Source organism: Carassius gibelio, chromosome A8, assembly GCF_023724105.1.
Source record: "Carassius gibelio isolate Cgi1373 ecotype wild population from Czech Republic chromosome A8, carGib1.2-hapl.c, whole genome shotgun sequence".
NCBI lineage: Eukaryota > Metazoa > Chordata > Actinopteri > Cypriniformes > Cyprinidae > Carassius > Carassius gibelio.
The window spans coordinates 17,320,285-17,464,463 of NC_068378.1; the positions used below are offsets into that span (position 1 = coordinate 17,320,285).

Below are 144,179 nucleotides of genomic sequence, written 5' to 3' on the forward strand. Positions count from 1 at the left end.
ATGGAAGGTAGAAAACTGTGAATTTTTGGGAATAGATGGGATATTTGAAGTGACCCTTCAACTGATCATTTCAAAGGCACACAAGATAACATTATTGATACACGCATACATCAATAATTCTGCTGCGTCATAAAAGCTTTGTAAGCTGATGAGCAAAGTGATGCTGCTATTCATGAAGAAACTAAACATGTTACAGTCTGTTGGATTTCATTCATGTATTGTACATCTGGTATGGGGAAATTGTGAGACAGAGGACCTTGTTAGTCCTGCAGAGGAAGTCTTTTTGTTCTATTTCTGTCCTAATTAACAAACATCTTTGTAAACTATGATTCATGTATTGCTAAGCGAATGGTTGTTCAGAACTATATTTGCATCTAAAACCCATTTGAGCATGTTGTAAAGATGACAATGTTCTATCTATCTATCTATCTATCTATCTATCTATCTATCTATCTATCTATCTATCTATCTATCTATCTATCTATCTATTCTCATTGCCTGTGGGATTTACACCTTTCTCTGTTTTTCATAGTTGTCACAGTTGGTTATAATGGTGTCAGGAACTGTAGGTGCTGTAGTCCATAGTCTGTCAGTCATCCAGTCATCACATATGGTGCTCCCCACACACTTACACACAGGCAGGTCGAAGCTGCTGTGGCTTTAGGATGCACACAGATGTGTAAACATACGTATATACCAAAGTGCAAACATGTTGCTTTGTCAATTAACATCATTGTCCAACAAGGGTTCAAGCCTGTCCCATTAGCGAAGACCTCCCTTCTTATTGATCTTCTGTCTCTGCTTCTCCCCCTTTCACTGCTCATTTCCTGTTACTTGGTTACTGACTGCCTCGAACTGCTTGGGCCAATTGCGTTACCATGGTGACCATGCCCATTCAGTCATATCCCAAGAGCCTCTTGGCTCTCCTGTCCTGATATTCCCCACTGCCCCCCAGCCTGCGCGCCAAGGCCCTGGCCCACCCTGCGCTGATGTCCCATGAGGCTGTCTGTGTGTGTTTGCTTGCGTGCATTCATGTGCTCACTCCCTCCCCTTCGGTTCTTCCTCACACAGACTGATCACCTCCCTGTACAAGCAAATTAACACCTGCAGAAGAATTCATGGCTTATCTGCATAGAAAGCCAGAGGCAGAGAGACAAAGACTGAATAAGATACATAAGTGGAAACAGCGATTCATAGTTATTTAGAACAGTTTATCCCAATTTTGATCCTGGAGGCCCCCAAACACTGAACAAAATATCCTAGATGTGCCATTTTGGGGGCTATCCGCGACCTCCAATTGAATAAATCACTGATTTAAAATCATATTATGGTACTGAGTTTGATTTTGTTGTTGATGATGTTGTAAACTATTCAGAATAGAGCACAGGAGAGTCATTCTGTGTTTTTCTGATGGACTACATTCAGTGCACATTTTAATAAAAAAAGAAAAAAGAAAAATGTGTCAGCTTGGTCATTATTGTCAAAGCGTTGCCACTGGAAGTAAATTTATAGTATAAATTCTTCTTTTCTCTCTAGTTCAGCAGCTTTTAGACAAAAAACACACCGCATTATGAGTGAAGTTCCATGGCTGTACGTTAGGTGGCAGCAGCGAATAGCTCATCAGTCAACTCCTCATCGGTGATAAACTAAGAAATATTAATGTTCGTCGTCAGCACTTAAACTTAATCTGATTCAGCACTTCCCATTCCTTTGCATTCGCTCTGCTTTCATTTCTTAATCTGTCATTCTTGTAGATCCCCTTAGACTGGTAAAATGCCCTTTTTTGTTTTTGCGAAAGAACCATATCAGACCAGGCATATGATGAATGGAACGAGGACTTCAAGTTATATTAAAGGCATCGTTCACCCAAAATTTAAAATTTTATAATGTTGTTCCAAACTTTCTTTCTTCTGTGGAGCACAAAGAAAAATGTTCTAAGGAATTATTCAGCTGTGATTGTCCATACAGTCAAAGTCAGTGGGGTCCAACACAACCATCATCTTCCCACAGGTCTGACTGGAACGTCCGGCTGATTAAATGATGACAGAAGTCTTTAAGGCTTCCCTTTAATTCAAACACAAAGTCAAAATGCATCCAGCTAAACATCTCAAAACCAGGATGAGACTACATCTCCTGCTTGACACTAATCACCACAGTTAGAGAACAAGGCTGAGATGAGTCATGTGACCCTTTAAGGGACCTGAAAGGAGGAGTGATTGCTTCTCCCCAGCCTCCTTCCCTCCTCCAGTTCTAAATGACAGGGTAATGGAGACGATTGGTGAAGGTTCATCATTGTCCTCCTGTGAAGGGGGAAGGGGAGAGTATTAATGGGAGTTTAATTATGAAGCAAGGGGCTTATTAACAATGTAAAATGATAAACCCCCTCCCTACGCAAATACACTCACACCCTCCCCCTTTTCATCCCACCAGCTGATCCTGATGTAATTCAGGCTGCAGGGTGTTCCGGCACCAATCTAAAGGGGCAAAGGTCAAAGAAGTCAAAAGGTCTTAAAAAGGACAGAAGATTTTGGGCTGCTCACGTGCAGTCATAATTATAACCACACGACACATGAGTCATGGATCCCTTGTTAATATCTTCTTGCTGTTTCTATAGCTTTTTAATTTATTATGTGCAGAAGGATTTTGTGGAAATAAAGAGAGAAAATTGAAGCAAGGAAGAGAAAGATGTGAAGGAGGGCAAATAGATAGAAATAGAGAGAAATAAAGGGAGAGATTAAAAGAAAAAGGGTGACTGTTTTTTTCCCAAGCTAAGTTCTAAGCTAATATGCAGCTTTAGTTACAACCACCCTGAGCCGGCAAATATAAGCAGCAGAGTGTACACATACATACAGTGTATACATCCATACAAAACCGCTGCCTCCTCTGCACTGGCACCGTAATCCTTTCTCTCCCATTCACTTCTGCACACACACTCTCTCAATGGGAGTGAGATACACCCTTTGTTGCTGTAAAAGAAACCTGGCATGCTGAAGCCAAAAGCTGGTAGTATGCACTGTGTGTGTTGCCAATGTGAAGAGAGAAACACAGAAAAGGAATGACACAGGAACATAAACAAAAAGAAACACATGCAAAATGACAAAAATAAGAGTGTTAATTTTAGTGCCAGTATACATTTAATTATAGCCAGAATGCATGATAAAAAAAATATTATAATAAGCTCTGCTTTTAACCACCCATGCCTCTCGGCGATTACTTATTCAAACTAATCTGCTAACTCAGAAAGAATAATCAGGCCCAAAACAGACCAATCATGGGCCGTACCTGGAATTTGCAAATCTCTGTCCAGAGTTTGGTCAGAATGATGTAACTAAGAGAAATTTTACACCTTAATTTTGGCTAAAATAAATAATTGGGGGACGACTCCCCAAAACACACATGTATTCAATATATCTGAATCATCATCAACTTAGGTGTTTTTTAAATTACATTTTTAATTGTCTTATCATAAAAATGTAATGAAATAAAAACGTATATGTTCGACATTGACTTCATAATTAAGCTCAAACTATCCAATAATGCTTTAGGAAAGCCTGTAAATACATTTTATGGAACTTAAGTCCACATACCTGTGGAATAACTATATTCCTAAAGTCAGATATTTTTGGCCAAGATGTTCAGAAGATCTTTTGGTTGTCCCTCATTCCTTCAGTTTTACCTGCAAAAAGTTTACCTAAATATTTTCTTTCTAGGTGTAAAATAATTCCATAAAAAGCCATGCCCTATGATCATTACATAATAATGGCAATTTATATTATTTTAGAAAAAATGTATTATGTAAAATTTCTTCCCTAGTATTTACTAATGATTATAATACACATTATCAGATAAAAATGCTTGAATAATTTTTTTGCAAATAAGCACCTAATTTCAAAGGCCACTGTCTTACTAAATCACTCTAACATTATCTTGTTTATTGATATAGTTACTAATTAACTAACTTTAAATGATGTCTCTTTTATGGCACTTGAAGGTGTTTGAAAGATCAAGTATTAGTTTAATACGTGCCCACACATTCCTATATTCCAACACTGTTCCTTTTACACTGCGCAATACTGTTGCAAAACCAATAAATTTTTTTTTTAAAAATCTCAAAAACCTCTGCAAATATTTATCTTTATTATCAAGCCATTTAAAGCATCAAAAAATAATGTATTTTGAGAACACTAAGATAGTATGATTAGTCTCACTTAGATAACAAAATAAAAAATAAAAAGAATGATTTCAATATATTTTCCACAAAAATCTATTTAATCTAAATATATCCTTGCCTTGTGATGGTAACTGGTATGTTAACATCTTTTTTTATAAAGGGGTGAACATCTGGGACAGATATGCAAGGCTGTGCCAATCAAAGAGGATTTAGTGCTGTCAGTCAAACATTTTATTGGAACTGACTAGTCAGTACTAGCTGATGGGCAAAATGAACATGGTATTTAAACAAGGTGCAATACCCCTTTAAGAATTGGAGAACATCAAACGGACACATTCCTGACAGCTTCATCCATCAAATCCCACACCTTTCGACAGAATTCCAGAGCTCAGGGAGGATTGTAATATGCTGCAAGTGATTCCATACCCAGGGAAACCTTTTTTAACTCTAAACAGGTTCCAGGACTGAAAGAAGATTCTGGAGTGAGGCAATGCAGTCCGGATGGGGCAGATACAGGCGGCCTGTTCTGCTTCTTCAGCTGCTGGAGCTGAGCTGCTGTCATAGCAACAGCAGCCGACATCACCAGCAGTCCCAGCATGGTCCTCAACACAGCCCCGGAGCACTCACACTACACAGAGAAAGAGAGGATGCTCACATACCAGCACTCGCAAATGGGGACACACACTAACACAATGCAACTAATAAGTGCACATACGTGACCAAACATGAGTACACTATCACATGGTGTATTAGAAATTAACAGATCAAATACACATACAAAACCTGACATTAGAAGACACTTTAAACACACTGGACCACACACACATCACAAGTAGTCAAAAACAACATAATAACCTAAACTATGCCAAGAATGACCTATTAGATATATATACATGTGATCATCTATAATAATTCTGAAAATGACAAACTTTGTTATTAACAGTGATTATTTTTCATTAATTTTATTTGTTATCACAAATCAATACACATTAAAATTTATGGGTGGACAAAGTACTGTTGGATGTCTGAGCTAATCACAATGCTACTGAGTGTTCTATAACTACAACAACAACAACAACAACAACAACAGAGAACAGCTCAATTTACCTGAACCCTTAAGAGTTGGATCAGCAGAATCCCTCTTTATGTAAGTTAATAAATCATCAAATAAATAAGCAAACAAATTGTTTTAAACAGTTTACTCAACACATTTTTAAACAGAAAACAAATCCTTTGTAATGGACAGTCTATAGTTTTCCGTACTGGTAATGTTTCACTGTACATTCCCTGCATTTATCAAGTGCATGATTATAAATGGGGAAAATATATTGGATTTTATTTAAATATTGCTAAATGGGTTTTATATGAACATTTTGTATATTATTGTAAAATTGTTACATTGAGAAGAATAGGCTACTTTAATGTAAAAAAATACCCCCAGATCACCATAGTGGTCTCAAAGATGAGAAGTTAATTCCCATTTATAATCATTGCTATTAATGTTTTGTAATGTTATTTTACAAGAGAACAGAAACATCTGAACCATATTGGTGTATGTGGTTTTTTAAACTCAGTTTCCATATATAGTGTACGCAATAGGGATATTTTCGCTAGTGTTGATTATTAGAAACATAAAGTAATTTTCCCCTTTTATCTGAATCGGAATTTTCTCTTTATTGCGACACCAGATACTGCCTACCAGCTTTGAAACCACTGCGTCCACGCGCTGCACAGGCTACTTCCTGAAAGAAAGGAAAAAAGACTAAGATATAAAGAAAACATAGTATAGGCTTCTTTGTTACGGCTGCTTTTTGTTTCATTGTACGCCACGGAAGACGTTTCTGTCACAGAACTACCAGTAGCTATTAAATATTGAGGATTCTAAACGAGAAATGTCAATTTGGGACAGTATCTAGCGTGGCGGCAGCAGTGCACGCGCAGGTCCGATTCAAACAGGTGGAAAGAGTGGGACAGTAGCCTACTATCGCGTGACGGCGGCTCGCGAAGGAGGTCTATTTTAACCCGCATAGCGTTTTTATTTCAAACCTCAATATTAAAATAATTCGAGTCGTTTTTGCTAAACATTCTCGCGCCCGTATGACATCAACGTGGTTGTGTCAGACATCCCATAATAGAACGCTGTCTCGCGCCGGTCGTTTGAAAAGTGGGCCGTTAAAGTCTGTTACGCCGAGCTCTTTTTTTACTCCTTTCTGGAGCCAGGAAGATTTGTGCGTGTGTGTGGTTTTTTACATTTTTGGTATTGACCCTCGGGGCTTTTCCCCACTTGCCTCGAGCCGTTTACGCACAGGTGGGAGATACCGAGATACCCGTTTGGTAGGACGGCCCCCTCTCTCAGTTCCTCAGCGGATGATGTGTGCAAGTGACATTTGTCGTTGCGGTTTGGGACAGTAGGCGAGGCGTCTCTGCAAACAGGTGTGTGACTGCCCGAAACAGGCACATAGAATACGACTTTTTTCGCCTTGTTTAGCGGAGGTGGACCTCCAGCAACGGTGTCGAAGCGATTATCCTCGTAGCGGGACAGGGAGAGGAGGGGGAGTCAACTATCATTTTCAGGCTTTGTAGTTGCATTTGATCGTTTCGAAAGGTGCTCGCGGCTCACAAAGAGGAAGGGATGGCAACTAAGAAACCATGCGCGGATTTAACAAAAAGGAGCCGAAGTCCCGTCGTGCTGGAGGCAGAGATGTTCAGCGAATTTCAGGACTGGTGTCTCCGGACTTACGGAGACTCTGGTAAAACAAAGACCGTCACGCGCCGAAAATACAACAAAATAATGCAGACCCTGCTACAGAACGAGGAGTCGGACGGTGTCTATGTCGACAACAGCCACATCAACGCCAAATTCAAATTCTGGGTGAAGTCCAAAGGCTTTCAGGTCGGCAGCATCATCTTGGGCGAGCACAATAAGAAAGAGCCATCGGGGAAGCCCGTCCTGTACGTCCCTGTCAAGTCTACGGTAAAGTGCCTTTTTCCAGTTGACTAGATATGAGTGAATTATGTCTGTGTGTTTGTGATTGTGATACTTCAACTCTTAATATGGTTCTGCTGATGCTGTAGCCCTTTCTCGATATGCTTCGGGACAGCGCTCGTTTCCACCTACGCGCAACCCACATTGCTGTGCGCAACTTTTCAATCTTACACCTCGGGTTGACAGAGCATATTCAACCCTCACCCCAACCGGGCGGAACAGTCTTACTCTGAGAGCTGGCTACCATAGCAACGTGATGGTAATGGTATCTGACGAATTGGCATGACGTTGTCCTGCTGACGGGATTGGGATGTCACAGAAAACCACAACGTGGCCCGTTTTTTTATCCCAGCAAATCATGATAATGTTGATTGAGAGAACGTTATTTTATTTACTGCTTACACTGTAACGGATTTTTGTAATTTGAACAGTATTTTACTGTAATATGTACAGTATAATACTGTTAAATGTGCCAACAGTATAATACTGTAAATAGCAAAGGATTATGGGAAAATATAAGTTTAGTACTGTAATTATTCTCTACTGTAAATCGATTTACAGTAGCGACAATGCCCGCGAAAAACTGACCAATGACAACGGAGACTTCTTTTCAACGGTTTTTTTTTTTCAGTTGGTTGGGACAACTGAGGAAACACTCAACAAAAAGGTTAGTATTGTTTCTGTAATTATTTTATTTAAAACCGAGATATTTTCAAATGCAGTCACTTATTAACAGCAACCTAACACGAACCAGTGTTGCAAATTGAGTGAGTTGTGAGGACAATATTCCTGTAGTCAAGACTTTTTTTCTGCCTGTTTGTCAAGGCCTGAGGTAATGTTACAATTGTTACTGCCGTTATCATTATGACAACTTAAACGGGGTGAATAAAGTTTACATTGACTGATATTTAGTGACACAGAAACAAAATAAGCTTTTTTTAAATGCTCCTCTGCCTCTTTAATGTAAATTAGCTAAGCAGGAGGACTCTGTGGAAACTTTACGTTAACAGCAAACTATCTTGAAGTACAAAAAGAAAACGTGAGGCAACACTAAAGACGGAGGTTGTATAACAGTATTTTGAAGTGAATATTTCGTTTTCATTTAGTTTTTTGCTGTTAGAACCGCGGAACGTCGGAGGTTTGGAGTTGCTTGGAGTTCTTTTCTGGCGGTTACCGTCATCTGAAGAAACTGGTAAGCTAACAATAATTCAATGAGGAAAAGCTGGTGATTATTATACCAACGTTGACTCTTATATTAAAACGTTAACATAATCTGAAAACTGTCATTTCTATCTTTAACATACTGTTTAAAAAAGCAGCAGTCAAGATGGTTGCGCAGTTTTGTGTGCGAACACTGCAAGTTATCTGTGCGAACGCATTACAGATTTTACCACCGTATATCATAATGCATAGGAAGGAACCTGTCTAATTTTAGGTTCAATGGTGGTTTGCCGACTTGTCCTTGTAGTTTTCAGATTCTGTCTGCACTAAAGTCACACATGCTTCGTAAGCACACACAACCAAATAAGGTTAACTGCAGACCTGCTCAAACGGATCCTGTGATTTGTCAGGTTGTGGGATGCGAGCATACTGTACATCAGGGGCGATTCTAGGATTTTTTCAACTGGGGGGCACAAGAGGGGCCACGATTAATACAGAGGGGCCAATCTTGTGTTGTTTGAACTGTATATCCAAATCATTTCAAGAGTTCAGTAACCTTTAAAATCAGTAATAAACAGTGTTACCATATTATTAGTTATTCACTGCTCTAAATCAAAACAATCAAATACAATTTGTAATAACTTTTCACTTTACAAAAGTGAAAGAAAAACTGTAATAAATAAATGAATCCAATGTATGAATAGTGTACAACTCACAAATAATAATAATAATATAATATATATATAATAGCCTTATTTATATAAATGCAGAATAGCATTAATTCATAGAAATAAATACACAATTAATTAATTAATATAACTAATATAAATTTAATATAACAAATTGTTTTTGTTTATTATCCACATCCCATTCAATTTGCATAGCAGCAGTTGCAGTAAATTTGCATTGATGAATAAACAACATCTACTTATGTTAAGGCTAATTAATCTTGAGCATATTGATTTAAAAATATCATATATCCATACTTTGTTAGATAGCTACTTGTTCAAAAAGGTAGCTTTAGTTTAAGTAAAATATGTGGATCCTATAGAAATAGTTTAGAATAGCTTAATTAGTCCAGTGTTATTTTAGTATTAGTTATTTATTTTGCTATTTAATCATGCAATAAATATTTATGTATGATTTTTTTTCATTTGAGAATGTTTCTGGGTGTCATCAAATGACGTTTTGTCAATAACTTCTGTGAAGGGAGGGAGAGAGAGCTAGAGAGAGAGCTTTCCAGGGTGCAGACAGCAATCGCGGAGCACCATGGTGATTTAGAACACCAACTGAATTTATGAGAAATCTACAGACGCAACTAGACTAAAGGTGTAGAAAAATAAAGACCTATTTGTGTATTTTGGACTTTTTTTCACCACAAGTCTGAAAGAAGACATGTTATTGAAGACAAACAGCCCCAAATCTCAAAATTGACCAGTAAAAAAACGATGTTTTTGCATGTGTCTGACCCATAGACTGGAAAAAAGTCTCAAGTGTGCAGCGTTTTTTTTTTTTTTCTCAAGTGTGGAGCGTTAGATAAACATCACACGATTTGTTTCGTCACCTCACTTAAGTGAAAAAAGTCGCTAATCGACTGCATGATTCAATAATGACTTTATTAGAATTGCAATTATACTTTTTTTAAACCATTGCTTTAAATTGCGTTGTTGCCTATATCGGCGCGTTGGGCCGAAAAATAAGTAAATCGTAACGCAGTAAACCCCTTTTACATTCAGCATCAGAGGAGCATAGTAAATATAATGATTAGCATCTTGGTCATCTCGCTAATCGAAAAACATATGCTATATAAAATAGATCAACTTATCGTGTGCTTTTTTTCGTTGGAAAACAGCAGCTCGCTATTCTTGGTCCTCGTTGAGAAGCATCGCGACGCAATCATGAGTTATTTACTAAACTGAAAGATTATGATTTGAATTTGTGAGTGACAGACAAGTAGAAGGGTGGGGGCACACTGGGGGGCCAATCAGTTTTCAGGAGGGGCCAGTGCCCCCATGGCCCCTCCCCTGGCTACGCCACTGCTGTACATCCCCAAATTTTCCTAGCTTCTGCGACCATTTAAATTGGCATATAAGAGATGGGTAAAACGTTACCTGCCCCTTTCCCAACTGTGAAAAACATTTTCATGTAAAATCATCTTTCACATCTCACATAAGCAGAAAACACAGAGAATCTTTGGAGAACCCTGTAATAATAGATGCTGATGCATCAAACTGTAGACATGACAGTGACATCCATGATGACAATGACATCCATGATGACATTGTTGTGCATTCTGAGGTTGATGATAATTGCAATGATAAAGACGAGCATCCGACGAGCTGGATGGCGCCTTGAATGGCAGACACCGCCGTCGGTGTATGAATGAGTGAGTGGATGGGTGAGTGTGAGGCAACTTGTAAAGCGCTTTGGATGGACATGTGGTCTGTTGAAAGCGCTATATAAATGCAGTACATTTACCATTTTAAAGAAACATTTTTGACAGAAGACATATTTCAAGAGGAATTTTAATTATGTGGCACCTGAACAGGTGTATACAGGTAAAAATTCCAAAGGAAAGGACTGCTTTTTGCAGGATGTTCCAGTAAATGAGACCCTCAAAGCACTTTTGAGCCCTTGAGTCAGTCAAAGCACAGTACATTGATGCAAAGACACACAGATCAGATGACCCACATTTACTGGAGGATGTAAGAGATCGCAGGATTATAGTTTCTTAAGACATTTCTAAAAGACTATTACTGTTTTTGTATTCATATGTCATGCATTTGAGGTACACTTTAATTTTCATCATCATTTATGATCAAACTTCTATTTTGCAAGATAGGCAGACAAAGATATCACAGAGTGACATATGCTTATAAAGCACATTGAGAAGTATTTTAAAACAAGATGCAAGTATGTTCTCTATATATGTAATTAATTTCTCCCAACCTTATGTTAATTGCTCTACTTTTAGGTCACTGCAACTCCAGCAGATGCAGAGAGAAGCCTCTCTCTGCCCAGTACCCCAAGACTGATTGCACTTGGTAAGTCTATTAAAAAGCTTTTTTAATTGATACTATGGATGAGATTAAAGTTGGTCAACATCTACCAGCAGACAGATACCCGAGAGCTGACTGAACGTCTGCTCTTGTGTCAACATAACATGCATGCATCGCGGTGCTCTTGTGAACATGTGTTGAAGATTAATATTTTGTAAATAAAGTGGTAAATGATGTTTAATTATTTTAGGCAGCAGCCAATCCAACCAGGCTGTACATCACAAGCTCTTATCCTAAAGCTTTTAGGCTGCATTTATTTGATCAGAAACACAGTCATATTTTTAAATATGATTGCAATTTAAAATAACTGTTTTGTATTGAAATATATTTTAAAATGTTATGTATTCCTTTTTTCATTACTCCATTCTTCAGTGTCACTTGATTCTTCAGAAATCTTTGTAATATCGTACCCTTGGAATTATAAGGTTCTATCTGACATTTTTGTCAAAATTTAGTTATTTACATATTTTTATTCTGTGGCCACTTCTTTACATTATATGATGTAGTTTTTTTTTGTAAGTTATGTACATTTTGGAACTTTTTATTTAGAAAATAAAAGGTGCTTTCTACATGGATTCCAAAAATTTAAAGCTCAATATCTCAGAACTGCTCAGAACGCAGATAGAACCTTATAATTCCAAGGGGACGATATGTTGACTTTCTGCTCAAAAAACATTAAAATTAAAATTTAAAACAATAATTTTAATTTGACGCCTGTGAGACACTGCAAAAGACTTGAGTGTAGTAGTCATATGTCTTTCTCTAGCACATTTTAAACAAGTAAAATATCCATTTTCAACTTTAAATACACATCATGACATAACATTGTGTATGTGAGTAAATGGCGTTCACACCAAATGCAAAAAGAGCGTCTGGCGCAAGTGATTTTCGTGTTAAAGGGATAGTTCACCCAAAAATCTAAATTATGTAATTAATAACTTACCCTCATGTCGTTCCAAACCCGTGAGACCTCCTTTTATCTTCAGAACACAGAGATATCTTAGATTTAGTCCGAGAGCTCTGTCCCTCCATTGAAGCTGTGTGTATACTGTCCATGTCCAGAAAGGTAAGAAAAACATCATCATAGTAGTCCATGTGACATCAGAGGGTCAGTTAGAATATTCTGAAGCATCGAATATGCATTTTGGTCCAAAAATAGCAAAAACTATGACTTTATTCAGCATTGTCTTCTCTTCCGTGTCTGTTGTGAGAGAGAAATTTAAACAAAGCAGTTTGTGATATCCGGTTCGCAAATGAATCATTCGATGTAACCAGATCTTTCTGAACCAGTTCACCAGATCGAACTGAATCTTTTAAATGGTTCCAGTATGCATAATCCACAAATGACTAAAGCTGTTCACTTTTTTTAATGTGGCTGACACTCCCTCTGAGTTCAAACAAACCAAAATCCCGGAGTAATGCATGCACTCAAACAGTACACTGACTGAACTGCTGTGAAGAGAGAACTGAAGATGTTTTAAAATTAATTTATTGATTTTACATAAAATAGAATAAAAAAACTGTGAAAATATAGTGCAATCAGTTCGGACATTGCACAGTGCTCAATCAATAAATGCACAGCTAAACAGATGAGTTTTGAGTCTATATTTAAATGTGACTAGTGTTTTAGCACATCTGATCTCTTCTGGAAGCTGATTCCAACTGCGGGCGGCATAGTAACTAAAGGCAGACGGCAGTTGTTTTGTGTGAACCCTTGGTATTTCTAACTGACTCGATCCTAATGATCTGAATGAGCTGCAGCTGTCTAATGGTCTTTTTTTTTTCCACTAAACTGCTTTGTTTTGAACTCTCTCACAACAGACACCGAAGAGAAGACAATGCTGAATAAAGTCGTAGTTTTTGCTATTTTTGGACCAAAAAGTATTTTTGATGCTTAAAAAAATTCTAACTGACCCTCTGATGTCACACGGACTACTTTGATGATGTTTTTCTAACCTTTCTGCTTCAATGGATAGACTGAGAGCTCTCTGCCTTAATCTAAAATATCTTAAACTATGTTCCAAAGATAAACTGAGGTCTCAAGGGTTTGGAACAAAATGAGGGTGAGTTATTAATTACATAATTTACATTTTTGGGTGAACTATCCCTTTAAGTCAATGCAAAGACGCCGTTTACGTGCATCTGGAGGTCCTGCGGCGCGAGGCGTTTAGCACGGTACGGACGCGCGAATGAGGCGAACTGAGCGTCTGGCGCGATATGTGCGAGTGATTCAAGGGTGAGAGCGTGAAGAGAGAAAGATAATTCTGATTAGTCCTGAGGATATATCGCATTTAGGCTAAAAATAGGTTCAGCGCTTATCGCGGTTTGGAAAGAACCTGCATCTTGCAGTACATTTTAAACATGGAAATATAGCGATTTGGCAAGAAACGTTGATGGAGCAGCAGATAGGGTCAGTACACAGCAAAATTACAAAACATTGCAAAATTAATTTTTGTTTTTTGTTTTATGGCATTCATCATGTTTTGGAAAAGAGCTTTTCATATATAAATTTTGACTTGACTGACTTATAGGGTTGCCATCCGTCCCTTGAAATACGGAATCGTCCCTGCATTTGAGAATAAAATAGCGCGTCCCATTTTGAATCAATACTGGACGTGGTTTGTCCCGTATTTTCCGAGTTGTCTTCAATGCAGCATCTCATGCAGATCATCCCACCGGCATTCTGTGAAGACTCGTCCGATTCTGCCCCTGATTGGGTAATACTCACTGCCATCATTGGATTGATTGGTTTGTTTCAGGTTCACAGCCAATCAGAGTCAGTGGAGGGCGGGTCTCTTGGCAGAGAGTCGATTTGAAAGAATGGTGGAAGCTGCTCCAGATTATTTTTTAAACACATTTTAAAGTTTTACCGATTTGTTTATTATGGTTAAGGTGTACAGTCAGACACATAAGCATTATTTTAATAAGAGATAAGAGAGATATATTTAATAATTAAAATACAGTGCCTATGTGAAGCAAATAAACAACTTAACTAATTTAAACAATTGCATTCTTCAATAGGCTACAGTACAATTAAGAATAGACTATATAAAATAGATTAACTTACCAAAAATAAAAAGAAAATAACAATAATTGTGTGTTTTACATGAATTTAGAAATGTTTGTAGATCAGTTATTTATTATGTGGTTTCACTGTTTGGATGGTGTTACTGTCTGCAAACAGTGACAAATATTTTATCCAAAATCTGTGTTCACGCCACCTTATACAATTACTAAAGTTCATTAGCAATTAATATTTTTATGAAAACATGTTTTAAGTTGTGATTTACCCTTATTTTTCTGTATTGAAGGTGGCAACCCTACTGACGATTTAAGATTCAAAATCTCTTCAATACAAAAACATTCCCTGTGTGAGTTCCTGTGTTTAACATGAATATCCACTTGATTGCTAATGTGACATTGATTTATACAACAGTTCAACATACAAAAGGTATTAATATTAAGTGATGTTCATTTTAAACACAGTAATAGTCAGTATTTTTCGATACAAAAAATAGCTCCAACGAAAGCTACTGCAGAACCGCACCACACAGTAGTGTTTGTGAATGAATCTGCGGCTTTGAATAAATTAAGAGAGCCAATAATTCAATGATTCATTGATAATTACAGCCATTTGCTTCCTTACTGAATGAATGAATGCCTCACAAATAAAGATAGTGACTTGTTGCGACGTACTGGGGGTTTTAATTTAATATTTAAAGCATCACTTTGTTTTTACCATCATTGCATATTTCTCTATTGAATTTTTTATTTTTTTTATTTAAAGCATTATTTATTTTATAAAAGTATTTGTAAATGTAAAAAAAGCAAATATTAGGAGCAAATATTGACCCTTAGTGAAAAAGGTGTAACTGCAGAGAGGGGTTACGCAGATGGATGTTAAAAGCCTCAGGGGGTACTACTCTAAAAATTTTGAGAACCAGAGCCTAGAGACATCACATCCCAGCATCAACATTCCCAATAAATTATCTAAATTCCCAAACCACTGTTAATTTAAACAGAAAAGCAAAAATAGACTACTATGTTTGATTTGGCATGGCAGAAAGCACGCAAAGAGCTGTCTCTTTATAATCACTAAAAAGTGTCCCTCATTTTAATTGCAACCTCACAAAGGTTCATGATAATCTGTCTAATCTGTTCATAATCTGTCTACAATGTATAATTATTTATTTATTTATATAGTACATATTGCTTTTATTAACATAAAACTGCATACAGCACCATGTTATGACTGTTGGGAAATCAGTGGTTTGATAAATGTGTCTTTTCTTGTGCTTGCAGGTTCATTCTGAGAATAAACCCTGATGACACCAAATGCCTAAATCACAAAATCAAAATCACAGATCAGCCGGGCATCTGGAAAAAGGGTGCAGAGAAAAATCGCCAGCCTGAATCCTCTTGTGACATCTTTCATCAGAGAGCTTGTTGAATTCGATTGGCCAAATTATTGAAAGAAAACACGACTAAAACATGTTTTTACTGTTTGATTTGTTCTGCTTTTCAGAATGTTTTTCAGAAATTTTTAGCCATGTTACAAATACACAGGATGAATTCAAACACATTTGTAGAATGTACTTTTTAAAGTAAATGTTAAATAATGAAATAGTTAAACAATGAAACAGCACATTTTAATGACAAATGTTCATAAGAACTTATGCATGTTTGGGGGATTGAAAAACGTATAGTTTACAGCTAGTGGTTTTTCATTCGTTAAACATCAGTTACACCTGTTGTTAATTTCATTAATTGGTTTGTCTTTTTATACTCTGTGTTTGGTTTTGTTGCTTTGTTTTCTGAGTATTTTGAGTTCTATATTAAATAAAACTTTGACTGCTGCGATTAGATCAGTTTCATCCAACTTTATTGCAACCTTACCAGTGACATGTAGATTAAAATTTTATTAATTTTGTAACAATAAAGCAAATGAAGCTAGACCCAAATCTACAAAAAAAGTCTGAGTAATATGAAATCAATTCTAGTACTGTAAATAAAAATACAGTACTTGTACTGTAAATAATAATACAATATACAGTATTATTACTGCATATTAAAATACAGTACTTGTACTGTAATTGAAAAATACAGTACTCATACTGTAAATAGTAATACAGTATGCATTATTATTACTGTACATGGAATTACAGTAATGATACTGTAAACTATTTTACAGTAAGTTACTGGCATCCAGCTGCCAGTAAGTTACTGTAAAATTTACAGCAACCCTTTTACAGTGTAGCTTTATGTTACTGGACGTTTGGAGGCGGGAGCGCGCGTGTGGTGAGCTCGTGTACCCAGTTGTCAGGCATGCCGGAGCGCAGAGGGGCGCGCGCAGATAGTTTCGCTTAGGGGCTAATGATATATGGTGGACGTTAAAATACAGCTATATTGCTCTAAATGAATCAGTATGTTTTGAGAAATTAGGGTTTGAGAAACTTCAGCTGCTCTCGTGGGCCACTTGAGGGTCTCGCGCACCATCCTCCTCCTCCTGTGGTAATCTCAGGCACGGACCCTTGCGCGCTCGGCGATCAATGTATCATTTAGGGCGACATTTAATATGGAATAAAACGGCGTTTGAGCAAGTGTAATGCGAAATTCTCTACTATTTCAACATCGTGCCTCGTACGTTTTTATTCTGGAGAGGGAAAGCAAGCTCTTGCATTGTTCTATACAGGATGAGGGAGGAGCGGACGGTTGGCACCCGTTGCTCTGGTAACCTACCTGTTCTGCTTTACAATGCTCGGTTTTTTTTTCACACATCCCAGGACTGTGACTGAATCAATCATTAGAAAGACACCCAAAGCGAGGGTTAATTAAGAATCAGTTTGAAGACCAGAGAATGGACAAAAATTCTACACCCCGTGGGTGCGTGATGTTTAATTTGTTCGATGCATAAAGGCATTTGGTCACGAAGCTTATTTAAAGACCCGGTCTGGCCAGTAATAGTTTGAATAATAGTTTAATAGACACACATGCGTTTCAATATCTATTATTACCTACAGTTGGGTTTTATCCTTTAAAAATAAATAAATAAAATATTTAGAATATAAAATGTCTAAATGTAATGTACTGTAAAGACATGTAAACCATGTATATAGAGAGAGATGTATACGATGTGTATGACTGTTTTCTTGAACACTAGGAGGTCCTCGACTACCACTGGTGCATTATGCCATTCAGGGCGTCATGAACAGACACCATTTTGAGTGTTGCCCTCAAGGGGTCCCACCAACAGACCTTTGTCTGGCATCCAGGAGGGACCGACTCCCCTGAGACTGGCACACCTCAGCCTGAGAAAAATAAGCACTTAAATTAGAAACAAGACTGGTGACAAGACAGTTTTTTGAAATGAGTATTTTAATGGCTGTTCATACTTGTTTCACTGTTCACATGAAATCCCAGGGGTTTGACTATGCATTTAAAAAACACAACAAAGATCAGTAATCATGCCGAATGGGAGCCACCAAGTGAGCACTTTCTACAGAAAAAAAAGTATCATTTTACATTTTTTTTAAATAACCAAAGCTAAATTAGTGTAGATTAATCCTCGTTAGCAGATAATTGCTATTCAACCATTTGACAGCTCCTAACAGGCAGTTCCCAGCGTGCTTTTCATTTATAAGACTGCAGAAGAAATGAGGCAGAACTCTGAACATTGTAACATCTTCTGCCACAGTTCACCCTTCACACTGATGTGTCAGTTTAACTATCCAAAAGACGTCCAGTGAGCCTGTGGCAATTACAGATTCTCTATCCATAAATTGCTCCTGTAATGGAATAAATGTGCAAGTCAGATGTGAAACTGAAGTTCATGACATATTACACATATGTATTACATGTTGAGAAATACGGCCCTCCCCCACCAGCATACATGCACATTTCTCTACCCACTGCTTTCTCTCTCTTTCTCTGAGGACATGTGGTTGATCTGTGGTCTGTGTACGCTGGCATTCACTATCATTATTTAACAGCTCCCTAATGTTTTGTTTGTTTTACCCTTCATCAGTCATTCTGTCCCTCTGTGGAGACTCCGTGCTTCCATATACAGCCTCCTGTCACTGCATGACACAAACACATACACTACATCTCACAAACGATCTGTCAGTCACACAGATGACCAATTCTGTCATATGGAAGAGGTTATCTGATCTATGGCCTTATGGAAGAGCATAGAAAATCACTGAATGGCCCATCATTGCTCAGTAATTTTTTAGCATTTTTGTCAAAATTTTATTTAATCAGTATTTTAAACACTCCGCCATCTACAATTGGTTGTGACTAAAAAGTATCCCCACCAGACATGTCATGGTTTGAGCCATTTATTGGTTTATTATTTGATGTATTAATTAAACTATTAATGAGGTTAAATTCCATGTAATAATTCAGTTATTAAATCATAAGTTATAAATTTTTAATATGTATATTTTTTACATTTGTTGTATATAATATATATATATATATATATATATATATATATATATATATATATATATATATATATATATATTTATATATATATATATATTTATATATATAGACATGTGTGTGTGTGTGTGTGTGTGTTTGTGTATTTTACACTATGGCCTCACAAGTTACAGTAACCAAAATATAAAACATGATAGTTTTCCCGTGCAGGGTAATGAATTCAAGTTGCTGAGGTCACTTCCTTTCATACCCACCCTGCCATGTTCTTAACCAACCAGCATGCCACAAAGAACAAGAACAAGGAAGCGCAACCATCCACATGCTTACACACTAAGCGAGTTAGAAGTTCACATCAGCATTATTATCTCATTAAGGACTGAAACAGTAGGGGATCCTTCTCAAATTGTTCCATGTACGCAAGGTAGACAACAAACAAAGTAAGAAGAACAAACAAAACAGAGCCGAATAATAAGAGGAACAAAAGCAACCGGGGACCTTTTTACAGTGATTGGATACAGAGAAAGTGTGGCATAATATGCATATGCTTCCACTTTCCACAATACATGTAGCTAACGGTTTTCATAATGTAAAAGTTAGTTTCATGTTGGGTTTGTGTACACTTCTTTAACATGTTTAATTTATGGTTCTACTTATATTTCCTGTTTCTATTTTTGAGTCAAGACTAGAGACAGTTAGTGTATGCTGTCAATTATAAGTCATCACTCTCTCCCAGGCTGTCTCTTTATCATGCGCAATAAACTCAAAATTGACTTCACCCAGGGTGCGCCCTGCCAGCTTCCATCTGAACACCCCCCCCCCCACCCCCCATGTGAGCAGTGTCATCCCTTTCACCTTCCCCTGGGTGGCAGGGCTGCAGGGTGCCATGGAGTGGGGTTGGAGCCCCAGTGTAATGTGGTATGCAGGAGAGTGGCAGAGGGCCTCTCTGATGCAGGTGCACCTTGGGTGTGCCATGTTTCAGTGTGTGGGGGCGAGAAGGAGGAGGATCTGATAGTGCAGGGGCTCTTTATCCTGTGTGGTTTTAAAAGAGCCACACTGTCACCATGGACGAAAAAGAGAGAAAGAGAAGCAAAAAAGCCACTAATAGCATATGAGTCAAGCAGCACATGCTATTATGTCAGTGCTGACTGGGCCCACAGTGTGCACATATCATTAATAAAGCTATTAAATATGTATCTGTTGTGTCACAGGCCCACTGTAGACTTTGTTTCATGAGAGTGATGCTCGATTCAGCTGCAGGGCATCACAAGCTCACTCTGCTCTCTGTCTGTCAAGTCTTTCTCTATACCGCTTTAATATTCTTTCTCTCCCTCTCTTTTGATCCACTTCTGCTCTTTCTCTTTGTTGCTCTCTTTCTAGTGAGGGGGAGTAACTTCATTTATCACCTGTTATGTCCTGTGGCTAACACTGGGAGCAAAAACATGCTCACACGCAGTCAAACACGTCATATTTAGTTGTGACCACAAGTTCACAGGTGTTTAAAATTAAATATTTTTCTGCTGCCTCAAATCCGGTCAGTCATTCAGGGTTTTACTTGCCCTGCCAACAGTTTCACTGGCCCAATCTAAAACATTTATATATTTTTTTATAAGTAACATATTTCATACACTACCATTTGAAAGTTTAGGGTCAGTAAGTTAAAAGAAAAGAATTTAATACTTCAGCAAGAAGACAGTAAGGATATTTGTTGTTACAAATAAGTTATATTTCAAATAAATGCTGTTTGTTTGAACTTTTTGTTCATAAAAGAATCCTGAAAAAATATTAGCAGCCCAACTCTTTTTAATATTGATAATAAAAAAAATATCTGAGCAACATATCAGCATATCTGAATGAATTTGAAAGGATCATGTGACACTGAAATTCAGCTGTGCCATCACAGGATTTTTTTTTTTTTAATATATGTAAATAGAAAACAGCTGTTTTTAATTAGAATAATATTTCACTATATTGATTTATTTTCTTTGATCAAATAAATGCAACCTTGGTGAGAATGAGAGACATTTATTTGATGGTTCTTGTTCATTCTTGTTATTTTAAAGCTTCATATAGTCACCAACTGATTAATGGCCCTTCAACAATTTAAAAACTATCTCACACTAGCCCTAGTTTAGTAAGCGATTATTGTAAAAAATAAAAAGAAATAAATTTAAAAAAAATAAAAAAATAAACATGTGTCACAGTCTACTGCATTTGCACCAAATGCTGACAATGACATATATACTACAGATTAGTGTAAAACTTCACACTGCTTTCCTAACACTCGCACACTCTTGTTTTCCCTCTCATCTATGTCTCTGCTGATTTTCAAAAACTGATGAAGAGTCCAGGGAGAAGGAGAATTTTTTTAAGATTTATCTTATTAAGGGGGCAAAGGAGAAGAAAGAATGTTGCAAGATTTTAAGTGAGGGAAATGATTGCTTTCTGTTGCTATGACAACAGAAACAGAAATATCCTCATTGCCGTGTATGTGTGTGTGGCAGAGGGAAGGTTTAGTCAGTGTTCTGCAGTATGGGCCTATGGCAAGACAACCGTGAGCATATACTGACTCTCCGAGCTGGAGGAAATCTCCTGGTCAAATGTTTGAGACTTGCTTATTCCATCATATCTACTGAAGGATGATAGAGGTTCTACAAAAGCAGGTGTTTCAAACACAGGTGTTTCAGAAAATCATCATGTTTGTAACATAATGTGATTTATCTGTTGAGTGAATTTTAGGACAAGTTTAAATGGAAAGAAAAAGAGAAAATTTGCCCTTTCAAGATGAAATGTTTGAAGTAAATGATTTTGCACCCATTGTAATATGAAAATGAGGTACTAATTTTAAAAAAGCAAGACAGTAGATACATTACAGATATGTTGTAAAAACTAGCTGTTACAACCTGTAAATATGCTCTAAAGCTTTTCTCAAATAATATTTTTGCATCAGAGAGACTGAGGGGGGAAAAGCTTAAGAACTGACATCTTGTCCAATGCAACTTTGTGATCAACTGTTTTCATCACAGTGTGTGTGTTTGTGTGTGTTTTTAAGTGTCTACCCTCTCTTGCTCAGAATTCCAGGTCACCAGAAGGCTGATCTGTGCAGAGACACACTCTCATGAGACGCTGTTGTCCAGCCTGCAGGGATCAGGAGACAATGTCCTCTGTCCTGGAGGAGTTGCTTCTCTTGGCGACTGAGCTCAAAAATACACGCATATCCACCCAAATTGCTGTTGACAACAGGACACGTGTCCACCCTCAAATGCTTAAAGATGAGAGAGACTTGTAGCAACTGTAGCAAACTGCTTTTCGATTTCATTATTAGCATATCACTGAGGACAAAAATCATGAAAAATCTCATTATGATAAGTGATTAATTAGCGAGCATATCTGCAGAGAGCCTTGGAGAAAAAGGATCTAAACAGACCTTCCCTCAGCTCCCCTCTCCACCCCTTCAAACCAAAAGACACTCTCTGCCTCAACAGTGGCCTTTTATCTACCAGTCATTTGCATGAATGCTAACAGTTTTGCATGATGCATTTGCAATAGCAGGTTACGACATGAAAAGCCCACAGAGCACACTGTGCTGTCCACACGCAACATACAAGGCAGCCTTAATGTACACTGACACAAAGACTCTCTTTATCTCATATACTTCATTGCACTGACCTAAAAGTCCTTAAATCAGTTATTTCCTTTAAAGTCTAGCATGCAAAAACTGAATAACTAAAAAAAAACTTTTTTATTAAACTTAAAAGTCTCATGCGAACTAAGACTGCATTTATTAACCAAGAATAATAGCTCCTTTGAAAACAGTAATGTTGTGATTTATTATTACAATTTAAAATAACTGTTTTCTATTTTTAATTTGTTTTAAAATGTAATTTATTCCTGTGATGGCAAATCGGAATTTTTAGCAGTCATTACTTCAGTCTTCAGTGTCACATGATCCTCAGAAACCATTCTAATATGCTGATGCGGTGCTCAAGAAACATTTCTTATTGTTATCAATGTTGAAAATAGTTGTGCTGCTTTTTTTTTTTTTTTTTTTTTTTGGAATCCATGGTTTTTCATGATTATTCGATGTATAGAAAGCTCAAAAGAACAGCATTTATTTGAAATAATTTTTTTAACATTATCAATTTAATGCATACTTGTTGAGTAAAATTTTACAAAAAAATAAACTTACATGGTAGTAAAAGTCACCTCTTTTTTGTTTGATTTAACTTAAAGTTTTAATTGTTAGCTGCAAGCTATCATATCAGATTACAAAAATGGTATCATCTTACTGTCTAGATTTACTAAGAACTGTTCTGATTGTGCTAGCACACACACATTAACACACCGCTTGACTGACCCACTTCAATCTGTGTTTTAGAAGTGAGAAGCCTTCTACTTAAAAAGGATGATTCAAAAGTAGGTGATCTGATCCAGTATCCTCTTTCCCATCTTTTACACTGTTGCCTTTTATGTGCTTTTGGGATTCACATAACCCTTTCCATCTGAAACTATAGGAATGTAGGAGTAATGTATAAATGCAATATGCAAAGTTATGTACATTTACATGTAGATGTACATTGTCATTGTGTGTGTGCTTGTGTGCATGTGATGAGAGAGGGTCGCGGATGGTGCTACTCTGGTGTTCATCCCCTCGGCTCCTTCTCTCTGTTGCCATGGAGAGACTGTTCTCCTCTCCCATAGGAGAAGAAATTAACACCATTTTTAACTGGCTCCAGGGCCTCCCCCCTACCAGAGACAGAAAGAGAGAGAGCTTCTGCAAACACTCGCACACCTACCTGTTCCTGGTACACACTGCCTCCCTGAGCAGATCAGGGAGGATGTGTGCATATGTGTGCTTGGGAATAAAGGCTTTCTCTATCTCTATTCTGGAAGGATGCAGCTTTGGGACAAAAGAGTGTCTCACTCCATTTCCCTTTCCTCATGTTCACCCTTCCTACCCTCTGTGGCACTCTCTCGCTCTCGCTCTCTCCTTTGTAATTAACTGCTGCAGTCTCTCATTAGCGTTGTGATCCTGTCCAGTTGTCTCACTGTCTGCACCCCCTTCCCCACCACACAATTATACCATGACACCTGGGTCATGTGACGTGACCCAGCAGACACCTCAGAGCATGAACAGAACCCATTTATACCCACATGCAAACAAGTGTTTTATTTCTTGTGGTTTGGGCTTATGCAGGGCCCTAACCTCTGTAATACTTGAGGTATTCCGATTTGTGGTCAGTCGATATGGATTTTGAAATGACTTATTTATCTTTCCTTTATTTTTTAAAAGGTTTACATTTGGCATTCGTGGCTATTGTACAGAGAGCAGACAGGAAGGAAAGTGTGAGGGGGGGGGGCGGATTGGAAAGGACCACGAGCCACGACTCAAACTCGCCAGAAATGCAACCATGCTATGTGTCAGAGTGCTGCCCACAGGCTATCGGATATGATGGTGCCCACCAGTCTTGAATTATTGCTAAGATCTCTGAAGATGAAAAATTTTGTCCAATGCTGAACAGGACACAATGGGCCGAACAATGATACTGAAAATAATGATTTTAAAATAAACCCTTTGGAATAAACAAAACATGTTTTAAATATTATAATACTTTTGTATTTATTAGAATATTTGTATATTATATTTTATGTGATATTATTTCTTCATGTGGCATTAACATCTTTGCTACAACATTTTTTTTAAATATTGCTAAATTTTTCAAATAAATGTAAATATACTGGATAGCTTTTCTAGCTTTTCATATCAGATCTTTAGTCAACTTGAATTACAGCTCATAAACCCATTTTACTTTGTAATGTGACTTATCTTGGAGTTAAATATGATGTTAACTGAGATGGGAATCGATTGGATTGGATTGTGAAGAGTGACTATTACAGAATGAATGCAAGCAGTAAAATACTGCATACATACTGTAGCTTATTATGATCAAATAGCAGAAAAGGAAACTAATTTTAGATAAAGTTTAAAGATTAAGAAGACATATTTTCTTCTGAAATAATGAGCACTGGAAATGTGGATTAAGATAATACATTGGGTTCATTTTTGATTGAATGTTGACTTTAGCTGTTACACAAAGATGTTCAATATCCTGCTTGACTACCACACTTCCAAAATGCACATTAGACATGCAAAAATACTTTTAGGGGAGCACGATTGAGCCCAGAGCTTCATAGTGAAAGACTAATGCAGATGATCAGTTGTGTCTGGGTAATGTGGGTGCAGGGAGTCAGATAGAGCTCAGGGAAGAGCTGCGCCCATATGAGGATCTGAAAGCGTCCGTCACACCCTGTCAGAGAGAGAGGAGGGGAGGAAAAAACGAGTGGCTGAATGAGAGGGAGGGATAGGAATGAGGAAAGAGTGAAGGGAGAGAGAGAAAAATGTAATATGGATTTAATGGAAGAGCATCGTGAACTTACAGTGGCAGGAAGGAAGGTGGAGAGAGTGGGTCTGAACAGAGGAGACGAGAGTAGTGGAAAGTCGGAGGGATTACACTTCAGCTTTCCTTGACCTTCATGCACAAAGATTCACACCCAGCTCCCCTGCCCCGTAACTCTCTTCTAAATCCCCCACCTCCTGCTGAGAGAACGGGTTTCAACGATTTGTAGGTCTATACCTTCCGCCGGTCTCACAGGGTTGAGATGGGACTTTAAAAGGTGACCTGTTATCAGATTTGCAGCAGGCTGATCTGAATCGCCTGCATTGTTGAAACAGTTCCTCTCTCACACACATGCACACACACATTTCTGCCTCTTCCACTGTAATACAAATACCCCCCCCCCCCCCCATTTTCCCTCAAGCACTATATCACTGTAATTTGCTATGGCAGATTTAAACAAAGCAATTCATAAATATAATGCTTAATATTAAGTGTCTAGGTGTCGGACAGTAGACAACACTCAATTCCCTCTCACTATTGTAAATTTAGCGATGCTTGCAAAGGCTAGCATCAATGTATCTATTCACATGAGTGGTTTAGAATTAAACTTTGGTGTATAAGTCGTGCTGTGATATCGCAAAATGTGCGGTTTTTGAGGTAGAGGTGCAATATTACTTTTCTAAGCAATCTAACACAATTTTTCCCTGACAAATCCAATAAACGTAGATCTAAGGCATTCTCCTTGCAATAGCATTTACTAATGCACTACACACCACTCAGAATGCCCCAGCACCCTCCTAACAATGCACTAAAACAATCAGAATGCCCTAGCAACACACTATACACCACTCAGAACAACTTCAAGCGGTCATATGATGCTTTCTTCAAGATCCTTATTTTGTATATTTGATGTAACAGAATATGTTGTACTTTAATGTTCAAAAAACACATTCTTTTTCAGATACTGTACATTATTGTAGGTCCTCTACGCCCCACCTCTCTCAAACACATAGTTTTCTACAAAGTCCCTCCTTATTTCAAGCGCCGTCTACTTTGTTACGCCAACTGACCCAGTGCATTGTGATTGCCCGATCACAGCAATCACTCGTCGAAAATGTAATGCCCCTTCCCATAATCGCAAATTTCATCTTTTAAAAATAAATGTAAAGACAGTTAAAAATTTCCTTAATTTTACCATCAGTTCAAGCCCAAAAGGGGAACAGTCATGTGACAGACACAGTGATGAAGCTTGTATGTGTTTGCAGTACACATGCCACGGACGGATAAGACAGCTTGCTCCACTGTGTGACCATATCTCTCTGTCTCTCTCTCTCTTTCTCTCTTTCTCTCTCTCACACACGCCCACACATACACACACACGCGGACGGACACACACGCGGACGGACACACACGCGACATGCAGATACTCTTGGCAAAACTCAGCATTTGAACATTCAATAGCAAATATGTAAACTAATAACAAAACATACTTAGAGTAGCTGATTCAGAAGCACCAGATTGTTGTAGAAAAGTCAGAATTATCTGCTCTCCTAGGTTGGTCGCTGTGATTTTGCTAAGTTATACATGTTCCTGGATCAACATCTTCTGATGATCCTGGATCGACATTATTGTCCAAAAATATACACTTCCCCTACCTCTACTTCCCAAACCCTACCTCTAAACCTAACCCTACCTATGATTTATTCCTAAAATCAGTGGGAAATGATAGCTGATTAACAAGAGTCTAGAAGCACCTAACCCTGGACCTGTTGTACTTGTTGAAATCGCGCTCACCCTCCTAGGTTCACAAAATGATTGTCCATAAAATGTGTTGCTGTTCTGTTGTAAGTAATCTTAAAGATTCCTAAATGCTTTAGTTTATTTATACTGATTATAAGCTCATGTATTTGGCTTCAGTGAAGAAAAGGTTACTGACCACTCAAGATATCTCATTCAAGCTATTTAGTATTTTCAATTGTCAAAAAGCATGTTCGATGTATATTTATTTAATGTGTCCTGTTTGGTGCCATATCGGTCATGTTTGGTTATGTTGCTCTAGTCTATCAGGTCTTCTTTACCTTTTTCACTGTAAATATTTGCTAGGGTTCCTTTTCTCTTTCGGCCCATGCATAAGCGTGTGTGTATGAGTGTGACCCAGCTGCCTCCTTTATCTTATCCCCTCCCTTCACTGCCCCTGTGTGTGTATGACTGTTCAGAGACTCTCTGTCTGTTTGCATGTGTGTGTGTGTGTGACTGCCAGAGGGGGTGGGGGGTCGGGGTGGCCGCTTGCCGAATCAGCCCCTCCAGTCTCCTAGCAACAGAGCTGTTTGGAGTGGGACGGGTGAGAGAGGGAAAGAAAGAGAGAGAGAAAAGCACAGAGAAAGAGAATAGGAGAGATAGAGAAGAGGAGAGGGGGACTGAAAAATATGCCACATCTGGAAAAAGCCAAGACTTGCAGGGTCTCAAGAAACGAGCGACAGATAGAGTTTAGAAGGGGAAATGCTGATTGCTGCTGCTGACAATTCACAGTGCTTCTTTAAAATGATGAAAGGATGATGAAACCCTGCACTTTCAGGCCCAGAAAGAAGTATCTCACACACACCAGTACAGCTTGGTTTAATGATTAAACACACACACTGTTGCTCCTCTTCAGGAACAAACAGTCAGCCATACCTATGATTCTGAACACTGTGCTTTTGTGCTTTGAGGAAGAGTGAGAGAAGAGTGTGTTCACCTGATCAGGGTAAACTGAAGCTAAAACACTCACTGTGTGAATCATACTTTCAGCTGTCACAGTTAGTAATGCTCACTTTCAAATTTACATTTTTTACATTTAAATCAAACAAGCATTTCATTGTCTATTTTTATTTTTTGATTTGATTTTACAGTTCTATGCGCTCTGGTATGCTTGATTTTGATTGGTCAGCTGTTGCATTCTGTAAATATTTTTGACCACTAAACTGTTATTCACCATTGTCCTAGTCAACTAATTTCCTAAATAGCCAAAAGTAAAACTTGTGTTAATATTTACTCATGTTTAAGTTATACCATATGATTGCTTCAGCAGAAGCGTTTTAGTACAAAATAAATGTTTATGGTAGTGCATTAAAACAGTAGAAGAAGCGGGTAACCAGTTCAACCACCTAGTGGGCTGGAGTTATATTATTTGGAAATTACATGAGGCTGAGTAAATAAACTTTTTTGGGAAGAACTGTTCCTGTAAGTAAATACCCTGTAAATACTCTACAGGCCCTTTTCCCATATAATAAAATTTCAATTCAAATTATTATTCAGTATATTAAGTATTCATGTTTATTGTTATAGTGTGAGTACAGAGTCATTGAAATACAATATTTAATATCCACTTATTAATTTATTTGCAAAGTCGCGATGAAATATATAGTTAGTTATATAATATATAGTTATACAGTTAGCCACTCATTATTGCAAAACAAACCACTTTAGGGTGATATTAGATCCTATGCTTTGCAGTGGGATTTATTTTGGGATTACCATCTGATTTAAATGTGACATAGTCCATGTACAGACTACATGTATCAGGAGTGACAACCGCATTTAAATGCGTGAGTGAGGCTCGTAAATTATCGTTCCATGTGAGTACAGAACACGACTCACTCCCAAAACTGCCATGAATGGCAACATGGTAACCATAGCAATATTGTGGAGACTCTGAGAGAATGAAGTCCTGCAGATTAGATAGTTTCGTGTTAGCTGCTGACAAAACAAATTTAGACTGCAAAGACCTCCGAAAATCTGCTAAACGTTATTAAATCGCCGGAGTGACATCGTAAAAGGCCTGGCTCCAGAATCCAATCACTGAGGGTGCTTCTTAAAATAACGGGGGTGCTCTCTCTCTCTCTCTCTCTCTCTCTCACTGTTTACATATATATATATATATATATATATATATATATATATATATATATATATATATATATATATATATATGCATGTACACACACACTCCATAGATAGATTTAAACTATGAGTGGATTCTAAATGCCTCTGATTGGCTGTTGAGTTCAAGAAATCAACAGATATGTCTGCCCAACGCTTCAAAAAATGTTGAAATAGAAACAGATCTCCAGAGCACAAACCATAAACTACTGGATAGTTTGCCATATCTGCAATGAAATGCCACTAACTGAAGGTGCTTAGCACCCTCTAGCACCCCCATAGAATTGGGCCTGCGTCGTAATCTAGTTTTGTTGTTATTGAACAGCTTCTCTTTCTTGACCAGCACTGGTCAGTCAAAAATACACCTCTCTCCGCCATCCTATCAGATCTGAGGTAAACACTTGACATCTGACAATACACACACATTGGCATCCTTCTTGTGACATCATCATTAATATCCAGTTGTTCAGTTCGGTTCCATACACACTGATTATAATTTCTGTAAATGCGGTTGTTACTACCTGTATTTTTTGGGAGTTAATGTGGTTGTCAAATGTGGTTGTCACTCTCAAATTTTTGTGAATTACATTTGCACACAACGCTATTAAAGAGTAAAAGGTGAACTGACAACTGAATTTAGCTGCAGTGTGTAGGCTACGTGGCCATATTTGTTTCTATTGCACAGACTGTGATTCAGTAAACGTTACACCGAACTGGCCCATATTTGGATCTATATGAGTGCAGTACGGTGTTGCTTTGTTTCAGGTTTGGCCCAAGTTAGGCCTTGGGTAGAACTGAACAGATCACCCTGATCCTGCTGGCCTACTTTAGACACCCACACACTTGTGTCCCAGACTGTGATGTGCCCTCAGATTGGGGAAGTGGGTGAGGGTAGAGGAAATGTTTGTGTCTGTGAGCGCATGTGTGAAAACAACTAGAATGAAGCATTCGAGCTGAGATGGAGATGTTTGGAGGACAGACAGTCAAACACACACAGTCCTCCCCCCATGGCTATGACTGAGTCTTTCTTCTCAAAGGTATTGCAGGAGCCTGCGTCTGGTGTCCTAGAGGGACCATTTCTAGAATATTCTCTTGTAGGTAGAGAAGAAGAGTGTTTCTGCATAGGTGTGGCATGGTCACCTCGTGACCGAGATCATGAAAACCAGGTTGGTACATGTTTGACTGATCATGGCGTAATAAGAGTAGTAATTATGATGAGAGGAGGGAATGCATGCACGAGCCGGACGGCTGGAGAGGGCCAGATTAAAGCGAGACTGCTCTGTGTGCTGGTTTTAGTTGCCATGGCAACCTTCATTACCTGGCACTTGGGAAAGGGGGAATAAGATATAGAGGGAAGATGGAGCGGGACAGGAGAAAAAGGAATGGAAAACAGCAGAAAGAGAGAAAAAAAGATGATGTCTTGTGGAAAAGGTGATATAGAAGCCAAAACAAGTGGAGAATAGAGTTAAGCCCACTGGGAATCAATGTAGAAAATTGCAGTAAAAGAATTAGGGAGATATTAATAATATATGAAGAGGAAGGAGAATGACTGCTGCTTCCTTCTTTTACACCACACCTGTGTGTGTAAAAAATGTAAACAGGCAATACAAGCTATTTTAATTTATGCCAGTTGTAGAATCTACACAACAAAAGGAAGCAATACTGAAGTCTTGAAAAGATTTTTGTGATACATTTTGAGTGTCATTTTTCAATGTTAAAATAAATAACATTGTTTAATATTACAATAATCAAGTTTATTATTCAGAAACAAGCTATTAGTAAATCCCAAAAAAGGGTACTGTAGCTCTGTGGGACTTCAAGAATAGCTCGGCATAGCAAGTGTAGCTGAACCAATGGTGTGATTTTGGGGAAGGGCTACCTGCTTGTTTGATCAATGAAAGTGATCTGGAAACCTGTTTGAAAACAGTAACTTTATGCAGTTCCCTTTTTATTGATGCTAGTGGCACAACAATTTCACATTTAAAAGAAGTTAAATAAGTTACAGTTACTTTTGAAAAAGATGTGTCATTCTGAAGTTAAGTGCAGAAAGATATAATGAGAGAGCAACAAAGAACAGGTGATGGTTGAGCCTGTGTGGGACTGGGGGAATAAGAAGGTTGTTTTAGCGATCAGAGTTCCTGTAGGTGTCACATGACCCGCTGCCCTGCACACCTGCCCGAGAGCGCTGCCAGTTGCCATAGCGACAGGGTCAGCTTTATGGAAAGCAGGGTTGAAGGTGGTGATGGTGGGAGGTGGGGCTGGTTGTGTGTGTGTCTGTGGTGAAGAAGCAGTTATTTTTAAAATGCTGCAGGAAAGTGTTCAAAAACCACAGTATTTTCTCTTACACACACATCTAAACAGTGGAGATATTTTTTAAGAAACCCTTCGAGCTGCAGAGGACTTAATGTTAGATTCAGATCAATGAACGTCTGAATAATAGCCTTATACATTACATAGCCACCATAACCTCGGGCGGTACTCATAAAGCCCAGTAGCACAGCACTATACCAGGCACTGTTTTAAGTGACTAAGATCAGCATTAATGTGGAAAACGCAACCCAGAAACTCAAATAATGTATGAGCTGTAAAGAATTGTGCCCACAAAGATGCCAGTCTGACTGGTGCAGAGTTCAGCTGGTTGCTGTGTCATTACTGCTATCAGAGGCCTTTGAGACTCTTACTCCTGAGGTCTCATTCTGCCAAACAAGACTCCAGTTTACTGGTCTAAAACATAGACAGAATTGCTTTACAACTGTCTGAAACAAACCTGGAATGATGTAATGGGTTTCATCTAGGGTTTTGTTGAGGTCAAATTTATGGTTTAAGACTTTCAGGTTTTTACATTTATTGTCATTTTACTTCAGGGCTAATATTGCGAGCTGTTTCCCAAGAGTCATATAATCATAAACTAAACAGCGCTTACCTCATTAAATATTCATGAGCTTTGTACAGTTGCTAAAACTTCATATGCTGTTTAGTGGCATTGTTTGAGAGAAAAATTGAAATGTCGAACAAATGCAACTGAAGTGAAGATGAGAATGTGATATTTGTTTTTGTACTGAGCTGTAACTTGACCAATCAATGTTACTGACCTCATGAATATGCAAATGATAACATTAACCCAAGGTTTACAAATGAAAAGTGGGAAATCTAGAAACCTGAATGGAAACCCAGTACCATTTGCGGTGTTTGTGAAAAGCAAAATAAAGTACGAGTGATGGGCCATGTTCATACTGCAAGCCTTGGGGGCCGTTCACACAGAATGTGTTTTTCCATTCCACTATGCTACTTTTCCATTGCGTGTCTATGTAAACACAATAGACAGATGTGTTTGACCATTGCACTCATGTCACGGTCCTCAAGTTAAAGTAAGATCAACTTTTTTAAAAAATGCTTCTCGAGACCTTGAATTTGTCTCCCCATTCCACTGCCCTCATCTCATGTTTTTCAAAACAAAAGCAGGTTCAAATGTGTGAATGGCCCTGAAATAATCTGCATGCGTAAAAGAACAGTAACAAAGATGGTACACAGAAAGTCATCATACAAAAAAATCTTTGCAAAGACTCCAGACATCACAGAATAAATGTCAATCTAGAGTGACATATTCCAATGATATGACTGTTCAGACTTCATTGCAAAACATCGGCCCTGTATGTGAATCAGGAACACATTTAGAAGTGGCCAAATCAGAACTGGAAAGATAAGATTCCATGTGGTTTGTGCTGCTCACACAATGAAAAAAAAAAAACAGATGATAGTCAGATGTGAACAAATAAATTTGGGAATTTGGGACACTTTTACCTGTAGTCTAAAACAGCCATGGTTTTTGAATGATGATCTTTCTTCTCTTTTTCATAATCACACTTTCTCTCTGTCTCTCTGCAGTGTTCAGATGGAGGGGCGGCCCAGGACAGCTCTTTGAAGCGGGTTGCTGTGGTGGAGGATTTTTTTGATATCATCTATGCCATGCACGTCGAGATGGGGGCAGATCCCGGACGAGCACCCAAACACGCCGGCCAGAAAAAGACATATAAGGCGGTGAGTTGCAATCATTCAGTGCATAAAAAATAGTCAAGACACACTTCAGCGAAACTCTTTACTCTTGCTATAAAAGTACATGCATCTTAGGCTTCATGTGCAGCAATGTGCAAAACTCCTCTCTATTTATTATTACGACCACACAAGCAACTCTAAAATAGAACATCTGAGTAACTATGATGAGTGGATGCTGTTACTGGGGCAACAGCAGACATTTTGAAACACCTGTCATAATGTTGAGCCATTATAGTCTATAAAGCAACAAGGGGTCCAAACTTTAGATAAAAGAACACATTTTGTGGATTTACTCTTTGTGTTTTTTTAATGCAGCAGTGCACTAATGCATACTAGTGATTCTGGTCAGCTTTTTCCAACTCACACCCACACAACGCATGTGAAAAACAAACAATGTAATCTAAAATCTTCTTAAACCTGAACCTGTCTGCCCCACTGATGTAAGTCAACATCACTACCTCTCAAGCTGTCAAACATGACAAGACCCAAGTGAAAAGTATTGCATCATGGGACTTATATAAGGCTGCCTGGTTTGCCAAGCCCAGAAGAAAATTGTATTCCTCATAGTTTGCCCTTTCGTGAACCAGGACTTCTGTAGTTCTCACTAGGGCTTCACAATGAATTCAAATAAAACCAAAATTGTGCATGGTTTAGCGTGTTAATCAAATTGCAATGGCTGTGATTCAGTTAAATAAATATATGCACTGTTTGTTTCAGAGTGAAGTGCTATTTTGTTTTTCTACATGTGCATGATTTTGTATTTTTAGTTCACAGTAAATGCAGCTCCACACAAACCCATCTGAATGTGATGAACATGGACCAACCATCTTTCCAAACTTCCAATGAAAATAGCATATAAACTGGCTGCTGTCAACAAAAGAATATTTAAGGTGTCCCTGCAGTCTTCCACCAAAATAAATCATTTTGAATTAATATTTTTAATATAGTGATAATATTTATAAAGCCATATTGGAAAAAAATCTCAGCATTTGGGGCAATCCTGCAAATACTGAGCAGTCCTACAAATAAGCACAGGAAACATGGAATTTATTTTTATTTTTATTGCAATCACAGTTTTTTATCAGGAAACAAAATCAATATTAAGTATAAATTTATATGAATGAATGTAAATAAATGTATACTGAATTCTCTGACTTTGATAGCAGACTTGGGAAATCTGTGCACAGTTTGTGACTTTGCTGAGATATTTTCTGAAACCCAGCAATACATTTAATATTACTGGATATTTTTCAGGAGAATAATCTAGGAAGCATAAGATCCTTAATTTACTGTATAGGAAAAGCAATTACTGAGATCTTGTTTGTGATTTTTCTTCCCTGTGGCATAGGACAAAAAACTAAATTTCATACTGGACTGATATTTCCAGCTGAATTTTAAGTTGCTCAACTGCAGGTATGAGTCAACCTGTTCATTACCTTGGCAACCTTATGTCTCTAGTGTACAGCTTCATTTTCTGTCTTATTGTCTCTTTCTCTGACTGTCTGAGAAGTCAGAGAGGTCTCAGTAACTTAAGAGTGTCAGAGGAAAAACTTTACCAGTGCTCATAATAAGGAGGACTTTCTCGGCCACTATTCTTAGGGAGTTGTTGTGTGTGTGTCTGTGTAAAAGAGCGAGAGAGAGAGAGAGACTTTCCTTTGCTTTATCTGAGACACTGGTGAATGAAGGAGGAACAAACATAACTAGTGACTGAATCTGAGGGACCAAATACACTCATACTGAACTGCCATGTAACATTGTGAGTGGGATTTTTATCACATACCTTTATTCACATACCTTTATACACATACCTTAATAATTATAAACAGGCTGTTATGTTTCTTACACATACATTCAGCATTGGTGTTATTGGGTTATTATGTTGCTTATTATTTGAAAATGAGGGAAGGAAAATTTTGTTATGAAGTACAACCTAATGCAGCATCTAGCATCTGCTCCAATTAAATCAGAAACACAGAACAGAGTTATATTCTTCTAGTGGTAAGGGTGTAAGTGTGTACCGAGTATGCTTGATTTTCGTCTCCTGTGCTGTGATTCCTTGGTGTGTGAAAGCAGGTGTTGGGTTCCAGCCCCCACTAAGCTCTGTGCTAATCACCTAATTAAAGCAATTAACTGCCTGATAGCCATGTTTTTGACATTTGGCACACACTGAGCCACTCTAAAACCGCTGGACTATCAGACATGCAAAGATCAGTTTGATTGATTGGCTTGATTTGCTCTGGTTGAACCTATTTTCACTGGCTGGAATCAGCTGCAATTCTGCTGTGTCCAGAATCCTTTGGTTTTACATCCATGGACCTGTCCAAAAGGCCACCAGAGACTTTCAGGTCCTGATCAGAGTCCATACTTTTGAGACGATGGCACCTGTGATGCGATGGCACATATGGTGACACGTGCCAGGTAGAAGACTATAAAGTCTGCACCAGTGCAGGAGAGTGACTGAAATAGATTATTATATTATATTCATTATTTTTATTGTATATTAATGTTACAGTATCACTTAAAATAATTATACAAAGATTGTTTATTATATTTATTGCAACATTATTTAGTGGTGATTGAAATAATGATAATAAATATTGAAAAATCATAATATCATTATTAATTAATATTATTTATTATATTTATTTTAATATTTTAAAAGGGGTGACTAATAATAAAAAATATTACTATTACTACTACAACTACTCCTACTACTAATAATAATACAAATAATACATATATTATTAATTACTGAAAATGAATATATTATTAATTAATTTGACTGTACATTGTAATACAATTTAAAGTCATAGTTCCTGTTAATAATAATATTCACCATCCCCATATTAAATACGATGTAAATAACCACTTATGCATTTGCAGATGTACATATAAACCAGCTATGGATATAATTATTGTGACTAAAGAAAAAAAATCAAGATCACCCTTCCTGTCCTGACCTGCTATCCTTTCATACTGCTGCTGTTTGCATACTGCCCTCTAGTGGTGGGATAACAGGACTGCAGTGATGCTGTGTTGAGATTGAGACCACCGAAGGGGCACTTATTACACTACTACCTGAAATTCTATGCATTACTTTTTTTTTATTCTTATTCTTAAATTAAATGCATGTCTGTGTCTTTGAAAATTTCATTTTTGTGTATAAACCGTTTTCGTTGTCATACTGGACCTCAGCCTGTTCAGCTCAGAAGAGAGATGAGCATTAATTGGTTTGCACAAACAAAGGAAAAGGAGCACCCCCAATACTGAAGTTGAAAAAACATGTTTGTGTGTGTGTGTTTTGGGTGTGTGTGGGGGTAGCATGGGGCTGCACAATGTCCTTGGGGCAATGTTCACCTCTTTTCCTCATCCAGTGCCCTAGAGAGCCCTGCTGTCAGGTCTCATAGCATGACCAGCCCATAGAGATCAGCCATGCCAGACTGGGAGGAGAGGGCAGTCTGGGAGCATGGCATTCTGGGAGGTGCGGTTTTCCCTGTGTGGCCTTTTCCCTCTGTGCTGCCTAAGGGGGGGTGGGAGGGGAGCAATTCCTACTGCTCCATCACCCTCTCTGTGTGAAGGTCGCACACAGAAAGCCTGCAGCAGAAGAAAGCAAGAGCAAAATATAGAGGAGCAAGAAGAGACAGGGACAGAAACAGACCAGAAAAACCTGGAAAAGAGAGGGAAGGGTAAAGTAAAGGGAGGCGTTGCAAAGGAGACATTAGTTTGTATACTTTTTGTGTAGCATTTATGTTTTCACTAGTATGAAAATTAATAGCTCTGTTCCTAAACCTTCTATGCTGCAAAAGCAGCTGCCTTATAAGTGAACAGCTTTCAGGTTGCAGGCACACGTACTATCCATTTAAACACATCCTCAGTAGGCAGCTCAGAACACAATAAACTATTTTTGTCATTATGCTCCCTCGTTTCTGCTTCTCTTTTTATTTAATCTCCCCCAAAATGTTTGCTGACTCCTTTCCACCCTTTGGTTGTCAGATTGCAGAGACCTACGCATTTCTTCCACGTGAGGCGGTGACCCGTTTCTTGATGAGTTGTGGAGAATGCCAGAAAAGGATGCACATCAACCCCAGCACGGCAGAGTTCAAAGGTCAGACATCATCCTTGCACTTTCGTGCCTAAATGTACAATTTGTAATGGTTTTGAACGGTACACATGAATAAGTACCGCTGAGTAAATTGCCTGTTTTTGTTTATTTTATCATGAATTGAAGTTTTGGGAGTGCATCACCCAAGCCAAGATTTCTAAAATCTTCATTAAAGTCACTCTTTTTGATGATCCACAGAGTCAAGACTGAAATTGTGCACTTCTACAGGCCCCTCATAATTAATGCATGATTAATCCGCCCCACACGCTTCCCACATTAAGCATCAGATTTAAAAAATGTATATATTTAATGAAAAATAATGCTAAAGGAAAAATGCACACAATATTTGCATCAATATTTAATTCAGAGACACTAGTACTTTTACAATCAAAACAGCTTTTTTATTATCATGTATGACATATTAAATCAGCAGCACAGCAATAAGCACCTTTACTTGAACATGAATCAGAAGGAATTTGTAGAGACTGTTTTCTACAGCTGAGATATTATGCTCTATGTGCTTTAAGTCAGCTATCTGCACAGACATGACGTCGCTCTGCCATTAGTCACAGGCTGATGTGACTAATTCACACTGCCACAGATGAGCTTGATTTCTATGAAGCTGAAATAGTCTCACAATTAAAAAAGAAAGAAGTACGTTTTTATATTTGCAAACGGCAATTCACAAACTCATAACCGAATCTATATTTACAAAACATGATTTGCAAATGCAAAACCAAATTTGTGCGTTTGGAGAGAATGAATGCAAATCAAACTGTAAATAGTGAATTAGCTGATAAGCTCCTGCCTGCAGAGGTTTCTAAAGGGTTGTGTCATCTCTACTCTCCAAAGCAGTTTATACAATAGAAATTTGCTATTGAACTTTTCGCATTATATAGCAGCTAGGAACCCTGTAGAGTCAGAAGATCTGTGTTCAAACAAAAGCCTGCCTGCCTTTATTGTGTTTGATTTTAACAAAGACCCAAGGGGGTTTCTGCAGGGTCTTTTGGAGCTTTGTCTCAAGAGTACCTTCTAGAGGACCAAACTGAGTCATGCACACTATAGGATTGAGTGAAACAATATTGGCCTTCAGATGAACAATTACTTGTAGGACATGTATGAAAGGTGTCCTATGAATAAAAAACAAAAAAATGTTGAAGAATTGAATACTTCTCCAGCTAAAATGCATGAAATTCATCAGAAGAGACAGTAAATAAAATATTTATTTTTTAAATAAATGCTATTCTTTCGAACTTTATATTCATCAAAGAATTCTGATTTTTTAAATTAATTTCCACAAAAATATGAAGCATTTTATATATGAAAATGTATAATAAGAAGCAATGTTTCTTTAGCAATAAATCAGCATATTAGAATGACTTCTGACTTCTGATAATGTGACACTGAACCCTTGAGAAATGGCAACTGTAAATGCAGTTTTGCATCACAGGAATACATTTAATTTTAAAATATATTAAAACCGAAAATAGATCATACAAATTGTAATACTATTTTATAATATTTATGTGTTTACATGCATTTTTGATCAAATAAATGAAGCCTTGGTGATCATACGTCTTTTAAGCATACTGTACATCTTTCAAAACCATAAAATGATCTTACAGACCTCAAACTCATGAACATTAGTATAATCAGTCAATCAATCAATAAATGTGAACTTTCCTTTTTTTGTTTTTCACCCACAGAGAATGACCGGCCCACCTCTCTGGTCCCAGACCTCATTGATTACAACATGCCTCTCACTGCCACCTATCTAAAACAGATGAAACTACAGTGCATGAACACCAACGAGCAGGTAGGTAGAGCAAGAGAGTGAGAAATACAAGAGAATGGAGTGAAGAAGAGATGCTTTGTTTAACAATACTTAGAAAAATGTCTGTTTGGTTTTTTAAGCAGATATATTGAAGTTAATATAATTTTGTATTGAAGTGATGTTTCCAGTCTGTGTGTTTGCTGGCTAAACCTGACTTCTAGAGACGATGTATGATTCTAAATATGCTTCAGTATCTAGGCAAAGAATTTAATGTACAAGTCACCTAGCTCAAAGAAACTGCGACAAGGCTTTATGGTGTGGTTGTCAAGGTACACTCTTATAGACATGGTTGCCTCAGCAACAGTATATGTGATGCCTGGAATACCAAGAGCTGGATGTGTCTGTGGGTCACTGTGCTATATCAGTGGGGTGATGGTAAATATAACTCCCATCCTTATGAAAGACAGTTCCTTATAGTACTGAAATAAATCAGTACGTAATTGTAAAGTAAAGAGCATGTATGTAGAATATTCACATTGTAGAATATGTTCATGATGGAAAGCTAAAGATGCACCAAGGCACATCACTGGGTCAAATGCATTTACAGCTCCCTGAAAAGCTATCAAGATTCTTCTTAACCAAGATCACTTTAACTCCTGTCTGCATCTCATAAAGCAATAGTATAAATGACATTGTAGTTAAGAAAGCTTTATAAGATTGGATGCAACGCATGAAATGTACAAAGTTAATTTTATATATTTTATTTTTAGCATTAAGAAATATGTGACATGCTGTTTGGCATTTAAATGTGTTTGAATAGGCAGTTCTTATTTATTTCTTTATGAACCAAGCCTGAACCACAACCCAATTCTAGCTACAAAACCAGAAGGAATAGGTGGGTAGGCATATACTAGTAGGTATCCTACTGGTTTGTTGGTAGGGGGCGCCGCTGTACCACTCTAAAAATTATCTGTACAATTTTTTTGTATGGAGTCTGATTATTTTTTCCAGAGCAGAAAAAGAAAAGACATTTCTGGGAGGTTAGCTGAACAACACTTGACTTTATCTAGAATTGTTGTATTTGTTGAAAGCTATCTGTCCTCCGTGTTCAAAATAAGACACAATTTTATGTGCAATGTGTAAATAAGTAAAATAAGTATGTAAGAAGGAGATACGAGAGAAACTGAGAGCAGTATTATTTCTCTGCATGTCACATGGCAAACAATCAGCCTGCACGGGTTGAAGATTGTTTAGAGTGTTTTTTCTATTGTATTGCTTCTTTCTTAATGTAATTCATCCTACTTCTGGGAGCATCATTTCTATCAACCAATCATTTCAGGGTTAAAGTTATGATTAGGGCTGCAGCAGGGGCTCAGACAACATTTTTATCAACAAATAATTTGTCTCAGATTATAAGGCAGGCTATGGTTAGAGTGGTTTTACCTTCTGACAGCACACCAAGACGTCTGTTGTTCAGTGACTGTCAGATGCATATTGCACTTTCTCCATCTGGCATGCTCAGTTTTAATTGGCTGGATTTACACAACTTCTGGAGTGGAGGCACACATGATTTTTTTTTTTGTTAGTCCGCCAGGAAACAAAGGTGCTGTGCTGATGCAATAAATGCTGTTGAGGATAGAATAATCACTGGATTTGTCAAGTTTGCAAGGTTATTGACAAAATCTTTAAAAGATAGGTTTGTTTGTTTCAGAAAATGATAAAAAAACGTTAGGGTTTAGATTTAGGGTTTGCGTGCTCATCTCGTTTAGCAGAAGTAGAAGTGGTTCAGTCAAAACTCTGCAACAGTAACTGCTTGAGAGGATAATACGTTTTTCCGTAAAATCTTACTGACCCCAAACGATTAAACATTAGTGTATGGCTTCCTCTTTTTTTTGCGTTATGCCTGTTTTACATTGATCTTTTATTGTCTGTCTTTTTTCCCTCTCTTTCTCATTGCTTGTGTTACTGATGCTCCACTTGGTACCTAATGGAGTCAGCAGCACACATATCAGCCCTCTAAACAAACCTCAGTGGGAACCCAATTTCTCACATGACTAAATCTATGAATCACATGTATCCATGTTTCCAGTATGCACACGTGTGTATGTTTGCAGATGCATGTGTTTTGTTTCACAGCTGTACAGGACAGAGTCAGATCACATTCACAAATGAACACCTGTCATGTTTTCAATCTGTATTTTAGATGACTGTTGGGATCATGATGATAAGCGTTAGAAAACCATATGGACCCAGCATTTCAGGTCTCAGGCTTTCTGCCGCAATACTGCAAGTTTCAGAACAACAGGGTTCTCAAGCTTAAGCTAATGCTTGATGAATCTGCTATGTTAAATCCGTTCATTTATGACCATTAGCTCCTCTGTGGGGTCCCAGGATGTTTTGTTTAAGACCTCTTTCCTGTTAGCAGTGCAGTGCTGAAGAGAGGAAGTGATCCTCTGAGTGTGTTACATGGAGAGACAATTCAAAGCGACAGTCTGGAAGTGAAATCATAGTGACTTTTTCGTCTCTCACACACGTCTCCATCTACACACCTGCATTTCTCACCTTCTCTTGAGTCCCACTGATGATTACATTCTTCTAGCCTGCTCTACACTTCAGGCTGCCATGGTGACAATAAACATGGAGTCTAGATCTAATTGTTTGTGTGTATGCAGGGAGAGAAAAAATCTTTTTAATGTGATGCTAAATAAATTGAGTTTATTAGGAAGTAGAATGTACTTTTAATTGTCAGGGCAAGTTAAATTTTTTTAATAAATAAAGCTTGCTGTAGTGGCGTGCTGAGAATAGAGTAATTTGATGCTCAGGTGCTTGAGGGTCTTTCGGAGAAACAAGGAGATCAGTTTAACTACATGTTTAGAATGCATTTCTAAAGAGGGGGATGGTTGGATAGAGAAATGAGGGGTTTGTTTGTGATAAAAATGAGGAAGTGGCATCCACGGGTGGGGGTGGATGCTAGTCTGTAACGCAGTGGCTACAAGATTAGCATTGGTATTGTGAGGGTTTGATCTGAGCAGATGGGTAGCACAGGGTGTATTATGGGTTTTTCTGAGCCGGTTTGGGAGGGGTTGTGAGGGAAGGCGATGCAAAAAGCATTGATACTAACTTTACCAGAATCTCTCAAACCTACTCACAGCATGCATAGATGGTGGACATCAGATTTAAATACATTTTTATGCTGAAAAAAGATGTCAGCAATGAGCTAACAATATTATTAGGAGAAAAAACTTCACCTTTAAGAGCTGAATGCTGGAAAAATTTATTTTCCTGCTTTCAAATTTTTCAGTTGGTTAGTCAGAATGCATAACACGGACTGTTAATACGGTGTTGCTGTAACTGCAAAACACTTATAATGAAACATTTTAGTTTCAAAAAAATAGCCAGTACTTCATCATTCTCTTTATATGCATATATTAAGAGTATGTTATGTTAATTCACATTAATAAATATAATATTTTTGTCTCTTTGCATATACATATTAACTATGTTTTGATAGCTTAAGTTTTAGTTAACAGTAACAACACTGGAAAATAATCACTGCTGTGAAATCATAGATTATGTGGATTTTAACATTACATGAACTGTTACACGTACTACATGTAGCTCTACAATTCCCAACCATTGCATGACACCTGAACAAAATAATACATCTCTCATGCTGTTCTCATGCTGTGTGTGCATCTTTTGGGTTTAGGCTCCAACAGGGTTAAAAATAGCTCCCCTCATGGTCGCTCATTATTTAAGAGTCTCCTCCTCCTGTCCCTTTCCACCACACACTTCCCATCCCTCATCCCAGGATGTGGAGTTTCCTCAAGAAAGGACACACTGGGAGGATAAGAGACTGATGTAAAAAAGAAAGCAGTTCGCAAAGTGAGATGTTGCTTGGCAATTTTTAATTTACATCATACATATAGCAGCATGGTTGAACCAACCAGGAAGTGCAAGAAAGAGAATGTTTATTTTGAGACAGGTTTGAGGACTCTGGCTGTGTTGAGATGCTGTGGAGGAGATATTGGAGAATCTAGTGATGTCTATGCAATAGTGGGTTGGGTCAGCTTTATTTTGTGCACAGAATATCCTGAGCCCTCTGACTCCCCCCCCCTTTCACACACACATACAGGATGAGAGTTCGGTAAGCAGTGAGGATTTGGTCATGGCTGAGCCCGCGTGGGTCTCTACTGAGCGTGCTCCAGCCGCAGAGCCTAGCAGCCCCACCGCCCCATACACAGAGAGGATGCCTACACCCCCACAGCCCAGCATTAAAGAGGAAGAAGGTATGATGTCTCTCTCTCACTCACACTGTGTTTATAGCTGTACATTTAATTGAAATAACAGCCACCTGTTTCCGATGTTTGTCAGCATTTATCAGTGAAGACATTGTGCTGGTGAGAGTGTGATAACTGTCTAGTAAAGTTGATGTTCAAGAGGCACTCCAGCCTCTCTCACTCTCTTCCATTATGCTCTGACAGATGCCCATTAAATGGATGTCTGGGGTATGCCTAGCCATGCCAACACAGCCTTATTTTTTCATTTTGTCTTGTATATGAAAATCTTCATAGTGAAGTTCTGTAATTTATGCCATTATCAATTGTCTGGGCTTAGATAGATAGATAGATAGATAGATAGATAGATAGATAGATAGATAGAACATGTAAACCACAAAATGTTTTGCCACAAAGTCATTTGACAGGCAAGTAATTGCACAAAAACTAGAAACAGAGTAAATAAAAATAAATAATAAAGATACGTGACAGTTCGGTACGGATTTGGCACAGTAGGGGGAAAAACAGAACATTGTTTTTTTTTTATAATTAAACAGTGGTTTACTGAAAAATACTCTTTCTTTTAATAAATTCAATTATAACAAACATTTTCTTAGGGAAAAAATCTACCTCAGCTTATGCTCTATACTATTGGGGGTCATTTTACATTAATATAAGGTTACAATTAACAACACAGCCGAAACTTACATTTAATTACTTTTTATTTTTAAATAAACTAATCAACACTCAACTTAAAAAAATGTATGCATACATGTAAATTGCACATTATGCAGTTTTTAAACTAACTTCTAAATTATACAATTTCAGTTTCTTGTTGAAATTTACACAGTGGCTGTCATAACTTGTTTCACAACAGATTTATTTTAACATACATTAAATAATTAAGACACCACTAACAGGTAAACTAAAATATAATAAGTATATTGTCTTATATTTTATGAAATGCTCTTATTTGGAATTCATTTATAGTGAACTAACGACCTGGTAACTGATGACTTGACTAAAGAAAATGAAATGCTACATGACATTTTGTTTACAAGCTGCTTCATTGACGTCTTTCTGCAGTTGATAGAGACAGACAGACAGACAGACAGACAGACAGACAGACAGACAGACAGACAGACAGACAGATAGATAGATAGATAGATAGATAGATAGATAGATAGATAGATAGATAGATAGATAGATAGATAGATAGATAGATAGATAGATAAGCTACAAAAAAAACCAAAGGGTAAACATCATAGAGAAAAGTACATATTCAATTTATCAAACTGTGACAAATTTAAGAATCTATTCTATTCTCAATCTGAATCTTATCTATGTAATATTATATCTTCTTTATCATAAGTGTCATTGTTCATGTAACCAAAATAAGTCTGCAAATTCTGATCTATATCTGTAGATAATATATCGTTTTAAATAACAACAATCTCTAATGCAGAATGTACACAGTAATCTTTGGCCAAGGCTCCCATATTTCCAGATCAGGATAAACAACTGCAAGGCTTCAGGGTGTTTGACCCTGCCCCCTTTTTTAATTGAACACACTTCCTTCTTTTCACCAGCATTCGCTCCCTCTGTCTTGTCTCTAGTTCAGATGAGTGCAGGGGGGCTGGGGTGGTGTATGAATGGGGCAGGAGAGTAGAATATGAGGGCAGGGCATTTATGTTTTTTAAAATGGCTGCTGGGACAGTCAAGGGTCTTATTGGGTGGTAGAGAGGGAGGAATCACTTCTCTTTTGGCTAATCCTGTGTAATCTTGCTCTGAGGGGACTGCAGGAAACAGCTTGGCTACACACACAGACGAGTGCCCGCTTGCTCCATCATAAGGAGAGAGAAAGTGTCTAAAGGGCCGTGCACATGCTCAGTTCACCTTACCCTTGATGGACAGCTGTAGAGGCCCCTCTGGGAATTATCCTAAAGAGGGATAATAGTATTTTAGGAATGGTGGTCAAAGCTGTGATCATTAAGATTACCCTTCTACTTGACATTGTAAGCTTGTCTGGTTAAAGCATGTTCGACTTATCACTGTCTCAGAATCAAAGTAAAAAATACTGTTTGTGACTGCACTTTGTCCATATGTATTAGCTTTGAGTTAATCTACACTATGGGTCAGAAGTTTGGGGTCAGTAAGGTTTTTTTTCTGAAAGAAATAACTACTTTTATTCAGCAAAGATGCATCAAAATACACAGTAGAGACACATAGTAAGTTCAGAACAGCATTTATTTAAAATAAAAATATTGTATATATATATATATATATATATATATATCATATTTTTATTTTAAATAAATGCTGTTCTGAACTTTCTATGCATTAAATTTAGCCTGGTAATACAAAACTCTGCTACTTCGCTTTGCTTCATAGACAGAGTAAACTAAACATTTTGGGGGGGGTGTTAGTAAGATTTTTAAATGTTGTTTCTGAAAGTCTTTCATGCTCAAATTTATATAATGTTAAATATATTCTAAATAGGAGTTTAGTGATGGCAAAGCTGAGTACAGAAGCGAACTGAAATTGAGCGGAAGTACGAAGTCTGATGTAGTCAAATTATCTTGAAAAAATAAATCACAGTTTCCACAAAAATATTAGGTTGCTCAAGCATTGTTACACAGCTGTTGTTATATATATTAATTATTTCTGAAGGATCATGTGACAGTGAAGACAGGAGTAATGATTTTTTTGCCATCACTAAACTCCTATTTAAAAAATATTTAAACATTATATATATATATATATATATATATATATATATATATATATATATATATATATATATATATATATATATATATATATACATATATACATATATACATATATATATACATATATATATATATATATATATATATATATATATATATATAAACGTCAGCAAGAGAGACTTTTTAGAAAGAACATTTTAAAAACACCTGCAAAAAATGTGTTAGTTTACTTATCCATTTTAATAAAACACAAATTTCACAGATTTACACTCATTCATTTATACGGTTCTCTCCATGAAATGGGGAAAAAATAGTGCAGATTAATCCTTTACTACACAAATTTTTCTCCAATCTGATACTTACAGGGTCATCCAGGTTATTTTTTCCCTACTGTTTATCAATACTGTGAGTTCAGACAGATAGAAGCAAAATGATGCATATTTGGATGCAACCTATGATATAAGCCTGTGATATATTTTTACAAACTTCCTGTTTCAATAGGAAATGTAAACAGGTTTAAAAAAGGTCCTATTCAAGCAATGCCATGGGGTCTTTGCTAACAACAATTTATTTTCCCTATTTAATGAGTATTTGACCCATGAAACTACTATTTAGGTGGAGCAAACAGATCCAGACTGTCTGGGACTGGTTTATTAAAGCTTTGATTCCTGCCTTTGTGTGTGTTTCTCACAGATGCAGTTTTGTAGTTTTCCAGAACTGCCTTGTTTACTCAAATCTGCTGTGCAATTTCAATATCTGCACTGTCTGGTGTGGTTGTTATGGATTGTGTTTATGATCCACTGCTTGTGTTTTGCAGAATAATACTGTACTTTAATAATGTACTTTAAATAAATGTACCCGTGCACTAATGGATCCCTCCCTTGACTCACGGCAGACTAGTATGCTGTTTAGAGGATGATGATTTAACCCACATTCCACCATCAGAGAGTTTCTGATGTAATATAGCATTAATTTAGACCCATTTCTTTGTCCATACAGTGTCTGTCTATGTCTCATTAGATAGCTAATAAATAGGCTAAAATACGACTAAATTAAAATGGCTACATTAATAAAAGAAATTTAAAAGGCCATATAGAAATTGTTCCTTTAAGTAAAAATGGAATGCTTCTGCTTTTTACAAAGTCAATTTAAGAATCAAATTGCATAAAATATAATTTTTTTTAGAGAATGGATGTTGAATTAAATATATTTATATTAATTAATGTTAACATTTAAATTTTAAAATATTTTTCTTGTTTAATTTCCTAATTGTGTAAGAGAACTGAAATTATTATTGAAACATTATTTGACATGTTGTTTCTTAAGTAAATTGACCTTGTTTAGGAATGTTTATACTACTATTCAAAAGTTTAGGGTTAGTAAGATTATTTAATAAATTAATACTTCTATTCAGCAAGGATGCAAAGTGACAGTAAAGACTTTATAATGACAAAAAAAAAAAAAAACGTATCAGTTTCCACAAACATATGCAGCACATTATTTATTTTAAAACATAATAGTATTTATGGTTTACATTATTTATGTTTAAATAAATGCAGCCTTGGAGAGCATAAACAACCTATATTTAAAAACATGTACATATTTTTACTAGAAACAAGACTATAAAATTGCATTACATTTTATTTTTTATTATTATAATATTATTATTGTTATATACAGTAGACACTCTAAAGGGTTTCAGCATGTTTTACTGTACATCTGTGCTATAAAAGTGTGGACAAAAAGGGGTTTCTTTCTTTTTCTTCTTTCTCCTTCCCCCTCTAAGCTCTGTTTTTCTGTATACTACTTCTTGTCCAGTCAGACATTCTGGGAGAACCCCACACCCATCTCATTCCCCTCATCCTAGCTGTCTCTCTCTTCACCACTGCCGCCTTCTACTGGTTTGACAGTTGACCCCAATGTTGCTCTACTGTTCACACAATCTCTTTCCTCCAATTGACACACATAGAGCTAGACCACACATCCACACAACTTTATGCCAATGCACTGAAACATTTCTGTCTCTCTTTCTATCTCTCAGATGATTCCTCCTCAGAGAACGGCAGCACAGCTAACGGTCTCCCTGCACTGACTCCGCCTAGTGGTGCTTCCATGGCGACAGGAGGAGTTCCTGCATCTGAGGGGGTGGTTCCATACGGAGAGGTGAACGGTAATGGTGCTGCAGCGCCACTGGACTTCAGCACAAATTTATCGCCCTCTTCTTCACAGGAGGGACAGCAGCCTGTCAACCTAAGCGACAGACTGTTGCCCGGGGGGATGCTCGGATCCTACACAACTGACCTCAAGAGAAAATTCCCTGTCAAAACTGAGTACGGTAACAAGGTATGAGATAAAACAATTTCCCATCATTCTAAGAATTTGTATATATTAAAATGTAAAGTAACAGTGTGCATAATGCTGTTCAGATAGAATCAGATGAGGTTTTGACGTACTGTATGTTGTACAGTCCCCTCAGTACAGCTCAGGAAGCTATGACTCTGTGAAGACAGAACTGAGCATGTGTGGGGAGGACGTGACCCCCGGTCGCTCTCAGGTCATAGATGATGACGACGATGATCACGATGACCATGATGACAGCGACAAGATAAATGACGCTGAGGGCCTGGACCCTGAACGACTTAAAGCTTTTAACGTGAGACTGACTCCTTTAACCACTTTATCTCTCATATTTCATATGGTGTATATTCGATTTTGTATTTTCTAGCTGTCAAGCTTCAATGACCTACATCGCTTATGTTTGTTTACATCTTCCTGACACTTTTTGTTTTCACTGAATATGTTTTATTGAAACATCAGATAAAATTAAAGTGATAACAAATACAGTCTTCCTTTTCTGATTCATTGGTATGTCATTCTTCATCCTTTCCTGGTTCCTTTTTGGACTGCTCTAATGTTTCCTTCTGTTTTCAGATGTTTGTGCGGTTGTTTGTGGATGAGAACTTAGACCGGATGGTTCCAATCTCAAAGCAGCCCAAAGAGAAAATCCAGGCCATCATTGAGTCCTGCAGCCGCCAGTTTCCAGAGTTCCAAGAACGTGCTCGCAAACGGATCCGAACCTACCTCAAATCCTGTCGCCGCATGAAGAAGGGTGGCTTTGAGGTAGGGGAAACATGGGCATTTGCACACTGACAAACAAACATGCACATCTGCCATAATTATCTTTGCTATGACCATAACAAAGACATTCCGAATTGTTTAACATGAAATTAAGGCTTGAACATTTGTGCCACACACCATTTGATAGTATACTACTGCCCTCTAGTGGCTGATGAGGTCACAGGTAGTCATTTTTAACCTTGGTACTTGAGGACCACATCACTGAACATTTGTATTAGCCAAATATGATTCAACTCATGACCTGAACTAATAGTACTACATATAAGAAACATAAAAAGAGGTGGACTCTCAGAAAAAAGGCACAAAACTGTCAGTGGGGAGGAACCCTTTCAAAAGACTTTTGGTATTAATTGGCAATTTTACAATATTAATACGTACCTTTATGCTACTAATTTGTACCATCTAGGGGTAAATAAGGTACAAAATGTATCTATAGTCTTTGTACTTAAGGGTGTTGCACCTGTAACAGTACTGTTCCTTTTGTCTGAGTGTGTAGTGCTTTCATGATAAAAAAATTATTGAGAATCACTACTCTTAAAGAACAGATTTCATTTTGCCAATTTATATCTTATTTTCTGCATCTCAGTGGAATTAAGTGTAGTCAAACAGGCATTTCTTAAAACTATGCTGCTAGTGGAGCCAAAGACTTTGTACCAATAAATTGGATGTTTTTTAAACTTTTTTAAGCTTTTCAGAATATGTTTTTAATATTCATAAACCAGGAGCATGAATGGTTATATTGTTATTTCCCTCTTTAAAATTGTATCTTGTTAATGCTTTAATAAAATATTCATTTGAATGTGTCCAGTTCCAGAGAAAGGCTATAATAATATAGATTTTTTCATTTATATATATATATCACACCTACAGCAATTGGTAACAGTTTAAATAATAATATAGGTTATAAATAGCACAATCAAGATTAGGACATCCATAAGGTGATGACATTTACCTTTTTCTGCTCTTTCTGATGGTGTCAGACACGGCCCACACCCCCTCACCTCACCTCCGCCATGGCTGAGAACATCCTTGCAGCAGCATGTGAGAGTGAAACACGTAATGCTGCTAAGAGGATGCGCCTTGACATCTGTCAGGTGAGTACATGAGCTATCTCTAGATCTTTAATCAGATCAAATTCAGTTTTTAAATTACTTGTGCAGATATCTGTGTCTTTCTTTGCCTTATCATATCCCTTCGTCCTTCCATTTGGTCCATATACAGGATGAGCCAGCTGCAGTAGACAAGCCTAACTCCAGAGACCCGGCTGCTCTGGCTCACTCAGGCTTCACACTGGCCGCCTCGGCCTACTCCCAGGACCAACTCTACACCAATGGTGGACTTAATTACAATTTCCGTGGATACGGGACCATTGGCAACAGCCTCCAAAACAGTGGTACATCACAAACCAATGGTGAGTGAAAATCAGAAATTCAAGATCATTTTTTACTACTTGTTCACAACAATGTTTACTAAAATTAGAAATAATTCATTTCTATTTCATTTGTTTATATTTATATTAAAAGCTCAATTAACAAGTACATTTTTAATTAGAAAAATGTGTCAAGAATCATTACATTTCACTGATATTGCTATTGAAACTGGTACTGTAGTCTTTTCTATAGATCTACTAGATGTTTATTTTATGTAAATGTCTCTTTCTTTTCCTTTTTTTTTTTTAGGTCCCACTGATCTCAGTATGAAATCTTTGGCATCCAACAGCACTTCCTCCTCCAGTTCAAACAGTCATGGTCAGGGTGGAGGAGGCGGAGGGGCATCTGCCCAGCTCAGCCCGCCCGAGGTCACGGCGGTTCGGCAACTGATTGCAGGCTATCGTGAGTCTGCGGCCTTCCTGCTCCGCTCTGCTGACGAGCTCGAGAACCTCATTCTGCAGCAGAACTGAGAACTGCACACAGGCTGGTGCTGCCCGTCTTTCTCTCATTAACACACCTACACAAAATTACACACTATGAAAGGAAAGATACATGTAGCTATGTGCACTTATGTACATATACACCTAAAGCCCATAGGCGGAGTTTGACTTCACTTGGGGGGAGTGAAAAGGGATGATCAGCAGAAGCTCTATCTGAAGCGCATGTACAGGGTACAAAATTGAGAGCATTTACCAGCCGTAATGATCTCAGGTCCACCGGCCATTAACCTGTATTTTGCATAATTATTATTTTTTTTAATACAACTTTAGTTATTATTATTATTATTATTATTATTATATTTTCAGGAAACAGCACAGGTCATTGTTTCACTAACTGCACCATACATTGGCCAATTTCTATATAAAATACTACCTCTCATAAAAAAATAAAAAATTAAAAACTTGGTTTTTATTTCAATATTTATTACAGTTTATTAATGTAATAAAATGTTACAAATAAAAACCATGTATTATGTTGCCATTCCAAATAAAGTTACCAGCCAAATTTTCCTTGGCAAATAGATTTTTTCTTTTGGCTTATACTATGTAAAGCGCTTTACACAGACTTGTTAATGCACATAGAGGGAATAAACGTACTTAAACAGAAACTGCAGTCACTAGAAACAATATTTAAGGCACTTGACTTGACTTGTTAATTCTAATGCATAGCAAAGAGATTAGAACAATAGCCAAATTGATGACACAGGCCTACAAAAAGTGTTCACTCATTTAGCCCACAACATCATTAATAAAAAGATAATATATTTATTAATATAATTTATTGAATAATTTAAAAGAACTTATTCATATATTTATTAATATCATTTTATTTGTAGATTTGTAGATTTACACAAGCAGAGATAAAACCATTTCAGCTCCAGACACTCGAATCCCCCTACACCCCTCAAGCTCTGCCTATGTTCTTTCTAAAAACCTACCTATCACACATTGCTCACGACAGCTTTATGTCCATGATAGTGTCTTTATCAAATTTCCTCACCTTAGAGTCCAGCAATGCCTTCTCCTTTTTGGAGGGCTGAGATGACTTGTTAATTGTTGTTTTGTGATAAGATGATCAGAGAACACAAAGCAAGAGGTATCTGTTGCAAAGAGCACAATCACACAGTGAAAGATATCAATCCACCAGAGAGATTCCAGACCTTTGAGACAAAAAAAAAAAAAAAGATATAGCTGTAAATTTAGGAGAGACGACCAAAACAAGTTTACGCTATGGCACAAAATATTAGTATCAGAATAGATTCCTGTATGTCAATGCCATCTTGTTAATTTGAAAAGCTCCTCAGATGTTTAAGTTGTTCAGTTACCATAGACATATCCATGCAGCAGCAGATTTAGCCATTTTAGATATAGAACAGATCCAAGAGAAATAGGGGTTTTGTAAGATCTCTCTTCTTCTGTTCAATGCTAATGAGGTTTGGGGAGAAGGTGCAATGTAGATGATAATCGTTATAGTGTGTCAGTGTCCGAAAATGTATAATTTTCAATCATAAACACATTACCAGATGTCTTTTGTACATATATATATATATATATTTTCCTCATTCATAGATAAGATTTTTCATCCTAGCTTACACATGCACAAATAAAAAGAAACCCTAATTAGTGAGCGCAAAAAAAGAAGATGCTAAAATTCTATTGGCTGGGGATGTTTGACATTATGCAAATGAAGCTGTGCTGAATGGAATGTTTCGAACTCCTCTCCTACATGCTCAATTGTGTTGGCAAACCTCCATCCTCAGTACATCAATGCATTGTAGGAAAATGTCTCGCAGGAACATAAGTGACATCAACCTTCCAGAAGGGAGGGCCAAAAATGAACTTGTTAAAAAAAAAGGGGTGGGGGGGCATGGACATTTCCAATGCTGCATTATATCGCAACACATTTTTATTAAGTTGTGAATGCTGCTCTTTTTTTCTAACCTCATGACTGAGACACTTTCATCTTCACGGGGACCAATCAAAACAGAGGGACTTAACATCCTGTTGGCACACATACTGTATGTGCATAGTAAGTTTGAGAGAAAGGACCTAATGTTAGTGGAAGAGAAATAATGGTGACATTATTCCTTTCCAGTCAGCAACACCCAAGAGCTTGAGAGGCACTGACTGGTGGACTAAGGTAGCACTATCCACAGGAACTAAGTGTAGAACATTACTGACGTATTGCCCCTCAAACACCAGCCTCGCTCTTCCTACTGTTTGCATTTTCTCATGTTCACAAATGCCATCATTAAAAAAAAAACTGTATTAAAAAAAGCAAAAGACAATCCTGAACAATTGAGACTTGATCCCTTGGAAAATGGCATAGTGTTGTGTGAGATCTCACGCTGACTCTCTAGCCTTCAGTGGAGTGGTGACAATACAGAGCCTTCAAGTCTTGTAGCCATAGCTTGAACTGTGTCCTCACTCTGCAACATGATTATGTCTGATTACATTTCCCTCTGTTTAGCTGCAAACATTCTTTTTTTAATTATCTGGATTTATTTATTTCTCTCTGTCCATTCCATTTGTGCTTTATTTGTTGTTTTGTATTACTTTTTATGTAACAACTCTTTAAAGACACTGACGGTCTGAAGGGGAATCATTTGTGCCAGTCTCAACATTCCAAATGTAAAACATGCATCTTCGATTGGTCTCCAAATGACTGACATCCAAATGATGCAACTTGTAAAGAAAAAATCAAACTTAAGTTGTCTGCAACAGCTTAGTTTTGATACGTGGCTCAAAGCCAGCTTATTACCTCTTACTTATTGCATTGAAATAGATTCAGTGATGAACAGATAAAATGACATGTGCAGGATCATTAGTTAATTTATATTCAGTAACACTTTATAAATTATTCAATTGGTTAACATGGTAGCACTTTACCATCTGTGGAGGAAAAACGTTTATGGGATGAAGCCTTAAAACCGCCTAAATTATGAAATGCAGCTGACCATTCTCAAGCCATAATGTTCTATCTTTATTTGCTTTGCATTATAATTATTTGTTCTCTTACACCATGCAGGAAAATGTGAGCTCATCCAACATTGGACTTTGAGCTGAGAAAAGAAAACTATATCTTGGATTTTTCTCATTATATGGTGATTGCAAGAAAACAAGCATTTGAATTTATCTACTTCATAGTGTTGGTGTCTTGAGAGTCCAAAAGTTGTACTACTGTAGGCCATTGATATTTGTTTACTGTATGTTTTTGTACTTTTTTGTTCCTAAATGACATTAGAAGTGTTAGAGTTTCAGGAAGCTGTCTGGACATTTCAGGTTGGTGAACACAAGACGTGAAAAGGCAAGAAAAAACATTTTTAACACCTTTTTTTTTTAACCGTGCAGCTAAACTCTGCAGTCAAATGTCGTAACAACCATTGCCTGTGATATATTTTAATTTTGTGGTGCTTTGTAATATTATTATGATTATGGTATTTTATTTGTTTTTACTCCTGTACTTACTAGAAACTGTAAGCTGATGCTCAGTTTCTCTTTGTATACCAATGTGAAGCTTTGTATAATTTCTTTCTGGTTTTTTGACTCAGTGGAAATGTGTGATGTTTACATGTACAGAATTGAAGATTTTTTTGTTGTTGTTGGTTTTGTTTGTCCTATTAAAGCCCTGCCTATATTGTCCTGTTGTGACCCCATAATGTGCTTTTTACTTTAAATCAAATCTGAACGGAGGACAACATGGACATGCTGAACTTAAACCACAGTAAAGGCCTTTGCACACTTCTGTGCATCAATCTCTGTATCTTTATTTTCTCAGAAGTTGTTACTTTAATCCATGCAAATGTTTTTTAAAGACAATTAAGAATATAGTGTGAATTGTTATTAGCTATGCTTTTGTTTTTCCTTTATCAGACTTTAGTTTCACATCCAGTGAAAAAATGTTATCTGTGTAAGGGCCTTTAGACATGTGGTTGTCACTACTGATGGTAGATGCCGAGGATCAGAGAGAGGAGGGACTTATCATCAACTCAAAGGGCACCACTAATTTTCTTCTCCACAAATGTGGGAGTAAAATGCCCCTTTACAGTAGTTCCCTTAGTTATGCCTGTTCTAAAGAAAAAGCAAAAGATAAAACTTGATTTCATATCATTTTTATTACTGGGAATATAGAATGGGGCATTGTGTTTGGGACAGGGCAGATCCACCCCACTCATAAACAAACTGACCTGTGCTCTTTTACCTCTGTCAGAAGCCTCTCAGCTAGTGAGGAAGCCATTCCCTTTACACTGTTCTTATGTATGGGACACATGCAAACCTCAGGAACCCTTTGGATCTGTTACTTTTTTTTAAACAGGTCTGTACGTCTTGGTTGATGAGTCCTCCCTCTCTTCAATATCAACCCAGTTATATTGGATTTGCTTGTAAGTGTTTTGTTTGTTTATATGTATATATATGTATATATATATATATATATATATATATATATATATATATATATATATATATATATATAGTGATTTTAAAGTGAATCCAGTACATGTGGCTGAATATTGGAATTCTTTAGAAAAGTGTTGATAAACATAAATATATATATGTATGATAAAGTGCACCTAAAAGATGGAGAATATGGCAGGTAAAATTAATTTCTGTTGGTTTAATGTATAAAAAAAGAAAAGAAAGAAAAAGCACAGGTGGGTGATTTTCCTGCCTTATACATATCACTTTGCTGAGAGACTCATTCTCAAAAAGGCGTTTTAAATTTTTCGGTGTGGTGTCATCGCTGTGGTCAGAGAGAGCACCTGCAACCCGGGTTGCTCTTTCCTCCAGAGCTGTCTGAATAAAATCTGTGGACTGGAGTCACATTGCATGTCTGCCTTTCTTTCAGTGGCCATTATCACTATTTTCTTGTCCTAGTGGCATAAAGTGCGGGTGTTTTTGTAGCTTACTCTGATGTTTTCTCTGAACATTAAGCACTGTAGAAATTAAGATACTTGAAGCACTATTTGGAGTTCCTCAGCTCACAGTGGTCTAACCGTTTGGAGGATCGTTTGTGCCTAAAACCTTTTACTTTTATGATGGCATTCTTGCAAGAACTGTGGACAGTCCTTGAAACTTTCACGGGTTTGAAAACTGCCCTTTTTGCATAGAAATTCTCCAAAGTGTTAGGTAGTGTTGCAAATCTAAATAACTCCATATGGTGGCTCAAGTATATACATATATATATATATATATATTTTTTTTTTTTTTTTGCCAAGTGTTAAAATCTGCTGCATTTAATATGATGCTATGAACCCCATCATTTAAGACTTATCAAAAGAGTCCTCTCTTAAAGTTTAAAAAATACAAACAAGACGAATAAGTGATGCTGTCATCTCAAAGGTAAATTGGGACATTTTTCCCCAGTCATCTCAATGACAAAATGTGTCCCAATTGACCCAAATTCGAGTTTCACCAGTAGCCCCTCACTGCAGAATAAAACTCGTGTATCAAATCTCACTGTGCTCAACCTGTGTGTGCTCCTCCCAGCTCTTTCACTCCAGTTTAGTTACCGGTATTACGAGATTGTCGGTTTCAATGGGCGGTGCACACGTAAATATTCATGAGTTTCCCGGACGTGCGCGTGAAACAATTTCGGTTCACGCTCCTTGTATCTCAGCAGATTAAACGATTAATACTTCAAAAAATTTAAATATATTTTCAGTATTGCACAAACTTAAACCTAAACTACAATTGTTCTTAATTTCGTAACAGTTTATAATGTTTTTATTTGCAGGTTTTGTGCAGCCGTCACTGACTGAATGATTGCAATCATTCTTTGTGTAATGTTGGAATAAAGCACAGCAAACTATTATTTCAGTTCGTTGTGCTGTAGCTTATTAGTTGTTATCATTTGAGTGCACCAACTGAAATAAACTTTATCTATGGACTATTATTTATTTCATCTATCCTGGTGTGCTTGTTCTTAAACTTTTAGGAATATTTGCAAAATGAACAGGGATCAAACCACACACAAACATGAAAGTGTTCCTTTACTAGACCTACATGTATACAATTTCGGTTTAAACAAAATAGTTTGGACAGGTGTAAAAAGTAGCTACGTTTCAGTAGACTGTAAATGAGAAAACAAATACTTTACAGCATGTTATGGAATGGAATAAACGACTAATTTGAGATTAACAAAATAATTGTATTTTACAAATGTTCATAAGGGTGCTTATTCTTGTTTTCATAATTTGATTATTTAAGATGATTATAAGCAGATGAGGTCGGAATATGAACGCAGTAATAGTTCACAAAAATGTGCACTGCAAACTAATAAAAACATTAGGCCTATAAGCTGATATGAAATGTTTAGCCTTACGTTTCAGCAACGCTGAAAATATATTTACCTTTTTTTAAATATTCCATCAGATATGTTGAGACTCAAGGTGCGTGAACTAAAATGATCAGTGCGGGATAGGCCTACTCATGAATATTCATGTATGCCCCGCCCATTGAAACCGAAAATCTCGTAACACAGGTGGAGGATTCAGCCTTTACGTCTCATCAGTCCAGAATTCAAATGAAATGTCCAAGTACGGCTGCTGCTCGTGCCCCTGTTTGGGGGCCCTGTATGAGAGACGTTTCAAGTCGTCTAAGACTGAATTAGAAAAAACTGCGAATACCGGTAAACTTCCACAAAATGTCTCAAATCCGGCTCCTTCATCCGCGTCTGAGCCCGCCGGTGAGATCTACACGGCGCTGTGGCCCTTTCAGGCTCGCGCGGACGAGGAATTGACCTTCCAGGAGGGAGACCAGTTCCGAATCTGCGAGCGTCAGGGTGACTGGTGGACTGCTGTTAAACTGGATAGAAACGGAATGGAGACAGCCAAGGGCTTCGTTCCTCAAAATTACCTAGCGAGAAGGGAAACGGTGAAAGAACAACCGTAAGTAGGCTAGAGGTTTTTTTTTTTTCACTATTTCACTAGGCTATTTAATTTTCCAGTTCCCCTCACAATGGTGATGGAAAGCTCAGACATTCTGGATTTTTTAAAAAATCTGATAAATGTATAAAAAACTAATAATAATAATAATAATAATAAACACAATCTTTCTCAGTACACAGAACACAATTATGAACACCTTTATGACTAAAACAATATTAGTTCTGAGTACAGAGTGCAAATACGTTTCAATAAGTGTCAAGTTATTGTCCTTTATTTTATATATGCATATGGCTGTGTCCAAGTTTAGGCAAATAGCTACAGTCCTGTCACAACTCTGCTGCACATTAATGTAGTTTGAGATGCGTGTACAACACCTGAACCACTGTGCTCTTCTTTAGTTGGTATTTTGGGACACTGAACCGCTTTGAGACCCAGAATTTGCTCTTGGCTCCAGGAAATGGAGTGGGTGCTTTCCTGTTGCGACAGAGTGAAAAAGATGACATAGGGTGTGTATTATCAGGTAGGTCAAAGTAATTGTGTTTATTGAAATATTTTTAAACTCAAACTGCAATGTACATCCAGTTCAGCCTATGCTATTGGTCTATACCAGTAACACGGCATAGTGTCATTGGTATAATATAGTAGATTCATTTTTACACTGCAAAGTCAATCAGCACATAATTAGACCTGCTTACACGTTCTTCTCCTCTATTCAGTTTATTCACTGTTTTCCAACTCTGTTTCTGGAGGCACACCAACAGTACACAAGCATGTCTCCATTATCTGACCCATCTATTTGAGATATTGGAGTTTCTGCTACTGATGAGTTGATTCAAGTGTGTTTGATTAGGAAAAAAATAAAAATTGTGTAGCATGGTGGTGTGCGTCCAGGAACAGGGTTGGGAACCACTGGGTTAATTCATGATAGATGCAGATTATCAAATAATCTCTTATCATTGCTCTTCTACTATTTGCAACCTTTCTCTGTGTGTGTCATTCTGTCAGTGGTGATCAGTGACAGGGAAGTGAAGCATATTAAAGTCCATCAGAATCAGGATGGAAGCTTCTATTTGGAACAGAGTCAAATGTTTCAGAGCCTGGAGAAGCTGGTACAGCACTACAAGAGGAACATCCTGAGCTGTGGTATCTGTCTCACACGGCCCTGTGCACAGGTGAGTGAAAGAAACGGGAGAGAAAAGTAAAATTCAGAAAGTCATTGTGAGTAAAACCTAACATGATTTAAATCATGTCATTTCAAAACTGACTGACTTCCGTGGAACACAAAAGGTGAATTTTTCAAGAATATCCTGGCCACTCTTGAATATGACCTGTGCACCGTATTGCAAGTGTCTAAAGTCAAACAATATAGTATAACTTAAATTTTCTTTTGAGTGAGGACATTTAGGTTATTCATTGAAAGTCTTGACATCCACAGCCATCCTGTCTTCAGCCGCTTTTCCACCGAAATTACCTGGAACAATTCATCCCAGGAAGTTTACATTTTCCAAAGACCTGTTTCTGTCTGCTGTTTCACGGCCTAAAGTACCGTGAAGATTAGGCAAATAGTCTGGAGATGTAGGACTGCGCGTGACTGCTTCTCCCAGTCCAGGACGGGGAGCCAATGTCGAACAACGATAACATCATACAAAGCCACGGACAATCTTTTTTTTTTTTTTGGTCAACGACCCCAGTTCCTGCCAGATTTCATCCTTGGCAATGCACAAGCACCGCACAGCAACACATTCAGAAATATTTTGTAACAGGTTAAATGTTGATTATTAGTAACTCAAACCCCTTTATCTAAACCTCTCTTCTTAACCACGGCCGTGCAATCTGCCATGTTTGTAGTTTTTTAACGGTTTTTATTTGTGTTTGTAGTTCTGAACCAAATCAATCGTTAAAGCTCAATGGATTGTGGGTAATATTAGCCACCAGAGTGTGCAGGGTTCCACACTTCAAAAATCTACCTGAAATAGTAGACCATCCAGGGACTTCTGGAATACTCCTTCCAACATAGTATGCTTTGGGACACACTTATTTTAATCTCACATACTATTTAGGATGGATAATACGAGCATTGGGGAGCAGGGTGTTACCTCGTGAACAGGGACTTTCTGAGGGGCAACTATTTACCTGGAACTTTATTTAGATCCTGGTTCCTGTGGTGGAAAGACAGATTACCGACAAAAATCCCTACTAGCTCCACTATGGTGAAAACAGGCTTTCTGGCATGTTAATGAGAGAAGCGGTTCTGTTTAATGCATAAACAATTCCCTCTTTTGAGTCTGATCTTTTCAATAAATCACTCAATTCGCAAAACTGGTTTAAATAATGCTTTAGCATTCATTTTGAAGCTTCAGTGCTCCTATTTCCTAATTTGGAATGACATGAGGTTGTGTAAAATCAGTTTTGGGTGAACGTTTTCTTTAAGTAAATAGTGGGGGTGTCTGGTTTGTACTTTTCATTGTGATGTTAAATGCGTGCTATTTAAGAGTAACCAAGATTATACGAGACTTGCCACAAGAAAACGTGTGACATGAGGACTGTCTGAAGAAAGTCAGTTAACATACTAATATGAGGCTAATTGTCCACTGAAATAGAAGAGTCAGTTTATATAAAATTAAATCACACGTTGCTATTGTCTTGTTTATCTCTTCCTTGTCTATAATCTCTAGTTTGTATTTCAGTGTAATAATGTAGCAAGTGTTTAGCAGTGTTTATTACAAGCTATGGATGGGGTGGGTGTCTTAATCAAGTTAATAATAGATTACCACAAACTTAATGTACAATATTTATATGTAAAAACCCGCATTTGTTTGTATTACTGCATAATTCCCCAATAAGAGGTTCTCTCTGCTCTGTCTTATGCTAACAGCCAGAACCAAAACCACAGGATCTTTCCCACCAAACCGTAGATGACTGGGAGTTACCCAAGGAAGAGTTCACTCTGGAAGAGGAGCTCGGTAAAGGATATTTTGCTGATGTTTACCGTGGAAAATGGAAAGGAATGGTCAATGTGGCCATCAAGATCCTCAAAAACAACGGTATGGTTGTTTCATGTAAATAGCAAAGAAACATCTCAAGGCTAAATGACGGAACGAGTCTTTTAAGTGGAATGGACAACTTCCTCATTGCCCACTTTTTTTCTGTTCCTGATACGGTGTGAATGTGAGAAATGTTGTGTTTCTTGTTCTGTGACTGTGAGAGCTGAAGGAATGAGATCTCAGGCTACTGCACTCATAACCTAAAGCTAATAGAGCACATAGCAGACTGAGAACTCTTGAGGAACAGTTCTAAAACACTGTTAAGGCGTCTGTGTGTCAGACTACCCTTGAAAAATTCCCTTAATAGAGTAAATTCCATATTTTGACAGATGTATTAAATAAATACCACACTGTTCCAACACTCTGATGCTTATCTGATGTTCTCTACTGTGTTTCCTACTCCTCCTCTAGAGTCTCTCAATCAGAGGGAGTTCCTGATGGAGACACAAATATTGAAAAAGCTCAGACACAGACATCTTATCACACTCTTTGCCGTATGCACAAGCTCTACCCCCTACTACATCATCACCGAACTTATGGAAAATGGCAACCTGCTCAATTTCCTCCGAGGTTAGTCAAGTCAACAAAGAAAACCTCTTTTTTTTATCTGATGTCAAACCAGTTCATATGGAAGTTTTTTGACATCTTTAAATGTTTACCGTAACCTGTCAGTAATGTTGATTATATGTGACCTAGTCCATGTTTTGACCACAAACACATTTTGAGTTTTATGAACTGAATGAAAAAGTGGAATCTAAAGGCCCGGTCAGTCACACCAAGAACAATAACCATAACGATAACCATAATGATAACTATATTAGCATCCAAACCAATGCATGAAATCTTGTTTATTGTAAGTACGCACTGTTGTTATGTCACCATCTTTTTTTTATTGTTCATCGATCTGAACGTGATTGCAATTATATCATTCTAGCAGTGAGGTGGACTTCCCTTTTCTCACAGAATTAAAACACTTGTTAAAACATTATAGTTGTATAGTTATAACTTTGGTGCTAACAGCCCTCAAGTTTTATTTTCTAATCATATCATTGTTTTCACTCAACTGTTGTTGAGATATAATCATATAAATCTCAGATGTCATAAACGTTTGTTTTTGAGGTAAAGGCCTCAAACAATCTTCAGAATTGAGATTTATTCAAACATACATTAAAAGACCTCAATAATAAGTTATAGCCTTAGAAAGAGTCTTATTTTTTGTGGAAAACCAAAGTCTTAAAGCAGACAGCCATGATTCCTTCAGTTCTCCCTTCACAGGTGAGGAGGGGCAGAAACTGGAACCGCAGGAACTGATAGAAATGGCAAATCAAGTGGCTGACGGGATGGCATTCCTTGAGGAGCAGAACAGCATCCACAGAGACCTGGCAGCCCGCAATGTTCTAGTGGGACCCAACTACATCTGTAAACTGGCTGACTTTGGCCTAGCTCGTATCGTCAAGGTGAGGATTACCTTCGGTTAATCAAAAACAGGATATTCATTCTTTTAAACTAGCTTTTAAAACTCGTGGGGTACTTGTTTCACAGGAGCCAATTTACTCATCTGAGGATAAAAAAATACCATATAAGTGGTGTGCTCCTGAAGCCATCAGCCATGGAAGGTTCTCCAACAAATCTGATGTTTGGTCATTTGGAGTCCTCCTGTATGAAATGTTCACTTATGGCGGAGTCCCATATCCAGGTATGTACACCACTTATGTATATTTTCCATGCAGTTCTAATAAGGTTCAAGTAAATACATTTTTGTGTCTATTTTGGCAGCTTTCTCAAATCAAGAGGTGTACAACATGATCACCTCGGGGTATAGATTGCCTTCACCCCCTAAGTGCCCATCACACATCTATGACATAATGCTGAAGTGTTGGAGAGACTCGGCTGACGAAAGACCAGATTTCAATGAACTTAAAATGATCCTGGAGAACTCTGGTACTGGATACATGGAGTGGAGCAGTGGAGCGCTGCAGTGACCCCTCAGATCCAGCAGAAGGCATCAGTTAACAGTGCCATGGAGAGACAAATGAGTGGAAGTGTCCCAGCAACATGCATCTAAACACCTTTCCACTCATTTCACCCCTTTTTACAGTATTCACATGTACTTATTTTCTAATTTAATGAAGAATTATTCACATTTAATGCAATCAAGCTTTTCCTCTTGGATCATACTAGTTGATACTGAAGATTATCTTCCTACTACCTTTTTTCCCTTCCTGATTTGGAGACCGATATGTTTCTGAATGGATCACTTGGACTTATACATAAAACCAGTTTTATGTTCATTATTAACAAGTTTACATACTACAAAATAACTTCCCCTCACCAGATCTGCACTTTGTATTTTAAATTAATGTTATATAATTGAAGAACCCTAACTTGAAACATTTGAAGGGTTTATTTTAGTAGTGTTTTTATAGAACAGTGAAATCAAGGATTTCTCATGATATGACCCATTTAAATCATGCTGCTGCTAATAAGCCTTTAAATGTGTGTCTGAAAGAGAGAGAGAGAGTACACAACATCCGGAACAGAACAAGTCTGGCCAGTTCCTGTGCACTCGGGTCATTTCACAATCTCTGAAAACTTTCCACTGCAGTTTTCAGTTGGTACAGTGCTGTCAGTTCACGAGTAGAAGATGACTGATCCTCCAAATGCTTTAAAAATGTAGAAATATACTACACTGGATACCAGACAGAATGTGCATTTCATAAAAGAAAAGAAGTAATTAATTTTTTGATTGAGTAACATTCATTGGTTAGATAGGAGTATGGACTATTAATACTGTATACACACACACACACACACACACACGTACACGTACTGCAGATGTAACACGTCTTGCTGGATATTGCTACTGCTCGGTAACATGAGTGTTGCCACAACGTGTTCATGTTGTGGGTGCGTGGTAAGCAGAAATAGAATCGAGGACACTCTGGACTTGCCTGGCCAGACTAAAGGGAAGAATGACAGGATATTCAGGAAGGTGACATATGCATGATGACTTGCATCTGCAATCAGACACCCAATAATTCAGACTTCAATGGTAGGGCTACAAACGAGAAACGAAAAATGTATTAAAAGACTTTTATAGCATAACCCTTGTATACTTTCACGTGGTCTCTTTTCTTTTAAATAGTTCATTTCCATCTCAGTTTTCATCTTAGCTTTCAAATACCATTGCAGCCATTTCACAAAGCAGTATCACAATAGGAAGGGTGGTTTGGTTGCCTGTCACTGCCTGTAGAACTTGCATTTAGCTCAAGAGATATTTCTTCGAACAACTTGCATTGTGTTATTTATTTAGATTTGCTTCATAAGTCTGTATTACAAAAAACTGTGTTAATAAGTAGGTTTGTAGTACATTTTTACCATAATTCTGAGTTTAGTACAATATGTAAGGCAAGTGTGCAACAGAAAAGTCTTTTTCTCAACAAAAACCACAGCTGCATAGCCACAGAAATGTCAGAAGTGGTCTGAAAACAAGTATCATGGTATGTTTAGAGGTTCTTTGAGAACTGGGTCAGCTTACTAGAACTAGTGGGCCTAATCATACAGAGAATGTTTAAAGTACAGGCACTCAAAATATTTGCATGGTGATATTTATCCAAACAAACAGAACAGCTTGAAAAAATACCAAGAACTAGTCTGTACACAAACTTGTCAGTGTGCACGTGTTCACCTTTGTGCAGAGTAACCTCGATGCGCGGGTGAAACCGAGCAATGCTCGTGAGCAGACTGACTGCGCTGTTTTTAGTTTGTCTCAGTTTAGAAACAACTGCAGGATCAGTGAGAAAAGTCTGCGACCCGAGCTTATTCAGAAAGGCAGCACCATGTGTGGCGTGTCACGTTATTCCGCGTATTTTCTCTAAAATATCTCGTACTTTTACGCAGTTGCGTTTACGTCAGTGAAGTTATCCTAAATGCAGGTGACCAGATTTCTGAAATAGAAAATACTGTTCAAAATTAATTGATATCTCACTTGTTACAAACCCTTACAGAAAAAACACACATAAAATTCACATGTATAAAAACGTTAAAATCAGATGTGAAATATGTAAAGCTCACATTACCGTGGATTTGGAAAATTTTCATGGTGTAACTCTCGAAAACGTGAACAAATTTGGACTGGACAAGTGTGGACAATACGTGATCACATGGGTTTCACACATTTACACCATGAACATGCTCCAAAACCATGTTTCACATATTTCACATCTGATTTTAACGTGATTGCACATGTGAAGTTCATGTGCTTTTTCTGTGGGGACAATTTTTGTGTTTTTGTTTTTTAATGACTCAAATTTAAACTTTTCAAATGTTATTTTATGTTTGTGTTTTTGGAAATGGATATTAACTTCACCTAATTGGGCTTGGATTTCTGAGCACAAATATACTTTCTGCAAATGTAATTGTTGCAAAAATAAGTGGTAGCGTTAAAGGGATGCTCAACCAAAAAGGAAAAATCTCTCATCATTTACACACCCTCATGCTGTACCAGATATATGTGAATTTATTTCTTCAGATGAAACAATTTAATACAATGCAAGTGATGCGGTGCCCAGAAGTTAACCCTTCATATATCCCCAGTGGATGAATCACGGTCTGTCATGTGTGGATTCTAAAAACTGATTCAGATTCTTGTTGCTGCATACAATAGATGCATCCAACGACAGCTGGTGTAATGTTATATAAATGGTATTAGTGTGTCTTATCTTAGCACGTGTTTTAATCGCACCAAAGCCTGCTTAATTCCAAACATCTCACACACATGCTGTTGATTAGCTGCTCGTTCTCTGTAAAACAGCAGTCACTGAACAGAGACTGTTAAGTGCTAATCCATGTATGAAAGTACATTGATAACCTAATAGTGATTCACCATAGTCAATGCTAATGGAACTGGATAAGATCATTTCCAATCACATATTATGTAATGACAGCATGCAGGAGGAATAGAAACTCTCACACCATAATTTTGGCTGCAGTAAGTAATTTATTCATAGCAAATATAATACAATTGCAAAGTGCACCCAGTGATACAGTGACTTACACTAAAATACTCAAGTCATATGGAAAGCATTTTTTAGCTATTTAGTTTTACAATGTTGGTCATAGATATATATATAAAAAAAAGGTGCACTATGAAGCATGACATAAAAAGCAGCCGGTTTTTCCTAAAAAATAAAAAAAATGGAGCCTCCGTCGCCTGCTTCTGCCCACGGTGACTCCTGGATGAGAGGTACAGGTGTGGAATTGGATTGGGGTTGTTTATGGGGGGAGCGGGGATCCAGGTTCCTTCCCGGGGTCACTGCTTTCACTCAAGTGTCTCTTCATCACAAACTCTCGGGCAACGCAGGACACCTGACCATTTGTCACTGTGTAGATGCCAGCCCTGCCAATCAATATCAAGAACACCTTGCATGAAAACCAGAACTCAGGAGCTGAGTCAAACCAAACACAAAAGCTTTCTTAAACTCACTTCTGCTGGGATTCAAATTCATTGAGTGTCCCCATTTGATTCTGCTTCCCAAAGAAGAAACTGGACCACCAGTGACCAGAGTCCTGTCGTGCCAGACCTGCCACGGAATTGGACATTGAACTTTTCTATTGCTTAACAAGCTGACTCTATCTTATTACATTTTTATGTGGATTTTTGGGCACTGACTGAGATGATAAAGATCTTCAGATGATATACCTGGTGGGTGTGGAATGACCTCCCCAGAGTACTCCGAACTGCCACAGGAACTGTTGCTAGATGTAGATCCTATGCGCCCTGCAACATGAAGAAAAACTGATTACTAATACTGCATTATTCTTAAATTCAAGAAGAATATTTAATTCACAGATTGATTATACTGTGAATGAAAAACATTTACTTACTTCGGTAGTAATCATGGGTGGCTACAAGGGAACCACTGGATGGAATTGCTGCCATTTTCCCGTACTCAAAGGTCAGCTGTGTGGAAGATGGAAAGACCTGTTCAACAAAAGATTTACAGCAATAATGAGGACTAATGTGTCTGAGGACGACAGCTGCATGACATGATAACATCATGGCCTTTAAAATACCAGGGCAACTTGGACAACATCTCAGGTAGGCAGATGCACCAACAATCTGTGCTGCAAGCCCTCAGAGATTTAAAGAGGTTTTTACCATGTCTGGATCACAGGCAAGGTGTGGCCTACATTTTCCCAACGGGTTAAGATGTGAACATTAATCAGTTCAGAGAAGAACAGAACCCTTTTGACATTTGAGACAAGGATGAAGAGAATGTTCCACTGAAACTGCTCATGCATCCCTTCCTATTCTGTAGAGTGTGATGTGATGATACTTAACAGCTGATACTTCAAGAATCATATAACCATATTCAGTGACCCACTTCCTTAGAACAGCCATGACGCCACTGGAACATGCATACAGAATAGCTCATATTTCATTACAAATGGCTATGAAAGTACTTGGGCTTCTAAGGTTGTCTGCTTGCAGTTGCTTTGAGCATTTAAAAAATAGGAAAACCAATTATATATGTGTGTGTGTGTGTGTGCCCTTCCTGATATTTCCAGGCTATAGATTATACAAAAATCTAAAAGTCATGCAAACAAAAAAAGTGCATCTACTTTCAACTGCACATAAAAAAAAATAAAAATAAAGTTAAGATACGAATGTACACCAATAATAAACAATATTGGCAAACAGTGACTAAGTGATAGCACAATAATTAGTGTTTTAGTGTAACTTTAGTTTCACATTAAGGACCTGCAAAAATTAATGTCAGGTTCCAGATGGGAAGAGGGATTTACCACGTGACCTGGTTAATACCCTTCTGTGCCACATACAACAGACGAGACGTTTAAGTCACACACGTGTTTAAAAAGCTGGCATACGCTAAATAAAAAAAATACTGAGATTTTTTTTTTGTTTTGTTGCTAAAATACTAAGATACACCGCCTTGAAGTCCATGTCAAAAGGTATGTTGTATCAGTTGCAACTAGGCGACTTCAAATTATTATTATTTTTTTTAGTTTCTTCATTTGCATGACCTCAGAATTACTGATATTAAAAGTTTATTTGTAAATAAAACGTAAACAATGGTTTTCCTTTCTAAACCGCCTGTCCAAAAAAAAAAAAAAAAAAAAAAACAACAACATAATAATTAACTAATTCTTCATTTACTTACCTTTTATTTTTGGTGAGTGCTGATGTTGGTAATACAGCAAAAGCAAGGTTTGGTCGGGTAAACGCTAGGCGACGGGGCCCATTTGTGGTGTGGTTCTTGGTTGAGACCCTCCAAGGTCTCTCGCTCCTTCGCTCCAAATTCTACAACACGCTGGGCGCATGGACTATTTATCACCTGAGTGACGATAAAGCCTCTCTCTCTCCCCCCAGAGGGCGTGGCTTGGCAGCCGAGCCAAAGTTAGTGGGCGTTCCTTGTCTGTGGCACAGGCTGAGGCGTGGTTTGTTCGCTGGCACGAGATTGCCAAAACAGTGTTGTTTCACTAGTGAAGTGGGGACGGGGTGTCCACAGATAAACGCTGTTAACAACTCAAATTCACTTTAACCATACCATCAATCTAAACAAGGTCACATGACTTGGAAGTTTGTTTTCTAAAAAACATCCAATACTTTGACTGATAAATAAAATCAAACCTTTACGTCTAGGTCTAGCTTAATACAATTTTAATAGACAACCCAACTGAATATGAATGTTTGTCGCCACCTGCTTTCTTTTATAATTATTGAACATTTATTTGAAAGGTCACATCCAAATGCTGCATAACGTTTTTTTTTTCTTTCTGAAAGTAAATATGTGAACGGACAAATCAAACCACAACATTCTCGTTAATTTCCTTGCATTTAATGAACCCTGATCGGTGTAGTACATTACAGCCTCAAAACATCAAACATGTATACAGTAGTTAGGTCAGTATGGTAACATTCTCTTCCAGATCACTGCATGGACAGTACTCCCCACAAACACAATGAATCAAAAGAAAAATAATAAACTGACCGAAAAAAAAAAACCCTATTTTCCATCACCTTACAGTGAAATTTTCCTTTTTTTCCACCACAATTTTTGATTAACTATTACAATCATTACATTTAATCTTACTCAGAAATATTAGTCTTGCATCTGATTAGTAATTAAATCTTTCGTAAACACAATGTTGGGTGCTCAATCAATGCCAGACACTGCAATTTAACATAGGTAACCAAGGGGAAAATATCAAGACACAAGTTTTTCTTATTTACTTAGAGAAAGAAAAACTACAAAGATATTAATTATGTGCCAGAAGAATAAGAATACTAATTAAACTAATTCTAAACTTTTAAAGGTAATGAGAAGAAACAGTAGTATAGGTTTTATTATTACCTGGAAAACTGGGGGAAACTCAAAACATACAAGACAATAAAATACATGTGAATAATTTAGTACACATCTTTAGAGAAGATACACATCTGGGGCTCAAGTCATGTCACAAGGAAAGCTTTAGCACCTTTTGCCCTGAGTATCAAGCAGGGTAATAACTAGTGCAATATTAACTGTAGGAGGCATGTAACAATAATATACCGTGGACATAAAGCAGGCCGAGGAAGCCTGACATATTTTAGGACATTCTTAAGTATGTTATGCAAACATTTCACCTCTTCATGCAGATCCTAACAGACCAATTACTACTGAAGTGTGAGAGAAGCCCTGTTGTTTGAAAAAATAAAATATTACAATACATGTAAATGTACTTTGATGCACAGAAGTACACCTAACAGTCCCAAAAAGGGTTATCCACTTTTTAACATTCTAATTTAAGAAGTTTTGTTTGGCTACAATGCATTTGCAAGGGTTACAGTCTTCAGCTGTTAAAGTAATAATAATATCTTTGCATGTTGGCATCTGAGTTTCTTAAAGCATTATTTTCTGTTTTGTACATTCATCTGAAGTTAACATAGCAGTGGAGAGACTGGAGTGTATTTGGGTACAGCGTTATAGAGAAATCACAGAGGTCAGTTCTTGGTCACGAGGTTGTGCTTCCTGCTCAGGGTGCGTTGTTGCTGGTTGGTGAACGGTCGCTCTCTTCATTTGTTTGCCCCATTACTTTGTACTTTGGGAGTCCAAATGCACAATGGATGGAGTAATAAATGCATGAAAAAACACGAACATATATTATTGTCATTATCCGCAACAGAAATAACAGTTGTGCCAAAAGAAAAGGATCAACAAAATAAAATGGAAACCAATTAATGGAGAGAAAAAAGCTCTAACCTTCATATTCTCCACCTTGTCCTCAAAGGTTTTAAAGCTTGGTGAGTTCCTAAGATATATATATATATATAAAAAAAAAGCATGAATAATCCAAATTAGCTAGATTTTCCTTTAAATCATACAAAAGAAAAAAATAAAGGCCTTTTCTCCCCATTTAGGTGAAGCAGCGCTGACAGGGCTTAGACACACACAGAGAAAAAGCATTTGCTTTCCATGCTGAAAAATAAAGCTGTACATGAAATAAATGTACCTACTATTAAACTGCTGAGGTCAAAATGACGACCATGCCTTTGGTTCTACCTGACTATCTGTCTTTTTGTTCCTGTTGTACCTCCATATTGCTTCTTGTGTAAATATGACGTTATACCCCATTTTCTTTAAAAGGTGTATCCAGATTAGAAGCAAATGGTTGAATATTCCATTCAAATTACAGCAATATTAAATGTAACCATTAACAAGTGTTACAATTTTTCTCAGCAAAGTTGAAAATATTAAAAAAAGATTTTTACATCAGGTGAAAGGCAGCGTTCAGACAGATATTAATGAGCGAGAGAATGGGGCTGGTACTTTACCTCATAGCTGGCATACTTAAAGAGTGACGCATGGAAAAGTTGCTACTGCGGAGAGTAGTTTGGAGACAGAGTGAGCAGGGAGAGTTAGCCGAGCAGACAGCGTTAGTCGAGCACAGAGCAGAGAAAGAGAGATTGTAGAGCACAATGAAAGACTCTTAAAAGCAAACTTTAGACAGGATATTATATCTAACGTCTCTATCATAGCTATAGTAATTTAAGGTCATATCAATGACAGCTTTAAAGGTAGATTCAGATAGATCAGTCGCTTCACAGCTACCACAGAATGCTCTAGAAATCGTCATAGGTACAGGAGACCTCAAAAAGTAGATGGCTGCCATCAGTGCAGGCTCTAGTACAGCTCTTACCCAGAGTTAGAGTACTGCAGAGCCCTGAGCAGCCCCAGCGCAGCGGTGTGGAGAAAAACACAGCAATAAACATAACCTCATAATATTGACATAATATATATACAGTGCCGGAGAAAGTAGAATAAAAAAAAATATAGAAACAAGCAGTGTGCAAATACAGGTTGTAAAAAAGGTTGTTAGCTGACACACAACCACTTAAAAGTCAAGGGTCAGTAAGATTTTCTATTAATTTAAAAGTAACACTTTTATAGGCCATAGATGTATGCAGCTCAACTGTTTTCAACACTGATAATAAAAAAGGTTCTTCAAATTTTCATATAAGAATTATTTTTTAAGGCACTCGTGACACTCATTGTGAACTTTAAAAGAGAAATTGAAAACTGAAGTATTTCACAATTTTAAGACTTTTAAAAATCTTACCAACCCTAAACATTTGAACTGTGTGCGTGTCAGGTTAGTTAGTCAGAGAAGCAAAAACAAGGGTATACACGGGAAGCATAATCACAATTTGAGAAGCTATGCAAATTTACAACCTGTTTGCTTGGTGTCAAATCAGAGCAGAATGTCTCATTTTGATAAGCTCTGTTCTTTGAAAACACCACAGAACTCATGCTACTCCAGCCACCTGGAGATTTCCCACCATACAGATACCTCATTTATACCACTCCTGACACTTTTGGCTATAGTCCAGGTCTGACAGATGCATTGCTAACATATGTATTGCCTCTGAATGTCTTTTTCACATTTAAATTAGTACCACTCGTCCATTTCAATTTAATATCAAATCAAAACTGACCACAATTTATTTTTAATGGTTTTATTGTGCATGATCCATCAGTGCACATTATTTCAAATATATATATATATATATATATATATATTAGCTAAATCAAGTCTTACCCTAAATTTCTCCTGAATATCCTTTTCACTTAAATTTCACATTACAACAGAATAGTATTCAAAAACTGAGAGGTGATAAATTTGATCCTAACAGGACCGGACCAAAGACTGGATCTGGACTGTTTCCTTTAGGATACAACTTTGAACATGAAGTCACAAAACAAGCTTCAAACATACAGTGCATAGGAAAAACAACCAAAGTTAGTTATAAAAAGGAGAATAAAAGTTTATGAGACGGGAGAAGAAGATTGGAGGTTGAAATAACTAGGAGAAAAAAAAAGTGAGAGAAGTTATATAGAGGAGGAATATAGTTCACCTCATCTCTCCAAATTGGTTTCTGATGGCGGAGCCCATTGAGGAGAATGCAGCTGATGTCATCTGACCTGCCTGAGACAGAGTCTCCTGAGTCCTCTTATAGCTAAAGAGAGAGAGAGAGAGAAGTATTTCTCCTTTAGCAGTTGTCAGTTATATTTTGAACACACCAGTTGGCATCAAACTACAGTAGCTGACAGCTCAGACAGAGCAACCAAGAACCAAGACAGGAACATAACACATCACTTTAAAGGTGAATGCATCAAGAACATGTCAACCTCAAATCTGCAATTGCCTGCTGACCTCTGAAAGCTATGGAATTAATGTTATGAAAAAAAACACAACAATATAAAAGTAGTCTGTACAATTAGTTCACTGTATACACTACACACCATACAAAAGGCTGGGGTCAGTAAAATGTTTCTAAAAGATGTCTCTAATGCTCAGCAGGACTATTACAGTAAAAACAGAAACATTGTGAAAAATACAATTTATTTATCCAGTCTTCATGTGATGTTTAAGAAATTATAAATATATAATGTGTGGGATCAGAAGGCTTGATATTGCATAAATCTTTTTTATAACCACAGAAAACAATGCATATGGGTTTGGTATGACATAAGGCTGAATACACAATGACAGAATCATCATATCTGTGTGAATTATTGATTTAAGAGATGTAAAAGCTAATAGGACTAACTATCTAGACACTTGTCTGTTAACATTGCTGCTGTCTGAATCTCATTGTACAGAATCTGCACCTGGATTCAACAAACATCATTGGCCTCAATTACACACACACACACTAAATACAACTGCACACTATTCATAAACACACAAACAGATGCACAAGCATGTAGATAAGCACCCGTCCTTTTATTAAAAAAAATAATAATAATAACAAAATATTGACAATTCTTTCAGTCTCTCAAATGTAATGTAATCTCTGAAGAAAACAAGTACACAGCCACAGAGAAAAGCTCACACAGTCCTCTAATGACCTTAGGTAAGGCTAAGCCACTTTGCTTTGGGAAAATCTCATCAAGTGTTTTCCAAGTCAGCTTTCTCAGCACATGCCCCGAGCACAAACATTACACCCTTGCCAAACCGCACAACCTGCCCTTTCTATGTAGTCTCAAGGTCTGAGATCAGACGATATCACAGGACACTGATATCTAATGAGACATGTCTGACAATGGGGTTAAGTGTATAGTGGCTATAGATCTGGGTTGTTAACACCATTTATTTAGATTACTATGCCCATAAGGAAGATGCCTCCCTAAAAGATTCCTTATTAAAATGATTCTTTATTACATTAAATCACCCAGATGCTTTGTATCAGAGTAGGGCTGCATGATTAATCGAACGTGATTAATTGCAATTGTCATGCACATTTAGTGAGTAAAGCCAGTTCTGTGATTTAGCAGTAAATCTCCATCACCTGCTTTCAGGTGGAGCAGCATTTACTACACAGAGCCGTAGTTCTCTGACAAGCTATGCAAAATTGTGTTTATAAAATCTACAAAATCGTTTGCAATAATGACAGCTGTTTGCATATCTGCTCAGTGAACTATGGCTCGGTGTAGTTAATGCTGCCCCATCTGAGAGCACGTGGAAAATACCACATTTAATGACATGTTTTTACTCCAAATTCTCCAAATGAATCCTTCTGTGAGATGATGTGGCTTCTTAAACAGAAATATTAAGGTACACAATATTTCATTGTATTTTAGCGGTGATGAAGTCTATGTTGATTAGCATTTCATCATAGATGTACTTTATTATGATGAAAATTATAAGAAGAAGATAAACCATAATATATTGCCGTAGTCGTGCATTTATTAGTCACTTTGAATCAATGAAAGCAGTTAAATTTTCTGTTTATACAGCTGACGGATTTCTTCTTCGGGGCATATTTGCTGCTTCTGCCTAATTGCGATGTATTGCCTTTGCACTTTAATTTTGATTAATTGTGCTGCCCTATATCAGAGTAAAGTCCTTATGGTCCTTCCATTCTTTCTGATTTATGACCTGATCTGTTCAACATCAGAGGAGTCTAATGGGTCACACTATGACGCTTAGGAAACTTTGTGCTAGTGTCACTGAGAAGCTTGCTGTTTGCTTTCTTAAACCATAGTGACATCAGTGCTTTAACAAGATTTAAGTCTCTCAAACACGTGCTGAGTGCTACTTTAATAGCCTTTAATGGCCATGTGTAAATTCATTTTAAATTTGACTCATATATTAGGAAACACTTTATTTTTCAGTGTTCTTGTCACATATTTTACATGTACTTAGTATAGTAATAACAGTAAATTATACATAATTACAAGCAACCAACCCTAAAACAAAAAGCCATAATACTAAAACCCTAAACCTATAGCAAGTACACGTTGTTAATTAATATTACTTACAACTTAATTTTTGAATTACTCTGTTACAAGGACACCTTAAAAAAAAATTATATTTTGATATGGCAGTTTTAAATATTTAACAAAAGAAAAAAGAAAATCCACATAAAAATAAAACCCATATTGCAGGCACATTTTGAACATTTTAAAAATAAAAGGTATTTTAAAATAAAATGAAAAATGACAACAACAAAATCAAACTCACGCATCAGAACGCCCAATTTCTTCAAGTGTGGAAGAAGCTGTAAGGTATCTACAAACACACATTTCCACAGTATTAACGTATAATAATATACAAAAGATCAGTTTAAATGCTGTGAACTTTGCACACTTAAACTTTTGCTTTTTTGTAGACCTCTGATTTATCATTTTTTATTTAAAGGGCTGAGAAAGGGATGATTCCTCTAAACTAAAAACTTTAAAGATGACATTACCAGAGTTGAGACACATTGATCTGAATGCAAATTCCTTCAAACACAACCACCTAAGGATGTTGAAAAACTCCTAAAACAGGTTTTACTTCTCTTTCAAGTACTTTGGCCTAGCTGTTTAAAACCCTGCCTCAAACTATTTGTGAGCTCTTTTTGTATACGCATCAATTTCACATTACTGAGCAATAATCTTAAATTATTCTGCTAAAGAGAAGTAAAAACCTTCATGTTTCCATTCCTTTTTTCATGCACTGAGGTCTGATAATTTTGGGAAGCTGTAGGGAAATTTCATATCAAGGTGGAAGGGAAGGTCTGTCCATTCAAACAGTTTTCAAATGTTCACATCTGCCCCTATATGAGCCAAAGAGGCAACAGCACATGTGTCTTTAACCACAGAGGCTGAAACCAGACAAAATGGCCAGCTGAGCTTGACATCCACAAGGTTATTTTATAATGTTACAAGCAAAGAGGACAAAATAGCATTGAATTCTTATTTCCTCTCATTTTGTTCTATTTTTCACTCACTTCACAGAGCATTTGAAGTTAGCCAGCTTCATTGTTCAAGAAATATAATCAGCACCGATAAAACAGATCGCTTGATTTGTGAACTTCATTATATTTCTTAATTATTAATGATGTCATACTAAATTGTATTCTGTTTGTATTTTATTTTGATTGATTGAAAGCTGGCAAACTCCCGTTTATAGAAAGGAAACACAGAAACATTCATTTACTCATGAAAGGATCATGGGAAGGGTTTTCAAAGAAAACAAATGAAATTGAAACAAGAGGGAAGCAGGTCCACACCTAGCAAACAGAATCACAAGACCAAGCAACAACAGGCAAAAGAGAGAAAACTCACAAATTAGATGAGGTAACTCTACGATTCAAGTCTCCAAGAGTTTGTGATGTTCTCATATAACTACAAGCAGAAATATAGATATATTAACAGAAAAGGTCTTTTTTTTTTTTTTTTAAAGGGTTTAGCTGAGATGCTACAGTGAAAGAACCCCAAAAGTAGCTTCAAGAAATATTAATAGAGATATTAATTTGGTATGTATATACATGTATACTTATATGTACATACATTATATATTAAAAAAAATATAATGTCCCATCAGCGGGCACTGTTAAGAGATTCAAACAGTCCATGTATAAAGATGCAGCATGAGATTAGAAAGGACAGATGTAGGTTAAGGTGATCTTCAGTCAGAGTGGACAGGTTTAACAGACAGGAAGTACTCACGCATTGGAGCACTGAACTTCATGCCAGCCTTTGGTGAGGTTCTGTTTGATTTCAGAGAGGGGACCGATGCCAAGCCTACGTTTGAGCTCAGCAGCATGCCTCTCCTTCGCCACGAGAACCTGTCTCAGTGTCTCAATCTCATCCTCCACCTAACAGAGAAAAACCAGATAAAACAAACAAACTTTTCATATTTTTCCGAATTTCCAAAGCTGCTTTTTTTTCTATTCACAAAAGCGGAGAATGACCGGTGGCTGTCAAGCTCCAAAAAGAAAATAATCAAAACATCTCATATTGTGTTCCACAGGCTTAGAAACAAAATAAGGGTGAATAAACAATGACATCACATTAATTTTTGGGTGAACTATCCCAGAAAGACACACCTTCCACACCTCATCTGACTTTAAGATAATCTTTCATATAATCTTGACAGCAAATTGTTCTGAAAGTGTGTGAGTCAGGCCAAACCCATCTTTACTGGAGCTCTGTATTTTGTATAATATAAATATTAGTGATATAATTACCTAATAAAAACTGTCAAATAAATTATGCAACACCAAGAAAAACTACTTTTAAATTTAAGCTGAATTCTAGCAAAAGAGTTCAGTTTTAATGCTTAAAAGGTGAGATGCAAGTAAGTTGCTTAGCAATTTATATTTCACAACTTTGTTAAGATACAAATTGTTAATATTCAGGGAGGCAAACAATTCAACCAGAGCCATTTTCAGCATATTACAATTAAGAAAGAAAGTGTGCATGTTCCAAATTAATATTTCCTTTCCTGATAGTCTTTTAGTAAATTCACATTTCATCCTCGGACCTAAAACTTATAGTTCACCTAAAAATACTCAATTCTATCATCATTCTGTTATCATTTACCTATTCAAATTTCATCATTTCAAACCCAGATGCTATTTTTAATGACCACGTGTTAAATTTTTTTTTCTTCATTGAAAAAGAAAAAAAAAGCAAAAACCCCTGTGTATGGTTCCGGATGTGAAGGTTCAGGGTGGAGGACGAACTCTGTGATACCTTGATGAGCTCCACCTGCATCTCTTCTGCCTCCTCTTCTGTCAGGCCTGGCGGTGGATTCCAGCCACTGGCTACACCTGTAGATGACATTGCAGGGCCTATAGACAAATAAAAATATATGAATAAATAATGAAGGATTCAGGGCACAGGATCAGGGTGTACATGAGGGATCTTGTCTAGACAGTGACGCCAAGAAGAACTACAGCTGTGTTTCTTTTGTTTAAAAATAGAGTACTTACTCTACTTCTAGTTTTAAGAATCTCCAGCTATGTCACCACTACATGTTCAGCTGTCAGACCGACCAGCACTGACCTCTTATAGACCTGACATAATAATGTACCGAACGTTTTAATGCACCCAATTAAATCCAACACAATAAAAACTGAGAAAAATAATTAAATAGAGATTGTCCTGAATACTCTTGAATTTCCTATAGGGCATTCTCTTGATAACCATTTAAATACGAGTTGTTTTGCCCCGTTTATTGGCGCCACCCACTAGACACGCTTCTTCTTCGCTTCACCTGCTCGAAGCTCAGAAAACTCACCCACAGACGACACTTACCGTGCTCAGAGGAGTCCATTTCGGAAAAAATACGTTCTTCGACTACGTTTACCTATGTGTAAACAAATGTCACCGAGTATATTTTGGGATGGATGGAAAAAGAAAGTTGACCCTTCCAGACTTCAGCAACATACACAAGAAGCTTTCAGGTTTGACCAGCGACGAGCTTGAGCTTCCGGGGCGCGGATATGACGTCACCACGCCCTGAGAGCTGAGCTTGCTTCAATGCACTGTGAAGATTAGTAAAATGTTAGCACTGTGAGTTTCATTCAAACTGGGATTTTATATACATACATACATATATGGTTAATATTTAGTGTTGTACCACTTATATGTCTTTTTTAAAATACAGAACATATACTATTTTTATGTGGCACTTTTTGGATATTTGGTAAATATTTGTAAAAGGATTTGTTTTCCCTGAAGATAAAATATGGTAGCCTTGCTATAAATTATTTTAGTGATGATTTCATTGCACCATATATATTAAAATTTGGGTAAATACTTAATTCATAAATATAGCAATGGTCGTAATATTAAAGTATAAATTAAAACAAAGGTTTAAACGTAATTTAAAAAATATATATAGTCTATTTTATTATTGTTTATTATTATCATTCTTTTTAATTAATTTTATATACTGCCTACATGGAGAGAATGGGACTCTCACACACTCGACTCATCCATCATATTTTTTCCACTTGTTCTCATCTCACCTTCCTAGTGTTTTTTCCCTGAAAATTAATGTTGTTGTTTTTATTTTAAGAAGACTACATTCACATCAAATGTTCAGAAACATTTATTTTACACCGGGAAATAACTTTTTTTTTTTTTTTAGTCATACAATAACCATGCTACAACAAAGGTCTAATATTATTATTTTTAATAATTCAGTGTATGTACAAGAGACCTTCACTATAGAACTGAGTAGCATAGTTTCAGAGTCAAATTCATGTAACATACCATTTGAAACAAGGACAATTCATTATAAACAAGACAAAATAATATCATAAATAAAAAAAGCATAAAATTACCATTTCACTATAATCACACTAAACATTTTATCTCCTTACTGAAGACATACTATGCAACGATTTCCTGACCATTTTTCTCCAGCATGTTTTATTTTTTCTCCTTTAAGCAAGGTATTCATTCAAATGAAAATCCAACATTTTACTGACTAAGCCATACTGTTTATACGAGTGTAGTTCTGATACAGATAAATGCACAGGGAAAAAAAGACCACAGAGGCTAACATCGATTAAAAACCATCTAGAGCATTGAACAAGGGAATGAGAAAGAGAGTAGAAGAGAGGAGAAAGAGAGCAGATAGTGACCGAAGATACCATTATACTCGATAACAAAATGTAAACAATTCAATAAAAAATGATTACAGATTGAAAAGTAACAACAAAAAAAAAAGTGAATGAACATGGCTGGTGACATTTGTATTTGGCTAAAGCTAGAGCTAAGATGGAAAATGTGAACAGAGAATGACAGACAACATACAGACCTGCCCATGTCAGCAGGCAGTGTGGGATGCACTGTAAAAAGCATGAGTTTATATGGCATTGATGGTCATCTTAGTGTCTGTAATCACAGATTCAGGAAATCAGGTTTGGTATAAGGAGGTTATTAAAGCACTTTCAGTTATAATTGACGAGAGAACTGACCATGTGTGATCCGTTTAGCTGTTAATGTCGCCACACACACACACCATCTAATTCACAATTTCACCAAAAACAAAGCATAAACATAACCAACAGCAACACAATGCAGCTCCAGGATAGATATTACATTACTAGGCTTTATGAAACTGAAATAGTTTAACTGTTTAATCTTCTGAGGGATAATGCCACATTTCTGAGGCTCCTCAAGAGGAGAAACTATCAAATAAATGCTTGTGTTGGCAGGTAGAATCAAACCTTAGCTGCTCAAATAATCTTCAGGACTTCAAGGATTTCAAGTTTGGTGACGAACTTGCAGTTTAACAAAATGAAGGAAAGCACAACTGCCAAGAAAAAAGATCTCTTACATAGTCTTCCATTTGCTTCATTGTGAAAAAGCCTATTTTTAAGACAATTACAATTTTAGCATTATTTGCCAATTCAGAATATTTCTCTCTATCCTTATACTGCAGAGAACAATCCCATGACCACTGCTGTAATGTAAACACATTACAGAAATGTCCTAAAAACAGGCTCCATACTCTTTTAGGTATAATATACATATTTTGTCCTTGGACTTGAAGCATGTATCAAGATGTTAATAGTGTTAACCAAAAAAACTTTGTCACTTCAATAAATAAATTGGAAGAACAAACATCATACATGGCTACCGCTTAGGAATTAATGTCTTTAGAATACAAGCTTTTATCTCACAACAGACAGCATATCTTGGCATAGGGAGTCTCAAGTGGCCCCAAGAGGCCATAACCACAGACACCAAGCATAGTTATCTTAATATGCGGCAACAACTAAAATATAAAAATGACCAAAATTTACATATACTGTACATACACATGATGTGTATAGATTGTATATCTATATAAAAATGTCTCATCTGTTATAGTTTCCACCTTACGTACACACTCACCGTGATATGACACTATGGGAGTCTATGTCAGATTGTGTTCACAATTCTCTTTTGATGAGAGAACAGAGACACAACTGGGCCAAACTGAGCTTAACACTAAGACCAAAGCCAAGAGCCCAACATGTTATCGCACATCAACGAACAACTACACTACACAGAGATGACAGTTAAATCCATTCCATATATAGAGAAGAGTCCTAAGTTTGGCTCAGCTTGTTACAAATGGTTCTCAGAATAAGACGGGAACACCAACACCCAGATGTAAATGAGCAAAATACTAGGAAGGAATGAAATATTAGAATTTGCATCATTTGTATCTCTCTCTCTCTCTTTCAGAAAAAAAAAAAAAGCTCTAATAAAACAAAAAACAACATTACTTATGGATAAACAAAGGAAAGCGATCCAAAGAATCCAATTAACGTTGAATCATGTTGCGGTTAATTTCAAAACTTAACTCAATTACATGACACGAAGCAGATAAAATTGTCTACAGGGACACGAAAGATTCAAACTCTGCAGTGAACCAGGAATATTAGGTATGCGAACAGAATATCTGAGATTTTAAAAATGAATTATATTCCTGTTGTTTCTCAGCGCAGTTGCACTAGTCTTCGAACACCTATGGCAAGTTCACAGAGTCAACTTTAAACCACACTCAAGTACTTATAAATGGGAACAAACATTTCATGTCAATAAATATACCAAAAACGGAGTCAAGGAACAGTGCATGCCACAGGACGACGAGCAAATCTGGCTGGAGGAGGAGCGACGGAACGAGTGGAAGGCAAGATCGAATGTTGAAGGCAACAAAGAGATCAGGGTCAACAACAGGATCTTTTTAAATCTTTTTTCTTAAGCTCGATTTATAAGCTACGGTACGGTGAGGCGAATGTGAGCCACTCTTGTGTGGGTGAAGGAAGTGGTGTGTGAATAAGAGACGGGATACGCTAAAGAATTCAGCTCCATCGCTGGCTTTCCTCCTCTCAGAAACAGGCTTTTTTAATTGTAGTTGAAGGATTCTTTCCATTTTTTTTTCCTCTTGGAGAGATGGCGCAGAGTGGTGAGAGACAATCCACAGGGTGGAGGTGAAGAGAGTGGAGCGTTTAATTGAAGCCGGTGTCAGTGTGGTAAGTAGTATGGTAACCGTCAGACGTTAGCTGGGTGGTTTCTGTGGCAGACGAGGGCTGCATCACGATGGGCTCACCTCCACCTGCCTCTGCAGAAAGATTTCGACAGGACAGAAGGGTTTAAACTTAAAGGTTCTGGAGGACAATAGGGATAGCTGTTAAAAAGTGGCATGTTGAGGGCATATAACACACATCTAACCTCTCTCATCGGACTGCAGTTGGGCCTCTAAGTCTTCGGGGGAGACATAGAATTCCTGTTCCTGTCCCTCAGGTGGCCGCGGTTTACACTTCCCACAGCAGCAGTTACAACAACAGCACAGGCAGCAGCAGAAGTAGCAGCCTGTAGCCAGGCCACAGAAAATAAACAGAGCCTGTAGGGGGAGACAGAGAGCCACACAACAAATAGATTAAAAAATAAATAAATTAAGGTTTAAAAGTTAGTAAAGTTTTTTTCTTTTAAGAAATAATGTATACTTTTATTTAGGAAGAATGCATTAATTAATCAGTAATAATTGATAAAAAGTAAAGACATTTCTATTTCAAATACATGTTGTTATTTTGAACTGTCTATTCATCAATGAATCCTGAAAAAGTTTTTACAAAGATATTACGCAGCACAATTGTTTTAAACATTGATAAGTAGAAATATTTCTTCAGTACAGATCAGAATATGACTTGCATTATCATTATCACTGGAGTATTGACTGGAGTAACGGCTGTTGAAAATTCTGCAATAACATTTTTTAAAAACCTTTTATCAGGCCAGGTCGGGAATTGTTTTAAAGTCCAGCCAGAAACACATTCTTACCTTGGCCCACCAGCTGGACAGGACAAAATAAGTGTTGACGTTCTCTTCACCAAACTGTTCAGCCACATAAAGTCCCAGAGAGCCATACTTGTCATAGATGTTTCTCTTTGTTGAGTCGTTAAGAATAGCATGGGCATTGTTGATCTCTTTAAACTTATCAGCTGCCTCAGGGTTGTCAGGATTCTTGTCAGGGTGATATTTCAATGCCAATTTCCTTTAAAAGACAAAAAGGGCACATCAATTACATTAAATACTTTCAGAGTTTGGTCTTTGGACATAATAAAGGCTAAAACTGTGCATGGCAAATGGCCCCTGAATGCACTTAGTTTTATTGAGCTGCAGGGTTCCATATTGCTGTGTGCTGCATTTAGCCTATAAACATCTGATGAAAACTCCGGCCAGCAAAAGTGAAGAGAAGCGGAGCAGAACGCTGAACAGGGATGCAGAGGAAAGGACGGAGCTTCTCAGACTCACCTGTATGACTTCTTGATGTCATCGACAGTGGCCAGTTTGTCGACACCCAGCACATGATAGAGAGATTCTCCAGAGGTGGAGAGAGTGCGCTGCCTCTGCTGCTCAGCCATGTCAAATCAGGTCCTCAACAATCTGAACACACACAACATGCTGCATGGCAATATTTAAAAAAATACAAAGTATGAATACTGAAGCATTTCATTTGAACAACAGGGAACGTCATGACAGTGGCCTAATGACAGATAACCTTCATCATAATCTTAATCACTTTTAATCAGAAGTAATCATGGATCTTTATTTGCTAAGGTCATCTATTGATTAATTTGCCATTCAGATTTGTGGGCAGTTTTGTTTCGTCAGTCTTGGGTCTAACTGAAATCAGAGGGCATGGCATATGTAGAAAGTCTCTCCTTGAACTGCATAAAGTCCTTTGTTCAAAATATTAGAAAGCAATTTAGCTTTAGTTAAGATGCTGCCGTCAAATCTCAGTAATGAAAGCAGACTGCTTCAACTATACGACTAACATGTCTACTCTTCAACACAGATAATGGCTTTTTCACATAAGGCAACGCTGAAAATGTTCAATCTGGGATGTCACTGTGGCAATTAGGATGAAATTGAATGCTTTAAGTTATTTTTGAACATTATTTCTATAATATTATCTAATATTTTAAAATTATTTTTAATAAAATTGGAATACTCTCAAACTGATTAATGTATTTATTTCATTTAAGTCAACATATCACAGCTCAAACTGAGTTTCAAAGATCTATGATTTGATCAGAAAACAGATATTCCGAAGCGGTGATCTTCTCCTACTTCAAAGTAATTTGCTGTTCTGATTAAAGCTAACCAACAAAATCTCATTTCAGACGTCTGCTCTCATCAACGTTTATCGACTGTTTATGAACCTTTGGAGTTGCTAAATATGTACTGATTATAAATTTGCCTCTAAAACCCTGGGGACAGAGAAAACGCATTATCAGATGAACAGCAGACATGCAGAGAGAACGTGTCCGGTATTCTCCAGATCATAATTTGGGGTTTAAACACTAATACCACTCAAGATAATTAGTAGTTTAATTGGATTTCAGATCAATACTTCAACTTAGAGACTAAACAGATCAACTGGATCTTTTAAAAGACGGCATAAAAGGTTTTAATAATGGCCAAACATCAATGAATATCATGCTGCTTCTGTTGATCTGTCAAAGCATAATGTTCAGACTGTTGACACATCCCAAAGCTGTTTCTAATGACAACTAATGCAGTCATTTTCAACAAATCCTTTACTACTGTAATGATGACATAAGCAGTACTCATGATTCACCAGCTGACTCACACTTTTTCTATCAGCTTATTCTTTCGTGTTGATCCCCAGAAAGAGAAATCAATACCACAGGATATCACAGGTTTCAGTTTCCAGCAGGTGACATATTCATATCCTAACAGGGTGATGACAGATTTTTACAAGTATGGATCAATCAAATGCATACTGTTATGTTTACTGTAGACCGGAGATTTCAGCCGTACTATGATGTACCAGAGGACATGAAATACAAAGACTGACACCGTTTCATACATGTAGAAGAATAATGCAAGTGGTAAGCTGTCTCTCCATGTGCTTTGAATGTCTCATCATGTCTATGAGAGGCCTGGGTTTGTCAAATCAATCTTGTGCACCACAATAAGCTTTCCTCAGCTGACTGTAGCACCTCAGATAGTTTACTCAGCACTGCTAGAGCCCAATAATTCAGACAAGCATTCAGGGCTTCTGAGGAAGAGTGTGACTCCTCAAAGAAGATATTAGTGACATATCAGGACACAACTCTGTATAATGACATGGGTATGACAAAGGTATTACAAGGAGAGGGTGTCTTATGAGGACATAACCCATGTCCCCATTTTTCAAAATGCTTATAAATCATACAGAATTAGTTTTTTTGAGAAAGTAAAAATGCAATATGTTTCCTGTGAGGGTTAGAGTTAGGTGTAGGGTTGGTGTAGGGCCATAGAATATACAGTTTGTACAGTATAAAAACCATTACGCCTATGGGATGTCCTCACTTTTCACAAAAACAAACGTGTGTGTTTCACGTTAGTTTGAATAATCTAAAAGTAGCATTGTGCATAATTTATAATTGATCTCTAAACACCAAATTCTGTTGTGAACTTGGGGTTTTTATGTTATTCATATGTGTTAATGATAAGCATCTATATAGTATAAAATTATGATAAAAAAAAAAAACATTATTATTATAAATGTGACATGTTATGGCAGCATAGTGAGGATTGAGGAGCTGAAGAAACGGTCTGGCTGCTTTTAGCTTCACGTCGTTCCATGACACTTTCAAACAGACCCACCCATGATCCCCCAACATGGTGTCTGGGTTGACCGCTCACAAGATTTTGCGACAAAGCCAATAAGCAGGAATTATAGGTAGTGCATCATGAGTGGTTTGTGAACACGCATTGTTAGGGATTCTTTAAAAGAACCCACTCAATCGGGTCCTGAACAAATGTCTCTTTGTGTTGGTTCTTTATTCACTCCAAAACATATAGCGAGACCAGTACAGTGTGAATCCCAAAATGAAAGACTGAAACTTACATCTGAATAACTTGTTTAAATGGAAAGTTGTTGCTAAGATTTAAAGGGTGGTATCATAACTTGTTTATAACCGTTTTTACAAATATTTTCATTGTTATAGCAAATACATATTTGTGCAAATGAACATCATTCAGTCATGCTTTTAACAAACCTTATTAAAATAAATAAAACATAATCCCCTTTTTATTGCATTATCAATATTTTTACGTAACTCTGACTACATGTGCTGAAAAAAGAGAAATATGTGGTCTTTACATAAATATACAAAAATATTTTAAAAATCATTAAGCTGTCAGTACGTGTATTCATAAAGTCAAAAGGAAATCTAATAATGTGGTCTAAGTTTAAATGTTAGAAAAATAAATAATTTTTAAGACATCTTGCCATACCAAAAGTGGACGTTTCTGTAGAATGATCCAAATAGTATTTTATAAAATTAATTAATTGTTAACAATTAAAATATATTATATATATTAGGCCAATAATTTTACTGCATTTATTTAAGTCTGTGAAATCATTCCACTGCATGAAAGTCTGTGATATGTTATTAAAATGTGTAAACGCCTTATTTCTGAACTATGTCTGTTCTATTGAAAATATTAAATTTTTGTATTATTTGGCAACAGAACTCCCGGGTAAGGACCCGGAATCGAAATCGTTAAATTCCGCACGATTCCCATCCCTACCGTTTACAGATCGCCACGCAACTGCGCTATTCGGTCTGCATCAAAGAGCGCTCGTTTTTATAACACGAAATGACGCACTGTGTGTTCATAAGACAGCGACTTTATATGTGAACATGAAAAAATACACATGATTAATTCATTCATATAATAAAGCTGAGGAGGGGCGATTTGCTGATGTGAATCAGAGCAACAAACGGGTTTTTCCCTGCCCTTTAAATTGCAGACTGTGATCTACTGTGTCAGTAGATTACTGCAGTAGACGGAAAGTCCGTTTTAGTTCACCAAATGGAAAGGATTTACAGATAATCTCTGAGGTGTTTCGCTACTGCATCACCAGGAAGGGCCCGGTGCTCCTGTTTGCTTTGCGCTCCAGCATCCATATTATCTGGCCTGTTCGCTCGCGCTCCCGTTACACCACATAAGACCAATCACCCAAGCCTATGATAAATCAGGAGAGTGGATTCAACGCATGCACCGCTTACCGTTTCGTCGGCCCCGACGTCGTGATATAATTTCAGTGCGTTAAAGGAACCGATGTTAAATTTGTGGTTGCATCCCCGGGAACCGCTCGATCAAGTGTACCAGATGCAGCAGATATCGCTCGGCTCCGCCCACCCGTGACATCACCATAACGACGTGCGCTTCACCCCCTGCTGTAGAACTACTGAAAGCCCGTTTCACTGGACGAAAGGGGTCTTACACTGTCATCGAGGGGATATGACCAAGGAAACATAATAGTAACCCTAATATTACCTAATGTCACCTGTGTTTAAAGAATGGTAATTAACAAATTTTTTGTCTTTCTGTTTGTAATGCTATAGTCAGTTGTGATTTTTCATGCGGCTCCAACTGTCCTCTGTCGCCACCTTTTGGTGAGTGATAGCACTTGCATCTAATCATTTGTAGGCTACACAAGGGCTTATCGATCACTCAAGACTGAGACCGTTTTATTATTCTAATCATATAAACGGAATGACAATTGTCCTGCTGTTTCATTACATAATTTCAACCATCCCTGTTAATACACTTAAATCAATGAGGTTGATGAGTTTAAATCCATTTGTTCCAAATAACAAATAAAGAAACCCCAATGTGTCTCTGAAAGGAAGAATTTGTTGTCAACATGATGCTGAGATGATCTGAGGGTTAAACCAACTCACTTTGCTTCAGCCAGCGCTATGAATACGGTTACACCAATGACGTTCACCAGAGCCAGGATTGAGAACACATTCACCCAGGAACCTGTTACCTGTGATCTCAATCATGTAGCCAGACAGATATACCAACAGCAAACCTGTGAAATACAGTACAAAGAAAATAAGATTATGGGGAAAGAACAGAAGAAGAGCAATTACAATCAACAGTACAAATGTGGTGAGATGTTAGATATAAGTAACTGCAGGACTTAAATGTGAACTTCTAACATTTTGCAGTATGGTCTAAATTATGAGAAAAAAATGTCATGACATACTTGGTCTGAAAAAAAGTTATGAGAGAAAGGTTATAATTATGAGATAAATTCTTAATTATGACAAACATTTGAGTTCTAAATCATACTTCTAAGAATAAAGTCAAATTTCTGACAAATTTAGTATTAATTATTAGATGAAAATCCAGATTATGAGATTCCAGTAATTATGAAAATTCCGGAATTATGAGATAAAATTCTAAATTATAACAAGAAAAACTATTACATACTAAATCAAAATTATGAGATAGTGTTAATTATATGAAAGTAATTCTGACAGAGATAAGAAATTAAGTCAGTTGTCACTTTCGTAATTATTTTTCATAAATGTATAATCATATTTTGATTTGATTTGTCAAAATGATTACTTCTGTCAACATTTTCAGATTAAAAACAGATCACCTTAACTATTCACATTTTTTCTAATTGTCAAATAGAATTCAGAATGCGTACACTGACCTATCAAAAAATACTGTGACTAAACTATTTAAATGCTTCTTCTACAAGTTTATGAGGATACTAATGTCCAGTGGACTGTATAGTCTGCATACATGTAACTGGTTACATTACAGAAAAAGGGTTATAAACCCACCAGTAAAAGCAGAACATGCGTTCATAACCCCTGCAAGAAACATATTTAGAACAATACTTATTGCATTTTAATGAAATAAATAAAATAACATAATATTTAATTAAATTAAATAATTAATAATTAATTTTTACAAGCAAGAGGTGGACTCACCAAACATTCAAAACTCCGAGACATAAACACAATTTGTGAATACCAGCGTGAGATGATAAAGATATAGCAGGGACCTCAGTACAGGAATCTCTTATTCCATGGTGCTGCATGGTGAGTCAGATTTAAAAAAAAATTATACTAATTCCAATTATTCTATCCACGCAGTTGCTATGGCAAACACAAATACTGAAGCCAACTCTGATTGTTTCTGATTCACTGTGACTTCTCTAAAAGACTTCATTATACAAATTCTGGCCTTCTGAGCAATAAAACAGCACTCAATCAAAAAAAAGAGCACAAAATCTCAAGAACAATGCTACTTAAATTAAACATGTAAAGGATCGTATAAAAATAAATACATTTGAAGTACCTTGAAGAAGACATTTCCTTACTCAACAGGTCCAGCAAAGACCAAGGAAACCTGCACCATAAAACACACTCCCCCATTCAAACCAGTCCATCATCAGGGAACACACACCTCCAACCAGCAGCATCCTAAGAGAGATAAAGACTGCTTACTTACAAAATCATGAATAGTGTGGAACACTACATTAAGGTTATGTAATTCCAGAGGTGCTTGCATAAAAGAGTGAATCAGTTTTATTTCATCCTTAAATAAAAAACAATATGAGGTAAAAGAAAAAATGTAGGAAAACTTGGTATTATTCTTAGCTGGGTATTATTCTTACCCTATGTCGCACCCACAGGTCAGTGTGCTCATCAAAAAACCTCTCTCTCCCTCAATCACTCGCTGAGCACAGATACTGATAAGAGAAGGGTAGTCAACCCCTAAAATACAAACTCACAATCATGTCCTTCTGAGAATTAAATGCTCACTTTGAAATACTTATATAATAAGTATTAAATAATAATCATGTACCAAAGCATGATTCTTTTTCCTCATGTGGTGGAAATAGGCTTTTGTAATGGGCAGAAAAAATATAAGTGAATGCAAAAAATGTGTACTACTGAAATGAGTCGGGGAGAGCGGATTCTGATTAAACTACCAAACTAACTTAGACACACCCTGGTAATTACAGCCAATGCCCCCCAGCATCCAATTTCACAAGACTTGCTGGAGGACAATTCCATTTCAGACATGTAGACAGATTTCTAAGGCTCTTTAATACATTTTTCTGTTCCCTTTTTGAGGTAAAGAAAATTTCAGTCTAATTTCCTCTCATTCTTTTGACAGTTTTCTCCCTTTACTCCTCAACCTCCTAATGCTCTCACCCTGCATTACCCCCAGTAGAAACCTGCTCATTTTCATGATAACAAGAGGTCGGAGTCCAATGTTGGCCAGGAGCAGTGTAATAGCAGTCATCACGGCCCAGGTGGAGGTGGACAGCGGCAGTGCTCTCTCCTCCTATCTTGTAAAAACAAGGTTCATCAGCATCAGCATCTACCACTGTCTATAACTGATCTACAATCTGTACGCTTCAAAAAAAAAAAAAAAAACACTCACCTATCACTGGCATGGTCACCTAGTACCAGAGTAAAACAGTAACCCCAGGAAAAAGCACCTAGCACTATGCCAGTCTGGTTTTCTTTAAATTCTTTGGCCATGGTGACAGCACAGATTGGCATGGCCATCCGGGACCAGCAGAGAAGACATGTGACATTGCCTAAAGATGTTTTCAGTCTACAGGTGGTTTGAAGCGGTCCGATTCTTGCTCAGCAGCCATTAAATCCAACTGAGTAAAAACCAGACACCGAGAGCTGGTTCGGTGCTGAAGAAGAGAGTTTACGTCTGCATTTATAGAGCGAGCAGTAACACATAGGAGGCGGAAACACACCTATGGTAAACGTTTGAAGCGCAACTCATCCTGATCTGCATTTTTGTTTTAAGGACTGAAGGTGATAAATAGGTAGGAATGTATTAATTTTTTACAATTGGTGACACAAGACCACAGTTGGAAAATGTGTCATCTTGCAACATCATTCTGTATTAAATCTCTGTGATCTCGGATATCGGTAGAAGCGGCCTTATATTAAAAAAAAAAAAAAAAAACAGTAAACAAAACCTACTGTGAAATCAACTTTATCCCAAACAAGCAATACAAAATGTAAGCAAAAAATTAGACAAAAATCCTAAACAAAGCCTTAGGTCTGTAATGACAATATAGGTTTTGTAATTAAAATAGCTCTTATAAGAAAGGGCTAAACATTGTTTAATCCACATTATCAGCATCTGTAGCTTCTCATAATGATAAAGGTAGTTATAATCCATCAGTCTTTTTCTTCCCATCCAGGAGCTGATATTTCCCTAAAAACAACTTAATACAAGCATAAGGACATACTACTGTATGTGAAACCAGTGAAGAAGTTGGAATATTCAAGTTTCAAATAAAATAAAATCACAAAACACATGATATAACAGACTGAAAATGAGCAAAAACAGTACCATAGTAATATTTAATGTTCTTCAGAAAATAGGCTACCAGCATAGTAAATGGTAGATTAAAGTAAAAATTTAGGTTTAAGGGTTTTCAATCAGTATAGTTTTGAAATAAACTTATATACTGTTGATCAATTTACCTTTTTTTTCATAGAGGCATCAAGAAAAAACATCATATATAGATTTATATTTGCTATCCAGTCACTGACTGTTCATAAATAAGACAAAAATTAAAATGTGTTCATGTGGATTACAGTCTCTACTTGGGGTCCTCAATGGTGCCTTTGCTGAGGTCTGTCATTCTGGAGTATTTCACTTTTTTCTGGTCCAGTTCGTTTTGAGCCCACAGTAAAAGCTTCAGCACCTTTGCTATTTTTGGGGTAGATTCCCTGTTCTCATAGTCTAGAACAGCCTGGTTCACCTCGCTCCACACCTATAGAGGCAGACAGAACCAGGAATTAAGGAGGGAGGAACAAGTGCAGAATTCAGAACAGGTACAGTCATGTGTATAAAAAGGAGAGTCAACTGTCATGGAAATGAAGATCACTAATGTTTTATTATGGTTTTTTTCCTAAGGGCTTGCTATATTATTAGCATGTGCTTTAAAGCCTTGTTGGTTAAAGGAGTGGCTGATCAGCTTTCTTGAAGGCTTGATTTGTGTTTATGCAGCATAACATGTTCATGCTTTATAAAAAAAAAAAAAAAAACAACAACATTATTTTCAGATAATTTACCTTTATTTTATTTTACCTGTTTCCATTCTCGTCAAAACGGTCTGTTGAGTTATTGTTTCTATGAAGCCCCTCTCACAGAACTATGCAATTGGTCTCAGATTGGTTAGCTGGCCCAGTGTGTTGTGATTTGCTAACCGTCTTTAGTGCAAGTTGTTCATAAGAGTAAATCTGCATTTCATTCAGCTCATCTGCTGTTTTGTTCAGATATGTTTTATGTAATATAGTTTCACAAAACTAAAGTTAGATCATTCGGTTTTTGCTTCAAATTTCAAAATAATACAGTCTAGTTTAGATTAAAAACTGCTACATGTATGCTGCATCTTTGTTTGGATAATGATGAAAATCCAGTGGTTGCCTCTAATTTTAAATGGAAAGAGCACAGAACAAAACCTTAGTTTGTTCATATTAAAGAGATTTATTTCATTTGTTTTACTTTTTGTGATTTGGGGTTTGTTTTAAAATATACATTTTATATTCAGAACTCAAGTTTTGTTATATTTCAATTTAAAAAAGAAACGTGCAGCAATAGCCTATTGAGACAACACCTTTTAATTGACTGAATAATGTCTTCAATCTCATGAAGTGAATCGTTACATCCCTACTCTTGAATGAAGAACTTTAATACAGTTGCTTTGATAAGAATTAATGTACAGTATAATTTATACAGTGAGGTTTAAATAGTGTTTTATTTTTATATTTGTTTATTCTGTTTCTTGAATGCTACTGCTAAATACACCTGCTCTACCCAAACAATAAAGCACTGTTTGTTTGATTTCTATATTATTTGTATTTAGGGTATATCTTCGTTCTTCTTTTTTTTATGATAGATAAAGATAAAATTATGACAAAGATTTTTATCTTGCCCGCTTTGGCCTTAACATCTGCCATTAATTTTTATTTTATATTCGGTTACCGTATAAGGCTTAAATAGGGAAATTAGTTTGGCTGAACTGCTCAGACAACTTGCAAAATAGTAAAACTAATGATAAAATTGTGTGGTTTTCCTAAAACAAAAAAAATAAAAAATAAAAACAAAAATAAAAAAATGCTTACCTTCTGCCTCTGCATCATGTTGAGCAGGTCTCCAAATGGCGATTCTTCAGGGTTGTCAAAGGCGAGCAGTGCCAGGGTTCGCTCCATCTCAGTAAGACATTCTCTGCTCTCCTCTCCCTGTTCAGCCAGCTGTGACTGTGCAAACTCCAGCGCTGCCTCAGTCTCCCGCAGACGGATGAGCTCAATCAGATGCTGCTGCTACAACAGTTTACAAGAAGAGTTAACAACAGTTTCACAGTGAAGAACAGATCAAGTTTTACTAGAAATATTGTTTTCTTTACAGTACTTTTCAATTTTTTTGTCATCTCAGGTGCAACAAAAAGCCTTCATTTCTATGTTTGCTTGTGCATTGATAATAAACGCAACATGCCCATGGATTCCGTCACGGTTTACACTTGCTCTCTAAAACGCTCTCGTAGGCCTGGTTTATACCTGCTATTTAGATGTATTTTTGATGATCCAATCACAACTGAATGACACTAAATACAGGTGTAAACAAGGTCTAAAACAAGCTACTCCAATTTCAGCCACTTCCAGAGGTAGTTACAAACGGATTGCTTTTATAGTTTACATGCCCATGTGGTGAAATGCTTTCAAGCAACCACATAAAAAAACTGTCTCACTGCCCACTTCCATTAAATGTAATATTTTAATGGGAGAGGTTTTGAGAAAGCACAAAAAAACTGTCGATTCAAACTATGGTATATTGTGCTAAAAAACACAAATTAGGATTGAAATCACGGTTACATTTTTCAGTGATTTTTCAAGATTTTATTGTTTGTTTTTAAGATTTTAAATGGGTTGGCGCCTGTGTATTTATCAAAGATTTTACATGTCCACACTCCTGTTAAAGCACTGAGGTCATCCAATCAGGTGCTCCTCAATGTACCGAGAACTAGGTTAAAAAATAAAGGTGATCGAGCTTTTTCAGTGGTGGCACCTAACTTGTGGAATAGTTTACCTGTACACATAAGAACTGCTCAGACTGTTTGAATTTTTAATTACTTAAGACACACCAATATTCCTTGGCTTTTATTTCAAGCTGAGCTGTGACATTGTGATGTTTTTACTGTATTATACTTATTTGTGTGTGACTTTTTATTTTTATTTTTTGGACACTTTGGTCAACCATGGTTGTATTTAAATGTGCTATATAAATAAATTGAACTGTACAGAACCTTTTGCCGAGTTCACATTGCATGATTTTAACCCAATCTTCACTCATTGACAGTTTTGTGGAAATCGCTGAAATCGGAGATCGCTGCAGCATCTTCACACACTAGAAACTAACATTCTCATACATTATGTGTATTTGCATTGTTTTGACCTTTCTCCTTGCACACCACAATTCGTTGACTGTCTGTACAAAGTCTGCTCACTATTAGTCAAAGTACGTTTTAGAAATTATCTTTAGCAAGTATAAAAACAACTGGAAAACAAAGCCGAAACCTGGATATTTTAGTTAATTTGGAGATCCAGGGCAGGACATGTCCAGTAAAAAAAAAAAGGATGACCTTGTCACCATTCATATTCTTTTCTTTGAATGTATGCAGTGTAATGACTTAATTTTCAGATTTATATTCATGTGCTGCATTCAGGCCTGCTGCAGAAGTGATTGAAAGTGTGATGAAATAAGATGGATTAGTCTAGATGAAACTGAAGCAGGAAACACATTTAAAACGCATCTTAATACCAGGTGTGAACAGTACTTTAGGCATCTCCCTCTCTCCAAGCATGTCCATATGAGGTCAGATGTTTACCTGAAGGTGAAAGTATAGGTATCGATTGGAGTCGAGGAGGTCTGGGTGGAGGCTGTTAATGAGAGCAATGGCTTCCTGGATCTGACCTTTAAGAACCATTTCCCTGATCTTTATCCTCTCATCCAGAGAGTCCAGATCCACGTTCGGCTCAATTCCAGATTCCATACGAAACTTCTCTGCAGCTTCTTTAAATCCCTCTGTGGAATATGATCATGATCAGTGGGGAAGTTTATGTATTTGATATTGCATTAACATAATGTAAATAATGTGATGAGAAAAGGCTACACGTTAGTGCAAGTATACTTGTATTTATTTTAATTTATACATATCTGTGCATTTGACTTCAAACCAAGCACTATGCTATAATATAAAATAATACTGACATACCTGTTACTAGATAGTTCATTATAAGCCTGTTCATATCTGCCCTCTGAAAGTGCACATTATTCAGTTTATCCATCCATTCCTCCTTGGTAATATCCACAGGCTTTTCTGAATAACTCATCATGGATGTACTGTGGTAAACATGACATGTGTATTAAAAAAAAAAAAAAAAAAAAAAAGACATTTGCACACATCCAACATAAAAATACACGTCGTGGACTCACTTTTAAATGCTATTATCAGATAAGTATTATCAGATAAGTAGTTTGACTCACTTTTAGTGTACTGTGCTGTCTATGTAATCAAAAAAAAGAAGCTATTTTCACTTTTAAATAGTCTGTGATGTTGGTGTTTGACGGTAAATTAATTAACTGCACTGTGCACGTTCATGTTCATGTTTCGCGGTGTTTCTTCTCATAGACAGCACAACAGAGCAGCCACTGGCCAGTCAACAGTGTACGCGACGTCAAAGGATTATGGAATGGTGACACTGATGTACTTGACAGGTTTAAAATTATTAAAGACTAGTCATTAAGTTTTGAAATTTCGCCTTAATTATTTTTCGCTTTTATCGATATATGAAAATTAACAAGCTATGATGCATGAACCTCTGCAACGCGTGAGATTTGCAGACGGGCTTGTTCAGCTGTTTTTTAACAATAAAATTGCCAAATGACCACGCATGGAAACAAAATAATAGGCAATAATATTGATGTTGTTTTTTTTATTCATGTTATTTATTTGTTTTCATCTGAAAATATAAAGAATGATGATAAAATACTTACTGTTTACGTTTGTGTTGGTGGGCCTCACCGAAGATCACGCGATAACAGACGAGAGCTCTTAATGAGACTTGAGGGGACGTCAGTGATTGGTCAGAATACTGACGTCACGGTTGCTGTGGCAAAGCTGGTAAGGTTGCCAGATCGTGTGCACGATTTGTTTTATTTACGGAACATTAATATCTGGAACAAGTATTTATTTATTATTATTTGCTTTAAAGCTATTTAAGGAAAAAAATATAAACGTTTGAAATACGTTTTTATAAATTGCATATTGACTTCATACATAAAAGTCTAATGACAATCTAATTATTATTATTTATTTATTTATTAAATATAGGCCTATGTAGATCTTAATTGATAAACTGATAAATCAGTCAAATTTCAATAACTAACCTCGTAATGACTAATCAAATTGTCATAACTGGACCTTAGCAATAATGACCAAATATATTTTTAGTATTATCTTTAACTTCTCCAGCAATTTCAGTGGATGATCATGAAGAGACTAAAATATAGCCTGCCCTAATATAAACAATAACCTTGGATGGCTTACATTGTTACTCTAAAACCTTCCCAAAACAAGCATGAATTTGCCTGATCCTCTTATGCAACACACTGCTGTTCTTGCAAAGCAGGCATTAAAACATATTGTGTAGGGCGAGAAAGATAATTGATTATGTCTCAGAGATCAGATGAGACTCATCTTTATTATGTGGACCTGACTGGACCAGATGAGAAATCCCTCTGGACGGGGAGATTTTGGTTGTAACATGTTAGATAATACAGTAGATTAAAATAAATGTATTGTTTTTTTCCATTCCTCAGCAACAGCCGGTAAGTTCTCCTGCTGATGACCAGACGGTATGAACCAATGAAATGTGTTTGTGAATGTGTTTTTGTTTTTTCGGGTTGAACCACACCATATGTTATTTCTCATACAAAACAGGTGATGCAATAAAACATGTTTGTGTGACATTTATATTACTTTTCAAAATCAAAACTCTTAGTTCCTTATTCCTTGGAGAACTCAAGACAAATTTGACAGAAACATCTAGGCTATTTATTTTGATGACTTCATTCCACAATAGCTAATATAGTCTATTATGACAAAGATTACCGAAAATTAAAATATAAGGGTTCAGATTTCATATAGGCTACTCTTTTTTCCCACAGTGTTCATGTTATAGCCTAATATTTGCTTAAGCAAGAACTTTCTAGTATGTTTAATTGAAATAGAAGCTATTTCATTGTGTAATTATGGGTAATATTATCCATAATTACATATTGAAATTAAATAATCAACACGCTGACATAAAGACTTCATGTGACAGTAGGCTATATGTAGTGTCATAATATTCGGTCTCATGTTTAGCTGCTCAACAATCCTCCGCATCCCTTTCAAGTCCCGAGCTTGCATCAGGATGTGGTTTTTGGGAGCAGCGTCGCTATCTTAGACAGTTTTTTTTTCTCGTTTTGATTCGGATTGTACAATATGACAGCTCGCAGGTCACCAAGCGCGTCGTTTAGATCGTGCATGCGCCTCCGTTCACGCGCACCGCAGCGTTCTCGGCGCCGAATTTCTGTGAAATCCATTTTACAGACACTGAAAACTGTTTCTGTCCATCTCCGAGGCGGTCTCTTCGATTATGCGGTGGTCTGAGGTTAATTAATGGGAGGGCTGCGTGGAAACTCCTTCAGCGAGGCTCTGACCGTAGGGCGTGCAGCTCACGTGTGGAAACGCAGTTCACAGTCATTGTCACCATTCCGCATTGGATTCATTCTCCTGATGTTCATTCTGTCAGCAAATATGAATGTATTATTCGTCTATGTGCAACGTCTCTTGTCGTTTGAGTTTGCTGCAGTAAACTCCTATTTGACCTGTCGAAACTTTTCAAGGACTAACATACTGTCCAATCAAATCTGCGTCCATCAACACACACATAAACAAACAGGTGATGTTTTATCTAATAAGAAGCGTATTGTTTTACAATCATAATAACAACGATATTAAAAACTTGTTTAGGAGCAGAATATTTTTTGTTTAAATGACAAATGTCAGTAAATAATTTTAGCCTAGATGAAAGCAAATAATTAAAGCTATAGCCGGCTATTTAATTATTTTATACATATATGCCAACTCAGAATTTGATTGTTGATATTCTGTCATATAAACTGACTGTGTGAGAGATGGAAAAGACTGGCTTTGCTTTTGGAAACTGGGTCATCACGCCAAATTAAGACTGGGTGTAAATCTACCCTGTGTTAAAATTTTCAAAAGATTTCCCTCAAAAAGTGAAAAGGAAACTGGGCTGCACACATATACTGTTCTTGAATGTCAGTAATAATAAATGTAAATAAAATATGAATGTAGGCTAATGCAATTATATTTAGAAAACAGTTTGCTCCCATTATTAACAGATTTTATGTTAGTCAAATTATATAACAAATGACAATATTACTCCTACACCCGAGAAATGCCCAAAACAAGTCTGATTAATTAGTCATCATTTACTAATGCAAATGAACATGATTAAAATTAGACTTGCAGTGCTGGAGGAATCCTGTGCATGTGGAGGGGGTTGATGGAAGGCACTCAGATATTCTGTGATAAGGAGAAACACAACTGTTTCATCATATCATAAGTTAGAGTCGATGGCCTAATTTGTTTATTCTAAATGCAAGCATGATTGAATTAGCCATAAACATAAAATAATGACAGACTCAGAGAAATGAAAAAAGATAAATTAAATTAACTGTATGCATGTAGCAGACACTTTTATCCAAAGCGACTAACAGTGCATTCAGGCTATCAATTTTTTTACCTATATCATTAAATTATACATAAAACATTTTTGGATCATATTGGCAGTGCTGGATGAACTAATTATACTAATTGTACTTTTCAGCTTATACCAAAAACAAACAAAATATACACACACACACACACACACACACACACACACACACACACACACACACATATATATATATATATATATATATATAAACACACACACAGTGAATAAATAAATACAATTAAATAAAACTGTATGTTTTACAAGGAAATATTTCAGTCTTTCTACTTCAAAATGTTATGCTTATATATGTGTGTGTGTGTGTGTGTGTGCATTATTTTACATGCCATAAAAAATGTTAAACAAAATGCAATCACAAAATCACATCATCAGAATCACAAATAAATCAAACACACACACAAATAATGTTTTTTTAGTTTCTGTCTGATGTGGAATACATCTCTCCTCAAATGGATCTCAGCTACCCAATGCTGAGATCAACCCTGTGAAACTGCAGATGCCAGTAATAGAGTAACACTATATCACTTATCAACAGATTCGTCCACTGGACGGTTGGCTGTGGGGAGATGGGGGTCCCTGAGTAGGAAGTGGGGTGAAAGTAAAATCCGTTGCTGGGCGACTGAATCATAGTTGCTATGGTGAACTTGAGTTGAGCAGCTGGTCCAATCAGCTGAGACATGAAGGGCAGAGTGGATCTCATACTGAAGAGAGTGATGTAGAAACACGTGGGAGGAAGAGAGAAGGATGGTGGGAAGAAGAGAGAGGGAGACTGGAAGTCAAAGAGAAGACTGACACAGTAAGAGAGGGAAGTTGTAGAAATGATCAAATGGAATGAAAATAGGACAGCAACGAGGAAGATAGTGAGGAGATTAAAGAGCTAAATATAAATAAAAAAGAAAATTATCTAGTCCAGAATATTCATATAGGTACTAAATTTAATGTTTTATGCTCATTTATTTTTGCCAATTTTTATTAAAAATAATTTAAAGCACAAATGTAAACATCTTTTAATAGCCTAATCCCTTAAAGAATATTAGGCTTCTTTGACCTCGACAGCAGGGTTAGAAATACATGACAGTAGAAGCAGGTGCAGGCAGTTACTTAAACTCAAAGGGCTTTCTCAGCTCTTATTCATCTACATTATCTTGACTCCTCGTCAGTGACAAAGCAGCTAAATCGCCTCTGCATTACCAAAGCCTCCCTCCTGCACTGACTTGCATTTGTGGGCAGGGGCGGATTTAGACATTTTGGGGCCCAAGGCAAACACAGACATGGGGCCCTCTACATCTCTTGTTTCCCTCCTTTTGTCAATCCTTATTTAAAAAAAAAAAAGCCCTACTTGTTACTTCTCTTCAGCAGTCTTCACACAGCAATGATGTATAAACATCTGCCGTGTTTCCACTACCGAGCTAGGACCGGGCGTGCTAGTGCGTGCCAGTGCCAGGGCCAGTCGCGTTTCCACTGTCACTTCCGGGGCTTGATCGTGCCTCGCCGGGGCTTCCTCGGGGCCAACGGCCAGGGTTTTTTGGTCCGACGAAAACCTTGAGCCAAAGCGGGCCAGCTGGGGCTAGAGGAGTGGTTACGATCAAAGGCGGAGTTTCTCCGTGTCTAGAGAGCGTCAGCGCGGATAATTTCAGAAAGATAACAGCTTTAACACCAGCATTAACGACGTTTTAAAATAAGTTGAGCTCAAAACTCACTCTTAGTTCGCAGCAAGTGTTTGCTTGATCCGATGTGGATTATAATCACTAAACAAGGCAGAAATATTTATAAGCGATGTAAAAGACTATGCACGCTAAACATTAACGTAACACAGTAAACATGTTAAATATGACCGCTTGGAGAAATCAGACGTCAGCTTCTTATTCTCTATCACAATTGTGTATTTATTAAGTAACATTTTATCTGTCGTCTCGTTTCAAGAGTTTAGCTCCACGTTGCATATCATCAAAATATAATAATGATTTTTGTTCGGGAGCTTTTATAAAAATAGCGAGTCTGCGCCGAGGATCATTTAAGAAAGATAACAGCTAACACCAGCATTAAACACTTTTTTTTTTTTAAATAAGTTGAGCTCAAAACTCTCTTTCAGTCAGCAGCGAGTGTTTGATATAACTTGATCTGATGTGTATTATAATCACCATACAAGGCTGAAATATGTATAAGCGATGAAAAAGATATGCACGCTAAACATATTACCATAGTAAACATGGTAAAATATGACCGCTTGAAGAAATCAGATGTCAGCTTCTTATTCTCTATCACAATCGTGTATTAAGTAACTTATATTATCTTTCACAAGCCTCGTCTCGAGTTTATCTCACGTTGCCTATCATAAAAGAATATAGCCTAATAATGTTTTTTGTTCGGGAGCTTTTATAAAAATAGAGATATTATCATTCATTCTAAATGTGACGGCTATACTGTGGCCAATAAACAGAAACAGACTCGACTGAATAAGCAGGCTATTGTCATAAGCGTTAAAAATAAATAAATAAAATAGAAATAAGTGTATTTATGTGTGATTAATTTTGAGTCCTGATAAATTAAATCAATTCTATAGTTAAAACATCGATGATTTTGAATTTGAATATATAACAAAGCATGCAAACAAACGGCCTCTTTTAAGCCCTGGCTCGCACTGGGCCGACAGTGGAAATGCGGCTAGTGACTGCTAGTACTCATTACTCATCAATTTTCCTAAAAACTTTTTGCTTTCTTCCTGTTTCTTCCTTTTTTCAGCACCGCTTGGGTAGCTTCGCTTCATTTTTACTGTCAACACTCTCTCTCTGTACACAATGTCTATCACTGTCAATCACTTCTTCTTCGTCAGTTTTTTGGCGCATTACAGCCTTGTCACTTTCGCAGATGCGCAGTAAGTGAAATAATGGAATAGTCCAATGTAGTGAGGTGGGGGGGGGGCCCTCCTGTCTGCGACACTAATGATTTGATGCCATTTTTCGCAAATGGAGTTTTAGAAATATATATTTTGCACGAAGTAAAAAAAAATAAAAATCTTTAAGCAAGTTAATGGGGCATTTTGGGGGCCCCTAGGTAGCTCGGGGCCCAAGGCAATTGCCGACCTTTGCCTAATGGTAAAGTCCGCCCCTGTTTGTGGGACGTCTTGTGATGGAGAGGCCCTGGTCGCGCGGTGGGGAGGACAGGCCGCTGAAGAGCAGGAACGCACGGGATGAATGCTCCGGCTGCTATTGAAATGCAAAGACAAAACTCCTCCCTTGCGCAGTGGAGAAGGAAGTAGGCCCAAGCTATCGCTCCAGGGGAATAATAAATAACCGTTTTCCCGGTTAAGCATTTATCCTGGGATTTTACACATTTACAGTCGAACTGAGGGGGATTGGAAATTAGGTGAATTCAAGATGGTGGATGGAATTTAGCCTATATACTGCAGCAGAATAGACTATTGCACGTGGGTTTCTAAGGTTCCTAAACATTCAAATCCATTTTCACTTCCTCCTTTTTTTTAACGATTTGATGGCAACTCGCGCGAGCAAAGTGCGCATCAAATGTAGCCTAGCTAGTGGACTCTGCAAGCAAAGTAGCCTACATGCACATTACGGATTTTCTAATTAAATTTTGGGCCTCAAATTAATATGTAAGGTATGTATTAGCTTATACTTTTAAGAAGCAATTTCAAACGTTTAACTACGAAAATCATATTACAACGTGCAAAGTCGAAAAATGCTCGCGAAATCATTTCACCGGTTACTATAGCAACAGCGCCACTTGCATAAAATCGATGAAAGCGGCCAATTTTAACTATCAATGTACTGTAGCTTAAAACTTTTTTATTATTATTAGTAATGACTAGGCATGACACAAAACTGTTGCGAGAGATGTAGGCTAGCTATTCTCCGAAAATTATTGAATTCAATAATTGAAGAATTCGCACATAGACTACAGCAATTGTAATGTAATGTAAAGGGCGCTAATGGCTCTCAGTCCTCCGAATGTCAGCCTCACTGGTTTTCAAGGGCATCGTCCTGATGGGGATTTGGATAACGGTATGGGAGGGGGCCTTCGGAGCGGGTCATGACGTCACCGTGTCCCGATGTAATCCTCTCGCGCTTGAGTCCTATCAGCAGAGGAGGGCGAGCGCGCGGGGACGCGAGGAAGCACTAATCTCTCCAGAAGGGATCAGCGCAACCAAGACGTAAACGAGGCCATTAAACACTACAGCAGAAGACGATTACGATTAAAATCGGCATACAGACGGTGTGTTCAATCGGTAAGAGGCTGGCGTGACCTCGTTGCGGGATGCAGGAGGGATACGGCGGCAGCCCAAAAGATGCTCGACGGAGAAAATAAATGGAGCATCGTGTTTACGGGGGACAGTAGTGGTGTTTCGGTCATTTTGCATGTTTTGGCGGTGATATAGCCAAATTTTGACCTACGCTGGTTGGCAGCTTTTTTTAAATAGTTGATTGTGTATTTTGAGATTTTAAAAGTGTTTTGTTTACACTTCATGTAGTCTAAGGAATGCACTACTGCAGATGTCAGCAAAATGAGCGAGAATCATAACAATGCGCGCCCTTCGGACGGATGCTACCTTCTTCGTTGCTTTCATTCTGTTTGCCTGCGAAGCAATCCCTCTGTTTATTCGACAACGATTCATTTATGATATGCTATATCTGGGCATTGACATTCTTTTTAAATTCCTAAATGTGCTGCCACTGAGACACACAAATTCCAGAGACTCAAAAGGAGGAGGACAATAGCCATGGCTGCTTGAATTGAGGCTGCAGAATCATATAGAGAGCAGCTCTTAAAGGGATTGAATATAGGCCACTGGATGGCCCGCTCTGCGCAATATATGCTTTGGGATTTGACTGTGTTTCACGTGAAATTGAAATTGGAAACAATGTAGAAACACTATTGTGATAATTATTTTGACGTTATGTCGTCGGTGTGTTGTCAAATCGCATTACGACATCCCTCTTTGCGGCACTCTTTGAAGAGCAGGCTGCTCTGGGGTGCGCGCGTCATGGAGGGTGGTGACATGGGCCCGCCACTCTGCGTGTTCACGGCGGACCTTGATTTAATATCCATACAATTAAGGCACGCGGTGAATGCCAAGAGAGGGGCCTTAAAACGGCCAACCTGTATCGTTTAGCAAAATGAGCAGCAGCATGAGGAATGCGCGCACCCCGAGTGAAGACTGCGCGGTGATTCTCGTAAAGGCAGAGCTGAACAGGAACCGAGGCCGCTTGGGTTGCAGGCGCATGATAAGAATATTAATCTCGGGAGCTGACAGGAATGTGAAATTCTACTGTCTAATTCCAAGTATATTATTGTTTTATTTTGAACATCACTAAGTCTGGTTCTACTAGTTTATGAGGTAATTTTCATATAATAATTATACAGTTGATTTAAGACTATTTAATAGATGACTATTTAACAGAGTCACATGATTTAATCAAGCCATGCAGTGTAAATAACATGAAGAAGGATGGGATTTGCTAATATAGACATGTTTGAAGGAACCTTGAGCAAAAAACAAAAAAAAAGAAATATGGTTCCCATTGCAACAGAAAACCCCTAAGAAAGTGCATGATGGAGGTTACATAGTCTGTCCTGAAAAGAATAGCTAATGACATTACCCGCATCATCACATTTTGTGAACACTGTTTGGTCATGTATTGGTAATTGTCATTGATTTCTAAAGGTGTGTATACTTATATAAATACTGCATTCAACTGAAATATATGGATCTGTTTAGATAAAAATAAAAATAAAAAAATACTGGCAAAAATGGCAAGAGAAAGTCAGGAGGACATTATTGTACAACATTTAGAATAGGGCTTACTTTTTTTTAATATGGTGTTCAATCTTTTAATGGCCAGAGAGCATCTTCTACCAAGACCTGTCTCTTTCTTCCACACTTTCTTGGTTTACCTGCCAATAAACCCTTATTTAATGCAAATCCGTTTCATGTCTAGAAATCTTGCTTCAAGGATTCTCTTTTTTTCCTGGCCTGAACTCTTCTTTCTGTTAACTAGATGTGCTAGATGAGTAGAACAAGATGGCAGCCAGTCAATTTAGATGGCGGTGTACGCAGAGATTCAACTCTCATACAAGAGTGATAACATTTTATTTTGAGCTGTTTCAGTAATAAATTCAACATCCATTTTAATATTATTTTTACGATCGTTAGGAAATCATATTGCTGTTTATTTGTGCCAAAATACCAAAGCCTTTTGACCACCATTTGCTGATGTAACTACTTTCATCGGCTGTTAATTTTAATGGATGATGTTCCATCTCAGCAGTCTTAGCAAGTGGCAAGTGTGCACATAAATAAACCGGGCTACCATCTTTATTATATACAACCTTTACTGTACAAGACTTAAAGCACAATGCTTGTTTTCTCAACAATTAATATTTAGGACAAGTTGGAGTGCTTAAAATATTCTTTGCTCTATCTGCATGTCTAAAAATGACAGTAGAAATTTGATTATGGATGGACTATTTAACCTTTTTCAAAATATAGGCAAATTGAGCATTTATGAAGCACTGGAGATTATATCGAGATGATTATTGAATTACAGTATTTACACATTTGAAATAATTAGCTCTATTTCAAAGCTTATTTTACCATTTTCAGAAGTGACAGTGCCATAAATACGTATCCTGTATTATCTTGAGAAACAAATAAATATACGTCCATCATGTCTGAAAATTAAGCATGTTTATGTGCTCATCAATGGTGATTTCTTAAAATCAAAACCTTTCAGGTGGGTTAAAAAGTGATACAAAACTCTGTTTTGGGGACCTCTGTGCAAAAACAATTAGTAGAGTAACAACACAGACAATATGCCCAACAAAACAAGGCAGTAAAAAGAACACCTTCAAACAGCAATTACACCATATAGTATTATTTTAATAATGAGCATGATCAAATCTAAGAATGTGATAGATAGTGACCTTCCAATACAATGCATATTCATTTCAGGGGTGACTTAAATGTTTGTCTTGTAACTTTTTTTTATTTTTAGTATTTCATATATTTTCATGAATCTTCTGTTATATGACTATAGAAATCTGAAACCCTCGCACGGTTCAATTTCGCTCTCCCACACATAAACACACAAAACAGCAAGCAGGTCCTAAAAAATCACGCACAGAAACCATATACTCTTTTTTTGTTTGTTTGTTTTTCTTACTTTTAACAGTAATTTAGTAACATTAATTTTCAGGTTACACATTTGAGGCGTTCTTCGTTATTGTTATAATTATATGATCCTACGTTAAAGCTTAGCAATATACTGAGGACATGGGGAGGAAAAGAGCGATAAAATGAAATCTGTTAAGAAATGACAAAGAACAAAAAAAAAAGGTGATGCATCTAAAGTGATTTCAAATAAAAAGCGATGAATTGCTACATCTCTCAGATTGGCTTAAAGAAACAGCGACCTCTGCTGGGCGGGGTTTGAACAGTAAGAAGTTACATTTCTGCTCTTTAAACATTAAGTGTGTATGTGAACGGAGTCTGAGCACTAGGTTCGGAACCGCAATGAAAACATTACTTTTACTTTGCTTTTTTTGTTTAGTTTTTAGTCCAGCCAGTGACAATGTTGACTTCCCGTAGTTAAGGATGCATGGGATGTCGTCTCCCTGATAACGCTGTTTCAACTGAGGTATAGAACAGCCATTATTAAACGGTTTCCATAGCTTTAAAATGTTAAGGCTCCAAGCAGTCAAAACAGAAAATAAAAAACAAAATCTGTAACATAAGCGGCTCGTCACTGAACAAAAAAAGTCAAGTGTTACATAATTCAAAAAGGTTTTTTTTTTATAACATCATCTCATGTCAAGACATGTCATTGTCCCTTCTATGCAGTTGCACGATTCTCCACGAATGGGATTCAAACCACTCTGGATCTAAAGAACATAAAACTGGCCCATCACAGTCACTGATGCTGGAGATGCACCCCCCCCCCCCCACTCAACCAAAGCGGAGTCTGAACACCCCCCACTCCCTTACCTCTGCCATATCACATGATTAACATACACTCCGCCATCATCCCTGACACACACGCATACATACATACACAGAATTAACTAACTATTCATTTAACCAACTCTCAAGGGCATGATGTGGAGCAGAGGGGCTGAAGAAAAACAAAAATACAGGATGAAATAAAAGACTTGTGCAGATATCAGTTGGTCAAATGGGGGGGGGGGGTTGTATGAAAACAATACCAAACAACAGAACACAGAAAAAAAATCTAAATAAATCAAAATGATGACGCGGCGTTGAGAGGTGCTAATCGACTTCAGCCCCCACAGGTGAAGCCGGAGGCGCAGAGGCTCGAGTCTGATGCTGGCTGAAGTTACCAGAATTAAATAGAAAAACATAATGATTGTTTATTTTTTTTTTAAATTTCATCTTGTGTCCTCTTTAAATGTAATTTTCAAACGGTCAGTCCTAAAACAACTGCTCATCATATGTAGGGGGCAGCCTTCTATTGTTTATTTCGGTTCTGGCGTTCCTGTGACAAAGAGAAATGGAGGGAAAGTTACTTTGATGCACACAAAATCTTGGTTTACTTATTTAAAATGACTTTTAAATTCTCACTCACAAGGCAGGGTTTCCACAACTTTTCACCAATGAATTTCCTTTACTTTAAAAACATTTGCACTCATAAGGAGTAATTGTTTCATATCACTGCAAATTCTAATGCTATTTTCATGCCTAGAACAGGGCAGTACATTGTAAAAATGATTTTTCAAAGTTGAGCGTTTAACAAGAAAACATTCAGTCTACTTCAATGTGTTACTTGCGGGTTCTTTGTAATTATTTATTTAATTTACTAGGAATTTCTGAGTGAAGATGGTTCACTATAATTGTTTTCAGTGTATCAATTAACTAAAAATAGTAAAACCATTAATAAACCAATGGATAATTTACAGACAGAAAGATTTTAGGTGCACGGTCAAGCAAAATTCAAAAAGATTTCCTTTAGACATTTTAATAAACAGTCTTTAGGGAGTTTTCTAAGTAAGACTGTTGTATGTGATTAAAAATAGTTTAACAAAATATCTTTTAAAGTCAAAAGAGTGTTTCAGAAGCAGCAAGATGGAAGTTATCAATAAAAGGTGCGATGCATAGCCAGTGAAATTTTACATTTGTGCATAAACACAAAACATTCCAATCCTATCTAGAAAACACAATTTTAAATTCCTCTGACATTTGCAGATCTTCCATGTTAGCCCTGGAAAACAATAAAACAAAGAAAATCTTACTTGATCAAGTCGGGATCGGTTCTGGAGAGGAGCAGGCTCTAGGTGCTGTCAGTGGAGATGAAAGAAAGAGATAAAAATCAATAATCCTTTGACACAAATCAAAAACATCAGCATTCTCTTAAATTCTTGTTGAATAAAAATGCCAATAACTAGGCTAAATACTCAATACATAAAACAATTCCAAATTAATCATAACAAGTCAAAAGCAGAAATATTTTACAGTGAATAAAACCAAATTTAAAAGTGGAGCCATATTTTTGCTTGCTGTCAGTAGAAATCTTACTGATGAAATAAAATTTTATTAGCAGCTTGATACTTGACTAAAGCAAGTGCATCACAATATTAAAAACCGCCACTGGATGAAATATCAAAGACAGAACCATGAAATAACTGAAGCATCAACAGCAAAAGCAAAGAGCATCAACCATTCCAAAAACAACTAGGTATCTATTAGGGATTTGACAATGCTCAAAATAATATTGGAACTGTTTGGTACCTCATCCACGGTTCAATGCATGCTTTAAATCGGTTTTGCGTTTATATAATTTCTGTGTTGAGATGAGGAAACCCCTCCATGCTTATAACGTGCATTTTTAAAAAGCAACACGCCAAACACCTTCCCTTGTAATAACTTACAACGAGAAGTGTTTCTAAACCGGTTGTCCAACCAAAAAAAAAAAAAAAAAAAAAAGAGAACATTATAACTTAATATAGTTCACAACATCAGTCGTGTGTTTGAAATAAGTTCGTTTTGCGATCTGATGTGGCTTCTTAGCACAGAATGAGGCAGAAAATATATTCTATACTGCAATAAAGGCTGCGTCGATTAGCAACGGATTACAAATATACATAATCTTTATGAAAATACCCGAGATGGCTTGAAGAACACAGATAAATTAAATATTGTTGAAGGCAAGTGTTTATTGTCCTTCTGTTTCATCATTCAAAATGTTTGTATCTTCTTTTTGTTTCATTACAGCGATAGCAATGTCTTTGTCCATTGGGGATTTATTGGAACGTCATGAATTCCATTACTTTTGTGATGCATATGTGGCAAGCAGTATGAATGAAATTATGAAGTACATTACGTGTGTTTGCAGTGCTCAATGATGGCCAATCCATCCTATTTTGGGAAAAAATAGGAAAATAATACCTCTTTGAAAATACATTTTATGTAGACATATAATAATTCACATCTTTTTCCATTATGAGGACGTTCACAGCAAGGTTTTGTGGTTAATGTACTTTAAAAATCACATTTTAAACTAAACAATAAACACTCACTAAAATGTAAACACTAATGTGCCAAGCCATCAGAACCGAACAGAAAACAGTGGTTAAAAAACAAGCTATGTATTGAACCATGGGCTAACTGTATTGTTGCATCACTAGTATCTATGATCTATGGCATTTTTAATCAGCTGTAACATCTACACTGGCAGTTTCAGTGACATGAACAGTAGCCTGGAACCTTCACATGCTGGTCAAAGTTCTTTGGTTAATCACTACTTATGGTCATCCACCTCTAAACAGAAATATTTTCCTTCAGCATATGCATCTCTGAACCTTAATCTCGTATATAAAAAAAACACAATATCCCAATCATTAGCTTAAAAAAAATTACCTTTCTTACCACCTCTTCCTCTTCCTGCCGTTTCTCGTAGTGTGAGAAGTCATCGAAGATAGAGGTGGTGTGTTTGTAGGTGGCGATGATCTTCAGCACCTGCTTGGCCTTCTCCAGAGGCACCTCCTGCGTGTCACGGGAGTTGGTCACGGGCTTGTTGTCATTGTTCTCTAGACGGATGTGCCTGAGCTGGCTGTTGGGCACGTCTTTAACAAACAGCCAGTCCACATCAAATTTGCCCTTCCATTTGTCCTGCGCCCAAACGCCGGCGCTGGTGCCGTAGTCTACAGGTGAGCGCATCTCTGCCACGCCGCAGAAGTGTCCGCTGCCGTTGACGCTGAACAGCAGATAGACAGGACCCTTGCCGTTGATGCCGCGAAATGCAGAATCCAGCCGCTTGTTACCGTGTTCCGTGCTGCACCAGATGGAGTACTTGATGGAGCGGTGGATGTCGTCCTCCGAGTAGCTCTTAATGATGAAAACCCGGCCATTTTTCAGGTTCCAATCAAAGTCCTTGGGATTGTAGCTGTGCGCCGCACGCAACTTTTCAAGGACCGGGTGGGATTCAATAGCACCGGAACCCGGAGGTCCGCCGCCACCACCATTGCCGATTCCTCCACCGCTTGATGAGCCACTACTGTCCATGCTGCCACCCCCACCATAACCAGGGTTACGGTTACGTGGGGCAATCCACCGGGTTTGAGGGGGAGGAGCAGGGGTGTGGTTCTGGTAAGACTGTGGAGGGGGCGGACCCTGCATCACCATCTGTTGAGCAAGCGATTGGGCAGACGGCATAGGGGGCTGAGGTGGGGGCGGGAGCCCATGATGGTGAGGTGGTAGGTGACCCTGGGAGTGGAGCGGAGGCTGCTGCTGGTGGTGGGGTGGCAGTGGTGAGGCTACTTTAGTCACAGGCCCCTTATTATCCCAGGTGCCAATGTCCATGTTGTGTTTGATGGGTGGTGGGGGCAGGGTGCCTCCAGCCATGGGCATCCCCGGCTTGCTCTTCACTTTCAGTTGCTGAGGCTTTGCTGGTTTGCTGGCAATGGCTGCCCAAGACGTGGGTTTGGGAGGAGGCATCCCGATTGGAGTCCCACCATTACCCGTGGCCACAGCTGCCGCCACCGGCCCTCCACCAATCACCGAGCCCACCGTCTTCACTCCAGAACCACCTCCAGTCACATCACCGCCAATCTTCAACCCTACCATGCCCTGCTCTAAACTATTCATACCTGGCGCCTTATTCAGGGTGTCGCTTGGGAAGCCTGTTTGCCCGTCGGGTACCAGGGTGCCACCTAATGAACTGGGTGGGTAACTGTAACTGCCCCCGTATGCAGAACTCTGAGTCTGCTGGCCTTGGGAGCCGCTTGTACCCCAGGCGGAAAATGCTGGGTTTTCAGGGAAAAAGTTAAAGCGGTGTGGATAGATGCTACTTCCCAGACCACCTGGCTGTCCGAACACAGTGTCATGCATGAAGTGATGATCCCCATTGCTGAGGGGGGCATATGGAGTGAGGTACGGGATTGGCGGATCTCCGCCGGTGGACCAGGGGGCCTCGCTGAGGGGGTACGGGAACCCAATCGAGGGGGCATAGTAGCTAGACAGGTATGGGTCGGTCATTGATTGGTAACTGTTATTCTGAGGGAAAAGAACAGAAATAGAGTTGTTAGAATTAATAATGCTAACTAATTTCAAACCTCATAAAAACATAACCGTGGAGTGTTCGCTAAAATTCAAGTCTGTTCTAATTAAATTAAACTCCAGAACAAATTTAAAAGCAATGACATAGTATATTGTACAACTAGTTCCTTTTAGTAATGTACTGTGGTTGAGGTAATGTATAAAAAAAAATTCAGTTATTTCCTTTTTTATATATACAGATACATTTTTTATTCCTCACTTCCTCAGTAAAAACAGCATAAAAGTTATTTCAAAGAAAGATAAAGTACCACTTTAAAAAAATACTGTTTTTACATGCACAAGCCTACAAGGACAACACACTTGGAAAAAAAAGCATATTCAGTATTTTTTCTTAAAAATATCAAAAACATGCTTAAGCTGAGAAGAATACGTTTAATTAATGTCCCCTTCATTTCACACCTTAAGACAAATACAAAAACCCATTTCTCACCGGATTAGACTGGCCAGTGAGGTATGGTTCAAAGTCATTGTCGTGGACCGTTTCCTTCTGATGAAGAGAGCCATTTTGCACTGAAATAAAGAATGACGTTAAACATCAGGACTACTGTTCAGACCTGTACATCTGATAACAAGCTCACCACATGTTCTGTCCGACTACCACAATACTACAGACAAAATCATAGATGAAGAGGAGCATCCAAAAATTGTGCAAAGCCAAAGGACAATTTTTTTTAATAAAATCACAACTAAAGTAGTTAATGCTACAGCATTATGAAGCATAATCTATTTAATGTGTTCAAAAGCCAAGCTCCCATTGCCAATTGATGTGTCAGAATGGTGTTAATACAACAGGAGCAGTTCTGGACTCTCCATCAGGTGATTGATTGAGCTCTCAGACAACATTATTTGAATGATATGAGAGTAACAGAGCTACCCGGCCATGATATAAGTCACAGAGAATGAATGCCAAAATTAGACTTAACAGCCACAGCCAATGCATTGATAAAGGTAAAATTGGACTTAATGTAAATTAAAGAGAATATCCTGGACGTTTAATTTCTAAACCTGTATTAGGCATCTATATTATAAATCAAACTCACCTTTAGCGTCTTGTCCTTTGGATGTCTTCCCATCCAGTAGGTGATCAGAGGTGGATAAAAACAACAAGACAAAGACATTAACACCTTTGCATTGTTGTTTTAAACACGAGCTCTTCGTGTTTAACATGTAAATGATGCACAACGTTTCATGCTCTTTATCCACATCGACTCCATTAGAGCATCACCAATAAATCAATGCACTATCAGCAGTCGCTCATCATTCGTTATTAAATATAAACGAGGGCTTAAGTTGATATTTATTTAGTCAATCAAGGAATTGACGTTCACACGGAAAGCTTAACATTTCGTCGGCCACACAGATCAGCCCAAGTCCAGAGAATATTGGTGAGAACTCTCGAAAGCTGATGAGAGAGATTGTGTATCGTTACTATATTAAGTTTTATCCTGATGGTACACTGGAGCAGAACGCATTTTGCGATGTGTCGAACGGAAACCGAAGGACCGAAGAAATGCGATGTAATATTCAATTAAACGAGTGGAAAAAAAATGCTAACTCGTTAGCCACCGCGCTTGTGTGAAGCAAGCAGAGGCAGATGCCCGTAACATCTCCGCAGAAGCGGCGGAGGCTGCACGCGCATTCCCTGCTCCTCCTAAAGGCCTTAGCGACGCCGTGCCACTCCAACCTACCTGTGGGTCAATACTGCTGGTAGACATAATTCATCAAGAGGGCCTCTTTAGATTCAGCAAGAGTCTTGCAAAGAAAAAAGAAGCAGCAGCGAGAGTGCTCGGCGTAACCCGAAGCCTGTGGGTTCCTCTCGGCTCCGTGCAGGCTGAACTGCGCTTTTTTTCACCAAGTTCCACGACTTGACTCCGGCGATCCGGTCCTCTCGAGTGCACTAGAAGTCCAGCCTGAGGATGTTTCCGAGAGTATCAGAGGGTCCGCGGTTTTGGGGTTTAATCCAATGCTGTCACACGCCGAGTGTAAATTTATTTCAAAGTGTATATTATATTTTTTCCTCCTCCTAGCCCGCAGTTATTGTGCACCTCTGTTCACTTCCGCCCAATGGCCGCTCCATCCGGGATCTGCGCGGAGGGACTGACGCTACATGGACCGAGTGGCCACGCGGAGGTGACCAACCTGAGAAAAAAAAAAAAACACTTGAATCTGCAATTTTAGCACAGTTCTTTTGAGTGGAAGACCAGAAAATTGGGGAAAAAAGTTATCACTGCTTAAATTTCTTGTTTATCTTAGTAAATAAACAATTTCATATTTGTTCTTCCTTCTAATAATTGCCTAAATAATTTTAACGTAGTATATTCAGTTTCTAAATGAGAGGGCTGTATATTTTGCCATTGCAATTTTACGTATAATTATATTTGTCTTTATGAACAATTATTTTAAAAAGTAATACAAACAGAAAATATAGATTATGCTTTTATGTAATGAAAACTAGCTGATAGTTTATTAGCCTATATTGAATGGGTTTGTGTTTAATTTAGACAAAAAGAAGTGACTATCACAAACCATCCCGTAGGCTATATAGATAATAAAATATTAAAACATTATACTTATTTATTAATTAATACTATAATAGATTTTCAGCTGGTCCTTTCCTTTGGTTTCATTTAATTTATTCATAAATAGGCTATGTGCAAAGTTCCCTAAAAACTACTGACAAATATATACATTTCACACCAGAGCTTGATTACTTATATGCTTCAAGCTGTATTAAGCCATTTGCCTGGGAAGATGAAAAATTACTTCCTTTTTTTTAAAGCTTGTAGTCCTAATTTAGTTTCATTATAAGCCATGCCAGCACGTACTTTTATCATTTATATTTTCACTTTTAAAGAATGTCATTAACAACCACTGAGAACTCTTGTGTCAGCCGTTATCATGCTGATAAAGGGCATTCAGGGTAGCTAATTGATATTTAGATCTTAGTCAGAGATGTGTGGGATGGGGGTCTCTCTGTTTAATAAGTTTGCAGCAGGAAACTAGGGACTGGAACCCTGCAGGGAGCAGCTCTGTTTCAACATAACACCCATTTCACAGATAATGTAATATAATACAGAGCTTCCCTGATGAGATGCCTTTGCTGAATTTCCTAAATTTTAAATAGCATATGTGTTCAGTTTGAAATGATTCAAAATGAGAGGAAACATGTTGGATTTGGATTCTGATGGCTTATGTTGTCCACAGGATAATGAAATATTGTATCACACATAGCACATTGTGATGCCATACATAATAATCTGGGTGTGACTACATATCAAGATCATTAGCATAGGCTACCTTTTATAGTTACAATTTGGTAGCCTATAGGCTACAACGAACCGTTCGTTGCATTAACAGATTCAACGCGCGTTTTTTTAATTTAAACCACTAGGTGTCAGTGTGAATCAATTGGGGATATTCCTCACAAACCTCATTGACACAGAAATAAAGTGTATTTTTCCTATAAACTATTTGTGTTTCCCGAATCAAATATTTAATTGCAAATACTATTTTGCATAAGATATGCACTACAGGTATAATTTCACAAAATAAAAGACGACATGACTCGCTACTGTCAGAATTTATAATTAAGTAAATGCTTTTTTATTTAAATTTACAAAATTAGGTTTGATTTTTCATATGTGTTAAAACATTTCTGTTTTCTAACTGGGAAAATTTGAACAGTAAAATTAGAATGGTAAGTAAAACTGTTTTGCATAAGAATCATATCTCCTGAAAAGAAAAGAAATATGTATTCATAAAAGCAGGTTCATTGCTGTGTCCTTTGGCTTTGGATGAATAGATGCCTTGTGAATTGCTTCTTGTTCATCTGTTGAGTTCAATGTGTCATTAGGCAAAATAATAATAATAAAACACACATACACATACCTTTGAATTTTCATGTTCATATTCACATCACTCTTATTATTATTTTTTACATTTTGTGTACTGTTATGTTTAAACATATCTGTTCCATCCAATCTGGTCCATTCTGAGAATGGTTAATGTCCCTATCTTCCATCTATTTCCATTTTCAATGTTTCTTTTCTCTCTGAGAAAAAGATGTTGATGAGATCTGGACACTGTCACTTATACAAATCTGAAAAGTAACAAAAGACAGATACAAAATTAGACATGAAGTAACAATATCAGTTGTTTATGAAGATAAATAAGAGCCAGCAAAACAGACAAAAAATACTTGGTGCACTTTTAAAGGTGAAAGATAAAAATTATTTTACAAACATGTGTCTTCCTCTTCACTGAAGATGTTGACAACATAGCAGGCAAATACAAATCCCAGGGCCTACATACAAACAAACAAAGCAACAGATTCAGTACATGTTCTGTACAAGTAAATTTTTATGAGTGATTCTGAATTTGTGTATTAGTGTATGTGAATGTATCACAGAAAATTTTAAGCAGATGTGTAAAATGTTCATATTAAAAATTTAAGAACATTATTTTTCAACATTATTACAATTGCCTACTTATTTGTAGGTAACAAAAAACTATGCCTGACAGCAGCATATGGAAGACATGTTCAGGAAACCTGTTTGAAAACAATCATTATTTCTGCACACTTCAGTGTTAACAGATAAGTTTTAGGGTCTTACAGAAATGAACAGTTGCAGGAAGCTGTGCATAACTTCGATGTACTGATACTCTAATACACAGCCCAGCTCAGAGACCCGAGCAGGACTTTCCAGATGCTGCCATCTAGTGGTGGGGAGGTTTCTGCTCTCACAGCCTGGACCGTTGTCCTTCCACCATGAGCGATGAGACGAAAGTCCCAGTGACAGATAATCACTGTCCTAAAAGAGCACAGCACAAAAATGCCTAAATATTCTTAATTTCAATAACATTATTTAATTTAATGCCGTAGTACTGAGGAAACATAGTGTATGTTTAAAATGGTGTTTAATCCTGTTCATATGTGGTTTGTAAGCCTATACCCACAGTGAATGCATGAATGTATGTGAACTTGGTTTAGCACTAGACTGACCCATAGGAAAAGAGCAATGTGGCACTTTACCTTTGAAAGCCCTCCAAGATCCAGATAAAGGCAACAGATGAAGACATTCCAAGTCACCCAAAATACAATCCAGACTATATACTAAGAGAAAAGGAAAGAACATAATTATAATGGTCATCAGAGACTTAAAAAAATTATGTTGGAACCACATCTACTTAACTATGTAAGACAAAACTCCATATCTGGGTAAACAACCAAATTACTGCATTAGGCACGCACACACACACACACACACACACACACACACACACACACACACACACACATATATATATATATATATATTTGCTCACCAGGGTATATATTAAACAGTAATATTGTGAATATTACTACACTTTAAAATAACAGTTTTCTATCTGAATATATATAATTTTTTTATTTATTCCTTAAGAAACATAATAATAATAAAATTATCAACTTTGAAAACTTTGTACCGCTCAATATTTTTGTGGAAACTGAAATACATTTTTTTACTTTTCAGGAATTTTTTGATGAACAGTAAGACCAGAAGAACAGTATTTGTAACAATATGTTGTAACACTACTGTCATATTTTTTCAGTTTAGCGCATTTTTGCTAAAAAAAAAAAAAAAACATTTATACTTTTTAACATTATTTTTTTTATAAAGAAATCCATACATTTAATCATAATAATCAATAAAAAATGTATCATTTAATTTAATACATTTATTTTAATAAAAACTTTTTTATTTTAATACATTCATCCATCTATATATTTTTGTCTTTTCTTTTCATCTTTTTATATTTAATACCAGTATTTTATAAATTAAGTATAAATAATATATTTTTATTGTAATGTATTTTTAGTTAAAATTTTGATTTAAAAAAACAAATTTTATAAAATGTTATATTATTTAACATACCTATCAAAGTTCAACAGTTATTAAAAAAATGTAGTGACGTAAATACAGTACAAACCAAAACGACATAGCGGGGCTTATACTGGACTGTCCCAAACAAGCCCAATATCACCACAATGATGTGCAGGAAGTTGACAAGGATGGGCGCCCACTGGTAACCTAGAAAGTCAAACACCTGTCTCTCCACAGCAGTGATCTAAAGAAATAAAAGACAGAGAATATAATATGATCTAGATCTCTACACATTGTTAAAACAATAAAACCACCAGCTACTTTGCATATACACAACCAAAAAACACCCTCATGCTGCCCCAAACACAATAACGATGGAGACCCCATCTCTCTTTCCCAGAGACACACAATCAAAACCCCCACCTCTGTCTTTCCACATGCTGGCTTTTTACTCAGGGGTTGCCAGGGTAACAGAGCCAGTGGGGTACAAAGCTTGTGACAGAGAAATAGAGAGTGAGAGGTGCAGAAAGAGAAAAGGAGGGCAGGAGGGAGAAAGGGTGAGTGATAGGAGATGAGGGCTCTCCTTGGAGGTCAGAGGCTCAGTGAGGGGAGATGTATGACTCAGATGGGAGGTGCTGGGTGTGGGGGGGATGCTGCTCCTCTCATAAAGCTTCACTGCAGCAGTCATAAACCCTCTCTCTCCCACTAAGCACCCATCCCCCATACAACCTCTCTCTGTTTGCCATAATGCTGCTGTGTACCAGCTGTTCCCAGAGGTTCCACCTCAGATCAACCACTCGTAGCATGTCTTCACCACAGTCCCCATCCGCTGTGTTCCAACATGAAGTGAGCTGACTTTAACGAGCCAAACATAAAAACATAAAACAGTGAGATGTTTCACAGATACCTGTCAAGGAGATCCACTGCGTATCACAGTTTCATGTTTTATTTCTCTCATACAAAAACTATAGCTTCAGAAGAATATATTTTCTCAACACTGAAAGCATTAGTTTCTTTATAATTGGTCAGAAAAGAGCATGGAAACCATGATGAGCTATTCCGATCATGCAACAAATATCTAATCCATAGAAGTGAATAGTCTCCAACTCATTTGAAATACTTAAAGGAAAAACAAAACCACAATTATAGACAGTGGCTGAACCTGTTGATATAGTTGAGATGAAGGATGAAGGTTCAGCCAGGACTTATAGGTGCCAAAATGTTACACAAAATCAGACATGGTATGGCAGACATGCAGCAGACCTCTCCTCTTCTATTCATTGGCAGAAAAAGATGTGAAATGCCGAATTGAATTAGCTAAACTGATTAAACCATACAGCTATATTTCCTGTCTGAGCCACCCTGCGAACAAATATACACAACTGTAAATACTAATATCTGCATGCTTCTGTTCTGCGCTGTCCCATTGAATCTTCATCATTTATTTAGTAGGTGACAGTATTTTTTTTTAAAGGTCAATGCTGAGTTTATCTACTGAAAATATAGTCCAAATGTCATGTCATGCCAGATAAATAATATATATTTACATTCACACAGTCGATAGGAAAGAAAGGAAAGGTTAGGAAAGACAGAAAAGCTAAGGTTAGACCAAAGTTAAAAGCCATAAATGTTAAGCAGAAAAACAAGAGGGATGTAGGTCACTGTCTCTCAACACAAGTGCAACTACTTAACTGGGATGACAAGATGAAGATGAATCCAATATTTCACTTTGTGAGAGGAAAAAAGGATCTCACACACCAAGTGCTATCAGTGAGCTAAACATGCATTAAACACATTAAACTGCACACACACAAACATTGCTATTGTTTTATGGTCTATCTCTTATGTCTGCAGTTTAAATAAATAGATTATATTCTATGCTGAATAAATGTAGCCTGTAGCAATCAAATGTAGCAGTAGCATGGATGGGCTATGGATATTTAAAATATATATATTTGAGAGAAATTATGGGCAAAACAATTCAGAACTGAGACATATATGATTGAGTAACACATTACAGTAAAAACAGAATATAAAAATATAAAAATAAAAATGAGAGAAAACATTTTTTTTTTCAAATAAGCAAACCTATAAATACATTATGTGCACAATAAACAGTAGAATTACAAGATATACTATAGGCCTACACTAATGTATTATTTGCACTTCAGTTCTCATTTTACTCTTATATTAAAAATAAATGGTCTAATTTTGAGTAGCCTATATCTTTCACAGTAATTAGCCTACTTTTTATTATAGTCCCATAACTGTCCAAAGTGTTTATGAGAAGCCATATTTTTGAGGAGGTATGTAAAAAACTGTATGCACAATTATTGCCTATGTTATAAATGAAAAACTACGGTTATTCTGGCACAAAACTTCACTTCTTTCAAACAATGGACTATTTAGAAGACTGCAGGGTTTAACTTGAGCTGTTCAGAAACGCGTCTCGAAGTTCATATTACAACGTAAAATTTCATAAACAGTTTTTTTTTTTTTATCAGACAGATTAATAAATACGATACAAAAGACGCTTGTTTTTCTATGACGCACTTACCAGCTGAAGAGCGCAGAAGAACATCAACACACTCCTCCCCGAGCAGCAGCCCATCTTCACCAGCTCTCCGGTACAGACGTATAATTCAAAATGGTAAATACAACAGATTCATTTTTGAGGTAGCCAGTTTATTAGCGGGTTTTTTTAAGTAGGCTATGCTTCCTTCACAATGGGATGTGATCATAGATGTACATAGCGCAGAGGGTTAAAAACAACATGAAGCGGTAGGCGGGTGTAAAGAGGGTGTGATGGGGGGAGGGGTGGTATCCTGTATAACAGCCATCTATAAATCTATAACAGAGATTTACCTACCATAGAAATCCTGATTGTTTTGTTTGATTGGGTTGTTTTGCTTAAAATGATCAGTTATGCCGTATGTAGCATGTTTTATTGCATCTATAGGTGCTGAAACTTTTACAAGTCCTGTTGAAAAAAACTTTTTCTGTATGGCCCAAGAATTAACCAGCTGAGAACGTGCTGGCAAAACTGGAAGACCAGCTACAACCTGATAAGACCAGCAAACCAGTAGCTGGTTTAAAGTCAGGTCACCTTTATTCATATAACACAGATTGTAACAAAGCAATTGAACAGCATTACATAGGAAAATAGTGTGTAAATAAAAAAGTTAGTTCATATAATTCAATGATGTCATCATCCAGCTCAGTTCAGTTTAAATAGTATCTGTTCAACCAAGTTAACGAAATCACTGGAAATTAAGTGTCCCCAACTAAGCAAGCTAGAGGTGAGAGCGGCAAGGAACTGAAACTCCATCGGTGACAGAATGGATAAAAAACCTTGGGAGAAACCAGGCTTGGTCAGGGGCCAGTTCTTCTCTGACCAGACAAAACCAGAAGTTCAATTCCAGGCTGCAGTGAAGTCAGATTGTGCAGAAGAATCATCTGTTTCCTGTGGTTCTTTCCTGGTGGAAAGAGACATGGTCTTGACTGTGGATCTGTCTCTGGGGCTCATCTAGTTGTCCTGGTCTCCACAGACATTCAGGGCTGTAGAGATCCTCAAGTGCTGATCCACCATCTGGTCTGAATATGTACTGGATCCGGGTGACTGCAGTAACCCTCTGATCTGGATACAGACTGGATCTGGTGGCTATGGTGACCTTGGAATAAGAGAGAAACAGACTAATATTGGTGTATAATGCCATTCTTCTAATGATGTAGCAAGTACATCGAGTGTTATGGGAAGTGTTCCCGGTTCCGTTTTTCCTAATTAATGCAGCGTAAAAATCCTTTAACGGATTTGAATATTAGAAGCATATTAGTGTGTTATTATGGGTAAACCAGGGTGAAGAGATTGGTCTTTAATCTAGATTTAAACTGACAGAGTGTGTCTGCCTCCCGAACAATGTTAGGTTATTCCAGAGTTTGGGAGCTAAGTAGGAAAAGGATCTGCCACTTGCTGTTGTTTTGATATTCAAGGAATTATCAAATTGCAAAAATTATCAAAATTGAGTTTGAGAACCCAGTGGATATGGAGTACTATAGTGCAATAAGAGCTCGTTCAAATACTGAGGTGCTAAACCATTCAGGGCTTTATAAGTAATAAGCTAAATTTAAAATCTATATGATATTTAATAGGGAGCCAGTGCAGTGTTGACAAAACAGGGCTAATATAGTCATACTTCCTGGTTCTAGTAAGAACTCTGTAGCATTTTGGACTAACTGGAGTTTTTTAAGCATGCAGAACAACCACCCAAAAAAGCATTACAATTATCTAACCTTGAGGCCATGAACGCATGAATTAATGTTTCTGCATTTGACATTGAGAGCATAGGTCATAATTTAGATATATTTCTGATATGGAAAAATGCAGTTTTACAAATGCTAGAAATGTGTCTTTCTAAGGAAAGTTTGCTATCAACACACCTAGGTTCCTAACTGATGACGAAGATCTGACGGAGAAGCCATCAAGTCTTACACAGGGTTCTAGGTTATTACATGCAGGTCCTATAATTAACACCTCTGTTTAAAGCAGTTTTAAAGCAGGGGGCAACTAATATTGAAGATTCAGCTTTTACATATAGCCTACACTTTGCTGGTTATTTTTCAGAGGCAAGTTTAAGGTTAATGATTTTGTAGAAACCCAAGCTTACCGCATAGTAATTAATTACAATGGGGTAAAACTCAGGAAGGTCATGGTTAGTTTTTTTTTCTTCTTGTGACGTGTAGCTAAGTATGGTGTCCCATACTCTGAATTTGTGCTCTGCATTTCACTCATCAACACACAGCAGTGAGTAGTGAACACACGCACCATGAACACACGCCTGAAGCAGTGGGCCGCCATTTTTGCTGTGTTACATGGGGAGCAGTTGAGGGTTCTTTGCCTTGTTTAAGAGTCTCACCTCAGTTGTGGTATGTGGAAGAGTCATTCACTCCCCCTACAATCTCTGCCAGTACAAAGACTCGAACCTGCAACCTTTGGGTTACAAGGGTTACAACCATTGGGCCATGATTGCCCATTAATAGCATAACGTCCGAGTTGCTCATTTCATTCACCGTAAAGGAATGGTAATCACGGCTGTAAAGCAAATTAAGATTTTTTTTTTTTTTGTATGAACAATTTCAGTCTGTTGCTCACATAATTGTTGTTTATAGACCTATAATGAACAAATCTTGTTATTGGTGCCTTTTTTGAGTTTCCCAATAATTTTCATTGTATGGAAGAAAGTAACTTGGACATTCTGCTTCTGGACATCGTCTTATGTATTCCACAGAACAAAATAATAAAGTCACAAGGGTTTGGAACAACAGTGATGAAAGAATTTATTTGTAATCCCTTTACTCACCTGAACAAACACTGAAAACTGTACATGTTATTACTGGGTTTCCATAGGATTTGTGTGTAAATGTGTGTAAGCAATTGAGTGTGTGTATTTTCTACATTTAGAGTGATTAAGATGTCAGCCCTGAGGTTGCATTTTTCATAATTTGGATGCCCCCCTACTTGACTAGCTCCATGTTCAGCACATATCACCCACCTGAACACAGCTGCTTGCTGCAGTGAGTGTACACTCGCTGGCACGGTCCATAGTCCCACAGATGGGTGAGTAACAGCAGGGTGCAGGGGTTTAGGTCTGTGAGGCTCAGTCTGTGCTGATAAACAAATTTACTATCTTTAGAGAGAGCTGTAGGTTTGATTCGTGGGTTGGCATCCAGAACATGTTTGTGAATCTCCTTTTGAGCCTGTATGTCTCTGTGTGTTTGTGTATAGATTCTTGTTATCTAGTTTATAACATGAAGATGTTTTAAGTTGATTAAATGCTCAAAATCATGCAAAACATACTTTCTGACATGAAATGAACTGTTCCTGTTGTGCAAATTAAACGATTAAATTAACAATTTTTACAGCACGATGGGAAGACACAAACTACTTAATATAGATATTATTTATATTGGTATAGTTCCATTAAGAATCTTTAACATGCATGTACATTTTTAGATTGTATGTTTTTTTCATGATGAAGGGTTCTCTAGATTATTAAAATGTTCTTCACACTTCTGTAAATGGTTCTTGAAATTATTTTAATGGTTCTTAAATGGTTCTTTTCACTGAAAAGCTTTTTGGGCAACACAAAAATGTGTTCTGGCTGCAAAAACCCTCTTTTGGAACCTTTAAAGGAACACTCCACCGTTTTTTGAAATAGGGCTTATTCACATTATTTCCTACATTTAGATAGGTGGGCAAATGCATTTTTGTGTCAGTGCATGCATTGTTTTAGTTTGACTGGGTCGGCGTTAGCTTAGCTTAGCACAATGAATGGAATCCTTTGTTGCCAGCTAGCATGGCCTGAGTAAAAGTGATCAAAAAAATAAAGAAAACCCACCTAATTACTTCTTGTGGACTGCGTATTCACAACGAGTACAAATAGCGATCCAGATTAACACTAGGCGATTTCCTAGGCAGATATTGGCTTGGGACTATATTATGGGGAAGCACAGGCGAAGCACTGCTGCTTAGGCGAAGCACTGCTACTTCGGCGCAGAGATATCACGCAACACATGAAATCCCATGACTTCCGTCAACATACCGGCGTGAATAGCAGCTGCCTGGCTATTTTCCTTACAGTACACGAATGGCGATGAACATGGCTGGTTTTGAGAGAGACGAAGAGGGTGACTTCTCAGACAGTCAAGAACCATACCTGTTTGAACCAGAGTTTACAGAAGACGAGCTGCGTGCTTTGGAAATAGAACGACAGTAGGAGACTGCGGTCAAGCCAGCCGCACTTCAGAAAAACACCGTCAAGCCAGCCGCGAGTGAAATTTATATGCGCGTGTATTAGTTGCGATCGCTCAACAGCCTGAGGACGTGAGGATGAGAGCCAACATGAACTGGTGGTGTGAATGTGGGGGAATATGCCAATCTATGCCGACGGAAATAGAGTGTCTGTGCTGTAGAGAGTGGGACATGTTTTTGCCATTGATGACCAGGCTCAACACGTCAGATCAAGATGAGCGTGCCCGAAGTTGTGTCACATCTACAGAGGATTTCACGGCGCTGATCCATTCTGCAGTACTCGATTTTTTTTTCCGGTGTGACAAAGTGAACTGGAAAAAACGCCCCACGCCGAATGGACCAAATGGACAGCTGTCCACAGAGTAAGTGATTATTTTAATCATGACGCATGTATAGATCGACCCATATTATACCTGTATTCACATAGAGTTGATGTTTTCATGTGTTGCGTGATATCTCTGCGCCGAAGTAGCAGTGCTTTCTTCTGTGCTTCCCCATAATATAGTCCCAAGTCAATATCCGCCTAGGAAATCGCCTAGTGTTAATCTGGATCGCTATTTGTACTCGTTGTGAATACGCAGGCCACAAGAAGTAATTAGGTGGGTTTTTTTATTTTTTTGATCACTTTTACTCAGGCCATGCTAGCTGGCAACAAAGGATTCCATTCATTGTGCTAAGCTAAGCTAACGCTGACCCAGTCAAACTAAAACAATGCATGCACTGACACAAAAATGCATTTGCCCACCTATCTAAATGTAGGAAATAATGTGAATAAGCCCTATTTCAAAAAACGGTGGAGTGTTCCTTTAATTTTAAGAGTGTAATTGTTGATTATATTGGTCAAACATTGTTAAAGCTCAACCAGTAAACCGTTACCCAAATTATTGTAGTTAGACAAAAAAAAAAAAAAAAAACTGTAATTTATAAAACATGTTTATAAATACCAATAAATTACATTTTTATATTTCAATATAAATGTTGTCTAGAAACTAATTTTTCTTTTTTGTATAGTTCATTTTATAATGTCATCCATAAACACCATGGGCATTATTTTTATAATTCAAATTCAAAGTGTCAGTAATCCAGATTTTTTTAAATGTTATTAGAGAAGTTTATTATGCTTATTATTTGATCAAAAATACAAAAATACAGTATAAACAGTAATATTGTGAAATATGTGTTTTTGATGTTACTGTTTTTATAGTATTTTTAATTAGATAAATGTAGCCTTGGTGAGCAAGTGAGACTTCACATCATTGAATTAACTTTCAAAAGCATTAAAAATCTTAAAATTATTTCAAACTTGTGGCCGCCAGGGTAGATATATATATATAATCAAAGTAGAATGATACTACACTTACTTTCTGTAGTTCACACACTGGCCGTCATTCCCAAACTGTCCACGCGGTGGCGCAAAACGCGAGCTCCAGATGCAAATACAAGTGGGTACCGCGCTGTCACACGGGACTGTCGCCGATGCTCGATACAGGATTGAGGTTTGAGGAGGCTCTGAGGCTCAACGGAGGCAGTCGTGACGTGCTCTTGATATCACAACCGACCCTAGACTTGGAATAACCCAGCTGTGCGTTTGCACCTTTCACCTTGTGAGCGACGCGGCATGCACAGGAACAATGGGGATGGCCAGAGGTTGCGCTGAGGACGCCAGATGCCATTCCGCACACATGTCCCCCCTAACATACGAATCCAGGCTCAACGCAGGTTATTGATTATGCTTGCGGGGTTCGACCAGGAGCCAGACGTTTCAGCAGCAGCAGCCGAGAGAGTGCAGCGAGGTGGATGCTGCGTGGCGACGCGCCCCCTGAATCCCTAAACTGAGTGAGTATTTTAGCAGCATCTGTATACGGGTCGCATTGACATGCAATTCTGCCTCCGTGTTGACCACACAACGGAATCCTGTATTAAACGCATATCATAATATATAGCACGATAGTTTGCTGTTGGATGTTGGAGTAAGACACGTCTGGTTTGTATGAGAATAATGACTCGCATCATTGAAGTCAGACGACACGTGTGCAACAGCTTCATTGTAGCCGCATTACCCTTTGTGATTCGACGCTTAATTAAACGATTTATAAGCAGGTTGTAGCACACTCTCTCACTCAGCGGTAACCAGCACTGCTCGATAACACATTTAATACCGTGAATTATGGAATCAATTAAGAGAACAGAGACATGGCCGCTCGTTTATTTGTTTCCCATCAATTAAAAGGGATTTCGATGGAAACCTCTTGCCCGTCTGCTGTGGGAGCTGGCCTCGAGGACGCGCCTGCACTGCGCGTGCATTTCCACTTTGATCTTGCCAGATTATTTCCTGAGTGCATCGATGATTGGCGGGACAATACCCATAGGAGCAACGAATCACTCATGCTGAATAAGAGGTCGACCGCTGCGGGCCATAACATATCATGCATTCGCCCTACACATCACAAATGCGAGCCGGGGAAACAATGGTGTTGCATAGTCTTATACCTGATAAATACAGTAATATTTTTGTTCTAGCAGCTCACGTTTTAAAATTCATACTGGCCAGGCCGAATCAAAATAGTGTTTATTCAGCTAACCTGTTGTGTGTCTGATTTAACCGCCGCAGCAAAAGCTGACTGAGCTCCTGTCTGCAGAAAAAGGCGTAGTACTTCAATGATGATGTATAATTTGGGCACGAGACGAGTCAATAAACGACCTGAATAGGTCAGGGCTACGCGCGCTGGTTTAATTTCGCCCATGTCAGATAAAATACTAAAGTCTAAACAGAGCATAATGATTTTGAATCATGCCTTGTAGTCAGTATTCCTTAAGGGGATATTTTAAGTGAATGAACGGTTTACCTTTACATTCATCCATTGACTAATTTCGCTAAGTTTCTTAGTGCGTGACTGCTTTCCTGACTAAAATACTAGCCAATAGCATTCGAGTGTGGCTTTTGAAAGAGAATATCATTGGTCGAATTTACTAAACAAACACGCCTCAAAAAATTAACACTAGCCGTTTTGAATCGGAAATACTCGAATAATTTCATATGAGTTATTGAGTCACTCTCGTTCAGATACGGCATAAAATGATTCAAATATCTCTCTGGAATATTTAAGTAGATATTTAGACGCAAATTATAACCTAATAAAGCAGACTAATAAGATTTATTTCAGTCATAAATATATGTGTGTGTGTGTGTGTGTGTGTGTTTTCCTAATTAAGTGGTTCATTGACTCACTCATTTCACAAGGCACTGGTTGAATGAATCTTTTTTTTTTTTTGAACAGATTCAGAAGAATTATTTCACTGAAATGAATTAAATCACCAACACTATAGTGGGAAGACTTGTCAATGTACATGCCATACAACAGATAGATGAAGGTTCTGAGTGTGTCAAGTATGTGAGTTTGTGAAAGTGGCTCCAGTGAATTAGACCAATGGGGCCAACCTGCTCAGTCATATAAGCTTCCTGTTGATTGGTGGAGAATGGAATAGATACGATGTCCCCAACCATAAGCATCAGAGAGTGCAAGCAGAATGTTCTGTCAAGTCCAATCAATGAACGAGAAATCCCACATTGGCTCACATGTGATGTACAGTATGTCTAGAGTCAGGTGGGGTAAAGAACCGTTTTCTATTTAAAATAGAAAATAGCTGCACTGGTCGGAATCCTTTTATAAAAGGTAATAGTATATAAGTTCATCTTCAAATTGACAGCTGTCAAATTGAATCTTTTAGAAAAGCCTAACTTTCAGTTTTTCTGTTCTGGAAACCTCTTACATGAATCACACACATGGTTTTGTCACATCTGAAACGTGTTTCCGCTGAACCTCGTGTTTATCCTGGGGTGGCTTACTAAGTGAACAGAGCCTTCAGATTTTGAGAGAACCGTCAGAGATTTGCAGAAGGTCTGTGACGGTGTGATAAGGACCCGCAGGCAGACATCCTTTAAACCTGAGGCTCTACTGATGACTGTGAACTGTAGAGGAGTTCCTTCTCTCAGCCTTATCATGGAGCAGATGAGTGTTCATAGCTCCTCACAGGAGGAAACATACAGCCTATATCTGTCCTTGAACGTGTGTGTGTGTGTGTGTGTGTGTGTGTGTGTGTGTGCTTGCATGTGTGCATGCATGTGTTTGTGTCTGTGGGGTTCTTATACATGCAATATCTGCCAAATACAAATCGTAATTATTTCCCCCAATTAAATAACCTATAGTTACAGATTGTTAGGGCGAATGTTTTCTGACTATATCTTTACAATTATATCCTATGGAAGGTACCCTTTCTGATCAAACCAGTATGATTCAGCTACTAGCAAAAAACATTTCATCATTCATCATCAAGAGGTCCTTGTCTCCTCCAAACAAAAGTTGTGAGGCCTGGAATCTCTGGTGACCTTAAAATGTGGTATTTTGAGTCATTGGGTTTTAGTTCTCTCACAGTTCAGAGTCTGTTCATGACAGCAGTTATTTGTCCACATTGTTATTTTCTAATTAACTGAACAGGTTTTTAAAATGACAAAAGAAAACAATAATTATCAACATCATAAATGCCTTAGTATATACATAATACCATTATCCAAATAATGCTAAAAAAAACACTGATGACTCTTTCCACAATTAATATAATTTGGTAACCATTTATATTTTTAAACCATGGATGAAGATTACGCTTTTATTTTATTTTATTTTGACTGACTTATTGCTAGAAAATGGCAAAATCACACAAATCAGGGTTTCCAATACATTTAAGTTGCACTATTTTTTATAACAGGGTATAAAATGACAAATAAATCTCAAGGTCACACACACATCCTTTCAATAATCGTTTGCTTAAAACGAAAGAAAGAGTTTCAGACCTTATTTTTTACCCGTTCATGGAAAGTGTCAGATACACAAGTGAATTCACTCCAGCAGCATAATTGAGCTGAGACAGTCGTTTCCTGTAACCCATTTAGGGAAATTTTGTGAGTAGAGTTACAGTATGTTGCTCTAAGCTACAGTTAATGGGTGTTTTGTTTACGTTTTTTTACAGTGATGAATTTACATTACATTTTCTGAATAAAATCTGAGTGGCGTTTGCTAGTGCAAAACTTTCCCTCACTATCAAGATGACAGATGAAGTAGGTGTTGCTAATGTGTTATCAGTGTTTTTATTGGATTGCTATTTGGTTTTTAGGTTGTACTGGGTGGTTGCTAGGTCATCTTTAGATGGTGGCTTACTGCTCCAGGTCAAAAGAGCTGACCCTCAAGTTTGATCATTTTAGATGGTGCCTTCAATAAGATATTTTTTATTATTTACTAAGCAAAAGTAAGTCAAACGTTTATTGTTATTTCTCTTCCACTTGGTAGGAGATTAAACAAAATACAGTGAACCTTGGAGTCACAGTGCAGAACAGATAACAGAACACATAACAGATAAATACATCCAGAGGCAGTCCAGTAGACACTGTAGCTTTAAATATGAACACACAGCTGTTCTCTGAAGTGAGTTTAGTAGCATTAGCTGTTAGTGCCATAGGATGCAAATACTAGCAGCAATACAGATGTAACTAATAGTTTCAACAGTCAATTATTCTCAGTTCTGGAACAAGTTATAACCTTAGAACAAAGCAGTTATGTAAAGGTGGCACTCAGGAGTTTGGCTTGAAGGATGTGTTTTTTTGTTACGAGCCCAAGATGAGATGACAGAGGACACCCTGTTTTACCGCTTGCTCACAAATAAATCATTTAACATCCCTCATGCTAATATGCTGCTCAGAGGAGACTTCAGGGCTGTTCACACATACTGAGATTTACAGCAACAAAGCAGCAGGAAGTCATTCATTTTCAATGAGAGTTGGTGATGAATGAACATCCGCGACAGAAGTTGCTCCTGCTACAGTTACGGATAGAGCATGAGAACACCTACTAAAACATTTCATATATAAATTTGTCATTATAATTTTTATAGTTTACTTCTCCTTATTTTATCTTACACCCATGATGTAGAACGGGCAGAAAGAGAAGGAAAGAATAAAAACTAGAGGGGGAGGAGGCGAGAGAGTCATGTCTCGGGGGTTCGGGGGGACGTGCCAGTTTCTCTCTGACTGAAATCTAGGGCTTCACAGTAATTAAAACATGCCTTTCCCCAATCTCTCTCTGTTCCTCTTTCTTCTTCCCTGTTCCTGAGCTCCTTACAAACTGACACACTCTTTCTCTTTATTTCTCTGGGGAAGTAATTGACTGGAAAATAAAAGCTGGTGTCTGATATATAGATGGAGACCTGCCATTGTTATCTGATATGATTTCCGACGATTTTGTTAAAGAAACAAGATTCATTTTACACACATGCAACCTATAATGGTAAAGAAATTAAATACAATGAACCTCAAATAAAAAAATAATAATCATGTGCTTTTGACCTGGAGTTACTGGAGTTTGGATATGCTGAGGCTTCATGGAGGACTCAAGGGACCTGTACGCTTTTGCTGTTTGACATATCTGCAATTGCAGACAACAACCACCAGGGAGCAGTAGTCTAACCATATAGTATGTAGAGTTGCATTAAAGGTACAATTTGTAAGATATTTGCAGTATAATATCCAAAAACCACTAGGCTAGTGTTATATATTTTGTCTAGCTGATTACTAGCAATATCTCTAATGTTTTCAACTACTTGTAAATCATGAGAAAATTCCCATTCTAAACAGTGACATGGGGCAGTGTAGTCGCCTGTCAATGACGTTAGTTACCCTTTGTTACCGCCTTTACTGACATAGAAACCACATGACAACAGTGTCGTGGACAAATGCGGAAGTAGCTTTGCGACAAACTTCAACTAGAAAGAGATGCCAATCTCGCTTGTGATTTACTCGACAGGTGAGTTGTTTTGATTTGTATCTTTACAGAAAACATATGCTATTATAACGATCAACAAGATTAGTATTATGGGGCATACACGCCAAACGCGGTGAATCGCATCTCTAGACCCGCGAGAGGACGCGTCTGATCCATAGTCTGATCGCGTCTTTGCATTGACTTTGTATGTAATCTACTCGCGCAAATCATTGAACTCGTGTTAAAGCCATGATTTATCTTTCTGTCTGATTGATGGCCTTCAGCGGTTGGGTAGAAGACAACAAATCCCATCATTCTACGCTCCTTCTTAGCGTCATCAAACCACGCGATTGTTATTGTTTTGGAAGTGCACCCTCTTGTGGCAGGTCCTACAACCTGTACCTTTAAGTATACTGGGTAACACTTTAGAATAAGCTTCTAAATTCTAAAGTGTTACCGTATACTGGATGGATTTGGCTAATTAGCACAGTTAGCCCCCACTGGTAATAACTAAACTAGTCTCAATAAGCATATTTCCTCAACATGTATACTGTTTAATAGTTTTTGATGTTTATTTTGTCGGTTTTTTTGGGCAAAATAATAAAGAATTGCAGTATACAAAGTTCAGATCAAGTTCAGATTTTATTCAATAAACTCACTTTGTATCATCATTTCATTTCCTGTATTCTGCGACTATAGCAGCTTCCTCTGACAACCTCTCAGGCTGATAGAAGAATTTTAGTCAGCTGGGTTTGGTCTGAGACAAAACTCTGCTGGCTGGCTTTGGATACCAGACAAAACCTACATCTTCTGATAGAATCTAGTGAGAAGACTAGAACCAATTTTCTGGCGTGGAGACACAATCCAACATTGTATATGCAGTGGTCATATAATGAAGACAATTATTGGCTTAACAGTAACAATGTGATTTTTAAAGTGCCCCTGTTATGGATTTTGGAAAATGACCTTTCATGCAATGTGTAATGCAGCTGTATGTGAATGTAAACAGCAAAGTTGTAAAGCTGAAAGTGCATCATAAATGAAGTTATTGTCTCTTAAAAGAAAGAGTTGACTCTGAACTTCTGAAATGAGTGGAATCCCACTTCTGTGAAGTTTACACCTGCACAAGTTAACACATTTGATAATGCCTGCCTAAGTTCTGAATGGAAATCCCGCGAAAACTTGAACCAGTCTCAAATGCTGTAATCAATATGTCATGATAAAGGATGTAGCAATATCTTGGTTTTACAAACTGCAGTGCTACATCAGTACTCTGTGTTTGGCTAACACATATACCATTATTTTTGGGGTCTTTACTACCAAGCTGTGGGTCCGGTTCAATCATAAGTGTAAATCAGCCTTTTCCCCTCAGATTCTTTATTTTTAGAACAGAGTGGAGCACGGTTATTATTATAATAGTATGTGTTTTTCCAGTACTGGTGATGGGCATTCCGTTTCTGACATCCACTGTACACAGTAGACCAATCACAACAGACTGGGTCATCTGACAAATCAAAGCAGAGTAGCCTCACTAAAAGGAGGGGTTTCATATGACAATCATTAAGAAATAACCTTTCAAACAGTATAATAGAGGCACTTTAAGTATTATTTATGTACTAGAATTAATAAATACCTATTTTGAATTAGATTTTATTTTTAGATGTAATTTTAATTTTACTGTAGGTTTTAGTAATGTTAGTACTTCAACTTAATGTGGAACACCTTTTAACAACATGTTAGACATTTTTACTGGCTAAATGAAGTTATATTGTAGTCCTGAAGTTGTATTTAATCAAGCCTGGAGGGTTTGTTTCATTTGTGTTTCATTTAAAATTGTGTGGTGGACTTAAAGTCTCCAATTAAGAGTGAACAGGGTGTTTTCGTTTTGCTTGGTCACATTTATCAAATATGAAGTGGTTATAATTTTAAGGGGATTGTCCTGGGTATCCTAAATAATAGAGCAGTATTAGCTGATTTTACCAATTAAATAGGATTTTGTCTTGCTCTAATGAGTTGGTTTCCAGAAAGGCGAATTAATCAGTCTGAGAATAAAGACAGGGACTCAGTATCAGAGACAGGCTCTGCTTCTTCCCAAACAGTATCTGTGTAATTACACAGGAAACAAGCTCTTTACTGTTTAATTAGCACAGCAAAGACAAGATGTAGATTTAGCCACAAACTCCTAACACTTGCCAAGTTTGACTCGGTCCAAAAAGTGTGAAGGGAGTTTAACTGTGCTGTTTTTGAGGGATAGTTGAATTTGAACTTTGACAGAGCACATATGTGTTTATGTGTGTGTGTGTGCATATATATGTGTGTGTGATGACTAAAAGAGCCCTAGTCTCATAAACAACATAAGGTCCGGTCCACATTGCAGCTTATTCTTGCCAGGAACCACCCACTTCAACAGGAACAGGAATTCTGTCTTAGTTTTAGACAAGAAAATAATAACAGTTTTATATTTATGGCTGTTATTAAAAGAAAGACTCAATATAGTAAGCCATAAATCATACTGACATGCTGTTTATGTTGTCATATGCAGAATATGTCAGAAAGTTCAACATCTATAATACCTTTAATTGGGGTAACAGTCCAGTTTTGTCACATATTCATATGAGCCAAAATAGTATCTGCACCTATTGACAGTGACTGGGAAAATATTATTCACCCAGCTTACGCTTGCCTAGGTCTCTGCATGAAAACATCATTATAGGGAATGGCTTCACAAATCAACAGGACTTACATGTGATTCGGCCATTCTGTGGAGTTGAAACACAGTTACAGCCAGCTCCATCTGGCGTCAGACTAATGATGCTCATGACAGAACAATTCCTGATGGATCACTTGGTTTCAGCATTGTCTTTGCCCCTTTCTTTCCAGATACACACAAGACAACACAGTACATGTTTGCAATAGGATTGTACTGTTTTTGTTTATTAGTTGTGATTTAGCAAATAATTTATATCTAAATCATTGCAAAACTCTTTAATGTTAATCTTTTATTAAATCCTAGCTACAAACCTGTTGTGACAGGCTATTCTGATGAGTGTTTGGTGTCTAGTTTTGCTGCATCAAGTTGGGAAGCCCCGCCCACTGTGGCATCTCATTGGTCAAATTCTTCTTGCTCATTCAGAGTTATTTATTGCCAGCACACTTTTAAGCCGTGTCGGTTCTAGAAGTATTTTTTTCCATTCAATTAAATGTTACAGCATATTCTTTCTGGTTTCGCCATAGTAGAGAGACTATAGAAATACAAACACTGTTCACTCTTATGAATGGGAGAAAGTGCAACGTGCAATACGGAATAGTTCCGCCTTCTAAATGAAAGAGCCAATCGCTGATTGGTGAAGTCATTGCGTCACAGCAGCAGCTTTTAAAAGCTCTGGTTCCCTTAGAAACCTGAGGCTAGACCAGCCACTGCACATTAGGGCAGTCAATTTTTTTTTTAATTTTGAATATTCGTTGAATAAAATAAAATAAAAAATCCACATTCAAATGCGATCAAATTTTAAGTCTGCATCAGTCGTCAGACAGCCTTATCAGTGCGATGACGATGTAAGTGTCATTATATTTAAATTTTTTTGTCAGCCTATCCAGCTGAAGCCACTAGCCGCAGCGCTACTACGTTGTTCATTCTATATATTGCGTGTTGTTTACATCAAAACTGAAACCAAGCCGTTCACACAGAATGCATATTTATCACATTTTCTAGATGGACATCTATCAGCATTGCACTAGCAGAATGTTTAGAAAACCATGTAAAATAAATGTAAGTACAACTTAAAAAAAACTTGTCTCAAGACTTTATGGTGGTTTTTCCCCATCCCACTGTATCTCATGTTTTTAAAAAAGAAAGTAGCCTACTTTTGTGATTGGTTTTCGGTCCTTTGTGTTAAACTATACATACATGCATGGTGCTGTTTTTTTCCCAATTGTTTAAGCAACTTTATTATATATATTATTTTATAATTATATATATAATGAAATATTATAAACATTATTTTAAACATTGTGCAATTTTTTCTAAGATAGTCATGATATTTTATTACGCTTTGAAGTAACGTGCATAACAATATGCTAAATGCGCCTTCTCAGTAGATTCCCTTCAGAAATTAATTAACATAAAAACACCTGTTTTTACATGCAGCACTAATATTTAGGCCTATTCAATGAGTGATACATTTCGGTATCCTGACTGGAAAAAACAAAAGCCCCGTGGGACATTGGGTAGCGATTTTGCAATCCCTGAATTATGTTCAGATTGATTATGAGTGTCTCACCATGCACAGCAGTTTCATGTTCAATGTGGACAGACAAAATTGGTTGCATCAGATCTAGTCAGGAAACTGCTCTATGGCTGATGGGCATTATGGAGATGATGATTTTTTTTGTAAATCTGCAGTTCATCAGGTACTCTCATATGAGGTTGGGAAACCAGAAACCAAGAAAGCTCAGTTCATAAGCCATTAGGCTGCCACTAGCAAATTCTGTCATACCACTTCAACCATGAGCAAAATTTTGAATCACCTCCAATTAAAATCACAATGGCTTTTATTATAGTCAGCGTTTCAGTATCCTCCTTAGTGTCTGTTTATTTGGAGTAACTCGAATGGATCTGGAGAAAGAGAAGCTTTCAGTCATTTTGCATTTAATTTGATTAGGCATTAAAGATAAAAGGTATTTAAGATGTCATTTGCAATAAATCAGTGAGATTTGAAATATGCCATGGGCACTCTAGACATATTTTGAGTAGAACTTCACTTATAGGGTACTATGATTAAATATTAGCAATAGATATGTTGCTTGAAAAACTGCATTTAGTCGCAATTCCTACTGTTAATTTTGAATGCTGTTGAACTACTCCAATTTTGGCCCCCATGAACTAATCAACCAACTCATCAGTTAAAGTGTAGTCCCATTAGCAAAGTTTAAGCAGGAGTGTGCTGGCAAAAAAAAAATCCATTATCTATTGTCAATAGTGTAGTGATGTATGAAGCACAGCTCTCACAAAGTCGCTTTCAAACCAAGCAGATTTCTGCTGGTCAATAGCCCAACAATGCAATTTTTGGAAATCTGCATTGGGAAAACTTTGTCCTCACAAGAAATTGCAGACTGTGTGGATTCTTATAGACAAAAATCAGGGAAGGCGCCATATTTAATTGAAAATGGATGAAAACAAGGCTGTGTGGGATAGACCTTTAGTTTTTACAGTGGCATGCACTGTGTAAAGGTCCTAGATCATGTAATTTTCAAAAAACATTTTTCTATACTGTTTATTCTGAAAGCCCTTTGGAAAGCTGCTTCATCAGTTGCACAACTGGCATGTTATTAAACAACAGTACAATCCACTGAACACACTGTACTTCTATCCCACACAGCCTTTTTTTCATTCCTGTCAGAAATTCAATATGGCGCTACCCTCACTAAGGTCTACTGAAAAGACTGAATTAAGTCACTGAATGGTAAATGTGATCACACCTTTAGTTGGTTATAATCTGCGTGAGATTTAAAAAGGAACCATATAAAGGACTCGAGCTGTTCGGAAACCAAGCCGCTAACACCTAATACTGACTGTCCCTGCTCACCCACTGAGGAGATCCTGTTAAAACAGATCATTAAAACTGTGATGCACCGCAAGAGTTGGGATGGAAAGATTGAGAAAGTGAAGGTGAGAGACAGCGAGAGCTTCATTAACACAAAACACACACAGAGATGTTGGGAAATATGGGACTAGTACCAACAACACCACATCACACTACTTTACTCTAAGCATATGTGCATATTTTTCGTGGTTGTGCTATCCACAGTGTATATGTTCCTTTTTCCTTTTATAATTTATATAGTTTTGATATAAAGGCCTACACACACACACACACACACACACATACACGTATGAGTGTGTGTTTCTATTAAGTAAAACTGATAATTAAAACAAAACGTTCTCTTATATATTTATAACATATTCTCTTGCAGTGCCAGTCCCTAATGCTGTTACTTACTGCTACCATGGTTAGTTGTTGGTTTATATATTAGTTTACAGGAAATCACATTAAGTGCAGATCATGACTAGGTTGTTCTGGTCATAGTGAGTAATTTAGGGTTTTATTTGGCTCCAGTGATGATCCTATCGTAATATTCATAAATATCTGGAATGTGAGAGTCTGGATGCGTGCCTTAGCCTAGCACAGCAGTTTTTCTTACATTTAGCTAGCTGGCAGTCTTTGACAAACACAGTCTCTATTTTGTGTGTATAAACAGGGAGTCTGTGCATGATGGATGATGGACTAATCTTCAGGCATGTTCTTTCACTGACGCATACTCAAGAGACCTGTGTACAGTTTAAAAAGTGTCACGATAATTCAGGTGCAACTCAGGACAAGTATGAAGGTGTACTACACTTCTGACAACTGCATTATAGTAAAAATGCCTTTTTTTACAGGCGGACAAAGACACGATAAAAGATACTTTTTTCCCCCAGCATTGTACTAGTATTTCAACAAGCTGTTGTTTGCTTGTGCTTGTGAGGTATTTTTAGCTGTTATCATGACTCACTTCCCTTTGATAGTACTAAACCAAGAGCCAAAATAATTCAAATTGGGCTAATTCCTTATCTGACGAAATCCACACACTTTAGCTCATGCATGATGCCTGTAAGGTTTAAGTCAGAAATAGCCATATAATTCCTTGTACCACCACCAGCAGTACAAGTCTTCACATTGACAAATAAAGACTGGATTGTGCATACAAACAAATGACTAACGGTACACCTTTATCTGTCTTTTATAAATCGGATAAAACTAAGACTCTTCAGAGTTATGAAGCATGCAGTACTACTCTATAGGTACTCAAGATTAACATGAGACTGGCAGAAACTGTGTTTTGTCTGCTTTAAGTAAAATGTATCTGTCTGTCTGTCTGTCTGTCTATCTATCTATCTCTATCTATGCCATTGAGATACTGTCATCATGCTTTTATTATCTTTTCCATTTCCATTTTATTTTAATTAATTCAATTTGTATTACTTTTTTAAGAAATGGCAATATAGTTTTTATTTATTTTATTTCAGTTTTAGTTATTTTATTACATCATGTTAAACTAATTGAAACTGACAATCTAGCTAAACAAAGCAAGTTCAAGTAATAATATTTAATTAATAATTTTTTATTTCAATGTTGTTTTATGGTTTTAGTTTTAGTGTATAATTATATATTCAGTATATAACATATACTGTGTATATGTGTGTGTTTGTGTAAGATGGTATATGCAATAACTGAAACTTGCATAATTTAATTGTAATGCATAATAGTTTATTGCAATGCATCAGTGTTTGATTGTATTCACATCTGTGCAAATTCATACTTTGCTCATTAATATGCACGGTAGCAGGTTGGACGTTGTTGCCATTAGTTTCTATGTGTCGCTCATGGACTGCCAGGGGCCTCCAAAGCCTCAAGCTGTGTGTCCTGACACTGTCAAATGAAGTTTAACACTTGGGCTCCTGGCTAATACAGCACAAGCTGACCACTTGGACCCCCGGCCCCGCAACAATTTCTGTGTGAGCTTACTATGAGGGGAACCTGCTACTATTTTAGTCATCTAATATTAATCTACTAAATAAAGTGTTTTTAAAACCAATGTTGTTTAACAATTGGCAGAGCGAAGGCAAAGACAATGAGTGTACTGTCATATACATTAGAGCAAAATATAGTGCTTTCTTTTTTTCAGTGCACTGTAACTGTTTAGAAAGAGGCTTTAAAGTGAAGTGTAAAAGCTCAGCCTTTCAGCAACTGCATTTAGTGTCACTTTGTTTGCAGCGAGAGACAGGTGAGGCACCTGATGCTCATAAATCTTTGCATGAAAAATGCCCCCCAGTCTGAGACAAATGATTCTAACACAAATGCTGAGTGACAGTCAGTGGGCAGAAAATGACACACTGTGGGAGAGAAGAGAGAGATACCTGCAGGAGACACAAAATAAAAGTACAAGAGTGAGACGGAGAGAGAACGAGAAAGTGTGGGGGATTCACTCTCTGTCATTCATTCACACTCTAGAGAAAGGCTGCAGGGAGGAATGAAAGAGTATGATTCCTTTTTGTTATCCAACAGATGGGTGAAAAAAGCTCGTTTTACAAAGCAAAGGAACTGATTGTAGCACGTTCACTTTTCTCTTTCAGATCTTGTGGACAGTGTTTGAGAGTGTGTGTGCATATGTGTGTGCGTGTGTGAGGGTGAGCGTGAAAGTGTGTATGTTAGCACTTCCACATGGCCTCCATGCAGGACGGGGTGAACTTCTCTGCTCATCCCTACGGCAAAGTACTGCTGCTGGGGGCCATCGCCGCCGCCTCAGCCTTCGTTGTCACCATCCTCATCGTCGTGCTATGTGTGGGCTGCCAGAGGTGAGTTGCACATATGCTCATATATAGAATGGTCTTGACTGCTTGCCCTCTTTGGTTGGTTGGAGTTTCTTTGGTTTTTATTTGTTTAGATTCATATTCTGGGCAGGTTGCTTGTTCAAACCCCAAACCTAAAGTGCTAACTCATCCTGCAGACATAATACCTCAAATCATGCTGCTCACTACTGATGAGAGGCTTATGATTTCTCCTGGTTTACATGATATGCAGGGGAAAAAAGTAAATTGTGCACACTATTAATTAAATAATGTGCATTAAATACTAATTTGTTCCACTTCTGTGTATAACAGTGCTTTGTACTGTAAATCTTCATATTGTCTACATGACAGAAAATGGTCCTGTAATATGAAGCCACACACAGTATCTCACTACTGCTGTGTGTGTGTTCCAGGATGAAAGCCAGAGATCACCTGTCTTCACCCATCACTGTCACTAAGGCCTTTAATAGAGCTTATTTGAAAATGTCATTGACGTTCACCCACACCTCTTTCATGCTCACTGTGTAATGGCGGGGACGTCTTTTTGACATGGCAGTGATATTTCAACAGGAAGTAGCTGTTTTTTTCTTTCTTTTCCATCTGTGTCTCTCTTGTTCCACCGATGAAAGCACAGAGCACAGTGTGTGAATGCTAATATCTCATTTTATCTAAGCACATAATGCATCTGGTAGTGGGAGGACAAAGAAAAAGTATTAGAGGAATGAGAGATGGAGGAAAAGAAGTGAGAAATACAAGAACAAGGGCTGAGGGAAACTGCGGGGGAAAGGTAAATGAGAAAATTAGAGATGTCGCAGGTAGTTTCAGTTTCTATGAGATACTATTGATAAAGATCATCTCTTTAGGTCGAGCTTGTTGGACAAAATACTATTTATAGCTTGCAAATGAATACTGAATACTACAGTCAAAGGTAAACACAAAATACTGGTATAAATTTATCAGATGCTTTTATCCAAAGCAACTTACAGTGCATTCAGGCTAACATTTTTTTACCTAGCTTGTGCTCCTTGGGAATCGAACCCACAACCTTGCACTATTAACACAATGCTCTACCAATTGAGCTACAGGAACACTACGTACTATGTACATTTGAACATCAAAGTGTGGCTCTTAAAGAAATGAAAAAAATTATAAAGATGAGACCGTTCACAAAACCTGTTGGAATGATTATCTGACAAATCAGGCTGATCTAGTTCTCAATCAATCACGTATTCAGTGATTCTTTTGTAGAAGTCAAAGGGAAGCAAGTCTCTACATCATTTATCACATGAATTAGATCTGAAGTAATCAGCATATATTTACTAATGGGTTTAAGAACCTGTACTTGTATGCAACATATTTATTTCAAAAAGTTTTTGAGAAGGTTAGATGTTCTTGTGTTATATTATACTAATGTTTTTTATTCTGTTATGTCTTAAAAACATATATCAGTGATTCATGGGAATCTCAGTAATAGTACTTTACAAAATCCACTTTGTATCCATTTTGCTCTGCTGGTAGGCAGATTTCAGATACCTACACTGTTCCTGTAGTCTTTTCAAAGCAATGCAAGCAATCAGAAGGGACCGACTGACATGTTTTCTTTTCCAAGAATAAACAGATGTCTGATGATTCTGGGCAATGGGTCTGGATCAGGGCCCTGTGTATGTGTGAGAGAGGAAAGTTTATATTCTCGGGTCACTGACAGGACTGTGCGCTTTTTGTCTTTTCATGAATAAAATAATCTGCAGCATCAATTTAGCTATGTTAGTGATGTTTCGATTGCATTATGTTGATTGTTTGATTGAATTTCTTTGTGGCTGAGTTTTGGCCTGCACACTACTGCGCCGCAGTTACTCAGAGACCTGTTGATCATCCAGTGAAAGCCTTCTGTTGTTTCAAATGCCGATCTGGGCTCATTTTGAGGATAGTGCAGCTTGAAAGCACTTGCACAGTTACTTCTGATCAAAAGACTTCACTCAAAGTTTATAAAAACAACTGGCCTAATTGAATTGAAATGTGCATTTTCATTCTGCACAAGATAAACAGTTGGAGTTACTAAAGTAAATTGACTCAGGGGCTCAAATGAGTCAGCACATTCTGTCTCCATAAATCAGTGAATAAACAGAGTGTTTGAAGTTTGAACCTAACATTCAAAAATGTTGGAAAAGCATGATTTCCATCTTGCCGACTTTGTCTTGCAGGAAGGGAAAGACACACAATGGCCCTGGAGAGGAAAGAAAGCACAGGCTCATGGACATGGTGAGCATTTCTAAGTCTCTTCTCTCCTGCTGCATTTAGTTTTTTCCCATTTGGGTGTCATTCACTATTAATTGCACAAAAATTGTACAGCCATTTATCAAACATAACCTTATCCATTACGGTAAGTTATCAATTAGTATACACACACACACACACACACACACACACACACCCTATATATATAGCCAATTTTTGTTGAGTTTGGGTTGAGTTTGTCTTTTATGCTCAACAATGCAACTTGTTCTGATTTATTTCAATCCAAATTATCAGCAGCCATTACTCCAGTCTTTAGTCTCACACAATCCTTGAAAAATCATTCTAACATGCTGATTTGGTGCTCAGGAAACACTTCTTATTATCAATGTTGAAAACAGTTTTTGTAATAATATTTTAGTGATAGGATTTTAATTTTTTTATTTAGAAATTACAACATTTATTTTAAATAGAACTCATCTATAACATGATAAATTTCTTTACTGTCACTTTAACATGTCCTTGCTGACTAAAAGTATTCATTTCTTTAAAAAAAAAAATCTTACTTAACCCAAACTTTTGTATTTATTTAAGTAGAGAGAGATGGTCATCTTTAGAGAGTAATCTTGTGGATTAATTATGATTTCTGTATTATAACATTCACACATTTTTTTTTTGTTTTTTGCACAATTACATGTGTACACATTGCTAGTGAATGAAACCCATTCTTCTTCCTCTAAATCGTTTCCCTTTTTTTCCCCCCTGTATTTTCTAAGGAACCCAGGTCTGGGCTCAGTTCCATGACAGTTCAAGCAGTTCATGGTTTTGTTTCAGGATTTAAATTCTTCCCTCACACTAGTTTTCAAGTGACAAATTGAAGGCTCCTCCTGAATTTAATGAATCTTCTTAATCGGCTCAGTGGAAATAGATCTGAACTAATATGTGAATGGATCACTAAAGCTTTGAATCTAAAATAAAGATTTGGTCCACTGATTTTTGTTGTTGTTGTACTAGTTATACTGTTTTATTTTTATTTGAATACATTTTAAGCAGTTTATCTGTGCATCTGTTTTCAGAGTATACTGCGACAGTCCAAGCTGACCTCCATCAGTAAGTCAGACACCAAGCTTCATGAGATGAACAGACTCAACTGCAATGGCAAGAGTATGTACTGTACAATCACATCTCTTGATAGTCAAAGCTTGATAGTCTCTAGTTCTTCACACATACCCGCAGCTCGGGGGGAAGGTCTGAGCATGGTACCAGCTATGTTCCAAGAGTTTCCATAGTAGATGTAGATGACTTTTACTCTATAGTGATTGGCATGTGTCTGCTGCCCTTTGCCTCTGCAGTTTCGAGCAAATCCTTTTTTTTTTTGTCTTTGAAAAAAACAACATAGTTTTGCTTCTCAGATGCTTCAGTTAATATCATGCTGCTCTCCGTAGAATCTTCTAAGAAGAACCGTCCCGCCAGCATGGATCTGCTCCTACTTCCTAGCCGTCGCTCAAACTCCGACCTGCGTTCTCAGGGCCGCCAGCTGCCTCAGATCCCCCCTGGTGAGGACGGGGAACACACGTACGCCGAGGTGGGCCGCCGCTCTTCTCCCACCCGCGGTTCTGAGGATGCCCGGTATGGCGTTGGAGGTCGAGCTGGAGAGACGGATACACCTGCCCCACCGGCGGTCCCTGCTAATACCCCTGCTCCACCTGACCCGGATGGGGACTGCTTGGAAGGTGGGATTCCGGAAACAGAGACCCTCCCCCAAGTGGTAAACACGCCCCCTCAACCGCAGGAAACAGTGGAGTACGCCTGCATCAGAAAGGTCCGGAGAGCAGACAAAGCAGCACAGAAGAGAGACAATGGTACGGAGACCGAGGAGGGGCTTGGACAACAACAACGACACAGCGGTGGGGAAATTCGGCCTGCTCCGCCCACTCACCCAGCCCCGCCTCTAACACACCCACACAGTCAGAAAATTCCTAGGAAAAACATGGATGCCTTCAATCTTCCATCTTTCCCCAAGGTATTTTCTGTCTATATATCTATCCAGCTATCTATCTATCTATCTATCTATCTATAAGACTGTAAGACCTATAAAGCTTTATAAATGTTTTTTCCAAAACCTTCAAACAAGATAAAAAAAAAATGTAAAAAGCACTACTACAGTACATGAGAGCTTTTTTTCTGATGGAAATTGTATCTTAAAATGGAAAATATTTTAAATAGAAACATGCTGGCAATGGCTTCCACTGTTTTTTTGTGCCTTAGTGCTAATGTAGACTTACAACTAAAGTGGGTCTGCAATTAAGTACACTGCAAGTGTACTTCATTATTTTCTCTGTGAGAACAGTCCAAATCAATGATAGTTGCGAGCGTTTAGTGGTCTGTCCACAGCATTCGGGGTGTTGCACACTCAGAGCCACTTTCCTATGAGGATGATGCAACCAACGGAAATGCAGAGTGAAACCTCTCAATCACCGAAATCCAGGCAAACAGCCAGACCCAGAAAATGGGCCAGTGCTAATGTGAGACAAAGGAAATTGCTATGGTGAACGAAAGAACCTACAACAACATGCTAATCCATGCCTTAAAAATGGCAATGTGACACACCCCATTGCCCACCTTCCGTTCCTCCTGCATAACAATGAGGAGAACATGCACAGCAAGCATCAGCCTGTTCCCTTACAGCCCGAGTCAAGCCCAATATCATTAAATGCAGAAAATGGTTAGACATGAGGACATGGATCAAGAAGGGGACCATAGCCTGATTATTCTACATAGGCATATTTTCATGGAGAAGAGTCTGATCTAATTTTCTGTTATTCTATCCAACATTCTTTCAATCTATCAACAAAGATAAACATTTGGGAACTCTTTTGTAGTATAA

At 37.4% G+C, this 144,179-nt stretch overlaps 9 protein-coding genes, 1 long non-coding RNA gene and 1 pseudogene across 28 annotated transcripts in view; 4 read left to right on the plus strand and 7 right to left on the minus strand.

Annotated features, from left to right (window-relative positions):
- Positions 1 to 5,927: 5,927 nt before the first annotated feature.
- Positions 5,928 to 55,956, plus strand: LOC128018692 (nucleolar protein 4-like). 2 transcript variants are annotated; one of them, XM_052604387.1, is made up of 12 exons: positions 5,928 to 7,145; positions 33,019 to 33,171; positions 37,180 to 37,291; positions 38,995 to 39,104; positions 43,198 to 43,351; positions 48,113 to 48,414; positions 48,539 to 48,724; positions 49,003 to 49,191; positions 50,190 to 50,303; positions 50,431 to 50,620; positions 50,889 to 51,126; positions 54,168 to 55,956. In XM_052604387.1, exons 1-11 carry the CDS (start codon positions 6,804 to 6,806, stop codon positions 51,107 to 51,109), a joined length of 2,073 nt encoding a protein of 690 aa, XP_052460347.1. In that variant the 5' UTR covers positions 5,928 to 6,803; the 3' UTR covers positions 51,110 to 51,126; positions 54,168 to 55,956. The 2 variants fall into 2 exon arrangements, with proteins under 2 accessions (XP_052460347.1, XP_052460345.1); XM_052604385.1 differs by having other exon boundaries at positions 50,889 to 55,956.
- On the plus strand, positions 7,195 to 16,363 carry LOC128018693 (uncharacterized). Its single transcript, XR_008184941.1, has 3 exons — positions 7,195 to 8,349; positions 11,293 to 11,362; positions 15,680 to 16,363. It is a non-coding gene; the product is annotated as an uncharacterized LOC128018693 (long non-coding RNA).
- A 1,642-nt stretch (positions 55,957 to 57,598) lies between the features above and the next one.
- LOC128018694 (protein-tyrosine kinase 6-like) lies at positions 57,599 to 63,808 on the plus strand (the record flags this gene model as incomplete). The annotated part of the gene is made up of 8 exons (XM_052604388.1): positions 57,599 to 58,026; positions 58,425 to 58,546; positions 59,032 to 59,198; positions 60,902 to 61,070; positions 61,482 to 61,640; positions 62,346 to 62,527; positions 62,613 to 62,766; positions 62,847 to 63,808. Coding segments are annotated over 8 exons (1,587 nt in total), but the record flags the coding sequence as incomplete, so codon positions are not given.
- A 2,241-nt stretch (positions 63,809 to 66,049) lies between these two features.
- On the minus strand, positions 66,050 to 68,423 carry LOC128018696 (pancreatic progenitor cell differentiation and proliferation factor A). 2 transcript variants are annotated; one of them, XM_052604399.1, is made up of 5 exons: positions 68,255 to 68,423; positions 66,957 to 67,053; positions 66,772 to 66,849; positions 66,556 to 66,652; positions 66,050 to 66,468 (listed from the first exon to the last, which is right to left on the minus strand). In XM_052604399.1, the coding sequence occupies exons 2-5, from the start codon at positions 67,009 to 67,011 to the stop codon at positions 66,345 to 66,347; spliced, it is 354 nt and encodes a 117-aa protein (XP_052460359.1). In that variant the 5' UTR covers positions 67,012 to 67,053; positions 68,255 to 68,423; the 3' UTR covers positions 66,050 to 66,344. The 2 variants fall into 2 exon arrangements, with proteins under 2 accessions (XP_052460359.1, XP_052460360.1); XM_052604400.1 differs by having other exon boundaries at positions 66,957 to 67,032; positions 68,255 to 68,418.
- Positions 68,424 to 68,916: 493 nt separating this feature from the next.
- LOC128018695 (tumor protein D54) lies at positions 68,917 to 78,380 on the minus strand. 10 transcript variants are annotated; one of them, XM_052604389.1, is made up of 10 exons: positions 78,167 to 78,380; positions 77,603 to 77,700; positions 76,574 to 76,722; positions 76,190 to 76,249; positions 75,102 to 75,149; positions 72,490 to 72,591; positions 71,274 to 71,297; positions 70,909 to 70,953; positions 70,337 to 70,385; positions 68,917 to 70,175 (listed from the first exon to the last, which is right to left on the minus strand). In XM_052604389.1, exons 1-10 carry the CDS (start codon positions 78,183 to 78,185, stop codon positions 70,110 to 70,112), a joined length of 660 nt encoding a protein of 219 aa, XP_052460349.1. In that variant the 5' UTR covers positions 78,186 to 78,380; the 3' UTR covers positions 68,917 to 70,109. The 10 variants fall into 10 exon arrangements, with proteins under 10 accessions (XP_052460349.1, XP_052460350.1, XP_052460351.1 ...); XM_052604390.1 differs by lacking the exon at positions 71,274 to 71,297; XM_052604391.1 differs by lacking the exon at positions 76,190 to 76,249 and having other exon boundaries at positions 78,167 to 78,378.
- Positions 78,381 to 78,947: 567 nt separating this feature from the next.
- On the minus strand, positions 78,948 to 87,086 carry LOC128018697 (dnaJ homolog subfamily C member 5-like). The gene is made up of 5 exons (XM_052604401.1): positions 86,947 to 87,086; positions 83,171 to 83,302; positions 82,697 to 82,910; positions 82,088 to 82,259; positions 78,948 to 81,977 (listed from the first exon to the last, which is right to left on the minus strand). The coding sequence occupies exons 2-5, from the start codon at positions 83,278 to 83,280 to the stop codon at positions 81,865 to 81,867; spliced, it is 609 nt and encodes a 202-aa protein (XP_052460361.1). The 5' UTR covers positions 83,281 to 83,302; positions 86,947 to 87,086; the 3' UTR covers positions 78,948 to 81,864.
- A 1,590-nt stretch (positions 87,087 to 88,676) lies between these two features.
- Positions 88,677 to 90,499, minus strand: LOC128018140 (solute carrier family 17 member 9-like; annotated as a pseudogene).
- Positions 90,500 to 90,699: 200 nt separating this feature from the next.
- LOC128018698 (glucose-induced degradation protein 8-A homolog) lies at positions 90,700 to 95,907 on the minus strand. Its single transcript, XM_052604402.1, has 5 exons — positions 95,789 to 95,907; positions 95,007 to 95,134; positions 94,620 to 94,816; positions 92,860 to 93,057; positions 90,700 to 91,505 (listed from the first exon to the last, which is right to left on the minus strand). The coding sequence occupies exons 2-5, from the start codon at positions 95,125 to 95,127 to the stop codon at positions 91,332 to 91,334; spliced, it is 690 nt and encodes a 229-aa protein (XP_052460362.1). The 5' UTR covers positions 95,128 to 95,134; positions 95,789 to 95,907; the 3' UTR covers positions 90,700 to 91,331.
- Positions 95,908 to 105,293: 9,386 nt separating this feature from the next.
- LOC128018699 (YTH domain-containing family protein 1) lies at positions 105,294 to 113,314 on the minus strand. 6 transcript variants are annotated; one of them, XM_052604407.1, is made up of 7 exons: positions 112,879 to 113,314; positions 112,231 to 112,255; positions 111,621 to 111,700; positions 109,502 to 111,127; positions 108,957 to 108,991; positions 107,869 to 107,913; positions 105,294 to 107,114 (listed from the first exon to the last, which is right to left on the minus strand). In XM_052604407.1, the coding sequence occupies exons 1-6, from the start codon at positions 112,903 to 112,905 to the stop codon at positions 107,907 to 107,909; spliced, it is 1,800 nt and encodes a 599-aa protein (XP_052460367.1). In that variant the 5' UTR covers positions 112,906 to 113,314; the 3' UTR covers positions 105,294 to 107,114; positions 107,869 to 107,906. The 6 variants fall into 6 exon arrangements, with proteins under 6 accessions (XP_052460367.1, XP_052460368.1, XP_052460365.1 ...); XM_052604408.1 differs by having other exon boundaries at positions 108,952 to 108,991; XM_052604405.1 differs by having other exon boundaries at positions 109,493 to 111,127; positions 112,879 to 113,313.
- Positions 113,315 to 114,766: 1,452 nt separating this feature from the next.
- LOC128018702 (sodium/potassium-transporting ATPase subunit beta-1-interacting protein 3-like) lies at positions 114,767 to 119,854 on the minus strand. Of its 2 annotated transcripts, none has more exons than XM_052604412.1 (6): positions 119,612 to 119,854; positions 117,161 to 117,298; positions 116,223 to 116,303; positions 115,804 to 116,001; positions 115,429 to 115,493; positions 114,767 to 115,289 (listed from the first exon to the last, which is right to left on the minus strand). In XM_052604412.1, exons 1-6 carry the CDS (start codon positions 119,663 to 119,665, stop codon positions 115,280 to 115,282), a joined length of 546 nt encoding a protein of 181 aa, XP_052460372.1. In that variant the 5' UTR covers positions 119,666 to 119,854; the 3' UTR covers positions 114,767 to 115,279. The 2 variants fall into 2 exon arrangements, with proteins under 2 accessions (XP_052460372.1, XP_052460371.1); XM_052604411.1 differs by having other exon boundaries at positions 115,433 to 115,493; positions 119,612 to 119,850.
- A 5,401-nt stretch (positions 119,855 to 125,255) lies between these two features.
- The window catches only part of LOC128018701 (uncharacterized), a 22,593-nt gene continuing 3,669 nt past the window's right edge, over positions 125,256 to 144,179 (plus strand). The window contains exons 1-5 of one of the 2 annotated variants that reach the window (XM_052604409.1): positions 125,256 to 125,698; positions 138,845 to 139,066; positions 141,262 to 141,319; positions 142,369 to 142,456; positions 142,738 to 143,315. In XM_052604409.1, coding sequence (XP_052460369.1) covers positions 138,933 to 139,066; positions 141,262 to 141,319; positions 142,369 to 142,456; positions 142,738 to 143,315 — 858 coding nt within the window. In that variant the 5' untranslated portion in view covers positions 125,256 to 125,698; positions 138,845 to 138,932. The remainder of the gene's footprint in view (positions 125,699 to 138,844; positions 139,067 to 141,261; positions 141,320 to 142,368; positions 142,457 to 142,737; positions 143,316 to 144,179) is intronic. The other variant, XM_052604410.1, reaches the window with a different exon arrangement.

Coding starts and splice junctions, on each gene's coding strand:
- LOC128018698 (XM_052604402.1), bottom strand. CDS start 95,127: ATGATGAGTTATTCAGAAAAGCCTGTGGATATTACCAAGGAGGAATGG. Junction 94,817..95,006: donor AATGAACTATCTAGTAACAG/GTATGTCAGTAT, acceptor CATATTCCACAG/AGGGATTTAAAGAAGCTGCA. Junction 93,058..94,619: donor ACCTATACTTTCACCTTCAG/GTAAACATCTGA, acceptor AAACTGTTGTAG/CAGCAGCATCTGATTGAGCT.
- LOC128018695 (XM_052604389.1), bottom strand. Junction 76,250..76,573: donor GAAGTTCAGTGCTCCAATGC/GTGAGTACTTCC, acceptor TTCTGCTTGTAG/TTATATGAGAACATCACAAA. Junction 72,592..75,101: donor GAAATTGGGCGTTCTGATGC/GTGAGTTTGATT, acceptor CTCTCTCTTTAG/CTATAAGAGGACTCAGGAGA.
- LOC128018696 (XM_052604399.1), bottom strand. CDS start 67,011: ATGGCAGCAATTCCATCCAGTGGTTCCCTTGTAGCCACCCATGATTAC. Junction 66,850..66,956: donor CACCCATGATTACTACCGAA/GTAAGTAAATGT, acceptor TTCATGTTGCAG/GGCGCATAGGATCTACATCT. Junction 66,469..66,555: donor GAATTTGAATCCCAGCAGAA/GTGAGTTTAAGA, acceptor ATTGATTGGCAG/GGCTGGCATCTACACAGTGA.
- LOC128018692 (XM_052604385.1), top strand. CDS start 6,804: ATGGCAACTAAGAAACCATGCGCGGATTTAACAAAAAGGAGCCGAAGT. Junction 7,146..33,018: donor ACGTCCCTGTCAAGTCTACG/GTAAAGTGCCTT, acceptor GTCTCTCTGCAG/TGTTCAGATGGAGGGGCGGC. Junction 43,352..48,112: donor CAGCATTAAAGAGGAAGAAG/GTATGATGTCTC, acceptor TCTATCTCTCAG/ATGATTCCTCCTCAGAGAAC.
- LOC128018699 (XM_052604403.1), bottom strand. CDS start 112,905: ATGTCTACCAGCAGTATTGACCCACAG. Junction 111,128..111,620: donor TCACTGGCCAGTCTAATCCG/GTGAGAAATGGG, acceptor CTTTTCCCTCAG/AATAACAGTTACCAATCAAT. Junction 107,914..109,492: donor AGGAAGAGGTGGTAAGAAAG/GTAATTTTTTTT, acceptor CTCCACTGACAG/CACCTAGAGCCTGCTCCTCT.
- LOC128018702 (XM_052604412.1), bottom strand. CDS start 119,665: ATGGGCTGCTGCTCGGGGAGGAGTGTGTTGATGTTCTTCTGCGCTCTT. Junction 117,299..119,611: donor TCTTCTGCGCTCTTCAGCTG/GTAAGTGCGTCA, acceptor TTATTTCTTTAG/ATCACTGCTGTGGAGAGACA. Junction 116,304..117,160: donor AGCCCCGCTATGTCGTTTTG/GTTTGTACTGTA, acceptor CTTTTCTCTTAG/TATATAGTCTGGATTGTATT.
- LOC128018697 (XM_052604401.1), bottom strand. CDS start 83,280: ATGGCTGAGCAGCAGAGGCAGCGCACTCTCTCCACCTCTGGAGAATCT. Junction 82,911..83,170: donor GACATCAAGAAGTCATACAG/GTGAGTCTGAGA, acceptor TGTCTTTTAAAG/GAAATTGGCATTGAAATATC. Junction 82,260..82,696: donor TGTCCAGCTGGTGGGCCAAG/GTAAGAATGTGT, acceptor CTCCCCCTACAG/GCTCTGTTTATTTTCTGTGG.